The 144,179-nt window shown below is 34.4% G+C and overlaps 1 long non-coding RNA gene across 1 annotated transcript; it reads left to right on the top strand.

The window, feature by feature from the left end:
* The first annotated feature begins 42,855 nt into the window (after nt 1-42,855).
* LOC131858240 (uncharacterized) lies at nt 42,856-45,915 on the top strand. Its single transcript, XR_009358983.1, has 3 exons — nt 42,856-43,046; nt 45,224-45,280; nt 45,382-45,915. It is a non-coding gene; the product is annotated as an uncharacterized LOC131858240 (long non-coding RNA).
* Nucleotides 45,916-144,179: the final 98,264 nt, after the last annotated feature.

Here is a 144,179-nt window from a genome sequence, read left to right as displayed (position 1 = left end):
AATATAACAATAAAAATTTGGCGTCATTTCCTTAAAAGAAATAGGCTCCAATTTTAGTGATTCATACACTTAGATCACAATAAAATTGGGAAGAGGATACAAGGTGGTCAAGACCAGGCTATCTTTAAGGATTGTAGAAAAAAGAGAATGAAGAAGAAGATTACAAGAAGCATTTGAGTAAAATCCAATTGGACGATCAGACAATCCATCCACATAGTCAACATTGAATGAGGAGTACGAAGAGGAAAACCTTGAACTCACAGACATATTCTATCATCCATCCATCTCAAGGGAACCAAGAATTGGAGGATCCAAACTACAAACCCTTAGATAGAGGGAGCATAGGAATGAGTCAAATCCTAGAATTACCTAGAGTGTTGGGGACATTAGAGGTGAATGTGTAGAGGACATGCATGTGGTCGAGAGTACAAGGAAAGCACTAGAACATAGCGGTCATAATAGCCCACCTAGGTCCAAGACACAAGGGAGAAAGAAGGCAAAAAAGGTGAAACCATTTGGTTGGCAAGTGGTCAGTTAGATAAATACTAGTATTTGACGATGTTTCCCACAACGTTAATAGCTATCAACTAGTTCTTAGAACTAGAAGATGAACACAAAATCTTGGAAAAATGTGAAGAAGGCGTTCCAGGTAGAGTTTAAACTCCTACGAGATGATAGTGAAACTATTGCCAAAATATACAATACCAAATAAGGGAAGCATGAGAATGTACGTGCATACAATCGTAGGCTCAAAGAGTTACTGAGTAAGATGGAGAACCAACCAACTGACGGGTTGAAGAAGAGGTGGTTCATTGAGGGATCGATCCCTTCACTAAGAAAGGAAATGAAAGTAGTACATCCATCATTATATGCTAGTGCATATAACCGGGTGACGAACATTGAGGCTGAATCCAGAACATCCTCTTGAGGAAAAAGGAAGACTGACAAAAATGAGAGCACCAAAGGTAGCAATGACAAATAATCCAAAAAAATTAAGGCCCTGTATGACAAGATATGATGAGAATGATGAAAGAATTGAAGGAACATAAAGGCACCAATAAAGAAACTTTAATGAACTATTGTGTACTGAGTGCAAAATTGAGGGGTACACAAAAGACAATTGTCCTAGAAAGTTGTTTAGTGAGATTTGACAAGTGATGTGCCATTCAATAAAGGAGTGTCCATACAATTTGAAGACTAGAAGCACACAATTGCTCTTCATATAAGGAGAGTCCACTCCATCAAAGCCACAGAATGCATCACTAGGTGATTATGAAAATCATTGAGGAGGACAATATCAATTCAGTAAGACTCTAGAGGATGTCCTATCATATAGTGTTGACAATGAACCAAATGGGCACACTTTGCTAGAGACTGGCAGAATATGAAAGACAATGTGCAATTGTTGTGCAAATAGTGAGGACTGGGGAATCATGAAGACACTGGCTCTCCAAAGCAAAAAGGGGTGAATATGCTGGTTGTGGAAGAGCTAGATGAGGAAGTCTTGGTGATCACCAAACTACAAACAAGCAAGACTGTGTACCCAAATTCCTATACAAATAAGCAGAGGCACTGAGAAACCAAATCCAATGTGGAACAAGTGATGGCGAATGAGAGAAGAACCTCCAATAAAGCTACCACTACTCCACTACGATCGAAGTCTAAAAATAATATAGTGTGATAGGTGCTAGAAATGACAATACGTGTAAAGGTAACAAACCTTCTACAAACCATGCCTTAATTAAAAATGACAATCACTAATATAGTTGGTGAAAACATAGTCGGCCAAAGCCAATGTAAGCCACAAGAGGAACTGATAGTGAAACCACCACTAGAAGGTCATTAGGCTATTGATCCCATGTTGACGGTGAGCATCGGGAGGAATCTTGCCATTGTTGAGATGAAAATAATGGTGAACAAGTTGATGAACGCCATGGTCGATAAAGGCTTTGTCAAAAGATATGTGTAAATGCCTTAGAAATCCAACACTCTGGTCATCGACCTTCCACTCAGTAGGTGCTAACCAACATGGCATCAAGCCATTGGAAACATTGATGGCACAAAAAGTTTAATGATTTGTACACAATACCTTTTTTTGGACTTCGTGGTCATCCATTGCAGAACAAGGCATACAATTCCCCCTTAGGAGGGATTGGTTGATTATTGCCCAAGCAAATTGTAATTGGAAGTAGAACACACTCTCAATTGAGAGTAAAGGAAGGAAGTATATCATCGACTTGAGGAATTAGGCAGTAAGCGAAGAAATAGCATCCTCTGAATTAGAGTCCGAAGAGGAAGAGTTTGTTATGGACAAAGGAAAGGCATGGAACCAAATGATGAAGGGATGCTTGAGCTAGAAGATTATTTTATAGATGAGACAAGTTCCTTGAATGGACAATTTCAACTGACAAATAGAGGACTGTGAGGTATTTCCATCAACGTTTAATTTCCTTGAAGCCATTTGAAACTCTCTATGAAGAGTAGTAGATGAAAGCATGTAAAGTTATGGATGATAAATCTAATAGTAGGAAGATTGAAAATAAAAAGAAAAAGTAAAGGGATTCAAAGAAAATTAAAAAGGAAAAATATGCAGTTGGTAAGTGAGATTTTTTTTTTTAAATGGAGGTATTAAACTGGTATGACACCCAATAGTAGTATGACACTCAATACTCAATGCACAAACTCTAAGGAGTTTTTTAGTACGACATCCAAGTCTTCATTTCGTATGGCAAGATTTGGAAGAGCCCATCCAACAATCTTGGTACGACACTTTAAGATTTTGGGAATTGCATTATGAGGTATGACATACCTAGACCCTCAACATACATATTCAACTCCCTTTTCCTCCCATACAAATTAGTGTCATACAACACCTAGTTGAGCTACTCTTGTACAATGGTTTTTCACCATGCACACCATTTACACTTCATTGTACGACTAGGCACACAAGTAGAGGTTTATAACATACAACATCTTCCTTATAAGCTCACTGTATGACACCTCCCTGAAATATTTTCTTGCACCATATGGTGGCTCCCCAAGAGATCCCTTTAAGCCATACGGGCATGAGAGAGATCCATCCATACTGTATAGGTACAACTCACAAAAAGATCATCCACACTATATGGGTACATTTTCTTGGTTGGTGGTTTGGCAATGTACGAGTACCTGGTTTGTGGCATACCATACGATGTCTTCATGAAGAGTGTGTATGTTGTCTCATTTGTGTCATTTGACTTCTCATTTATTTTGTACAACAACAACAAGTGATAGGATTGGTATGACAATCTTATGCAAGCTCCATAAGACAACTTAAGCTTTAGCATCATAAATTTCTCAACTGAACAACATGCTTTTCATTAACTTTTCAAGGACGATTATGTATCTAAGAAAGTTAAGGTACTGTTACCCTGTTTTTGAACTTACCAAAAAAAATCCCAAATCAACATACACAATATTCTATTCCAAGTCAATTTGACCAATGCACGTCTCGAACACTTTCAAGTTGTGTTCATAAGTATTCTCCTGGATCAAATATCAAAACAAACTAGTTGCAAGACAGCGTCAAAATTGAGGTCTTATGGTCATGATAAGTCAAGAGGGTGTTCGACATATTGGCAGAATGTACAAAAATGATTGAATGTTGAAAATTATGACTCAATTCATGAAACCTATTATACATAGAACCAATCTTGATGATATTTCAACTAATATGACCAGGTTCTGAGTTAACCTAGTTGACAGATTTTGAGATGTTATAGCTTCTATTTTATGTGATCTAGTTCTGAAAAACATTCAAATCGGGCTTTCGACAGTTTGCGAAGTGCTCATTTTTCTGGGTTTTGCTCACAATGGTGTTTTGGTTATTCCAACAAAATTTCAAGGCTAAAAGATTTGTCGTTTAAAATCTATTGGTGTTTTTCTTCTGTGAACTCTTAAGGTTTTGATCACGAAATGTGGAAGTATAAACACTATGGTAGAGAAACGTCATCTCTTGAAATGCAATAAACATAATCTGAAGGGTTAGCAATCACAATTGGTCCATTTAAAGATGATCCTTCATCATCTTCATACAAACACTATGTTCTTATGGTAGCTGTTAGGGACATCTCCATCAAAATAGTCGAATTCGTTGATTTAAATATCCTGAAGATATGCTATTTCATTGAATGTGTTGTTAATCAGGCTTAATCGGTGACTCGTTTTTCTTGCTAAAATCAATTAAAATACAGCTCAAAATAGTATCATGAAATGCTATGTTTGTGAGATTTGCAGAAAATGAATTTGTTGAATTTGTTTAAAAACTTTGGAATCAATAGGTGAAACCAAATGCAACACACTTGAAGTGTTGATAGAATGCCTTAAAAGCCGTCATCTCATGGACTGAAATGATTGCAAAATGTCCATAAAATGGATTTTTGCAAGAGCCTTTTTTTGGCTGGAGTAAATGTTCTCTTATGAGTTAGGGTTGTCAATCAAAATCACAAGAATGAGTAACAAATGGGAAAGATACATATGACAAATGGGGCCAATTTCAGGGGTTGTTTTACTCTTTTGGGACCAAACATATAAGTTATGCTAGAACTTTATTTAATCTCTTCAATAAAGAAATTTAAAGAATTATTTGAAAATAGTTGAGTTTTGGTCAATCAAATGAAATTATGGTTAGTGGGAACAATTAATTTGTCAAATTTTGAAAAGTGGGAAATATATAAAAGATTGCACAAATATTTTTAGCAGAAGGTGACCTCATTGAATGTCATAATTGTATGTGTACTATTGTGAAAAACTACTGGAATAAGTGGCAAATGCTCTAGTAAACTGGCATGCAAAATATGAAATCGTGATCAAGGTACCTGAATTGTTTGATGCAAGTGTATTTGTATTCGAACTGTATGGAGATTAGGATATAAAAAACTGGTGGGTCCTACAATTGATTTTCAAACCTAATCACTGTTAGAAAAATGGTGTCTCAACCTTGCATTTACATAAGGTTATTATTTATAGTAAGTTTTTGTTTGAGCATGAATTGGCCCAAAATTTTCCCAAACCTTTGGATTGCTTAGATAAGTATGTCGGTAATTTTTTGTTGCATGATCATGTCTAGATTTGAAAGTATTATAGTTTTCATTTTCAAAAGTTGCAAGTGAAAGTTTCAAATTCAATGTTGAGGTCTTTGAAGGCTCAAAAATTGCCAAAAAATGTCTATAACTTGCGTAGCTAGCTATAGCTTGATAGAGAATATCACAACTTTTTGGTGCTTCAAATAGTTCATCAATTGGACACTCGGTTCAAAATTTATGGCCTCTGAAAGTTGGGTCTCCTAAAATAGGAAATATAAAAAATACATCAGATGTATAAATGAGTTGCAAAAGGGAGGTAAACATGTTGATGTGTGCTTTGAAACATAATAGGGCATCTAGGATTGGAGGATCTAAGATGGGTTCAACTTTATTTGGTTCTTTATCCCATGGTTAAATTATAATATTATTTAACGGTTTCATGTATCGTATATCCTATATATGAGGTGTGTGGGATGGAGGTTGTGTGTAAGAGTCTTATAGCTATTGAGTTACCTTTGAATCTCTGGTTGGTGATACTCTTGTGAAAAGATTTCTCTACAAGTATATTGTAATCTATTATTATTTTTTGAAATACATATTGGGTGACTTTTGGAGTGTGGGGTTTTTCTCCCAAAAGGGTTTTCCACATGTTGTGGTATGCATGATATTTATGTTTATTTTTTATTAAGTTTCTACAGTTGTTGTAATAATCAATACAAGTTTTTGCAATACCATCCTCTCAAGGTTAGTGTAGGAAGTTGTTCCGCTACTTAACTCCCTTACAAGTGGTATCAGAGCTTGATCACCTTTGGTTTTAGTTGTGGTTTTTTGGATTTTTTGAATTAATCTAGATTTGAGTGGGAGCTTGTGTTGAAGATACTTGTTGATCTTATTGTAGGAATTTTAAGATGGCAAGTTCATTAGAGAGAATAGAGGTGGAGAAATTGTTTGGAAGTAATTTTGAGTTGTGGAAGTTGGAGATGGGGGATCTGCTAATAGTTCAAGATCTATAAGATGTTGTTGATGTAAATTTATGAAGACCTTCAGATCTTATTGTGGCTACTTAGTATGATTTTATGATATAAAGTTAAGAATCTAATTAGATTGTGCTTGATAGAATCTGTTCTAATCAATATCCATGAAGAGACCTCTTTAAAGAATCTATGGAATAACCTTAGTGAGATGTATCAAGACAAACCTTTATTGAATCATATTTTATTGAGGAAAAAGTTGTATTCCTTGAGAATGGAAGATGGTGGACGGATTAAAGACCACCTAGAAGCATTCAATATGTTGGTGTCAAGATAGATGAGGAGGAAAAATATTAGATCTTTCTATGTTCTTTGTCTAATTTGTAGGATTCTCTTGTTATGGCTATTGGTAGTATTTATGTTGTTTTGAAATCTAAAGATGTGGTAGGTGCCTTGGTTGGTAAAGAGAAGTAGGGGAAGGTATCCATTAGCTTGAAGGAAGCTGTAATTGTTTGGGGAAGGCCCAAGGAAAAAGGCAAGAAGAATGAGAAGCATAATAAATTCAAGCCCAAAGGGAGATCAAGATCTCTTGGAAAGTCAAACTCATTTACTGAAATTATAGTAAATTATCAGGACACATCTGTAAGGACTACAAAGAAGAAAAGAAGTTCGATTTTGATTTTGAGTTTGAGAAGGAAGATGATCATGCATTCATTGTAGCTTGTGTCACTCATGTATGTAATGATGCATGGTTAATTGATTTGGGTGCATCTTTTCATATGACTTCCAATAGAGACTTGTTTTCTAAATATGAAGAATTTCATGTCCAAGTAAGGTGTACTTGCGTGATGATTCTCATTTAGATATTATTGGTCGTGGTAAAGTTAGAATCAAGTTTTCTAATGGTAGAGTAAAAATGATTCTAGTGGTATGTTTCTTATCCCTAGACTAGCACAAAATTTGTTATCCGTGAGAAAATTGATAGATGCGAGTGTGCAGGTAGCTTTTTTTGATACAGGTTGTAAAATGGTGAAGAGTTCTATGGTGATTGATAGAGGTATCAGATTTGGCACATTGTATAAGATGGATGCATACATTGTTGAGTGTAATAGAACTTCTATGAAAAGTAAATCTATGGATACTTTATTGGAATATTTGAGGGTTTCACCGTCAGCAAATGGACATGGATTTTGAGTACCTAAGAGTGCTCTTTCTTCTGAAGAAAAACTACCTATAGAGAAGACTATGTTATGGCACCAAAGGCTTAGCCACATTGGAGAAAAGGGTCTCAGGACTTTGAAAAATAAAAACCTTGTTAAAGGTTTGAATGAATTGCAATCTTTACTTTGATTTTTGTGAGTGTTCTATTTATATAAAACAAAAACACGTTCAGTTTTAGATCTCATAAATTTTGTGGTGTTTTGAATTTTATTCATTCTAATGTGTTTGGTCTTGTAGATGTTCCTTCCACTAGAAAATCTACATATTATGTTTCATTTATTAATGATTTTAGTAGTACATAGGTAAAATTTCTAAAGAGGCTGAAGTTTTCAGCTGATTTAAATAATTTAAAGCAACAGTTGAGTTGCAAATTGATAATGGCAGTGAATTTTTCTCTGAGGATTGATAATGGTAGTGAATTTTTCTCTAATTATGTTGATAGATTATGTAAAGACTATGGCATAAATAGACAAAACACAATTATGTATTCTCCATAATAGAATGGAGTTGCAGAAAGAGTGAATAAGACACTAATGGAGAAAGATAAAAGTATGTTGAGTGGTGCTTGTCTAGAACAAATATTTTGGGTTAAATTTGTTGTCACTCCTTGCTACCTAGTTAACAGGTCTCCTACATCAACCCTTATTGATAAAATGCCTATGGAGGCATGGTCAAGTCATAAGACTTCATTAAGATGTCTTAGAGTTTTTGGTTGCGAGGCATATGCACATGTGTTGAAGGATAAGTTGTAATGCCTGCCAAAATACCCTAGAGAAATATACCTAATCTATGTACAATGGAGACAATTTTTTTCTTAAAATGCACATCCTTAAAAAACATATGCAACTATATCATCCATCTAATGCATATCAAATATAACATCTACATCCATTATAGTAGCCGTGATACGACTTAATGAATTAATTATAATCACATCATAATCTTAATTACTACATTGTATATAACATCTTAGCACAAATTACACAAGCGGAATAACATATCATATCATCTTTCCCCTAGGGTATCTCCATGTCACTACTTAAGAGTAACATCCTATAAACTAAATTCATTTTAAGAACCAATACCAAATATTCCCAATTCCATATAATACATCCATTCTAACATCATTAAGCTAACACATATTCTTCCTAACATCATGATACTAATCTCATAATCAATCATTACTTCCATTATGACTATTTTAGATCTAGGAAAATATGCATAACATTAGGATTACTTTCATTTGCAATTACATTAGCATACATCCATGATATGTAATCAAGGTACAAATTTTCATCTAAGATTCATACATTAGTTCCTTTAAACATACAATAGGACAACTCGTGTCATATTCCAAGAATACCATTTTATTACATACAATTTCCTAGTCTTACAAGGTCACATTACATAAATTTACTTTTATAAGGTACATGATCCTTTCCTTAATACAATACCATTGTGAATACATGAGTAATACAATACATAGAGTCAACAGCAACTCTTCTCACATAAAGGAGAACAATATAATCCACATCCACGCATGCAACTCCAATGAAGAATATCCCAATGGGAGACTGCATCAAACCACCTGACCATGTGGAACCAAATAGGAACCACCCCCTGTGCTAGGAGATGACATGGGGTTACAACACTCACTCAAGACCTAGGTTGACACCTAACAATCATGGGACTCAACATAGCACATAATGCACTCAACATAATAATAATCACATAACATCACAAGTCTAAAATCAGCAATAAACTCTTCCAAAGGCGTACAATAAATTGTGGTATATGAACACGGTCCCATGTAGGAATGGAGTGTCATCACATGTTGTCCTCATATAGAAGGGAATATGGCCATCCTTACAAGTCACGCTCCTACATGCTATCCTCACAAAGAAAGTAAATATGCACCCATAGTAGACATGTATGCTATCCTCACAAAGAAGAGCAATCCATACTTCTAATAGACATACAAGATACCCTCACAAAAGAAGGGTGAAAACAATCCCTTAACAAACATGTGGAGCTATCTCAACCTATGTGAGTACAAGGGAGATTATCTTGCAATCTCATATGACCTCAACCAAATAGAATTATCTTATTAGGTGAAACCCAAGCCCAATCAATTATTAAATGTTATCAGTGAATTACAAAAAGGAAAACTCCCAATGTGCACTAGAAGTCTAGGTGTCAATCAACTTAACTCATGTGACCTCGGTCATCACAAGGAATCCCACTCCCCCTATTAATATGCCAAGCCATAGGGTAACACATAAAATGACATCATAGTACATAAAGAATTCTCACACAAGACTTCTAAGTACACATAACATCACTGAGAACATACTGCACATAGAGCATACATATGAACCATTACAAGCATAAAACCTTAACCAATGCCTCATAGGCATAGTACCAATGCAAGAACATGAAACATAAGAACATCATAAACTACTACAAATCCTCAACAGCAAGGTACAAAACATCTTGATGGAGTCATAGAAACAATCCTCAAACAACAAGGCAACAACCTCTTGCTGGAGCAAGTTTTGCATAAGGAAACTCCTCAATGGTAGGGAATGACCCCACTTACCGGAAAAATAAATAAATCGTGAGACATCATAGAACATCATGAACCAGTTAAAATTACTCAACATAGACTTCACATGCCTCTGGGAATTCACACAAACCAAATTAGAACTTTACAACACTAAAATTGACCTTTTTGGGCCTCCCGGACCAATTCAGCTATCTTCATATGCAGGTTAGCACCCCTGGTATGTAGGATAGAATTTTGGGAACATTTAATAGCATTGTGGGATAATTGCACAATTTTTTTGGTGCATTGGTCAGTGTTTTGGGCTTCCAGGTCAGCTTTCTTAGTTTGAAGGTTAGCTCTCTTAGTTAGTTTTGCAACACTCTGGGTCTGAACTATGGTGTTCCTGGTATGCATAGTGGTGTTCCTGGTAGATAGGGTAGCATTATTGGTTGATATGGTGGCATTTCTAGTAGTTTTGGTGGCATTTCTGGTTAAGTGTGCAAAATCGAGGTGTTAAGAGATCCTGAAGATGAAGTGGTTGCCCAGATCAACTAAGGAGGTAAAAACAGCCTCAAGGACATGATCAGGAGGTTGGATAAGCATCAAAAAAGGTGTACACATGGTTTACACATAAAATGCAACTCACAAGGATGATTTTTCAACTCAGTGGATAAGCAACTTGGCTAAAACTGCATTTTAGGATTAAACAGCAAAGGAGAGAATCCTATCTCTCCATAGACCAAAAGAACTAAACTAAAACAATACCGACCACTCAAATACTCTAACAAAAAGACTAAAAAAGTCTGAAACATGACATGAAGACTCACTATGGGATTCATGAGCTCTTACAAGGCTACCAACACACTCAAACCAAGGAAAACATCTCCTATCACAACAAGGAGTTCTCAAGAGGAGCAATACTCAAACAAATATCCAATGCCACCAAGAACACATTTTAAACATAAAGGAAACATCAAAATACATATGCCCGTGATCAATTAACCGTTACATGGATCAACAACTCAGAATTTCTTGAAACAAGGAATTCAAAATTGCATTCTTTCCCCCCTATTCATTCATTATTATTGCCTAAAATTCAAACTACATTCTTTCATTTCCCTGAATCATTCAACCATCTCAGACAATAACTTTTAAAAACATTAAAGGAATAAAAAATTCCCGAAAACACACTCAAAGAGAAAATCTAAGAGAAAATCCACAATGACAATTCACAGAAGAGGATTCCATCAATCTTTCCCTACAAAACTAACCATCCCCAAATCTAAACCAAAATAGATTAATCCCCATACAATCTTTAAGTTGCAGACACGACAAACAAATTCTGTCGTGGAGAAAGCATTCTCTAAAAACATAAATGTAAAAACAAAAAATCCACCGACCTTCAAATCGCAATCCAAAAGAGTCGAATCAAAGAGGAAGAAACGTTGAATCCAAAACCACTCCAAAATCTTCAATCCATGCTAGAAACTCAAATCCAAAATCCAAAATGGCAGCCGTTGGTATCCCCCAAACATCTATAGGAAGCCAAATAAAAAGATTTCCCAACAAAAACTCCCGACCAATCAAAATAAACCATAAAATTTATAATATTTCTTACCTACCGTGTATAGTTCCAATGTAGGATTATTTTATTATACTTTCTACCAACAAATTTAAATTCACCCAATTAATAAATAGGGTAGGTAGAATATATTATATTTTATTTTACCCCACCCCATGCATAATAAAAACAAATAGTAATATTATATTACTTTTAGGGGTGTAGAAATAAAGTTAGGCTTTACATCTTTTATATTAATAATAAAATCAACTTTCCAACTATATCTAAAATAAATTAAACAAATCAATTAACAATAAATAAAATCAAAAGGATAAAATTAATTAAATAAAAAAATAGTCAATAAATGAATTAAATAAATAGCAATCAATTAAATCCAAAATAAAACCAATTAATTAATAAATCAAACATTAGTAAATTCAATAATAATAAATCAAATATCCATTAATTAATTATAACTTTATTAACTATTACCCAATATTAATTAATTTAATTAAATAAACATTATCCAACCATAGGATAATTAATCCAATCAATGATAAATCATACACATACACATACCCAACCACACAGATAAAACAAGATACCGACTCAAGACTGGACAATGCTTACGCCCGACAAGACTGACAAGGTGAGAATACTAGACCATGAGTAGGTGAGGTAAAACCAAGTCATCTCCAACAACTACCATTGGGATTAGGACACGCTCAGACCTATGGGACCAGGTGGAGTTGATGCCTGGTACCCACAATCCTGCATCCACCGATAAACGCAAAATAACATATAAATAATATCATAGTAAGAGGAAAGTGAAAGAGAATCGTAACACCTTATCATGCTCATGATAAGTGATAAGGCATCACCCCTTTCACGAAGAAAAACACCCAATACAAACACGTCTTATAAAATCATCATCATGAAGTAGGGTTAGTATCATCATCATATATCATGAAATCATATAAAACACATAACAATCACGAATACATATAAGTCCATCAAGAAATACCATAACATATGATCCATTACATAGATCATCAAAAGTCATCAATATAGTACATGTCCATATAGAATCATAAATGTCTACTGCATAGGAATAAAGCTATAATCACCATCAAAATATCATCATAAGTCTATCGAATCTTGAATCAAAATGTAAGTCTAGGAGGGACACTATAGAAGTGAACAAATTTGGAAAACAAGGTTGTGAAATGTATCTTCATCAGATATAGTTATGGTGTGAAGGGATAGAAGCTTTGGGACCCTGTTGCACAAAAGGTAATACATACTAGAAGTGTTATTTTTAGATAAGTTAAGTCTCCTTCTATTACATTGCAGCCAGAATAGACTTATCAAGAAGATTTGATTCTATCTATTTATCTTTTGATCTATCTATCTATTTGGTTGTTCATGGAGGTGGAAAAACCAAAGTGGGGGTTTTATTTAGGCAAACCCCTATATAGCCCCAACATTTTTCCTCTTCTTCTCGTGTGTAGGTTTATTAAAATTATTTGAAAGCACGAGAGTTTTCCTATGCTTTATTTATTTTAGTTATATTCATTTATGTTTATATTTATCTCTAGTATTCATTGCTATGTTTCTATCTTCTAGGTTTTGTATATTTATCATAACACAAAGTTGGGTTTTTGTGTTTTTGAGTCTTTTTTGTTCTCAGTCTACTATTTATCTAAACAAACATCATTTAAATGTCAATAATATTTAATAAAATACCTTGGTTTTAATATTACTATATTGTTTAATATTAATGATAGTTCATCTTTAATGAAGTTATAGTGTCATTTAATTTCAAGTATAGTGCATTTAATTGTTCTCTTACAATTTCTTTTGTCTTGACATGGGATCAAAAGCCCAATTCTTTATAGAAGTCTATGAGGATTTGAAAGCTTAAACTAACACACTATTTAGTAAATTCAAATTTCGCATAAATTCTGGACTATAAGAATAAAATGTAGGTTAACAATGTTGTGCCACATGTGTAAAGGTGGGCGTGACAGTAGTGGCCTCACAAAATGGGAGGCAAATCCATTATGGAATCATCCCTACAACTCGACCCAATGCATGCATTGAATTCAATAGCATATTCTTGATTGGTGTATGCTCAGATTATGGTACCTACAAACTAAAAGAGACACAAATACACCAATGCAACATTATGTTAGAGGATTCAAATGAGCAAAACATATTAATCAACCAAAAACTCTAAAAGCGTCTCATTGTTCTCTATTTCCAAGGATCCTTCAAATCAAGGTGGCTCTCATCTTGGAAGAGCACTTGATCTCTAGGATGACTACCTAAAGAACAAGGGATATATGATCAAAGAACTAAATTCTTATGCAACTAAGATCTTAGTGAATTCTATTGATATAGAACTATGATATGGTACAAAATAACAAGATTAGTGTGATATTAAGCTAGCATGAGAGTGATATGAAGATGATATGGAACTAGCATGGAAATAAAACTAACATGATATGTTAAACATGATAAAATCTATGCTATGATTCTATTAAAATGATCTAATTGCTATTATCAAAGAGAGGCTAAAATGCTTGATAAAATGAGACTATAACTTAGATGCATGAAGACTTGGATATGGATAATGAAGAAAGTGAGTCGTATTTAAATAGGAAAAATAGGGAAATGGATGGTCAAGATTGAGAAATGTGGTTTTATTTATTTAACTGGATGGTCAAATTTGTACGTCTACAATTGGTAACATTGAAAACAAACGTATTATTTTTGTATACTTTTGAAACCAAAGATACCTGTCGATGATATATGCAAATGCCAAATGGGGTGAATTTAATTAATATTTCTATGTGAGGTAAAAACTGATGATGAAAAACTATTACAAAACCACAAAGATCCAACCACAAACAATCCTAGTTCTACAATAAAATATTCACCATACACCAATGAAGAAACCTAAGAACATGCAAATTAACAAATTGAAACAATAATACCATTCACATGTCAAGTAGGGTTTGATCTACATTGTCTCCTATCTCCAATGATCTTATTTGATATTGTTTCTCTCAGATTTTGTATCCTGCACAAGAGCTCAATAAAGAATGGATTGTGGTTGTAAAGTTGATTCATTGCAAGAAAGCTTGATGAATGCATTAAGATTAGAAGGATAAAATAATCTTGTTATATAAAGACACTTGTGAAAATGGATGGATAAGATTAAGAGGTGAAAATAAATAAATGGTCGGCTAGGATTAAATGGTACGTAGAAGAAATAATAAAATGATAAGAGGGTAGTTAGGAAAAATAATAAAATAATAAAGGGGGTGGGTAGAGGGAAATTAAAAGATAAATGACATGTGTCATAGAAGGGAAAAATCTAATGAATTAATTAAATAAGTAAAGATTTGTTTAATTAATAGAAGAAGTGAGACCAATTAAATAAATAAAATGTTTATTTAATTTAGGGAAAAGATAATTTAAATAAATTAAAATATTTATTTAAATAGGGAAAGGGATAGAAGAGGATAAGTGAATTAATTAAATAAATAAGAATTTATTTAATTAATATAAGACATAGGATAAAATATGTCAAGTGAATTGCAATATGCCTATTATGCATTACATTTTACTGCAATCCGCAATTACAAATTTTAAGCATGTGTTCAGTGAATTATCACGTGCCAATTATGGGTTACATTTGATTGTGATCCATATTTACAATTCTAAAGAATGTGAGGTAAATTGTAGGTTATGCTTGATCATGTTCAATTTAACAAACCTTTAATACGTCAAGTGAGTTGCATTGTGCCTATTATGCAATACATTTACATATGATCCACAATTACAAATTTTACGCATGTGAAGTGAACTGTCATGTGTCAATGATAGGTTACATTTAAATGTAATCCATTATTCCTAAATGATGACTATCAACATGTAATTCTTTTTTTTAAAATATTACACATTTTAAGATGATGTAAGAAAAATAATAAATATATAGATATTTAATATTTACACTTATTTATTAATTATTCATAATTATATTTTATATAATTTAAATTATTTAAAAAAACATATCATATTTAATAACAACTAACTATATTACACAAAAATATTAATTATACTCGATGCTAATTTAAAGATATATATATATTAACCTACCTACAAAACCATGCTAATATAAACCATGTGCATTAAATGTTGGGAGTGGGGAGGTAAAAAATTAGCTCTAAGAGATTAACATCCTCTTAATTATAGGTAAAAAATTGTTAATTTAGTGGTCTTTCCCAAAACATCCAGTCCATATAAGCTAGGTATAATTCTATCGTGTTTGATAGAATTTTTTCAATGACTTTTTGGAGATATGTAAGATCAAGTTGAAGGTGAAACGCTACTTAATAAAAAATAAAAAATAAAAAATAATAGCAGGAATCGAATCTTGAGAAGAAACATATATTAATGCCCGCTTACCAATGTAAACCCGATGACAGGAAAATAAAAAGACAGTGAAACCGTGCATATAATATTAAATCAAAAATCAAAAATCAAACGGACGAAAGTGTTTTGATCGTCTTGGATCGGCTGTCGTGAATTTTGAACCATTGATGGACAAAAATGAGCGTAATAATAAAAAATAAAAAAGGGTTTATTATTTAATAGTATAGTGTTAGCGGCTAGTGAGAAGGGTGCAGCCAATGACGTTGCTTTCTCCCACCCGTTGGATATCCGCGTGAGCTGGAATGAAAGCGACCGTCACAAAAGATATTGAGGGATTTCCCTGTAAATCAAGGCTTGATGCCCTCTAAAACTCAAATTACTTATCTACCGCATCATCGGTTGTTGATTGAAATACAGTTATTCGTTGGTTTTGTGTGAAGCAGATATTGATGAATATAATAAGAAAGAATTGCGTGTAAGCACAAGCCAAGGACTGCGATGGGTATGAGGATGAAACCAAAAGAAAATTAATATTCTAATATGCTCATACAACTTCACATAATTAAATTAATATTCTAATATTTTCATAGAATTTCATATAATTAAATTAATGTTTTAATATTAGAATATTAATTTAATTGTGTGAAGAAAATATTAGAATTAAATTAATATTCTAATATTTTCACATAACTTCAAACAATCAAATTAATATTCTAATATTTTCATACAACTTCACAAAATTAGATTAATACTGATATTTTCATACAACTTCACAAAATTAAATAATTACTTTCTTGCAATGCTCCAAATTAAATAATGATTCAAAATTTCATAATTTACATGCATGTATGCCAAGGCAGTTTCAAGCACAACATTTGACTTCATTGCAAATCATAATAAAAAATTAAGATAATGCACTCTATCATCCTCATGTGGACCACAAAAGATGATCCTAAATGTTGATGCAAAAAAATCTCACACAATCAAATCCAGAAACAACAAATGAACATTATGAATTGTAAAATCTCAAGTCTTTAATTAAGATAATTACAAACCCTTGAGAAATAGAGTTTGTAATTTAATAATAGACTCCTTCAAAAACCCTTAAATGTCCTTTTACATATATAAATGTCCTTTTACATATTTGAATGGAAACACTTTATTTAAGATATTTAAGCTGTAGGGTCATGATGTAAGTTCAGAATCATAAAAAAAGGCAGTGGTATTTCTTTTCTGCAATAAAAAACTATAATTTCGTTGAATCGGAGAGAAAAACATTTCATATATCCCATTGATTCGAGCACGTGCATTCATTGTGTTGAAGACTAAATATGACGTAAAATTGCACTATAAAAATGTACTTGTAACACTAAATACCATGCAAAGCATTCAAATTCCACTTTCGCAAATTGCACTATAAATATCAAATTTACTTGTGAAGAGTCGAGCAAAATCATTCAACGTTAAACCTGCAAATTTGAAGCAATGGCAGAAGCTGCTCAACGTGAGGTTCAGTTCCTAATCTTCAATTTTTTTTCCTTGATCATAGTTTATGTTTTATAATTCCAATTTAGCGGTAACAATAATGTATGTTATATCAATTAGATTCTTCATTTCTGTCTATAATTTAATAGTATATTCACTCCTTTTCTGTCTACAATTTAGACTATCAAAAAGTATGTGGCTGATTTTTGGTTGCTTTTGAGTGCAGAACAAGAGTCAATCAGCCGGACTAGAAACTTTCTCAATACAAGTGCAACCAGTTCAATACAGAGTTACCATTAGCTACGATTGCAGCAAGCTTGGCTCTCATGTGGGCCATGGCGGCAGGTTATGGAAGGGTTTGCACTTTTTTTGCCTCCTCATGAAATAGTAAATTCACTCATTTTCTGAATACAATTTAGACTATAAAGAAGTATGTGGCTAATTATTTGTTACTTTTGAGTGCAGAACAATAATCAGTACTCAGGAGTAGGAACTCTCTCAGTACAAGTAGAACCTCCTCCTGAACAAAATCGACCAACGACAGAGAGCCCCTCAAGAAACCAATTCATTTCAGAGTTTGCATTAGCTATGTTTGCAGCAAGCCTGGCTCTCATGTTGGCCATGGCGGCAGCTCTGGACGAGCAGGAAAAATTTGGTTTTGATGGTACCGTTTTAGTTATGTTTTGTTCTAAAATTTTATTTTTATGTTTATGGTGTGTCATCAATTAATTTCTAATCTTATTGTGCATAGTTTTTGTGTTATTTTTTTTCCTCACATCAAACTGCATGATCTGTCACAAGGAGAAGAGAGTAAGACAAGAGACAAGAATAGAATGATTGTTAGTAGACTAGGGCGAATGAAAAGTAGACGGTGAGAGGGTACGTGAAGTGAATAGATTAATAAAAAAAATTTGAAAGATGAATATTTTGTTGTGTAATTTAAAAAACCAACTTAAATTCAAATGGGAAAATTGATAGGCAAAGTCTATTATAAAGTTTTCCTAAATTGAATAGTGGAAGTTGGTGAGATTATAAAACAACCTATAGAACATAGTTCTTATTCAAACTAAAGATTTTGAAGACCAACCATATGACATTTCAATTCAAAAATTATACCTTAAAAATATGAAAATGATTTAAATCATGATATAATATCTTATTGTTGAGTACATTTTAATATTTATAAGATCTTGAAAAGGAAATAGTTTGACAAGCATAATCAAACCAAATATTGTAAGATTTGTAATTTATTTTATGATTTGACCTTGCACACATGACGACAGAAAAATGTGATTTGTTTTCTTGTTGTGGAAGTCTTTATATGTACAAGTGAAAACACAGTTAAAGCTTAGACTGTGCTAGATAAGGGATCACTTCGTGTTGGTAGTGTGTGCCTCTGAAAAGAACGCGTGATTAAGTTGTGTAGAATGGTGTACATGAATTCTCAGCTTTATGGAATGCACTCCAAGCTTTTGGATTGAATATGCACCTTTCACGTTTGGAAAATTGCACAACTTTAATGAATTCTAAAAACATAGAACAATTTTGCCCATGGGAGATGCTTTTTTATTTGATTACATGGCAACACGAAAGCATTCCAAAATTAAAATGAAGCAGAGAATATAAACAATTAATGAAATACAAACATCAATACAAAAACACACATAATCTAGCTGCTTGCCTGCGGTTGAGGGATGAGGGGGTTGTAAATTGTATTAGGTGGAGGAAGCAGGTTAAGGTGAATGCTTCTTCCGGGGCTGAGAGGGTGTGCTAGTGAAGGCGAATAATTTAATTGATATAACATACATAATTGTTACCGTTAAATTGGAATTATAACTAACATAAACTATGATCAGGGAAAAAACTTTGTTTTTCCCATAAGAAACAAACATCCAAGCATAACATATTTTTCCAGGTTTATGTTGTATAATAAAAATGAATTTAATTCAAGGGAAAAAAGTCTTGTAATATAATTTGATGTAAATTTTTCAGTCTAAGCATGCTTTTGAAGAACATTTCAAAGCACATACAAAGATCCACCATCAGAAACAGGAAAGTGAAGATTAAGGATGCAAACATGATCTTAAAAAGAATGAGCAGTAAAGAAGGTATCAGAGAGAAACGTTCCTTCCCCTCTACATCTTCTTTTTAAGTTCATGCTAATTCCTCCTCCTTTTATGAAATCTAGTTATTTCTGCTTCATTCTTTCTAAAAACATGTCTACATCGTTAACTTTTACCTCCTCCTTACCGATCATAGTGATCTGAAATATCAATTAGAAAAACACACAACAAATTTAAAAGCAATTTCTACTCTGTTAAAATCTGAGAAACAGATTACAATCCAGAATTGAATTGAAAGAGACAGATCAAATAAACGGTAAATGAAAAATAAAATGAACAGCATAACAATGATACCGAGAGAAAACTGATGTGAAGTGCTCAAGGAAAAATAGCATCAGATTACTATCTCCAACTATATGAAAATACAAGGAAGGTAGCATGTTTATATAGACTCAAGCGATGGGTGGAGGTGGCAATAGTAACAAATGAGGAGAGACCACCATGATGGTCTAAACATAGTAAATGCACCTCCTCATAACATGGTGACACCTCAATACCCACTTGTCTTAAGTAAACATGCTTTATTAACCTAAGCAAGCTTAATTAAAGTGTAGGAAAAACCTAGGAAAAAGGAAAACAATAAATCCAACTAGAAAAATAAAAACCTACACTAACACCCCCCCTTAAGCATAGCTTAGTTGGGTGAAAATATGGGTGTCGACAAATGAAGCTTGATGAGGTACCCATGTACATAGTATTCCCCCCCCCCCCCCCAAACAAAAGAGAGTATGCCCCCCTCCCCCTCCCCCCCCCACCAAAAAAAAAAAACAAAGAGAGAAAGAAAGAAGGAACTAAGAAGTCCTCCCAAAAGAGGACACCTACTACACCCCAAGCAAAGCTCTCAAATGAATGAACTTTCTCTCAATGAAGGGTTTGGTGAAGATGTCTGTAGTTTGATTTGATGTCTGACAATACTGAAGATCAAGAATCTGCTCATGAATCATCTCCCGAATGTAGTGCATGTGAATCTCATTATGGTTGGTCCGCTGATGATGGACTAGTTTGCAAGAAATATGAATGGCACTCTGGTTGTCACAAAAGATGACTGTAGGATATCAAAAGGAAGCACCAAACTCATTGAGAATGTTCTGAAGCCAAATGGCCTCAGTAGTAGCATTAAATGCTCCTCGATACTCAACCTCAGTGGATGAAAGAGCAATAACAGACTGCTTCTTGCTCGACCAAGAAACTAGACCAGAACCAAGAGAGAAGCAATAACCTAAAGTAGACTTGCAATCCTAAGAATCGCTTACCTAATCTAAATATGTGTATCCCACCAAGTCAATATCCACGCCCGCTGCATAGTGAATCCCATAACTATGAGTGCCTTGTAGATAGTGAAGAATCCTCTTAGCTACCTTCCAATGCAGATCATGTGGCTCCTGCATGAACTGGGAGACCAGGCCCACAACATATGAAATATCCGACCTTGTGTGAGTCAAATATACGAGGCTGCCAACCAATTGCGCATACAAGGTAGCATCCACCAAGGGTGAAGAACAAGAAGGCTCAAGTTTGACCCTTGACATAAATGGATTCAGTGTAGGCTTACAGGGTGTGTGCACAAAGATGGTGGTCAGAAAAGTGGACACCACCCAAAAAAAACTTGGAAAAACAAGCAGCACGTACGCAGTTTTAAAATTTAAAATTCCTGCGTACGCGTTTAGGTCTGTTCTTCCCGAGCCTAGAAAAGGTAGCGCGTACGCGCTTCTTTTAGGAAAATGAGCGCGTATGCGCTACACCTAGGAAAATTAGCACGTACGCACTGCTCATAGGAAAATGAGCGCGTACGTGCTAATAATCCAAATAAAACAGCGTAAGCGGTGCCTGGTAATTTAAAAAAAAAAAAAAGGTCTCATTTACCTGTGAATTGCGTTTTTAACTTCGTTTTTTTCCCATTACCTCTCCTAAACCACGAACGGGGTCTAGATTTGTCCTCCAGGCTATGGATCAAGGTTAGTTTTTGTTTATTTTTGTCTTTCTTTCCAGTTTATGCAATTTATTTTACATTTTGAATTTAATTTCATTAATTTTCATTAGGTTTTTTCATTTTTTGTTTCAAAAACCATATTCTTCTAATCTAGAACATGAACAACCAAATGCACCTTTTGAAAACCCACAAGAACAACCAAATGCACCTCCTGAAAACACACAAGAACAACCCCCAATTCCTCCTTTTGACTGCACATCCGAAACACAGGAAGAATTAATTAATCAGTTAGGACAAAATATGTCTAAAATCAATAGACTGATTGTAAAATTGAAAAATTCTGAGCTTGACCATCATCAATCCCTCACCACTAGCCTAGAAACATTAGTTAGTGGTGCCAAGTTGTTTCCATAGAAATTACCAAATGGGGAACCTTTAGGGATAGGTGTCGTCAATTCTATGCCAATGGGCTATCATATGATGGAGTAAAAAACAAAAATATTTCTAAACAACAAATATGTGCCCTTTTTGTTGATCCCAAAACTGGTCAGTCATTACCACTTAATGCAAAGAGGTTTCCCATACATTGGTGTACCAATGCGCAGATGAAGAATCTTTTTTGGCAGAGGTGGTGGATGGTCTTTGATGATCCACCTTGTAATAATTATGAGGTGCCATTATATTTTTTGAGAAAAATATATTGTGAGTTTGTGCTGAATGTGCAGCCAAACTATTTTGACATGAGAGAGTTTCATGGTAGAGGTGGTGGCTCTGCCCAAGATAGACCTGGAGCCCGTAGGCGATTAGCCGCAGAGAGTCGTCGCCCCCTAGCACCCAAACCCAAGGTGCATCAGGTTGTCCCTGTTAAATCTGGTGTTATATGTTTTGTGATGTTATCTGTTTATGAGTTTGCATGTTTTACAGTTTTTTTGATAAGGTTACCGAGGTTGAATCTGTTGAATAGATTGACGTTTAAGTTTGTATGATTCACCCCCCCTCCTCTCATCTTATTAACATTGCTATCAAATTTGCAACCTATGGTGGCTATCATCGTGTCATTCAACACCTTCCTTAGGCTAGGCACATCATTGGTTTCAGCTAAGCTTGTCACTACTCGAATCACCTGTTTGGTGATTTTGTGTGGCCTATCAAGCCATATGATTTCATCATGAACTCGGTTAAGAATGTTCTGGATCCACTTTGCTTCATCGAACAACGGAAAGTGAATGAACTGCAAGAAATCCTTGTCTTTAAGTACCTTGTATTTGGGTTTGAGATTGCCCAAACCATCTACCAAATGTTTGTTGTAAAGATCCGGCATGTCCGCATTTCCAAGCTCCTCAAGATCATAGGTAATGTAATCCCTGATATCTTCATTATGAAGCACGTCGTAGGGAATCGATGAAAATGCACCTTCTGGATCGTCCTCAACCGACATAAAAGGGTGTTTCTTGAAAACAGGTCGGGCTTTGTCCTTAATCTTAACCACCAATGGGGTAGAAATACTAGAAGTTGAAGATATTTTGAATGCTAGGGTTTGTGAAAAATAGAAATCCCGAATAAATAAATACCTTGCTTCACAACTGGGCGCTAAAATTTGCTTTGGAGTCGCTAAAATCGCCAAATTGCTTTACTCTCTTCTTTGTAATATTCACTTGATCGCATTGTGCTGAATGAAACTTCAAAATTCACTTTTATCCTTTGAAAGCCTAATTTACCACTGTAATAAATGTAGCAACTGGTTACCATGAACTTCATGAAGTCGCATACCGAAGCCTCATTACTGAAACTTCTAGATATCATCTATATACATGATTCAATCCTTCTACAACCTTCTGTAATCGATTGCAAACCACCAAAGAGGGGAGTTCTTATAATCTACATGTAAATCTCCCCCTAAGGCATAAATCCCTAGTTACCCAATGAAGATCCTGCACCAAATTCGGGTGCAAACACATTATCAGCTTTAGATTCATCTTTTCTAACCCACATCTTCAAATGTTTATCTCTAATTTGTTCTTGTCTACCAGAACATTGTTCTTTTTTCTGTAGTACTTTGCAATGTGATCGGTTTTGCTGCATGCATGACAAACACCATTATTTTGCATAGGTTTGAATTTCATCTAATTTGGTCTTGTCCTGCACTGATTAGAGATATGTCCAAACATCCCACAAGCATAGCATCTCTTTTTTTGGAAGTTATTCACTACTACTCTACACATATTTGACTTGTGTCCAAAATCATTGCATATGAAAAAAAGGACCGGTAAAGGTAGGAACATTATTCATGTTGTTCATTCCATTATTCATCCTACTTCTGTATTGATTCATCATATGACCAAATTTATTGCAACTAAAGAATCTACCAATGAATTTGTGAGAATTAGGTTGCCTTATCAAAGGATTCTTTCTCTTCTTCTGATCAATTTTTGCATTGCCTTGTCCATATTCAAAGGATTCGCCATTCTCAAATCCAAGTCCTCGCATATCCTTTCCATGTCTCTAACTCTTCAACATCTCATCAAGCCTTGCTAAGCTATCTTTGAATTTGTCTTTGTATTCATTAGTAGTAGCAAGTTCATCTCTTAGGGTAACAATATATCTTTCAAGTTCTTGACCATTATTCCTTGACCGTGTCAACTCAATATTCAACTAATCATTCTCATAGGTAAGCTCGAAGCATTCATCTTCTCCTTCCTTCGACGATTGTGCTAGATTCTCTTCATTCTTCTTTTGGTCCTCAATCTCCTTAGTCAGCCTCATCACAATGGATTGCATCTCATTCTTCAAGGCAACATTCTCTCTTTCAAGCTCATTAACTTCATCAGCTTTACCCTGGTATTCCATGATCTGATCTTCTTTATTCTTCAGCTTGTCCATCAGTTCTTTCCTCTTGTCTCTATAGTTGTTTGGTTGATCCTTCAAGTCATTGATGAAATCATCAGCAACATTCAGGTTTTTCTTCAAGGTACAAATCTCATTTCTAGTTGCATCAAGATCCTCAAGTGCCACACTGAGTTGTCTATGAAAACCGGAATCCATTGAATTAATATCCCAGACCTTCCTCAAGTGGTTAATATTCATCAGAGGACCTAGGCTCTAATACCAATTGTTTGAATCAGGGATCACTCAGAGGGGGGGTGAATCAGTGATCTATCGGTTTGCACATTTTCAAACTTAACTTTCAAGCATCGGATTCAAACACTTAAAACTAAAATACCACATGAAACAAAAAGCCACAACATCATAACACCGGTATTTTTACGTGGAAACCCAAATGGGAAAAACCACAATGGGATTTCAACCCACAATATTATTCCACTATGGCCAGTAGAAAAACAATATTACAAAATGGGAATGCATAGGCATTCAGGCACACTGCCTACAACTCACTATTCAATTACAATAACCCGGAAGGCTACAACCCTCAAGGAAGTCTCACTGACTTACAAATTTTTTACAGTGATGAATCATAATGTATAAACTCTAAAATAGCATCTAAAATGCCTGGATGAGTTTTGGTTGAGTTTTGAATACACTGACTGGATCACCTTCTCTGTTCTTCCCTGTACTCTATCTCAGTCAGCTACCGGATCAAGAATGTGCACATGAAACTGTGCCAAAATAGATTCTCAATCACCTCTCACTTGCATGCAATCACACCATACATCAAAAAGATCACCCACACCAAACTTATATATCAGCAACCACAAAATAGGTCATTCATCATGTCAGCATGTAGGTGTAACGTGTAGTCACATATCGGCTAAACCAAATCCAAAAAGATAAGTGCGGATCACCAAAACAATAATAAAATGATATGTCTATGTTGGCCCAATCAACAAGAACATGATTCAATGCAACACAATCACCAGAAAGGCCCAGTCGACAAGAACGTGATTCAATGCACCACAATCACCAGAAAGCTTCCGGACCCAAAAATGTTCTTTTCTTCCTGAAATATCGGTTAACAAGCTATCGATTAACACATGCTTCTGGATAAGAATAATTATGATAGCTGGATCCGATCTCTATGAATATTTTTCATCAATGACAACCCTAAACCAATAATCAGCCACCGAAAACCATCGAAAACCACCGAAAACCATCGGATGAGTGTCAATTGCCAACAGATCCATTGTGTCTAAGTTAATGTCATGTCTCCTCCTAAGATCATCAAAAACTATAGCAGAAGATATATCCCACCCTTCCAAAAGGATCACTCTACTTCTCTTTACAATTTGTCTCCCCATCTCAGGGTCATGGTAGCTAACTATTCATTGGCAGTCCTTAATAGCTCATCCTTCATTCTCAACCTTTCATCATACCTAAGATATCAAGATTAACAACCCTTTTCCTTTCCAATTCATCTATCAGGTTTCTCATCACAAAATTCCTAAACTCTTTGGCATTTATAAATTCATCATCACTCATGAATTGTTCATAGGCATTTAAACTTACATCTTCACTGAGATCTCCCCCAAGCCTGAATGCATCAAGTACCCATGCTTGAGAAGGATTCTTAATTATAACACCTAGTCTAGTATCAAACCTATGAGAGGGTAATGACTCTTCTCCTTGAAATTCAAAACCCTCATAATCTTGAAATGGAATATCCCTTCTTGAAGATAATATCTACAGGGGAGTCACAAACCTAGGGCTCTCTAGGACTTGAGAAAGAGGGCCACTTGAGGATGAAGCAATCAGGATTTTTCATGGCACCCACTAGAAGCAATCTTTGTGAAGGAGAGAGCTCAGATGACATATAGGAGGTGGCAGGAGTAGAAGAAGGCTAATCAAAACCTAGTAGAGGAGATGGTGGAGGTGAATCAGGACCAATAGGGGAACCAATGGAATGAAGAGAGTTTGGCCCCTCCTCCTTAACATCCTGAACTGGTGTTACAACATCCAACTAGGGCCTCTCATGAGGGAGACGAATCGTATCAAGATCTAGATAAGTGGCAAAGATATCCCTCATTATTGCCTTTAGGACCAATAACATCTGCCATGCTGGAGAATATAAACTATCCTCCCTCTTCTTATATATATTCTTCATACTAAATATTATACCATCTCTCTTTTCTTTTCAAAACTTCATTATAATTCTTTGCATTCCTTATAAGGTCCTCTTTGTTTTCCCAGTAATGTGTAAGTGGTCTTTCCTTCCCAAGCTTTTAGAAAAACCATTCAGAGTCATAAAACCTATACTTATCCCAAGGAAGTCTATATCTATAATTCAACATGGAACTCAGAATGTCATATGCCTTTCTATTTAAGAAATTCTACAACCCAATCACAACTTGTGATGGGATCATTGAGCCCTTTTTATGGGCTCCTCCAACCAAAGACTTATCAACTTCTAGCAATTGATGCATTACTTTCAAGAAAGCAACCTTATTTTGAAAAGTGGTAGGCAAAACACGAGGAGTCAAAAACCCTAATAATTGTATGGTCCTTGAAATAGAACCATGATCCCCAATTGTGAGGAATATCTAACTCAAGTTTGAGATCTATAGGTCTCAAAAGTTCTTTAATTTGTTGGCTAGCTCAAACCCAATCTGACCTCCTTTTGGAGGATATTAACTTCCTAACCAAATAATTCTCAAAGACAAATAGTTAGATTCATCCAAATGTAAATCCCAAATACAAGTCCACTCTTTGACCAGGAGGGGCTCTCCACCAATTACAAGTGTATACACCTAAAAATGGTTTGAAGATAATTAATTAAATAAGAAATTATTTAATTAATCCCCCTTCCTAATTTAATTGAATTCATTAAACAATTTGATTAAATCCTCCCTTTCATCTACTTATTAATAAATCTAAGGATTTATTTAATAGGCTCATTTAATTAATCCCCTTTGATTAATTAATTCAAATTAATTAATCCTCCCCCCACTTCAATCAATTCTTCTAATCCCCCAATTAATTAAAACAAATCAATTTATGAGTTGTTGAGAATTAATTAGTATTTGAATTTTTAAATTCAAATTATCCACATGCCTCCTATCTTCTAACCACCTAACCTAATCATCCCTCTAACCTAACCCATTCCACTTAACCTTGGGTTTGCCTAACCCTATCCTATCTTGCACATCCTAACCTCCTTATCTTAACCTCCTATGGTGTGGATATTTTCTTCTTGAGACACATGACACTTTGGGCACATGTCTCCTCTCTTGGACACTTGCCCTTTTATGAGCAAAGCTCCTTGACACTTGTCACCATAGAGATGACAAGTGTCTCTTCCTCCAACCTCTTCTCCAACCTCCTCCAATTTCACCCTTGATATCTTCAGACTCAATCTTGGTCGTTGATTCCTGCCACCTCACCCCTAGCCTTGGAAATCCTATAAATATCCCCCATTTTGGAGCAATAAGAATCCCATCTCATTTTCATCTTATGTAGTGTTACTATAGGCATATCCAGTCTAGCATATCATTTAAACATTATTATTATAGGCAATTGCATTTTAGATTTAGTTTAATTTAATCATTTTCTATCTTAATTGTTGAATCATCATAGCTTAATCATGCATATCATTAGCTTAATTAGTCTCTTGGATCAATCTAGCATAATCAATCTCATCTTTGCATATCATTCTCATTTCAAATCCTCCATCTAGGTGTAGTCAAGTCACTGGGATTGCTTATCCAGATCTGAGAGCAAATCCATACTCACATCTCTTAGGAGGTGATAGATCTCTTTGTCATGGTTTTATCTTTCTTTTTCTTATGCTTTGCTAACCATGCTTGTAATGATCTATTGAGTATTTTGTGTTGCAGCTGTAGGTATCGCACTTCATAGAGCACGACAACAAGAGTAACCATTAGGTTTGCATGCCAAACCATAAGACCCTTATACAATAATATGTACATCAATTGAGAGTAATACCTGAAATTTGATGACCTCCCTACCTTGAAATCACAAAGGGAATTATGAAGACCATCAACCACCAGAGAAACATAATCAAAAGGCCTATTTATATCCATACTCTGGATATCCAAGCATATCACCAGCATCTAAATAGGAATCATCATCTTTGTATTTTCTACACACACTTGACATAAAGCATAGTAAGTATTTGTGAAATATCTAGCAAACAGGTCAAAATTATAGGGGGCAATTTGCTTTAGAGTCAAATTTCTTGCATCCCCTTTTAACCCTGTGGGTCTGAATGATGCCAATCGCCTTCTGTACAATTTCCATTCTTCGTGTATTCATCCTCCAACTCCTATGGATTGATTGCCCATTCCATATTAGGGTTAAGCATAAAGACTTCATTAATAACTTCTCTTATGATTGGGTGAGTCTACTTGTAAGAAAGCAGACTACAAAAAATGCCTTCCTAAGGTTAATTTCTTAGAGAAGTAAAGAAAATATGTGTTTCAATTCAAATTACAATAACTTAAGATATACAATACAAGATAAAAAGAGCAACATGAAAAACATAATCATAGAATAGTACACCAAAATTCACGCAGGAAAACACTTACGGGTGAAAAACCCATACACCAAAGCAATCTCTTGTATTACAGTAAAAAGTGATTTACATACAAGTTTATAGGTTTTCAAGCTTTGATTTGGTCTTTTTTCAAGTAGTAGAAGTTCAAAAATTATGTTCACAATCGGCTTTTCAATTCAACATTATATAATTTACCAATCATGCAACACGACCAACCAACCCCCTCTATAATTAATTTCTAGACGTTTATATGTCTTTGTTGAAAACAGTTTGATTCAATTACCACATCTCCAAATGTTGAACTTCCTCATATTTTCAATAACATGCCATGTTCTCTTCGTCACTACCTTTGAGTCATTCCAGTTTCCGCCAATCACCTAAACACAGCTCAACAATTTGCTTGACATTCGGCCATGGTCTCCACCTCTATCGCTTTCGAATCAACTTATCATCGAAGTCACTTTTGACATCGATGCAGGATGGTGGGAAGAGAATATCTCATGCTCCCCTAGTTATCCCACATAGCTCCTTGGGAACCCTTAGATTACCTACAGGGTGGTGGGGAAAACAAGTCTCCTTGCTGCCTTGTTACCATATAGGACTTCAAAAGAATCCTCCAATACCTCACAGGGTAGGGGGAAGAGTAAACCTTCTTCCTTCCCTCACTCTCTCCCACTATCCCATAGCATCATTGTCGGACCGTTGTTTACCATGCAGGGTGGGGGGAAGAACCTTCCCTTCACCCTTTGTCCTTATCTCGCACTACACCGATGATCACTAGAAAACCCTCGCAGGGTGGCGAGGAAGACAAAGAAAACCATCTTCTGCTATCCTGCAAGTCTTCTTATTAGGTCCTTAGATTCCTATTGGATGCCAGGAGGGAGACCAAGTTTCCTTTCTTCCCACTATCTCGCGACCCTATTTATCATGCATATGTCACACTACAGGGTTACACAGGAAGAACTAAACTTCCTTTACCGCTATCTCACAACATGTTGCACACTGGTTCATGGGCAGGTATATAACACAAAGGTTATTCAACTGCTTTGTTAATAACATGAAGGTTATTCGGTTCCCTTCGAAGATGATAAATAACATCAAAGTTATCCACACTAAACTACTTATTTCAGAGACCAAGTTCCATTTTCTCAAGATTTCAACTAGTAAGTTTGAGACACCCATTCTCAAGATTCTCCCACTTGACGAAGAACTTACTGGTATCTACAGAACACCTAGAAATTAGTCAGAATCATGGGCTCCAAGGCCCATCGAATTTGCACACCATTTGAACTTTGTTTTGTTCATGGGTTTTGTCAATACATCTACAACATTCTTCAGAGTATCCACCTTTTCTAGATTAACCTTTCCATCTTCCACCATGTCACGAACAAACTAATACTGCACATCAACGTGTTTCGTTCTAGCATGGAAAGTTGGATTCTTCACCAAACAAATGACACTCTGACTGTCGTAACAAATAGAAATCTATCTTGCATTAAACCCAACATTAGAACACAAACGCTTAAGCCAAACATCCTCTTGACAGGCACAAGTTGTTGTCATGTACTCTACCTCTTTAGTAGATAAAGCGACTACAGCTTGTCACTTGCTCAACCAACCGATTGCACCACCATTAAACATGAATATATATCCACTAGTGGATCTTCTGTTGTCAATGTCCCCTACCCAATCAGAATCCACATATCCCTAAATGCTTACAGTCCTCTGCAATCCAACCAAATTTCCATGGTAACATAGAGCATACTGAGAGGTACCTTTCAAGTATCTAAACACTCTCTTCATAGTATCCCAATGCAGTCTTTCTGGATTTCTCATAAATCAACTTAGTACTCCCATTGCAATGTCTGGCCTTGTACAAACCATTACATACATTAAGCTACCAACTACACTTGCATAAGGCACCTTGGCCATGTCCTCCATCTTAGATGGAAATTTTGGACAATCTTCAACAGAGAGTTTCGTTCCCTATAATACTGGAACAACTAGTTGCTTGCAATCTAACATGTTAAATCTCTCCAGGATAGTACTAATGTTTTTTCTCTAACTAAGCCAAAGATTTATATTCTTTCTATCCCTATTAATTTTTATCCCCAGAATATATCTAGCTGCACCTAAATCTTTCATTTCAAACCATGCTGACAACTAAAATTTTAAGTCAGAAATCATACCCTTATCATTTTGAATGAACAACATATTGTCCACATATAGAGAAATGATCAGTACACGATCATTCTCAATTTTTTAATATACACAATGATCCAATTTTGATCTTAAATACCTAGAGAGAACGCAAAGTTGTCAAACTTCTAGTACCACATTCTAGGAGATTGTTTCAAACCATAGAGAGACTTTTTCAACTTATAAACCAAGGATTATTTACCTTTTACCACAAAATGTTCAAGCTAGAAAATATAAATCTCTTCCTCCGAATCGCTATGAAGGAACGTTGTCTTCGCATCCATATGCTCGATCTCAAAGTCATATGCTGATGCAAGTGATAGGAGAAATTTGATAGATGCCATCTTTGCTACTAGAGAAAAGATTTCTCCATAATCAATTCCCTCAACTTGGGAGTAGCCCTTCACAACCAATCTGGCTTTATACTTTTCCAAACTACCATCTAGACCGATTTTTTTAAATACCCATTTGCAGCCAACAAGTCTTCTACCTTCAGGCAAGGGCACAAAATCCTAGGTTTCATTCTTCTTTAGTGAAGCCATTTCTTCATTCATGGCCTCCAACTAGGAATCTAAAGATCAAACATTTGTATTTCCTCTTTCACAGTCCTAGGCTCATTAATGTTAGTAACCAAAGCATAGGCACAATTTGTATCCAACAATGAGAAACCACACCTATCAGGTTATCTTCTCTCTCGTGTAGACCTCCTCAATGGTTGAGGTGGAGGTTATTGTTCTTCTTCTTGACTAGAACTATCAGAGTTTCTTGAGCTCTCCTCACTTTAGGTACACATGGAGTTTGAAGTTCCTCCTTTTCTGGAGTTGGAAGAATTCCAACTTCTGCTTCCTCTTTCTTTATCTTTTCGGACTGCATATCAATTGAGGTGGTCTTCATCTCACAAAAGATTACCCTTCTATTGTACAACACCTTCTTAGTTACCGGATTCCAAAGCTTATATCCTTTCACTCCCAAGTCATAGCCAATAAAGATATACTTAATAGCTTGGTTATCCAACTTAGATCTGTTTGCATCTGGCACATACGCATATGCCTCACAGCCAAATACACGAATATGTCTCAGAGAGGGATTTTTACTAGACCATGCTTCCATGGGAGTTTTATCCACCAATGCTAAAGTGGGAGATCTATTTTATAAATAACATGCAGTAGAAAGCCTCAGCCCAAAACTTCTGCTCCAGACCAGCAATACTCAACAATCTTCTCGCCTTTTCCATCAACATTTTATTCAACCTTTCAGCAACTCCATTTTGTTGCGGAGTGTAAGGTGTGGTCTTATGTTCTATTGAACAAAACTCACTGCTATTATCAGTCCTTAGGCACTTCATTTTCCTACCAGACTGATTTTTAACCAAGGTTTTAAATTCCTTAAATCGACTAAACACTTCTGATTTATTTTTCAGAAAATACACAATTGTCATTCTCGAATAATCATGTATAAAAGAAACATACTATCTAGAATTTGACAATGAAGGAACATTAACTGGACCAAATACATCAGAGTGAATATAATCTAGTAAACAATAAGATTTATGAGGATTTGAATAAAATGAAACACGGTGTTGATTTCCATATATGCAGTCAATCATCGAGCCCCTCAACAAGACTTATTTTTTAGATTTTTCAAGCCCTTCTCTCCTATGTGACTGAGTCTATGATGCCAAATTATTGTTTTCTCAGCAAGAAGTTTAACCTCCATTGAAATTGCAATGTTCTTCTTCCAGGCAGCCTTGTCTGACTTTCTAGAGACATTGTTACATTGAACAAACTGTGCATCCATCTTGAACAAAATACCAATCCTTGCACCCTTAGCCAGCACTATAGAGCCTCTAGTCATCTTATATCCACCATCTAAGAATAATACTTGTACACCAACATCATTCAACTTGCTAATATAAATAAAATTATGAGCCAGACCTGGTATGTGCATTACACAATCAATTCCATTTGTTCTTCCATCTAGAAACTGAATTTTGACTCTTCCTCAACCAATAATTTCATGAGATGAATGACTAGCCAGGTAATCCTTTCCACCATACTCTTCATATCTGGAGAACCATTCTCTATGAGATTTTATGTGGAAAGAAGTGCCAGAGTCAATCAACCAGACATTATTAGTTGTCTGCATTTCCAAGGCATCAATGAAAGCATCTACATCGCTATGAGAAGATTCGGTATCAGAAGATTTCTTCTTCTTCTTCTTTTTCTCCCCTTTACAATCCTTCCAGATATGGCCAATCTGCCCACAATTCTAGTATTTCACCTTGTACTTTTTCCTAGTAGACTTTGATCTTTCCTTTGACTTTGATTTGGACTTATTGTCCTTCTATTTGCCTTTCTCTTTTGATCTGCCTCGAACAGCAAGGGCCTCCTTGGCCATTTTAGAATAATATCTATGTGCCTCTTCTGAAAGCAATGAAGCAACCACATCCTCCATTTTGAAATTGGTTGTTGTAATCCCAATAGCCATCACCAGATGGTTCCATGTGTTCGGCAAGGAACACAACAGAAGCATACAACATTCCTCATCCTCAATCTTATCTCCCACAGAAGTTAACTGTGTAATAATCATGTTGAAAGAATTTAAATGATCTACCACATATGTCCCTTCTCTCATCTTCAAGGAGTATAACTTCTTCCTTAGGAACAACTTATTTACCAGAGACTTTCCCTGATAAATATCACCAAGTTTCTTCCGAAATGAAGTTGTTGTTTTTCCTCATGAACATTCAATAGAAAAGAATTTGTAAGGCATAATCTAATCAACCCTTTGGCCTTCCTATCTGAGAGATCCTAATCTTCTTGTTTCATGCCTCATGGTTTTGACCCAAACAGTGCAACCCAGAGGTTTGTATCAACCAACAGGTCTTCCATCTTGAGTTCCCATAACTCGTAGTTGTTGTCATTGAATTTCTCAATGTCCACTCTTCCTGATGTGCTCATCATCTCAATCTGTAGTTTCAAATAAACCTCTGCAAAACTCTCATTGCAGAATTAACACAAAAACATGTCCTACCCACAAGGATAACACAACTGGCTAGGCTCTAATACCACTTGTAAGGAAAGTAGAGTGCGGAAAACATTTTCCTAATGTTAATTTCTTAGAGAAGTAAAGCAGATATGTGCTTTCATTCGAATTACAACAACTTAAGATACACAATACAAGATAAACAGAGCAACATGAAAAACACAATAACAGAGCAGTACACCAGAATTCACGTGGGAAAACCCTTACATGTGAAAAACCCACACACTAAAGCAATCTCTTGTATTACAGTAAAAATTAATTTATATACAAGTTTACAGGTTTTCAATCTTTGATCTGGTCTCTATCCAGGCAGCAACAGTTCATAAAATTATGTTCACAATCGGCTTTTCAGTTCAACATTACAGAATTTACCAATCATCCAACATGACCAACCAACCACCTCTTCAATCATTTTCCAAAAATTTATGTCTTTGTCAAAAATAGATTGATTCAGTTACCACATCTCCAACTATCGAGCTTCCTCACATTATGAATAACACGCCATGTTGTCTTCATCACTTCCTCTAAGTTATTCCAGTTTTTGCCAATCATCTACATACAACTCAACAAGTTGCTTGACATTCGGTAGTGGTCCCCACCTCTATCGCTTTCGGCTCAACTTATCATTGAAGTCACTTTTGACATCAGTGTAGGATGGCAGGAAGAGAATGTTTCATGCTCTCCTAGTTAGCCCGCACATCTCCTCGGGAACCCTTAGATTACCTACGGGGTGGCGGAGAAAACAAGTCTTCTTGCTGCCTTGTTACCCCATAGGACTTCAAAAGAATCCTCAAATACCTCGCAAGGTAGCAGGAAGAGTAAGCCTTCCTTCTTCGCTCACTCTTTCCTGCTATCCCACAACATCATCTCCAGATCATTGTTTACCATGGGGGTGGTGGGAAGAACCTTCCCTTCACCCTTTGTCCTTATCCCGCACTACACTGACGACCGCTAGAAAACCCTCGTGGGGTGGTGGGGAAGACAAAGAAAATTGTCTTCTACTATACTGCATGTCCTCTTATCAGGTCCTTAGAGTCCTGCGTGGTGGTGGGAGGGAGACCAAGTCTCCTTTCTTCCTGCTATCCCGTGACCCTATTTTTCGCGCCTAGGGAAAACTACGGGGTTACATAAGAAGATCTAAACTTCCTTTCCCACTATCTCGTAGAACACTACACACTACTTCATAGGTGGGTATATAACACTAAGGTTATTCAATTGCTTTTTCAATAACACGAATGTTATTTAGTTCCCTTTGAAGATGAACAATAACAAGAAAGTTATCCACACCGAACTGCTCAATTCAAAGACCAAGTTCCATCTGCTCAAGATTTTAACTAGTAACTTTGAGACACCCATTCTCAACACTACCACCCTCTTTGGCTACAATCTCTCTACTATCCGACTTATAATTAGTAGCAATGGCGAAAATCAACTCAACATTAGCATATACATTTGGAACCACAAGTCACCCAAGATTACAATTTCAAATGTTGAACATGAGGACTCTTTCTTTCTTCTTGTTATATCCCCTTCTCCAGAGGCTAATACCCCAAGGTGGAATCAGAGCATCCCTACATCCAGCTAAATGGTCAATTATAAACTCATCTAGCCTAGATCCTAGTTCTTACCTCTTCTGAGTTTCAGTTGCCCCAGGGAGTTGCAAAATTACTTATTTTAAAAACTTCCTCTTTCCCAAGCTACAGGATTCAGTCATTTTTAGGGTTAGGGTTTGTTCAAACTAACAGAAACAATGACTAGGCTTTCACAATTTATCTCAAAATGTACTCTAGACATTGAAATTGATATGCGCAATTAAAATTTATTCAAAGAGGGCAAGCTAAATGCTATAGAAAATTCAACGGGTGTGTTAGCAAAAACCCTACAAGATAAACCCTAGCAATGATGGCAAAAGATTGCAAAAATAATTCAAAGTGTTTTTAGAGCACTGTGACTATAAAATTAAGTCAAAACGGTGCTAAAATACCCAAGAAATTGTAGATTACAATAGGAAATTGAATTCATTAACAATAGGCACATAGGCTAGTTTGATAGCAAGAGATAGCCGTTAGAATTCATATTTAAATGTTGGGGCCCCAACAACAAGATCCCTGTTAGTCGACAATGATTGAAAAATGGCATGTGGAGGGATTTATTATTTTTTACTTCTCCACCACTTATGAAACTTTTTCATCATTGTGAAATTAAATCTATCATGCATCTGGGTTCAATTGTGCAATTTCGCAAGGATCTTAGTCATGGATTCATTCAAATAGTATCACCCTTTATCATACGTAGGAGGCAAGCCGATGGGGTCCACTTCCACACCACATAGCATAGTTATCCACATGCATCATCTTGATTGGTCCAAATGTCCATCATCACCTTTTGTTGGGGCTTGCATGCCACATCCACAAGTAGAGTTGTGGAGTTAGGTTTGGCACACAACTTCAATCAATCGCACAATTGCGTGAAGACTCTTTTCATTGATCTTGAAGAAAGTGATCGTGCAATAGCACTTATAAGAGACAGGCACACCGGGCCCACTTTCTTGCCATGTCACATGGTCTTCCACCTTGCACCTATCTATTCATCTGAACATGAGCAGTCACAATCGGTAGGCCCCATATGCCGCATAGGCAGGTGAAGTTGTGAATTAGGATAAGTGACCATGTTTAGCTAACCACGCAATCATGTGATTGTATAATCCATTGATTTTGTCAAAGATGCATGACATGAAAAGCATAAGGAGATAAATTGATCGGTTGGCTAACAAAGGGGGTTGGTTATGAACATGACATAGATGGCTCAAGTTATAGCTTGAATGAAAGGGAATTGATTGTAAATGCTCACAACAAATCTTGATACAAGATCAAACCACATCATGGAACATTTGGTAAGAAAGAGCACTAAAACACAATTCCAACACAACCAATGGAGTAGAATCAGAGCTCCCTAGCTCAATATATGAATGATTAAGAAGAAGAAGAAGAAATAGGGTTTAGAAAAGCATATACCTTTAAATAGTTAAAATGACATTTCCATTTGTCACTTTAACACTTTTGTCTTATAGTGCAGGAGAGGAGCCCACATAGCACTAAAAATGCCTCAACGACAACCATAGATACCCACATGGATGGAGAATCTATGATGCATCATGATCACGGATTTCCCACTTGACGAGGTAGGTCCACTCAACTGCATGTTGACTTTTTGTTTGACCCCGTTGATTTTTTGAGTAGGTAGGAAACCCTAATCTGCATCTACCCCCAATAGGGATGCCATGGTCCCCCTATGGCACCATGGTCCCTGTTGGGCGCCCTGGTCCTTCTAGGGCACCATGGTCCCAGTTGGGCCCCCTAGTCCTTCTACAATGCCATGGTCCTGCTATGGCACCTTGGTCCCTGACTAAAGGCATGCGCAAGATCGGGTGATAGGTGATGAGTTAGTTGATTTGGATTTTGAATGGATTAATACTGATTCATGAGTGTTGATTTTGCAGATATTGTCGTACATGCAAGATCATGATGTCGGGCTCACATATCAAAATCTAAGGAGCTAGATTCCATGATTGTCGCAAGAGGATCGACATCTTCTTGAGGTAGTGGGCCTATGGTACATGTGCAATATACCCTCCATCAAGTTTCATCAAGGAATACTCATTGCCCTGATGGAGAGAAGGGATCTGGATACATCTACCTTTGTCCTATTTGTAGGAGAGATGACAGTCACACTAGAGGATGTGTACTACATTATTAGACTCCCTATTAGAGGACAAATGGTTAGATATCAAATGGATCACACATTGACATCTTTGAGGAGAGAGCAGATGCATTGTATTGGTAGACCCATGCATGTAGAGACAAAGGGTCAAATCCTCATTAGTTGGCTACTTCACCCTACTGGTAGAGTTCCCATTTGTGAGGAGATTGATGGTAGCTATAGTGGGGCTAACCATATGCCCTAATAGACGAGGTAGTCACATGCACAGGGGCCTTACATATGCCATTCATGCGATGGAGGAGCAACGCACTGTATTCTCATGGAGACGAAGCATGCTAGCTCATCTCTACCATGATATAGGAGATTTTTCTTATGGAGAGTGAATGAGTTTGATGACTTGCACCCTTCTACAGGTCTGGATGTTCGAGCATATTACATGTACCAACTAGCACAATGTCCAGAGAATTTGGATGTTGACCAGCCTAGGTCATATTCTTATCCACTCACTAGACCATGGCATAGGGGCGATATGTTATACTGAAGAGTGACCATTAATAGATTAAGATCAGATGATATTGTATGGAGGTTGTACCTATAGATGGCCACTTTGCTAGATCAACACAGACACCTTCACCTCATGCAGAGGAACCACTTCTTAGAGGGTTGCCAAAGCTATATCATTGTCCCATCTTATTTTGATCAAATGAGGTAATAGTTTGGTTTAGAGAAAGGAATTCCTTCAGTCATATGAGTCTATAGATGGCACTCTTGAGTCGTCATGAAACCGGGAGCAGTCCCTAGGCATATCACTGATGAGATAGAGCTGACAAATTTGAATGATGATGATGCAGACATAGTGGTTCTACTCAATGATGATGTTAGAGTGTAGTGTAGCTACATCACATGGTGGGACAGGAATTACCCCAAAGTCATATTCCCATTAGACTATCTAAGGGAGAATCCTGATCTATGGATGAGAGGAGTTGATTCCCTTGGTGATGTCCATGAGGCCTCTGAGGATCCTGAGGATACACAAGGTTACCTAGATGAGAGAGAGGAGGAGGGAGATAAAGAGGAGGTTGACATCAAGGGAGAGGGAGGAGATGATGATGATGATGGTGGTGGTGGTGGTGGTGATGCGGATCAGAAAAATAACAAGGAGAATGATAGGGTGTAGGACGATGATGAGGAGGAGGAGGATGAGGAAATGTGGCCCTAGCAGATGTTTGTTGTGCAAGAAAAATGAAGAAAGTGTTGATCACCTCCTCTAGGCTTGTCCATATGCTCAATTTTGTTGGAAATTCTTTTTGGGAAATCTAGGCTTTCAACATGTGGAACCTCAGAGCATCAAGGAATGGTTTACATCTTGGCCAACAAAAATGCCTAAAGGTATGTTCTGCAGCATATGGTATGTACTCCCATCCATAGTTGTATGGGAACTATGAAAGAAAGGAATAGGCAGGTTTTCAAGGATCAGGAAATGGAGAGGGATGTTCTTGTGTCAAAGAGGGAAGCTGCAATATTGGAATTGGTAAATGAAGCAGCCAAAAGGCTATTCAATAAATCCAATATTTTCACAAACAAAGATAATGAACTAAACAATAAATTCTTGGGTTTGATGGTTTGTAAGGGTTACGAGCTAGAACAATCAGTGGTGGAGGAGAAGCGCAAGGCTACAAGGTGGCAAGCCCTAAAGAAGGGTTGGATTAAAATAAACTTTGATGGAGCTTCCTTGGGTAATCATGGGCATGCAGGTGCTGCTTGCATAGCCAGAGATGAGAAGGGTTGTATTATTGGGAGGTCAACTGAATGCATTGGAATGGCCAATAACAATATAGAAGAATTTCGAGTAGCCTTGAAAGAAATTGAGCTTGCTAGGAGGTTGGGGGTTAAAAAATATATCTTGAAGGGGATTCTTTGCTGATGATGAATGCAATCAGGAATCAATGGATGGTGAACTAGCAACTTGAGAGATGGTTGCTGCCAATCACAAATGCATTGAAGAATTTTGAAGAATTTAAAATTTGCAATATCTATAGAGAGGGCAATGAGTTGGCAGATGACCTGGCCAAACAAGCGGTGGCACAAAAAAGGAGCATTGAAACTATTAATTTTGTAGAATGATTTGGAACTGATAAGCAATCAAAGTGGTAATAATATCGAGAATTGGTGGTGGGTGGTGGTACAATTTTAAAATATTTGGCAAGTGTGGATATGATGTGAAAGTACTCAATAACCAAGTGATATGGTAGAGGATACAAACAAGTGGCAAAATATTTATTATCTGAATAGGTGTTTTGTACTTGAATCAGTATGAGGCCTAGGTGGTGATGGCTTAAGCCTCATGTTGTGAGGGATAATCATAAATTAAAGTTGCATCCTTGATATATTTTGAGTATGAGGCGAGGCATGCTTTCATTATGATGTGCAATCAATACATCGCACAACCTTTTTTGGTGAGGGAGATTATATATTTGGCAAGCATGGTTGTAACTGCATCGCATGTTTCATTCTCTCTCAGTAATTTGGAAGTTATAGGCATGGATACCTCTATTCTAATAGAATCAACCAAGCAACAAATGGCATTTCTTGGAGAGATAATGAAGAAATGGCTCTTGATGGTATTGGAATCGAAGCATCCATTAATTATGCATGCAGTAAGGAAGATTATGGGTCTAGAGTTTCTTCGGGCAGCGCACAAATATAGGGTGAACATGAGCATTCTGACCATGTTCTTGGCTATTTACATTCAAATGGGTGTGTGCAAACCCAGAACGAAGAAGGTCTATCACATGGTTTTCAACCATTCTTTTTTGGGGGAAATTGATGTGGTCTTGGACAACATAGACAACCAGAACCGAATTCCATTGGCCCATCAATATTACATGGCCCGTTATGTAGGGGGGGGATGAAGAAATTCTTTATTCTACATACCATGGAGATGGAGAAACATAATCAAGGTCGGGCAAAGAGAAATAGAAATTTGAGCTTCATTCTATTTGTGACGAGCAGCCTGGCAAGGCTGGAGGGCTTCGACCTGGGAAAGTATGTGTGGGAGGAAGGTTTGTAGGGTCGGTAGGAAATTGGGGTGGATGAGAATGGTGTGGTGGCAGAAGGCAATGACTGGGGTCTAGTGCATGGGGAGTTGTGGATTCCAAATGATATGAGGCTCATGGAGGAAATTGCGGCTAGAGAGGCTCATGTGGACTATGGTAGAGACTGCCCTATGGTAACCCAGGTCCTTGCTACTTCGAAGGTCTATGAAAGCATCCCAAGCTCCTCAGACAGTGAGTGATGGTGCCCCTTTTCCACGAGATTTTTTATCTTTTCAAATACTTTTTTGGTGTTTTTAGTACTGTTTTGTGTCGACATGGTGTAGGTCTCTTTGCTCATATTTTGTACTCCTGGCCAGAGCTGGTATATAGTTAGTCAGTTTTTTGTTGTCTCTGAAACTGGAAATATTTTAGTTTTTTGAAGGAGCAAACAGTATATTGACACCTCTAGGATATAAAATCTTTACTATTAATATAGGTGATGTCATATCCAATTATTTACTTACTAAAAAAAATTAGAATAAAAATTGATATGAAAATCTATGATATATTTTAGATATTTAAATGTTATGTTGTGTTGTAAATTGAAGAGAAATGAATATGTCTTGATTTGAAATGTGTAAATAATTTTTATAATGCATATTATTATTCATGCATTGACATATTGATGTCTCTCTCTCGAGTTATGAGTTTTTGCTGGGTTTCAAAGACAAACATGTGTTCCAGGTAGTGGTTTCCTAGAATCTTGGTAGTAATTAGAGTGATGGGATTTGTACACACACACACAAATAGTTTATTACGAATGAATAAATTTAGTGAAATGACTATGATTGTTAAAACAATTTTGATTTACATAGCTTGATTAAATAGGTAGAAGTAAATATGTAAATATCTTTTTGTTACTAATGTGAAGTGATGAAACGATTCATTGTTTGTTTTAGTTTTGAAAAAAATTTACGCATAATCTTCTTAATACCTTGACCAATATTTGATGCTAAAATAGATATAAAAATAATTTAATTTCAATTGAAAAAGAGATTTTGATGTAAATTAAGAGTATAACTCTTTATTTATACAAATAATATTAATTAAATTAGAATAAAAAGGGTAAAAGAACTCTAAACACCCTCATGTGTAAAAGAAGCGTGGACTTTTAAGTAGTTCCAACAAGTAAGGTTAGTTAAGTAGAAATGGACGTGGAGTCTTTATGAGAAATATATGAGAAGTTGTCATTAGGCATTATTTAAAACAAGAGAAGTGGACTAATGAGGCATAACCGCCACATGAACCTCATGTGTGATTTTGAACTAGTGGTGACTTTAATTAAGCCGATAGGCTTTTAGTATGGGGTTTTTTGATTGGGAAAGTGTCAGCCATCCGGAAAAAATAATTTTCCGACACGTTTCCGTCAAGTTTTCTGCCAACTAAAAAATACATTTAAGGTTTTTATTTATAACATTGTATTAATTTTTGGGCGACATGTATGTAGTACGTCTTCTACGTATTTGTCAGCGAAGTTAATTCATTTGAGTTGAACATTTGATGGTGGTGCACTCAATATTGGACAAACATTTATTGGTTTGAATGCTTACCAGTTCATGGTGGCCTCGCAGAGTATGACGATGAATTCACTTTGCATTCAGAGAAAATTGATGCTCAGGATGAAGAGAAGAAACTCATATGCTCCTCATTCTATTGTCTCTACAAATATCGTTTTTGCTTGCCTTCATTTATATCCAAAGCCTCTGCTGAGTAGGGATTTCTTAAAACATTAGGGTTCGTCAAATTACAGAAGACAAAGAACCTAGCTTCTGTTTTGTTTGTGGATAATGGCGGAAGAAGAATCTATGTTTTTAAGATACCTATATGTTGAATGCACCGGTATTTCCCTCATTTCCATGCGAGATAAAAAATTGGGCATTTTTATTCACAGAGTAAGGGCAATTAGGTTTTATACAATTAATTTTTTGTTCTTGCAGTTGCTTATAGGATGTAATTTTTTTGGGTTTTTGGGTTTTTTTGCAGTTAATCGGTAATACACGCTAGTTTATCTTAACAATTTTGTGGAAGGATGCGTTGCCATGCTCAAAATCATGGAGTCATGCTGTAGTGTGAAGGACAAGTATTTGAAGCATATGGAAATGTTTGGGTTCAAAATTTGAACTATTTTGCAATTTTCTTTGGCCGGAAATTGAGAAGATCAGATTGATACAATGGCTAAGGTGTGATTTCCTTATATTTCGTTTGTATTAGACTTTGCTATATTTTATGCAAAATATGATTCTGTTTTCTGGTATCTTTTTAAGTTTTTCTTTTTCCTTTCAATAATGTTTTTGGGTTTCGATAATAGATCTAAGATTTTGAGGTGTACTGAAATGGCTATCTAGCGCCAACTTTTAACGAATTCAAGTATCCAAGTTTTGAATTTCGGTTTTTATATTTCAGCTACAATTGTGTTAGCTTCTTTGGTTGTTTCTCTAGCAGTACTTGTGTTTGCCGATCTGTATATATAATTTGACTTTCTTTATTAAATATATATGTGTGTGATATGATTTAAAATGGATTTTTGAGATACCCAATTGAAGAAATTGGAATTTTTGTAGGTTGTTTTGTTTCATAAGACTATGAACATGAAATTAAAAAGGACCGCAAGTGAACAAGTTCAAGATTATTTTGGCAATTCTTTCTAGATGCATGATAGAAATTTGGTATTAGTTTTAGCATATAAATAAATATTCATACCATTTTACATGTGATTGACCAAAGACGTCAAAACCAGAATTAACAAAGTGATTAATTTCAAATACAGAACCTGCATTAAAGTAAAATGCAGAGTTAGCTTCCTTTGATTCGAGACATTGATTAGAGTTAGCTTCCTTTGATTCGAGACATTGATTAGAGTTAACTTCTTATATGAAGTTGTTTGACTCTGTCTTATTCTTGAAGTAGTCAGATCTAGTCTTGACATGTGTGACAGTTTTTAGGTGATATATGCATCTCTCTTGACAGTTGATTGTTAGGATGAACATCAAGTTTTTTATCAAGTTTTTGGAGCCTCTAATTGACATGGTTTTTCTGGATGATCTCATTTTGGCTGTGAATCATCTTATCATTTTTTTTGTTAAGTTTCAGTCAATGCAGAACACATATTTTTTAATTTATCAATTGAACATGAAATTAAAAAGGACCACAAGTGATCAAGCCCAAGATTATTTTGGTAATTCTTTCTAGATGCATGACATAAATTTGGTATTAGTTTTAGCATATAAATAGAGATTCATACTGTTTTACATTTGATTGACCAAAGACGTCAAAACCATAATTAACAAAGTGATTCATTTCAAATATAGAACCTGCATTAAAGTAAAATTCAGAGTTAACTTCCTTTGATTCGAGACATTGATAATTTTGTAAATCTCAGATTAAAAATCCTCGGCATTTAGTATATAGATAATTTTTTAAATGCAGCTTGGTTGGACAATAGCATTTGAACCTATACTAGTATAGAAGATGCTTATTTAATATTAAATTAAAGATTAATTGTACTGTGAAATACTTTGTTTGAGTATAAGTTTCATCTTTCAAGCACTTTGGTAACTTGCCTTGCTATATATCATTGCAAGCAGGAAAATGACACTTCCTGTGTTATTTGTTGTCTTAGATTTAGAAAGAAGTTGTTAAACTCTAACCATCTTTACATTTTGAATTTGGAAATACTCAAAAGCATAGCTATATATAGAAATTTTGTTAGACCATGCACAAGAAATTTCTTTTGGTTAAAAATTTTTGTGTTCTCCATGGTTGTGGCCAATCAATTCAGCATGAGTGTCAATCTCTTATCCTTATGTGAGAAGTTTCATTCAGGGAATTTGGCTTTTGCAATGAAGAACATAATTTCTAATTTCTTCAAGTAATCTATTTTACTGCTGGCACATTTGGAAGTTGCATGGAAATCTGCATGCTCTTTTAGGTTTTTGATTGTTAGAGCTGCAATTTAGCTTTTGGAACCATTCAAGGTGATAGATTTTATGTACATCATCTTATTTTGTGATAATTTGGATCAATGCAAAACAAATATTTTATAATTTATTTGATGAGTTGAATCTTTTTCGTAGATTGTTTATATTTCATTTATAAGGAACACAAGTTATTAAGTTTGAGATTACTTTGGTGATTCTTCCTGACCTATGATAGAAAAGTGGAATTGGTTTTAGTATATACATACAAAAGTATACCGATCTATCAATATGTGATCAATTGCTAGATTTAACTAAATGGTTCATTTTAAATAATGTCTGCATCAAAGTCAAATATCAAGTCTACTAACTTTGATTCGATATTGTTCCTATGAGAAGTATGGCCAGTTACATATGAGCACTTTTTTTGTTTTTTCTTATAGCATAGAATTTGCAACATTGTTTGCCGCAGTCATGCACCCAGTCATCTTCAATGCAAAGTAATATTTTTCTATTCCTTTCACTATAATATGATTCTGATTCTGATTTTTTTTTAGATTTAGAAATTATAGTCTTAATGGTTTATAATTTGTAATTGCAGAGACATATGGAATCTCAGGATACATACGTTCTAAGACAGAAAAATGGATGTGCACTCTAGGCTCGTGAGAAAGGACAAAGCAATACCAAAGTGGTGGTTTTTCATGATTCTTGCCTTGACTTTAACAGTCACCATTACATTCTGTGATTCGTTTAAGGATCAACGTCAATTGCAGTGGTGGGGAGTGCTCCTTTCATGTGGCCTTGCCATATTCTTCGCTCTACCAAATGGCATTATAAAGGCTACTATTGATAAGTTATCAAAGTCTTGCATTTTGAAGAAGATAATGGTGATCATGTTGCAAATTCTTGCATAAATGTACATTCTTCTCTATACTTGCAAATCAGCGCATCTTCCACGACCGCCTCATATCCCTTCCTACAGTTTGATCTATGTAATACCGTAGGTGATAAATCTTTGTCTTGGCAACTGGAATGTTTCTTTAATGTATTTCCTATTTACATCATGAACCGCATATTTTCAGATGAAGCATATTTTTTATAGATTTATCATTTACAATACTTAATAATTTTTTTCCCCTATCCACGTGTTAATTGGGTTTTGTTCCAAATTGCATCATGGAGGCCAAGCCATCTTCTTATGATAAACTTATTCCCGAGGATATTTTGAATGGTGAAATGAATTTCATGTTTAGTTGAAAATTGTCAGAGATGACAAGCTTGGATAAATCGGTGAAAAAGTAGACATTAAACTCTAGAAAGAGTTTAATATGTGTTGATTAAAATCACCTAATTTAGTTGAATATGATTTACTAAGTATCATTGTCTGTCCTTTGATTTCTAGCCTTATAACAGTATCATCTAAGTTGTTTGCACCAACGTTAAATTGTGATTAATCTATTCTCCATTTAGCCAATCAAACTGTCAGGATTTCTTGTATAATTTCCTTCCTAATGTGTCATTGCAACATACATGCTTTTTATACAAAATTTTGATGAAAATAATTTTGTCGTCTTGTGATTGGTGTTTTAGATGTGTGGCAGATATATTCCCAAATATCAATGCAAGAGAATGCACATAAAACTATAGCTCTGTCAGTTCATTGCAGGGATATGGGGTTTTCAAGGATCAGATGGAATTTGTTAATAACCCACATGCCTTGACGTTTGGATGTGGCAAATGTTGAGAGAGTTATGTAGTGTCTAGAAGCCTCTGGCATAGGTTTTCCTGTTTTGCATTTTTTATCACAGGGGGAGCAAAAAAAAGAAGACTGTGTTGTGTAGTAGCAGATAGCTCCAGATTCATGTACATTTTTGGTTTTGGCTCAAGAGGTGTTAAGGAGAACATAGTCAGGTCAGCTGAAAATTGAAATCATGGCAAATGACTTATTTCAAGATTGTGCACAAGATTGTGTCATGCTGTTAACGATGTTGATGAGAAAAAATGGACACAGTTTGCACGAAAAATATTATGAAACCCTGTCAAAACATAATTTCCTAAAAAATGAGACGAACCAAAATCAGTCTTCCTAAGCTACTGGATCAATCTTTTAACAATAAATAAAAAGTGATGTAAAAATATTGTGATTTTAGAGGTACTAGATTCTTGAGCTTGAGATAAGGTTTTTGCAGCCTTTTAAATGAAAATATTGGCTGTTGAGTCAAAATTTGTTTTCAAGCCTGAGGCAAGGATTGTTTGAACTGTTTGGAAGATTTTTATCCAGTATGAGACAACTTTCCTAGTGAAAGATATTAAAAAATATAGCCTATTGGTTAATCAAAACATTCACTAAAAATGGGCACAAAAATTTAGAACAAATAAAGTGCATATTCATTTCAAAGAACTTGAGTGCATGTACTCTGCCCTATATAATATGTTGTTTTGGTCATGATGTATCCGTGCCTAGGCATACAAGTAAAACAGATCTTTTGTACAGCGTGATAGCGACTTGTTAGTCAATCGCAGTCGTTTATTGCAAAATCGACGATGTAAAACACGCGACTAACACGCGTGTTAGTCAATCCGTACTGTCGTTTTGAAGCCAAAATAGATGTGTCCTAGAATGTTACTGTATTTAATAAAAGTCGCTTTTAAATTAATAAACAGTAAATGAATATACTTTTTATTCCACTAACTTATAATCTTCACTAGAACTTCCTTTTTTGAAAGTGCTAAAGGGCTGTTGAAAACCACTCTGTATGAAATAAATAGACTATTATGAGATAAATGAAGCATTCTTTCTATAAATGCATAGTTTGTTATAATGTATCATTGAGAATTTTAATGATATTTAATTTTGGACATTCTACTTTGTGCTACTCATTTCTTTAAATGACATCCACACAACACTCGCAGTTCCAGCTTGTATGCTCAATGATTCAGAACAATTCTCATCTTAAAATTTTTATTCACTTGTTTAGACTTCGTCATACAATGCCCACTTCCCATTGTTCTAATTTAGTGATTCAAAAAACAGAATTTTTTCACATTAGATCATTGTTTTCTGCCTAATTATGAATATGACACACTTTGCCAGAAAATTGCTTTTCTATATTAAAATATTTCAAATGCTAGATTAACAATCTCCTTTTAAACGTTTATCTCTTTCTTTTCTACTTCACTAATAAATAAAAATGATCAAATGTAATGGTACACTTTTAAAAGTACCCATCTTCCATTTACACAAACTCCGCCTATCGGCTTCTTGTTGCGGGCACAAAGCATGCAACTGCTAGTTATTAATGAATAGAGGAAAAATATAGTCTTTGATTGGGATGATAACTTGTTGTTTTGGAGGAGAGAGGTGAGGGAAAACATCAATATAGGTTCAAAGCTTAACATTTTTGGGTTGGAAAAAAAAACTATACCATTTTGCTGATGGAAAATTTAGTTTTGACTCCTAATAAAGAAGAAAGCACTATCTATTTTTATTTTTCAGATACAATTAGCAATTTTGGGTAAACAAGATAAGAAGATAAAAAGGAGGGACAACGTAGAGTGTAGAGGTGTTGTTGCGCATTGAAGGTTCGAAATGAAATAAGAGAGAAGGGCGAATAAGAACAATAGAGAGAGGCATATTTATTCTTGTAAAATACACTTGCTTGAAATTTTTTGGAAGCCGTTGTATATAATGATATCTTCTATAAAAAACACATTTTTCTTCTTAGGGTGATCCAAACCTTTCATTTTGACCCAAGTTTTGAAGTTTTTTTTGAGTAATTATTTATGATCATATACTTGCTTTAATTTGACAAACATAAATGTGTTCAGGAAAGAAAAAACCTTTGAGATCAACATTTTGATATTGTTGATCTAGCATATTAAATTATGGTTACCTTACAAATTTATCTATTTAGTGAATTCTCAGTTTGGTATACTTAACCAGTGCACACTTCTATAGTATTTACCTGACTCCAATTCCATGTTGATTCAAACCTTATGGGCCATAAGATGGATTATACCAACTTGTTTTCTATGAAGGAAATTGTATTAGTGTTAGTATTTAATCTATTCATTAAGCTGGATATATTCCATTCATTCAACAGTAGATATGCAACCTGTAGCTCCAAATATGAATTGTACATCTACCTATAATTTTTTGGATGTGGTTGCTTTCTATGAATTCTGGTAAAGTAACTATCCAAGCGCATTCATTTGTAGCACTTAACAAAAATTGTCTCCAGTCTTTAAGCATTGCCCAATGCTCATAATTTATTTTTTTATTCATTTAGTAACATATCCAGCGTAATATGTGGCTCCAACAAAGTGCCTTTATAATTAGGCCTCAAGACATGCTTCTTAACATCTTTTTATTTATTGTTTTGTCTTTCATATTGTAATTTTTGGAATAAGTCAAAACAGAATTAGATATGTGTCAAAGAGTTTCAATTGAAAACAATGACTATTTGTAGATTTGTCCTCCTCTACTAGTTTGTTGTCAATCTCCAATAGTTAGCTATCAGTTACTTTAGCATATTTGTAGGGAAACAATTTGTCTTCACTGCTATATAAATGTGTAATATTTGTTCAATAAGATTAATTCATCAAGTTCCTCTGTTTTGAGTGTTTCATCTCTACTATTTTGTATTTTTTAATAGTAATAGCAAGTGGAAAAAAAATGACCACATATGTTTCTTTTATTTGGGTCACAAATTGATAGCTTTCTTATATTTAATATCATTTTCCAATATCTTAGATTGGAGAATTGGTATCTTGAGGTTTAATTTTCATTTCCTGAAATACTTATGTTACGTGAGAATAGTTTTACCCGCTAAACAAACACATATCTTTTGAAGACAACATTCAAATGGACAAACTAAATTTTTTATTTAAGATAAAAAAAAATCAAAAGAGTTTGACTCTAGAATCCATTCTGCAAAATATAGAATGAAGGATAACAATAATAGTATTAACTTTTATTGTGTATATTTCAATAGTTTTAATTATAAGAAATCAATAATCTTAACATTGTTATGATAACCGGTGGACAACTAAGAGGGGGGTGAACTAGTTGTCAATAGATTATGAAACTTTAAACACACAAAACCTTTTACCAGAATGCATAAACCAAATACCAGAACAACCGATATATCAATTTTAAGCACAAACATAAATCAAAGAACAATTGCCATCCATCCACAACACATAACACTAGGATTTGTATGTGGAAAATCCGATAAAGGGAAAAACCACGGTGGGAAGCCTAACCATAGTCAAATAATACTTCTCCAGTAAGTATGTGATTATAATAAGAGGGGCATGCACATGCAGGAAGACACACTGCCTAGAGTGCACTGCTCATCACCAAAGGAGCCTCACTGACTAAAAAATAAATCTAGACTACAATCTGGAAAGATGAATGAACTGCAAGAATAACATCTCCTATGCCAGTATAGTTTTGATTAAGCTCAATACCAGAGGTCTTAAACCTCTTACACAAACCCAATTCGATCACCTATGATTGATCAGAACCTCTACATATGATTACAACTTTATTCACACACAGTTAATCCCATAACCATTTGTTACCATCACATATGATCTACAAAGAGATCTTACATCATATATATACCAACCTGGGACCTAACAATTAGGTCGGACACCTAAAAGATAATATAATAAATCTGTTACATAATCCCACAAACCAATGATAAACCAAGTCGGCCTAAGACCGAAACAACATAAACCAATCAATTAATCCAACCGATAATGCATTGGGAGCATCAACCAATACGTTACATAAACTGGTCCATAACCTAACAGAATAAAATCAGACCTAAAATAGGCTGCCAAAAGCCAAATGAAACACCACCAATCAACTGGAAAATGAACATGATAACCATCAGTATCCTGATAACCTTCGAGAAGTTGCACCAACACCACTTATCAGATTCATCAAAAGATCTTCAACAAAGCTATATCGGTAAAACCTTTACCGATAACCAAAAGGCTTACTAGAACAAATGATAGCTTTTGGATCATCAAATATTGAACCAACTAAATGAGATACGTATTAGGAACATATGAATAACCAATACAAACCAATTCCACAAGTCGGAACATACCAGAGAAGATCTTCAGATCAACTAAATAATCCAACCACTCTATCGGAACCCAATGGACAGCAAAACAACTAGTGTTGATATCAATGACAAACATCAATGCAACACATAATCAATTCCTCTAAATTGCCAACCATCTCCCCCTTTGGCATTGATGGCAACACTAGATGTGAAAAACATCCAAGTGCCAAGAAATGCCAAACAAGTCTCCCCCAAAGGAAGACATCCAACAATCTCCCCAAAATGATATGACAATGAAGTTATGAACCAACATACCAAACTCCCCTTGTGAATGATATCCATGTTAAGCTCTGATCTCTATTTTTCATATATATATCTCTCCCCCTTTTGACATCAATGCCAAAAATTTGACATAAACATCAAAGAAAAATCATAAATCCTCTGAACCATATAGCTGACTACTCCCCTGACTAGTAGCACCAACACATCAATCTAGAATGAATGATAGCTCTGATAAATGCATACCGGATTGATGCCAATCAACATCACTCAAGTCTCTACCGGAGGGGCAGAGACCACCAATTTGTCTTTGAAGTATTCAAATGATTCCTTAGGCAAAGGTTTAGTAAAGATATCTACAATTTGCTTTTTAGTGTTCACATAAACTAGTATGAGTTCATTTGCTTCCACCTTCTCCTTCATAAAATTATAATTGATAGAAATGTGCTTAGTCTTAGAATGAAATACCAAATTCTTTGATATGTCAATAGCAGCAGAGTTATCATAGTGAATAACTACTGGTTCATTGCAATCTACCCTTATATCCTTCAACATTTGCTTCATCCACAGAACTTGTGTATAATTAGTAGCAGTAGCAACATACTCAGCTTCAGTAGTAGATAAAGAAGTATATGACTGTTTCTTGTTGATCCATGAAACAAGTTTGTTTCCAAGAAAGAAAGCTCCACCGAATGTGCTCTTTCAGTCATCAACATCTCCATTCCAATCTGCATTTGTGTATGCACATAGTGTAAAGTCATCATTTTTACGATACCACAAACTATACTTAGTTGTTCCTTGTAAATACTTGAAAATCCTTTTCACTGCACTCTCATGATTCTCTCTAGGATCACTCTTGTGAGATTTTGCAAAGATCAAGGGCACAATGAAAAGCACACAAAAGAGAGACAATAGTTCGACAAGAACAAACTGTATTCTCATCAATATGCAAAAGTGATCAATTGTATTAACCAATACAATGAATATGGGACTGCTTATATAGGCAAGGCCAAATGGATATGTGAGCACATAATCATGAAATGTGGCTCAATGAGAAACAAGGGTAGGTAAGAAAAAGTAGGGGTAGGTAGGAGAAATAATATAATATTCCACAAGAGGTGGATCACCCATCGAATGTGGAATGTAACAGCAAGATAAGACCAAAAAAGGTGGAATTTCTCCTACAAGCATCATCCCTATGTGCACACTTCCCTAAGTGTCTCATATCCAAACTACAATTAGATGCATTATCCTAAGTCAACTTAAGTAAAGTGTAATTATATCTTATAAGAATAAATAATTACACCAACACCCCCCCTTAAGTGCAACTTAGGGGAATGAAAACTCAAGTCAACAATGCAAGATGGGTCTCGGCTACTAGGCCATGATAGGTACCCACGTACAATATGAAAATGCAAGCAAACCTATGTAATGCAATCGCTCACAAACGGAGAAAGGGAGAAAACCTAGTGGGAAAAAACTCCCCCCAAAAGAGAGATAAATGTACAAAGAGACTCTCAAAGAAGAAGGACAAAACCTCAAAGAGGAAAAATTGCCCCCCCCCCCCCCATAAGAGAGGAAGGAGAAGTCAACTGACCCCCCCTAATGAAACATCCTGCAATCTGCTCCATTATAGGACAATACTGCAAATCAATGACCTACTCCTGAATCAGCTCCTGAATGTAATGCATATAAATCTTGATGTGTTTGGTCCATTGATGCTGAACCGGGTTCTTCGAGATTGCAATAGCACTCTGATTGTCACAATGAAAGACTATCGACCATGGAGTGGAGAACCCAAACTCTGTGAGAATATGTTGAAGCCAAATAGTCTTAGTCGCTGCGCTAACAACCCCTCGATCCTCAGCCTCAATCAAAGAGAGAGCAATACAATGTTGCTTCTTTCTTTGCCAACAAATGGGGCCCGAACCAAGGTGGAAGTTGTAACCAAAAGTAGACTTACGATCATCAAGATCGCCAGCCCAATCGGAGTTTGTGTATCCAACCAAGCAAAGTATTGTTTCTGTTGCATAATGAATCCCATAATGATGTGTACCCTAGATGTAGTGTAGGATGTGTTTGGTGGCTTTCCAATGAAGCTCATGCGGCTCCTGCATGAAACGATAAACCATGCCAATCGCAAATGAAATGTCAGGGTGTGAGTGAGTCAAGTAGATGAGACTACCCACAAGCTGACGATACAATGTGGCATCAACTGGTGGAGAAGAGCACCTAGCCTCAAGCTTGCTCCTGAAAGAAAGGGATTTGATACAGGCTTACAATCAGCCATATGAAAGCATTCAAGTAGATCAAGAGCATACTTGGGCTGCGAAAGAGTAATCCTGGAAGATGACTGTGAAATCTATATCCTGAGAAAGTAGTGCAAAAGACCCAAGTCAGTCATAGAAAATTTGTCATGCAAAGCAGATTTGACACTGCTAATGATGGATGTGGTGCTCCCTGTAATGATCAAAATCATCAACATAGAGCACAAGTATCAAGTGTGAGTCATCCTGTCGCAAAATGTAGACATTCGGATCGAAATGACACCTAGTGAACCTTGCTGAGAGAAGAAAGGAATTCATCTTGGCATACCAAGCTCTGGGGGCTTGCTTAAGGCCATAGAGAGATTTCCTCAATTAAAAAATATAGCTACAACCTAAAAGAACTACCTATTACAACAAAAAATGAAGTTGACATTTAAGTAATTATTCTAGATTCACAAGATTTGTGAGGTTTATAAGTTCTAAGAAACGCAAATTAAAGAAGGTGAATAATTGATTGACTACAAAGAAGAAAACTAATAATTTTATGAAAATAGTATGGGTCAAGCTTAATGCATGATAGTTTATTTTATCATAAAGCATTGATATGAGAATGGAATAAAATGGTAGATTATCTTGTTCAACATGCAATTGATACACAATCACTAATGAGTATTACATGGAATTGTAAGAAGGATTGGAAAGATGAGAATTCAATTACCCTTTCAAGTGGGTACATCATTTAAATAACTAGCAAAGACATAAACATTGTAGATGGTAACTAAAAATAGACTATATAAAAAAATAGAATGTAAAAACTCTCTTCACAAATCATTAAGATATAATACAATATTAATATCTTACAACAATCTATCAAAAATTGAAAAATAAAATAACAAAAATCAAAATAAAATAAATTTTAAACAAAATTAAGCTATTATCCATTTGTATATTAATATTTAAAATTCAAATTTAAAATTTTAATATTCTTTAATACTTTTGTCATTACCAAAAAAGAACTTGGTAGTATAAAATATGAATAAGATTATAGAAAACTTGTTGGATTTTACTTGTTTTCTCCACTTTTACAACAAACCCTAAATTCTTCCATGGTTCATATATATGATTTAGTATGCTTTAGTCTAAGTCATGTATGAGAGCATGAAAATAATGACATTTTGGCATCCAAAAACAAATGTATTTAATGTAACTAACTCCATGAATATAGTGATTCATATCTTACATTGTACAAACATTTTGTATTATTCATAGCTCTAAACAAATTTATACTCAACTATATTTAGAACCAGTTCTAAGAGATTTCCACAATCCATTATATAATTATCAAGAGATTTCTGGATTCGATTGTGTCAAAGATTTTTGCATCAACGTTTCGGATCACACTCCGTGATCCATCATCAGGATGAAGAGAGTCAAAAAATGGATCACGGAGTGTGATCCGAAACGTTGATGCAAAAATCTTTGACACAATCGAATCCAGAAATCTCTTGATAATTATATTTAGAACTCCAAAAAATTTAGTCATATATTACTATCGACATAACCATTGCACCTCCATTCCTCTTCTAGAAAAGTAGTAGTTTCTGTAGAACTCCAAAACTTTTAACCATATATTACTATCGACATAACCATTGCACTTCCATTTCTCTTCTAAAAAAGTAGTGGTCTCTCTTTTAACCTTTGATGTGATTGATTTTAAAAATCCACTTATATCAATTAGTCATCGGTAGTGGTATCTTTTAAAAGGGTACCGTGGTCATCGGTACTGATACCTTTTTAGTGTGTAAATTGGATTTGTGTGAATTGGATTTTAAAAGTGTAATGTAATGGTATCTTTTTAGTGCATGAATTAAATTTCCCCAGTGAAATTTCAATGACTCGACAGTTGACTAGTTGACATAAAACATAACTTATATTATTTTAAAAATATGTTATGCTTGGATATTACTGGTTGGTTGCATCCACAAATAATGACTCACCTATCCGTAGTTGCGTCCTCTTTCATAATATTTTAATATGAAGACGCACTCATATTAGTATTAGACCTTTACTCTTTCAATACCTAGATTAAGTCTTGCTTGCAGAATAAATTATTCAATTCGCTCGTGGCAGATTTTTTGACTAATTTTGTAATGAACATATAATTTTTCATTAATTTTGTGGACACATCATGAAAAGGTTTTTTTTGACTAATTTTGTAATGAATATATATATCATGAAAATTAGGAATTTGAAATTATTATTTTTCTAAAAAATTAATTTGTTTTAATATGATGTGCTTAAAAATATTTTTAAAATATTATATGAAGACTAACATATAAAATATTATTTATTCTGAATTTATGCTTATTGTAATTAGATGTAGAACTATTTGGACTACGGTCCCGGGCAAGGCCGGAGGTTTTCTCACCTCCACTCTTTCCTACCGGCGCCCGCACGAGTGGAGTGATGTAAAAAATTAATTTTGATTAATAAAATTTTTTAGCTACGACCTCTTACTGATAAAAAAAAAAACATATAAAATACTATTTTAAATTTTCAAAGTGGACACATTATGAAAAGACTTTTTAACTAATTTTGTAATGAATATATGATTTTTTTGTAATTTTGAAAGTGGACACATCATGAAAAATAGGAATTTGAGCATATTTTATGAAAACTAATCAAAAAATATTTTTTCTTTTTAAAAAATTGTGTAGAATAAAATCTAGTTAAATAACTTAAATAGTTATTAATCACTTCTTTGCTAATCAATTAAGGTTTTAAATTTTTTAATCTAAAATTAATTTTTTTATTTTTCAAAAGTTAACATGTAAAATTTTTAACAAAATTATTTAAAAAATGATTTATTTATCATTTGATTGATATAAACTAATTTTGTGAGCATAAAATTTAATTTTCCTCGAATAAAAATATAGAACTTTTATGCACAATCAAATCAATAAATATATCATTTAATACTATATAAAAAAACACACAGATAACATGACACCATTCTTACTAATGGAAAATTTATGAACGTCGAGTTTTATTATTATTTTTTTAGGGAGTATTAATTTGTTTCACGCAGCTCTAATCCCATTTCCAATCTACGACAACTATTAATAGATAATTACTGGCAGTTTCGTGCACGATACAAACTAACATAACCGGCTTATTAGTTGTCCGTGTTATTGATATTAAGAATTGTAATATCTAGAAATCACACTCACTTTTCAACATATTTAGCCATTGTCTATGCATCCCCCAAACTTGCTATTTGTTTTTGTTTTTAAATAATTAAAAATTAAAATATAAAGAATTTTTTTTTTCAACTAATTATTAAATATGATCAATAGTCAATTTTGGATGCTGGATAGACATTGCGGCATATTTATACTTTTTATTATTGATAGATTAATACTTTGTAATTAATGCTAATCTAAGAGTCTTGAGCATTTGATACTATGGTAATGAATAAAGTAGCTTAATTAAAGTGCTGATATTCTTAAAAGTAGGAAAACTTTCATTTTGAATTAAAATGACTCTTTTATCTGGAATGTTGCCAAATCAGGTAAATACAATGTTAGTTTGGGATACGAACTGCAAAGAAAGAGGTAGAAGGATTGCAAATGGCCCGCCATTCTATGTTGGAAAAAATGGGTGTTGCCTAAAGCTGGTGCCTTCCTATGGATTGCATTGCATGGAAGGATTCTTACAAGCGATAGACTTAAAACAATAGGTATAGCGTGGCCCAGCAGATGTTGCTTTTGCAAACAAGAGGAAGAATCCGCAGAACATTACTATACGGTTGTTTTTATTCAAAGCAGTGTTGGGATTGGCTATTGTTGAAGCTTCAGAACCATATGGTGCACAATAGTACTTTCAAAGACTTTGCTTGGCTGATGGGTGGCAAGTCCTCAAAATGGGGAAGTTTGTGGATTGTTGGCCTATCTATGGTCACTTGGCACGTGTGGAAAGAGAGAAACATAAGGATATTCAAGGAGGAAGAGTTGGAGGTTGCTCTTCTTATTAATAAAATCCAAGGGGCTATAGGAGAAACTATTAATGGCAAGATCCAAGGGAGAAGATTTAAATATTATTCTAAATGGGATATGGAGATGGAGCAAGTATGAAATCTGAAACAAAGTAGTAATCACCTTCAAGGTGTGAAATCAGTTGAAAGGAAGAAAGTTAAGTGGACACCTCCTCCACCCAGTTGGAAAAAATTGAACTTCGATGGAGCTAATCGAGGAAATCCTGGATTATCTGGTTTTGGTGTGGTAGTTAGAGATGAGAAGGGTAGCCTAATAGGGGCAATATGTGGTCCTATGGGAATTGCTACTAATAACATAGTGAAAATCACTGCAGTAGAGGAAGGTTTGAAATGGGCCTCATCTAATGGAGTTTCGAAGGTGATTCTCAAGTCATCCTAAGCGGGACCATCAAAAAAGAATTTACGAATTGGCGATTAAATGCTTGGATCCCGAGGATAAATTGCCTGCTTCAAAAGTTGATGAATTACCATCTTCACCATATTTTCAATGAGGGTAATCAAGTGGCGGATTTTCTTGCAAACCAATGGATTGCAGAGACTCTGCAAGTAGTCATGTCATCGGTAGATACAAGGAACAGAGATTTTTAGAGTATCATGAATAATGACATAGCTCATTTCTCAAAGACGGGGATAGGGTGAAGTATCATTATAAATTATGTCTTTAGGATAAGACAGGTATGCTCTTACCAGCTTTATTCACGCGGGTTGGATAGAAGCTACTTCATCCTTCCTTGACAGGTTTGCGACTGGTTTTGAGAGCCCGGTGAGAAAAAAGAAGGCAGGTTTGGAGTGTTAGATGGATGGTTCTAGAAGTGTTAGGCCTATTTAATGCAAATTTCAGACTGGGCGGAGCAAGCATCTTTCAGAAGAAAAAATGGTGCATCGATTTGGCCTAAGTTGTCTCTGCCGCAAGGAGACTTTGGAAGCCTAGTGCGAGCATCTTTTTGATATAGATACAGAAGGTCAAAATGCCATTCAAGGTTTGTTAGAGGACGCGTTTAGTGAGGAGAGGCATTGGTGTGATAGTTATATTTATGAAATCATCCTGTGCCTACTGGTTGATGTTCTTCCATTGAAGGAGGCATGCGTGTAGAAAATGGTAGGCTTTGTGAGGGAAGAAGTTGTAGAGGCTATGGGTGGTGCGGTTTTGGAGGTGGTAGAGGAGTGGACCAGCATTCTAGGCCCCTATTTCAATCCCGCTGCTATCCTATCAGATGTAGAGTGTTCAGATTTAGAGGATGAAGCCCAGTTAGCCACAATAGCTCTTAGGAACAGGAAGGAGGAGTTTATGGTAGAAGCTTGGGAAGTTTTCCAAGTTGGGGTCATGAATGCAGACATGGGTCGTTTAGGAGGATGATGTAGAATGAAGATGGTTGGCTTTCGAAAGCCAGCACTGATAAGGTGGCGACTATTGGAGTACAGGTGGCCACCATTATAAGGCTAATGTAATTTGGTTAAGTTTTGTCATGTATGGTTTCGTCAAGTTGGTAGGTAGGTTGAGTCAGTCGAATATATTTTGTAATCTTTTTTTGATTAATATAGGGTGCTATCCCCACCTTGATAGAACTTGATTAAAAAAAAAATTCTTATTATTTAATTATAATTATTTATTAATATTATAATATAAGTGTTTATTATTATTTAGTATATTTTTTTATTTAGATACAAATTTAATATTACTTCAAAATGTGATAATATATAAATTTTAAAATTAAATATTAGATAAATAAATAAAATAATTGTATTTCATATATTACAAATTTAAGTAATGAATTTAATCTAAAAATTAAATGTTTTGAATGAAATATAAAATGTTATCTATGCTCTCAATAACTAAATCTTACCTATAAAACATTGTGAAACCAGTAACTATTGAATTTAACATAGAAATATAATAATTTTTTTTTTTTAAATTATTAGATATGTATAGATATAAACTTTTAAATTAAATTAACAATTATTTTATTTTATTATTTTATCTATATTAATCTTGGTTCTATGTATGATTTTACCATGTGCTTTAGATATTTTGGTGTACTTATTTAGGATTGATCTCATTTTGATGAAATTTTTAATATGATTAAATATCGATAAGAGTTCAATTTTTTTTAAAAGTTGATTCATGATTTTTTTAAAAATTATTTTCTATGTTTATCAATTTACATCAAATTAATGGATCTTGAGATCCATCTATATCATTCTCTTTATCAATATAAAGTTTTAAATATTCATCAAACGAAAACAAATCTTTAAACAATCACAAAATGCATACTCCAATCTCAATTATTTATCCTAGCTCAATTATTAGATTATTATTTTAATTTATTTGTTTAATTTAGATTTAAACAAAATAACCTTTTCCTTATAATAAAACTAGATAATGATCTTAATATCCATAGACAATTATCTTTATATCCATAACACCTTTTTTTTAAAATACAATTGAGATTTTACAACAAAAAAAAGGTTAAATATAAATATAACTTCTCAGGCATACTGCACAACTCATCATATCTAAACACAATAAAAATAAAAATGTGTTTACCAAATGGGCTTCCTCCACATGCTATTGTAAAAAATAAAGCAAATAGAATATATAATTATCTCCATCTCTCTATCCCTCTATCATAGTGTCACATATATCTCTCTTTCTCCCTCTCACAATCCCTCTATATCTATCTATCTCTATCTCCCTCTTCCTATCCCTCTCCCTCTTCCTCTCCCTCTCCCTATTAAATTATTTGTCTCCTGATTTGCTTCTTTTATCTCACTCTAGCTTTATCTCTCCCTTTATCCTACTAATCTCCTTATCTCTATCTCTCTATTTATGTCTCTCCCTTTGCCTCTCTATCTATTTCCCCCCTCCATCTTCATCTCTACTTTTATCTACTCTAAACTAACAACACTAATGGCAAAAACTTGACGATTTGTATCTCTTGTTTTAATAAGAATTATGTTATTTTATATGACCTTTTGTGTTCCTTTTAAATTTAGAAGTATTAAATCACATTATATCTATGTCCACATATGATTGGAAATTTTGATATTTTCGGGTTAGTAAATGCTTATTCACCTGCGCGATTAAAAAATATCGCATGAAACGACATAAAGTCAACAGAGTTTGTAGGAGTTCTTAATTTTGAATAAAGCTTTTTGCATAGAATGAATGAATGAGAAAGGTTGTTTGATGATGCGTCTCCAAAGTATCTAATGCTTTGTGTTGTCAACAACGAAAGCAAAATTTAGCACATTAAATGGACAATGACGAAAACCTATGCAACATTGGTGAAATAGGCCATGAAGAAAATGACACAGAAAAACAAATGGCAAAAGTTTGATGGTTCAAATCACTTCAATTATCTTGCCTTGTATGTAAATGATATGAGTCATTAATTATCCATTTTAGCTCGCTCAAGTTCAAATAAAAACACCTTCAGCTTTAAAATACTTTCAATTTATGGACAATAAAATAGATACTTTCAATTTTATAATCTCTACCTATTTTTACTCATCTTTGTTACCTATGTCCTCTTTTCTATTTCTTGTAGACTTACACATAAGAAAATGATTTTATAATTACGCCGAAGGCGTCTCTTATATGAGATGCACTGGCTAACTTTTAAAATCTATGACTCTTGCATAGGATATTATGAGATTTGAACAATAGATTTTAAAAGTTAGCCAGTGCATCTCATATAAAAGACGCCTTGACGTAATGACTCGGATGGCATGGCTTAAACATCTAACTAGCTTTGATGCCTTATGTGACAGTTGTGGGCTCGTTTCTGTTGCCAACGTCCATTCCCGTTCCGTTCAACCTATACTGGCCGTTAATTTCAAATCTAAACTTTTCCTGCTTAAAATCTCGGTGAATGCATTTGATCGCATAAGACAAGACATCGATTGCTGATAAAAGGCAGAAAATTCGTGCGTAGATATGAGCAAGGTATTTGAAGCAGAACAAATAAGCAAATGATGGTTGTAAGATCGATATTGGGAGATTTCAAACAGTGTATTGGCACCCATCAAATCATAACGGAAGGGGATATGTGGTCTCATTGAATACTATGGTTGCAGGATATGCACAAAAAATGTTTGTTGAAAAGAATTTAGACACTTTCAAACAAATACGCAGGTGTAAGGCCAAACTCTAAAACATAGTCAATGATTTTATTGTGGACATTTTGGAGAGTATTGTATTTCCTCTTGACATGGAGTTTAAGGAGATAGGTGAAGTTTTCCATATCATGTTTCATTGGCTAGATTTTGTATTTTACTTGGAAGACTTTTTCTATATTAATGATTGTGATACCCTCTATAATACATCAATGTCTAAATTATGTTTTCCAAGGAAACAATTATAGTAATTATGAGAAATACATATGTACCTATGTTCAAGTCAACTACTTTAAACTTCAAATTTATGTTTTCACTCTCAAGGAAATTCGTTATATTGCAAAGGAAATGAAATCAAATAGAAACTCTTTATGAAACCAAATACAAAATTTATTAGTTAAATCTTTCTTGTGATAATTATAGTTTTCGTAAGATATTCCAAAGGATTCAAATGATTATGATTATATTCTAGAGTCAAGTGTTTCAAAAAGTATGAAATGAGAACAATCTAAGATTTGATGAACCATCTAACATTATTAGTTGAGCTTTGGAGATTTTATAATCCTTTCTTTGGTAATTAAAATTAGGGATAAGGGCCATCTCTCATTCTATTAATAATTAGATAAAATGTACACAAAATATCACATTGATTATAGGCATGATTGAGGCATTAGATATTTTCTATTATAACCATAATGGATTTAGGACAAGCTAGTGAGAAAACCCAAGATGAAAAGATTTTAAAAAAGAAAAGAAAAGAGGAAGATAAAATGATTGAGAAAACAAGTCACACTAGAATCATTTCTAATGTATATAAAAAGCTCTAAAGTTTATCTAATGTATTAAAGATGTAAAATCCATTTCTAATCTTAAAAATGCAATTAATAATATTGATTAGATCATCTAATGACATTCAAAATTAACTATTGGTCTTGTTTGATTGCCATCTATCACTCATGCATAGTTACTGTGTGGACATTGCATTGACTATAACCCTTTGTGCTCAATCTTCTTGCTATTATGTGCATGCAATGTGGTTTTATCAATCATGGAGAACTCGTGGCACAATGCATGCCATTGCATTATCTTCCTTCTTCCACATGCAAGCTAAAGCTTACTTAGAAAACTTCATAAATTGTAGAATTTTTCTTTCCAAATAGATGTGTTTACATCAATAGGAAAATGAATATCATTATATCAAGTGCCTAATATTGCTAATGAAAGCCAATTGATGTTTTGTACTAAAATGTACCTTGAAGTATTATCTTGATAATTGATGACAATTGATAGAATAAAGTTAACTTTTCACTGATTTATGATGTGATTGAATGATGCATATGCAAAACAAGAGAATAATTTTTTCAACGGTTTGTCAAAACATGCTTGAATAATGTGAAATCGTGTTAGGATGAAATTTTAAAATACACACACTCGATATATCAAATTCAAATTTGGCAATCCTACAAGTGACTAATGTTTAGATCCTAGAATTGTTAGATTTGGAATATATAATTTAAAATTTTAAAATAAAATCAACTATTTACAATTTCATTGATGATGATTAAGCTATTCAAGTAAGAAATAACATGATTCTAAAAAAGAAAAAAAAAATATACTACTTTAATGAACTAAATTTGAAATTAATAAATACATCAGAATAATCAAATCATATACTTAAATAATACATACAAATCTTTAAAACAAAATAATATAAAGCTATATAAATATCAATAAATTATTTTTAATAAGAACGCCAAGGTTATAGGGCCCTTTCTATTACATCCGTACGGTTCAGAAATCAATTCATCGCCCTCAAAACAAGTGGAAAACGCGACCAGTGACTTACCCACCTACTTTATTGAATCAAAACAAACATTGGCTCCCATCCCCCCCTGCAACTATACTAGTTCTAAAACCACAGTACGGAGTCAATAATACACAGATTATTGATCGTTATATACTGTTGATTTAAAAAAAAACTGCCACAATTTTTTAAGTTGTCGTAACACTACAAATTGAAGATTTTGGAACCAAAATAAACATGTCCCCCATCCTCCAAACTAAAAAAGAGTTATAAATGCACTTTTATATATATATATATATATATACAAACCATCAAAATGGTCACGTTTACGTCTACATCATCCACCATCCATTAATAGTTATCGGTTTCTCCGGTCACTATCCCTACGTGTTCAATGGGCCTTAGAACAAATAGGTTTTTACCATTCTATTGTCTTTTAATAGTATTTTATTATTCTAGGAGAATCCTTTGGGTACAATCAGTGATAATGGATCCATATTTTGAGATATCCTTTGGACACCCACATAGTCTTACATGATTTTCTAACACACATTTTATGGATTTTACTAAAGGCAGTGTGATAAAGATTCTACTTATAATATTTATCAATTTTGTGATAATAATAATACCTGTGCTCCTGTTTTTAAAACTTAATTGAAACTTAATTTCCAAGTTTTAAAAACAATTGAATAAAACAAAAACCATAAATAATCCCATCCTTGAGGACAACGTTGCAGGGACTTTAAATTGTTGTTTTAAAACCATCCACTCGTGTTAACACGTATTCCAAATATCTGTAAAGAAAGTTTTTAATAATGTTCATAAGTTTAAAGGAGTTTATGACATCAACAATGATATAAGTTTAAAATAGGTGGTTTATGGAATCAGGAATCCCAAGAAAAGAATAGAAGACCAGAAGCACAAAAATAAAAAATAGACTACGAGAATTTATGTCTAATTTTATTGTGCATAGCTTTTGTGTGAATTTTTTTTTTCTCATTTCAGATTAAATTACATGGTCCATCATTACATAGAAGATAGTAAGACGAGGTAAGATTAGAATGATTGTTAGTAGACTAGATTAGATAAAATGGAGAGGGTGATAGGGTATGTAAAGTGATAAGATTAATAACAACTTCTGAAAGAGGGAAATTCTAATGTGTAGAATATAAATCTGTAAAATTATTAAAAATATTTATAAGCTTAAATACTGAAAATGCTATAATGTATATACTTACTTAAATAATTAAAATTCTTTTAATAATGTATAATACACCAAATGATTTTAAATGTAACATTAATATTAGTATTAGATTTCTTTTTCTATTTCAAAAATATTAATGTTACATTTTAAATCATTCCATGCATTATATATTATTACAACCATTTTGATCAATTAAGTAAGTATATATATTATAAACATTTTTAGATTTTAAACTTATAATATGTTTTTAGTAATTTAAGTATTTTTATTTTATACATTAGAATTTCCCTCTTTGAAAAATTTGTTATTAACCAGAGTCACTTTACATACTTTCTCAACCTCTCCTTTTATCTATCTAGTCTACTAATAACCATTCTACTCTATTCTCTTGTCTCGATCTCTTCTTCTCATGATGGATCAAACGGATCATGTAGTTTAGTTCGAAAGTCAGAAAAATAAATTGACATAATTAATACCAAAAGCTATGCACAATAATATTATAGATTGTGAAAATCATATATCTACAATTATATCTAATCTATAAATTTTTGCCTTATTTTTAAATTACTTTATTCAAAATTTTAATTATTTTAAAGCAGGTTCTATCTCTTTATGAAATTCATTCCAAAAGGAAATTAGTAAGCAAGGACTAACAGTAAGTTTAAATTAATAAAAAATAATAATTTTTTAACTAATTTGTTAAGGAAGCTTGATATATTCTTTTTAAAAACTTTTTTGGTTAGTAAAAAATTCCATTCTTAAAAAATCATAATTTTGTATATATATATGATGATGCCTTGTCATGTTTGCTTCCATACACTCTCACTATCTCAAAATGAGGAGATTACAAGCACTCCACTAACTTACTTACAAAGATTGTAAATTTTTCCATGATTTTGTTACTTTTTACAACGCTCCAAATTAAATGAAGATTCAAAATTCCATAATTTACATGCACGTATACCAAGACAGTTTCAAGCACAATATTTGACTTCATTGCAAATCATCTTCTATACTTTGATCGATAATAAAGAACTAAGATAATTTCAAACCCTTGGAAAACACACTATGTAATTTTATAATAGACTCCTTCAAAACTCCCTTCAATATCATTTTCCTTTGCATATAATAATATTAGAATGTCTCTGTATACCTGAAAGAGTGGTTAGCCAATAAACAACATAGACAAGAAAGTATACCAATGTAACATAAAAAAATAAAGATCTCAATGCCTAATGAAATGAGACTATAAATTAGATGCATGAAGACTTGGATTGATCAATAATGAAGGGAATGAAGTCTATTTATAGAAGAAATGGGGAAATGGGTTAATATTGAGTAATATTAACAAGGGTTAGGATTGAATGATCTATAATCCTTGTGAGATTTTCAACCCCATCCTAGGCTGACAAGTGTCACCATGGGGATGCTTGAGAGGAGATGTAAGACTCGGTGGTTACCTTAAGAGGTAAGGTTATGGTTGAGTTATTGGATAATTCTTTTATCCAAAGGATAAACTCTTGTGCAAGAGTTAGTGGATAACCATGGTTAAAGCAATGAATGCTTGAAGAGACCTATGGGTTAGAGGATAGTTTAGTTGGAGAGAAAGTCTCTAACCAAGGGTTGAGGTTGAGTTAACCATTAATGCTTATTGAAGACTTTTGAGGCTAACTTGTTAGAAGATAGATAACCTTCAAGGCTTTTGTAAGACCCTTACAAATTTGGGGAACTCAACAAGTTAACTTGTTGAAAAGTATAAAGTCTTAAATGCATCTAAAAGACGTTCTTCCAATTTTGGAGAAGTGACTTCCCCAAATTTAGGGATTTGACATGATTAGAAGAAAATAGGCTAGTTAAGTGTGATTTGAGATGTTGTAGAAGAATGATTAAGATGCAAGTGGATTTTGAAGGAGGATACGAAAAAAAGAAATTAAGATTTTAATTAAAATAAAATAGATGCAACTTACATTTGTAGAAAAGTGTCAGTGACAATAAATACCTTTAAAAAAATTGTATCTTCCAAAACAACATTAATTCCCTGCCCGTCCAGACCTCCCGCCATGGCCAACATGAGAGTCAAGCTTGCCGCAAACAAAGCGACCTGTGAAATGAATTTACAAGATTGGTTTGAGGGGGCGCGTGATGTCGCAGATTGATTTTGTCCAATGGGACGTTCTACTGGAAGAGTTCCGATTCTTTAATTGATTCTAATTTCGTAACAGAGTTCCGATTCTTTAATTGATTGTATATAGAAATCACGCCCGCCGACCACTTCAGTACAGAGTTCCAGATCTAATTTGTAGACAAGAAATAAAAGGTATAATTTGTAGTGGAGTCCTACAATCTAGTTGCTTGCCTGCGGTTGGGGGATGACGGGGTGTGCTAGTGAAGGCAAAGAATTTAATTGATATAGCATATATTATTGTTACTGCTAAATTGAAATTATGTTTATTAATAAATCTTAAAATTAATTAAATTAAATAATGACAAAAGACATTTGATGCAATGGCATTTTAGTTCAAGTCTCTTTAATACAAAATGACATTTAGTGTTTTTATTTGTGGGAAGTGTGCAAATACTGTTAAGATTAATTCATGAAAACTATATTTATTGGATGTATAAGTATTGTAAAGAATATTGAAATTAATCATATCAAATGGTAAGATATTTAGTTTTAGATTTAATATAAATATTCTAATAAATATATTTGTTATGATATCATAATTTATATATAAAAATAAAGAGTAAAATGTAATTCATATTTAATTATAGTTGAATTTTTTGTATAATTGATGTTTAAATTAATGAATATGTTGTATTGTTGTGTGAGAAAAGTAATATCTGTATAAGAAGTTTTATAATATCTAGTCACGGGCAATGCATACACATAAATATAACAATAAGTAATAACATATTTATATACATTTGATTATTTTTAGAGGTGTCAGAAAATTTAGTTGTCATTATGTTACCTTGATCACCCTATGTTTCTGAACAACAACTCAAATAACATATGTTTATTCCAATGGCTTATTTTATTTATTAAAAAAATACGGATTTGTCACCAAATCCGGTGCAACAATGATGCCATACTATAAATGTGGTGTATTTGAAGAGATGTTTTTAAGGACATCATTTTTCAATGGCATACCAATCTCTATTCTCATAGCATTATATCCCTTTAAAGTAAGTTTGTATTCCTGCCATTTTGGAATTGTTCATTAGAAGTTCTTGAAACAGACACATTTCTACAAAGATTTTGCACACTTGGTGGATTATTACAACACAAAAGTTTCAACAAAAAACTCAACTACTACAAAATCTATTTCAATCTCACAATCTTCATCTTCACTAAACATACAAACTATTTTTTGCTCAACTTGATAGTGTGGATTATTATCTTTCCATAGATCCCGTGTCAGCCCATGTTGGAAAATTATTTTGTTTTTTGACCTAGCATGTATAAAAGGAGGTCTAATCCTCTCATTTCAATCCTAACAATCACCTATCACATCCATCAAGCAATCAAACATTCAATTTCAAGTGAGCAAGCAATCAATCTTCTTACAAGCATTAGAGAAAAAGTAAGGTCAAGATTCAAGCATTGGAGTTGACATTTATGTTCTATGTTGATGAAGACTACATGAAACCCTAATTCCTTGTGGAGATAAACAAAATTCCATAAAAGGGTATAACATTAGTGTTTCAGACATTATTCAACATTTCTCTCAAAAGGAAATTTCATTTCCATTACATTTCATTTCTATTTCATGGTTAATTCCAAAATTGGGGTTTGACCTAAGGTAAATTATTATTCTCAACCCTTTTCCCTTCTCTATTGTGTGCAAGAATAGGTACAGAGCTGCAATTCTCAAGATCAACTTTATTTACAAAGACGAATAGATTCCCCTTTGGACAATGAAAATTGTGAAAGACTCGAGTGACAGGCATTTTGGTCGCGACATTTTAGGACGACCTTCTAGGAACAGATCCAAACACTTACATATTGCTCATATCCAGTTTCATGTCTCTGTCTGATGACTGTATCTCACTATTTATGCATAATCTTTTCAATTTCAGCATATTTACCCTAATTTAATCTTTTTCACAACTCAACTTAAAAGAGGGAATCAATTCCTAATCCAATGAATCCAATAAGAATTCTCAACCCTATCCTTTCTGATTTGAGGCTAGATCTATTAGGTTAACCCCTCTTTAATGTAGTGGTCCCTAAGAAAAAATTAAGGGTTTTACTTCATCATTGGGTTAAACCCTATTTTTTCCACCATTACAACCTTCTCAATATCTAAAAAGAGACAAAATATAAGGAACCTTAACAAAATTGAGCATGAAAATACCATCATTGAGAGACTAAATAGAACAACCTCAAGCTGCTTAGAGAAAGTCATAACATTCAATATAATCAAAACATCAAGAAAATTCCTTAAGGTTTTATAATGTTGGTTCTAATATGTTGTTAAGTTAGATAGTCGTAAAGTGTTATCACATTAGGGTTGTTTCAATACAAAATTTAGCCAACAGTTAAATTCTATATATCACGTTACCAGAAATAGAGCATGTGGTTGAAAGGCTTGAACTTTTCATTAAAACCCTAGAAAATATTATCACACTATCCAATATATGTAAAAGAAAGTCATCTTTGACTTTGCTAGAAGTATTTTCCCTAATACATAGGGTATCTCCTATTATCAATTATCAACCAAAACTTAATGAATTTTTTTATTCAAAATATGATTCGTTCAATGGTTTATAAAGGAAACCAACAAATATCAAGCACATGATCAAAATTGTGTGGAATGAAATTTTAGACATAATTGTCAATGTAACAAATATATGATAATAACATATTTTATTGGACAAACTAGAAAAAATTAAATGATACCTAATACTATTATAGGTTAAAAACACAATACTAAAAGAAACCTTTAGAAGAGAACAATTGACTTAACACAAAAACAAGAAGATACTCCTATAAATTCCTTCTAGAATGACTTCTCGAAACTCACAAATAGAAGAAATAATTATATTTAAAACACAAGATTGGGGGGAAAGATGAATAGTCAAACATAATATAGAAGATCCTACCACATCTTACCTATAGATGGTGGAAATGGGGTTCACTAGTCTAAACATGCAAACTAGGAATCAAACCCATTTGCATCAACATACATTGGAGAATAATCAATAAGCCCTAACTTCATACCCTTGGGAGAGCTAGGTGCTATAAATTTGTTATCCTCTTTTTATCCTTTGATATAATTAAATAAGATGAAATGAGAGAATGCAAGAACTAGGTATAAAGATTTTAAAAAATTGACAATAATCAACATGAACAATAAGTTATAGAATAGATATGCAATTTCAGAAGATAAGTATGGAAATAGGAATAAAAAAGGAACTTGTCTCTACAATTTGAACTCTAAAGTGTTAGTTTATGTGGCTAGGTACCACTGACCTAAAAATGTTTGATGCAAATATCATAAAAAAAAATGAATCGATATTTTTCATAGATTATTTCTCGAAAAAATTCTCAAAAAATTGTAGATCATTATGGTGCTCAAAATATTCATTGTTAGAAATATGACCTAATGATAACCCCTTACAACCCCCAAGTCAAGTGCTCTACCCTCGAACCCCTATAGTTGAGAGAACTTTCCCCAAACCCCCAAAATTTGAGGGCAAGCCCCCCAAACCCTCGTCGTTACATATCAACAATAACCTTTTATCAATGGTACTCTTTTATCATTGCAAGGCTCAGACACCATTTTCCTGACAATGCCTTGATCCAGTTTGTGATTTCTCCTCTTTTAAGTATGTTTCCTAGTCACTTGATTGGTTGGAAGGAATTATACAGAGGTTCTAGGTGTGGATTGAGTGTTTATATTTGAAATGTTCAAGAATATTTATTAAATTGGTGCTAGATGTTGTGACAATTTCACACATCACCCCATTGCAAATGGGGACCCCCTCTTTTTGTTGGTTAGAAAATGTGTTTTGCTTTGCTAGTTTAGTTTGGCAACATTTCATAGTCCTTGTATTTAGATTGAAGGTTAAATTGTGTCAACTCATGAGGATGACTAAGGGATGAAAGTGTGAAATCTTGACTTGTATGGAAGTGTGAAAGTGATATAAGGTAATGAGAATCAATGTTTTTTAGTTTGCATTTAGCTTCAAAGAATTCAATAGTGTTAACAATTTTCAAAGTACAAATGAAAGGTGAAGTTTTACATCAAAATGGAAAAATACTCAAAATTTGTTTGGAATTGCAAGTCAATATTGAACTCACTAAGGCAAAATATTTCTCTACAATTTGGCAAAAGGTTGCACTTTCATGACAACATGTTGAATCAACTTTTCACTTTCCATTTAAAATGCAAGACATCCTTGCATAAATGGTACAAAATATTGATCACCTTTGCAACTCTGCCACAAAATATTGTAAATCAAAATTGAATATCATTCCCAAAATTGCAAAGGCAAAAGTGCAATGTGAAATAAATTACAAAATGATGTAGGAATTGTGCCCAAAATTGTAAAATCTACTTTCATTTTCATTGTGTAATGCAATATCATGTCTAATTTGTGCTCTTGAAGGAGAAAATTCCTTCCACATCATGAAAATGCGCTCAAGATGAGGAATTTCATTCACACCTTGCAATTTCCTATCCACCTTACGAATTACATTTGCTCATAGGAAATTTTCAAAAGAGGTTCTGAGTGTGAATCTAGGGAAAAGAAGATCATATGCAAGGAGCAGAGAAGAGTAAGTTTACCTACAATAGATTGTAAAGGAGTTTTCAAAGAAAGATTACCAACAAGAGACCCAAGTTTGATCAAGCATTCATGAAGGGGAATGTGTTGACAATTGATCAAGTTTGATTGAGAGCAATTTCCAAAATTCTCATACAAACTCCAATAGAAGAAATAAAGATTAGATTGCATAATAATTGTTTAAGCATGAAGAATAGTTTCATGATTGATATAACTACTAATAAATTTTTAAGTGCACACAATGTTGAACTAACATTTTCTAATTCAGAATTATTTGCATTTCATTTTTATTTGCAATTATGGTTTGAAATATTCTCTCTTTTGTGATGCAAGGAACAAGACAACATCAAAATGTTCAAGGGAGGACAAGCCCAAGGATTACAAAGGGATTGATGGAAGAAGATTCAACAATGCAAAGGAGAGCAACCTCAATATGTTCAAGGAATTCAAGGTCAATGATTTACAAGCTCTAGGTCATACAAGGAGTAAAGTTGAAATGCTAGTGTAAAGTGCTAGAAATAACTATCTTAGTTGTCATTCATGTCAAACGGATTGGTCCGGATGTATTGCAGAATAGTGGAAGATAGGTATGTATGATGTGTTGCAAAATGGTAGAAGATAGGTATAAATGATATGTTTCAGAATAGTGGAAGATAGCTATGTATGTTGCAGATGGCAGTTTTCAATTGTTGATGTTTATTGCTCCAAAAAAAAATTGTTATTATGAAGATGTAAAAACATAAAACGTTCTAAATTTAATAATAAAATGAAATACTCTTTTTTCTTAAATAAACTCATAATTCCTTTAATAAGTTTATTTTATTCCATTAATCCATTCTTAGCTCTAAATCATTATTCTATCTATATCGTAATAAACACGAGATTTCTATAAAGAGATAAAGATTCTTTATTCAATGAGAAAATGTAGTAGTATTTCAATCATATCTACATACAATACTTAGGCCTTTCTAATGCCTTAAGTTCAATAACAAGAAAAATATAAATTAAAGAATGAGATGCATCATTTGATCTGCAATCCAAGCTATCTTCAATGCAATCTTTAGAATGAAGATGGGGACAAGATTCAAGTGCTTTTTCCACCCAACCTTGAAGCTTACACTTCCCCAGAATTTTTGGTCAATCAAGAATACACAACCTTGCACGAATTCCTTAGAAAAAATAATTCGATAGACAAGATGGAATCTGGTGCATGCCTAGAATGATACATGCATTTTCTATTTACTAATTCCATTAAGAAACATGCAAGATCAATCAAGGATATGGTAAAGAGCATAAATAAACCCATCTATTTCAAAGATCAATTAGTTACTCGGCCGAGTATAATGCCATGCATAGCAATAAAATATAGTTTGGAAAACCAAACTATTCTCTCTATGATTCCACATTCGGCGCTCGTCTCGGAAGGTAACGTTCCCACAAACACAAACCTATCTAGCTTTTTCTATGTTCATATGAAACTAGAATAAATATATACAAGACAATCTTTCATTTTTCAATTCTAGCTTCCTATTTTCGCATGATAAAAATACAATGTTAAAGAAGACAATCTTTCGTTAAATAGAAATAGAAGGAAACAATCTTTCGTTTACAACCAATTTTATCTGACAAGAAAACAATCTTTGATGGACAAACAAATATATATCCGAAAAGAGAACCATATTTCACTTCTATCTTTTCAAGTAAATCAAAGACAAGAATTAAATTTGACACTAACATGTGTTTTCTATGATTTACGAATTGAACTGTCTAAATTCAATAAATTTTCTACAACGAGTATTAAGTAAGATGACATTTCATAATGCACATAACTATATGGCATCTTCAAATAAAATTTAATATAATCAATTATCATGACTTCTAATGCATAAACTAATTTAAATTTTTAACTCTTTCTTCATTAGTGATCTAAAATATACATTTCTCAAGATAATTATATTCTTATTCTATAAATATATAATAAACTATTGCTCGATTAAGAGCCTACCTCTGAAATTCAATGCCAAAACTATGATGTTCAACACTAATTCTTCTTGTAAATCTAACCACAACACTTCTAGATTTCCAATGCTTTTCTTTCTCTATGTTTTACAATTCGTTTTGGTGTGTTCTTTTCATCTCCATTCTTTGTTCTATCATCTATATTCTTTATTCTATCATCTCTATTATCTATTCTTTCATCTATATTTTCTACATATTTCTCCCTCATGTTTCTCCCTCTTGTTTTTCCTCAAAAACCAACAGTCTATATATATAATGATCAAATCTATATTAATTCCTATTTTCGAACCAATATCTCATAGTGGTGGACTGATTTATCAATATCTAAGTGACACCACACATTGTTTAACTGCAACATCACTATCCTAAATGGTTTTGAACACTTATGTGTTCTCCATGCAATGATATTCATTATCTACTATGTGACACCAAACTGCTCAAGCCGTTAAGTTCATTATTGTTGGTGTTATTATGTGGGCTAGGCAATTGCTTAGTCGATATTACTATCGACTCCCATTGTTATCAATACAATTTGTTAGCTTCACATACACCACCGTTGGTATGCGGATTAGTTTGCATGCCATGCGATGCTTATTGTAACGCTTTAGCCATGTCGCTCAGTCCATATTTAACTTGAACTCTAAGTTTTGTATACATCATGGTCGATTGATATTGATTTCACTTTGCAATAGTTTCTAAGTCTCTACGTTATGCTAAGTCGATTAGTATTGACCGCCATATAAATGTACTTTGTCGATTATAAATTGCAGTGATAACCCCCCACCATATCGGATAGGTTGCTTTCAAATAAGTCGCTTTCATGCATATATTTATTTATATATATATAATGATTATCATAAAATAAAATAATTTAATTTCAAAAATATATTTGCATATATAGTAATTATGTATGTATATATATTTGTATGATCGAATTTTTATTCAAACTCATACATATAATAGATATAATTATATATATAAATATAACTATAGTAATAAATCAATTCAAAATTAATTATCTTTTCTTATTTTCAAGACATCATATAATTCATATACATATATATATGTTTATATATATCAATATCATAAATCAAGAAGTGGAAATATAAACGCGATATGTAATCCATTTCATAAGATGCACATCCAAACACCAAAATACATGTACAAATATTTAAATCAATCTATCAATTAAAACTAGACATTCCAAATTCATCATTCCAATTGAAACAAACACTCAAATAAAGTCATTTAAATCATCCATCTTTACAAGATGCAGATTATAAATTTTAATGTGGTTTGTGAGATTCACATCTATTCTAGTGAAGTCCAAGAGCTAAAACTATAGATGTATAAATCTGACCACTTTCCTAAATAAATATTTAATATTTATTTTAACCCCATTCCTCCTATTAATTAATTTCTTCATTTTCATCTATTTGATTAAATGAATTACTCAATTTATTTAATTAAATTCACCTAAACCTTTTCTAGCCTTTAATTAACTAAATCACTTATTTAATTAATTCACCTTTCTCCCTTTTTAATTAAATTTACATTTAATTAAATTGATCCTTGTAAATAAATAAATCTAATTTATTTATTAAATCCCCCCACTTGTATTTATGCAAGTTGCATCTATTTTTGTTGAAATAAAGTAATTTTATTTTAATTAAAATCCTCCTCCATCCACTTGCATTTTCCTACATCTCCCACTTGCCTCCTAAACCCCTTCTAGATTCTTCTAATCACTTTTAATTTAGCCTAATTCATCTCCTAATTATTGTCACATTCCTAAGCAAAGAGAAGTCACTTCTCAAAGTCTCCAAAGTCTTTGAAATGCATTAAAGGCTTTATCTCTTCAAGAAGTTAACCCTCAAAGTCTTCTTAACCATTAATGGTTAACTCAACCCTCTTGCATGGTAAGAGACTCTTTCTCTAACTTAACCCTCATCTAACCCAAGGGTCTCATCAAGCATTCATGGCTTTAACCTTGGTTATCCTATTAACCCTTAGACAAGAGTTTACCCCTTGGGTAAAAGCTTTATCCATTGGATAACCCTAGCCTAACCTTAACCCTTACTTCCTAGGGTAACCTTCAAGTCTTCTCAAGCATTTAATGCTTCTTACATCTCCTCTCAAGCAACCCTTTGTTGTTAATTGTCACCATTTCATTGATGAGAATTGTAAACATGGATTGATTAACTTTCAATCCTTGCCCTTGTTAAGATTATTCAATCTTGACCATCCATTGCTTATTTTTCCTATAAATAGAGCTCTCATTCCTCATTTTCATATCAACAATCTTTCATGCATCTACATTATAGTCTAATTTACTAAACATTTTAGCCTCTCTTTGTTAAATCATCATAATAGCATTTAGGAGTATTTTTCATATCATAGAATATTCATGTTAGGATAAATTTGATAATCCTTTATCATATCATCATCTTCATACTATCTTAATCATCATAGTTCTAAACATCATATATATCTTAGAATGCATTCATGCATATAAATTAAACATCACTCTTTCTTGGAGTTGTCATTCCTAAGTCACTTTGCTCAATGATCCGAGAGAAAAACATTGACTTTAGGGATCATGTGAGATAGAGAACAATGGGACACCCCTTTGGAAGTTGAATTGATTGAATTAGTTCATATACTTGCACCAAGAGTCTCATTGGTGTGTGGGTCTTTTGAATCTGATTCGTTCATTTTTGTCACTGCATTTTGCCACATACAAAAACAACTCTACCTGAACCTTGTTCTTTCCTTCATTCGCGCTCACTTGTTCCTGCATTCACTTGCACTAAATTTCTCATTAGCAATGACGATCCCCAATTTCACAAAAATAATACTGATTATTCAATTACATTTACATAAATAATGTAATGTACATCTTTTCATTGCATTTGAATTCCTATTTCATTATCATCTATTTCACTAAAAATTCCATTTCTATTTCATTTCAAATTCATAAATAAAATAAAAAAGCATCATTTTCAAAATAAGTAATTATAGATCAATATTGTTCATGATAGAAGACACTTTTATCTTGATGAGATATTTGGTGTTGGTTGCAGAATATAGCTTTTGCGCTCTAATTGTTCATGTAGTGATGCATTTTAGAAATGTAGTCATTTGCAATTAGGTTCTGATGTGGATACGATAGTGGGGCAAAAGCATGAAGTTGTGTCGCACTTGGGGCTAACTAGGGGTAGTCTGGCTGGACAACCACCTTGCCACATGGCACTTTGTGTCATTGGCATGGCACCTAAATGATGCCAAGAGTTCATTTGAACTTAGTTCGGCCAAACTCGACGTCATTTAGGCGCTTTTTGTGAGGGCTTGAGCCCAAATTTTTCAAAAAAATTCAAAATAGTTTGGCCGAACTTTGACCAAACTCCCCTATGTGGTAGGTGATGTGGCAGCCAAATCGCCTATTTTGTCTGTATTTCTGAAACTTTTCACTTCTAGACAAAATAGTTTTTACAAAAAATTTAAAAAAAACATTTTGTAGAGCTCGAAATCACAAATCTAGACATATAATTTTTTTAGTATTTTGATTAATTTTAATATTTTTTATTAATTAAACATTACGAGTAGGTTTTTTAAGTTCAAAAAGAAGTTGATTAGAAATTAAAAAATATTAAATGATATTAAAAAAATATATTTTTCACTACATGGGAGAATATTCTCCAAAAGGGTATAATTATTTTTTTGATATTTTTCACTACATGGGAGAATATTCTCCAAAAGGGTATAATTATTTTTTTGATAATCATAAATTTAGTAGACAAAAGGTGACGTCAAATGAAAACTGCCAAATTCATCTATATTGGACTTTAAAATATTATTACGAGAAAAATATACATCAAAATTTTTTTATTTATTTTTTTTAACACAACATATATATGTCATCTATTTGTAAAATTAAAATCAACAAAAAAAAGTTCATTTTCATTTTTTTTGGTGACGTCGGCTATAATCCCTGATTTTCAGCATTTTTCAGCAATAAAAATTTATCTTTGAATATATAAAACAAATGTCAATTTTTAAAAAAAAGAATAAAAAGAGTAGACATAAATTTCATTAATATTTCTACATTGAGATCAGTTTACATCATTTTGAAATTCAATTTAGAAATGTCACTTTTATGTGGTTGCAGTTAAACAGTTTTAGTTGTGTTGGCCACTTCCCTTATAAAAGTGTGACACAACATTGTGTTTTTACCCAGTGCAATTCCTTTGGTGTGACTATCAATTAAGATTGTTGTATTCATGATTCTGGTGCTCCAGATGTTGTGCTTCTAAAACATATTTGGCTATGCAATCTTCATGCTCCAAATTTCTTTGACTTCCTGATCTCTGATGACAAGTTGTTGATACTTAGTTGTTCATGTCCTTAATCTCATAATTTTGATCGTGGTACTTCAAAGATATGCTTATTTTGGGTCAGGTAAATCTTGACAGATTATGTTGTGCTTCGATGATTGTAGCACATGAATTGACCATTGAAAATATCATTTGGAAAAATATTGTTAAGACCAACTTGATGAATATTCTTATTGTTATACTCATATATATGCATGATCAGATTATGCTTAAGAAAATGTAATGGAATTAGAAGAGCGAGAAGTATGAGAGGTATGTGAGGAGATGTATGAGACAGTTTGGGGGTGAAGGTATTGTGATAAAGTAAGTGGAGCAAAATGGTAAACGACATAATAGAGTAGTTGATCTTGCACGATAGTGCTTTAGAGAAGGCAGAATATGAATGTTTTGTAGAGTTTCTTAATCGGATCTACTACAAACAATTGGTGTGTTGTTTGAGCTTAATTGGAACCGATCCCATGCATATGTAGATGCAAAATTCTCAGTTCATTTCCTTTCTTTCTAGCAGCAAGCCATTGTAATCTGGGTAGTGAGCCTCTTTTTGTAATTCCATATAATTAGTTATATTTTCTTGAAAGTTAATCCTATTTGTGGTTTTTCCCATTTGGATTTTCCACGTATAAAAATCTAGTATCTCTTATGGTTTTGCATTTTACTTTTATTGAATATTTCATCTTTTGCTAAGAACATCTAAAATTAATCTTAATTTCAGATTATCAAAGAATGTTTTAAATTTCAGAAAATTGATTCACCCTCCTCCGAGTATTTTGGTTTGCTCAACAATTGGTATCAGAGCCTAGTCTCTATTTGTCAGCTTAACCGCTTGAGGAATATCTTGATTTGAACATATGGCTCATGTGGATCTATGGATGGAGAATATTACTTGGATGAAGAATTGAGGACAACCATTGAAGATCTGGATAGTGTGGAATATGAGAATCAAGACTTAAAAGAAAATGTTAAGGTAGCAAATGAATGTGTAAAGAATCTAAGAGATTAGATTTGGTACTTCAAAGCAAGGCATCAAGAAGTTAATAAGGAACTGAAGAAAGAAAATGAGACTATTGTGAATCTGAAGTTGCAGGTTGAAGAAAGTAGAAAGGTGGAAGGAAGCCTAAAGGATATAATCAATCTAAAGATTGAAGAAAATGGGAAGTTGGAACAAGAGTTATTAAAGTTGAAGGTTGAAGGAAAAGTCAATGAAAGCAGTACACTGTTGGACAAATTGTTATGGATGCAGAAATATCACAAGGACAAGGAAGGATTGGGATTTTCCAGTGAATGCTCGATTGACAAAAGTAAAGGAAAATAAAAGATGGAAGACTCAAAGAAACCTAGAGATTCAAATAACGTTTGGAATCCCAAATTTATGATAAACAAACCTTCGATTTGGCAACCTAATGCTGAAAGGAACTCATCATTCAATGGCTATTATTTTCAATGCAATTATTTTGGACATAAAGCTATAGATTGCAGGAGGAATGTAAATCAGAATATTCAATGTTTTACATGTGGAAGTTTTGGACCCAAGGTTAATAATTGCAATAAGCATGTTATGAGTAGAAGTTATTGACAATTTGTGAATGGAGTACATGGATCATTTGTGAATAAACCCTTTCAAGGTTATTGTCACATATGCTAAAATTTGGTCACAAAGCTAATCAATGCATATCTAAAGCAAATTCAGTGAATTTGGGACAAAGGAATGTAAAATGTTACAATTGCAACAAGTTTTTGGACATTTTTCTAACAAATGAAGGAATGTGAATGCTCCAATGAAATCTAATAAATTTAAGAAGAACTATATGGTTTGGAAAAAGAAAGAAATAGTTGAGATTATTGCACCTGAATCTGATGTTGGTACTTCTTCCTCTAGAAATTGATCTGGTAGTTTTGCATTAGGGGGATTTTCAAAGACAAATTTATTTATACCCCCTCGAGTGGAATAGAAGCATGTGGTGGATTATGATTATAGTGTTGATGTTGTTATTTTCTCCAACGAATTGTGTATGTTGAATTGTAAAGATCGGATGATGTCAATTTGATAAGATAGATTTTGGCGATGAAACCCTAGGCACACCGAACAAGGTAAATATATATTTTTTGGGTCAGTTTGTCTATTGTGCGTTGAAGAAACTGAAAAGCAGTGCATTTGAGAAGTGAAGGAAATTCAAAGCGAAGGTTTGCATAAAAAGTATTTATCACAAATCTTCTCTATGGATTCAAAGAAATCAATTGATGGCGAATCAAGTAATAAGAATGTTTAAAAAATTAAAAATATGTAATTAGAAGAGTACAATCATGAGAAAATTAGGAATTTGGGAAACTCTTTCTCAAGTGAAAATTTGTAGCAAATAAAAAAGTTAGAGAATAAGGGTTTAGATGTTTGGAGCGAATTTATGTGGTTTGCAGATGAAGATTTGATTAAGTTTCTTTTGAACCATATCAAGGATGAATACATGATGCTCGACAAGCCGTATCATATTTCAAAGGAAGCAACTAGTCTAGTTTTTGGTTTGTGTGATAATGGACAAAAACAAAGAACTTGAAACTCTAACTGGCATCACGAGTGATCAACAGGCACTAATAATTGGCACCATCATTGACCTAGTCATAAGGTACATGTGGCATATGGAATCTCTTATAATATATATTTCAGAAACAGAGAAGGATCTACTTTGGAATTGCAACATATATTGCTCATCAGATGGTTAAAGAAGGAAAAACTATGATTTGTGTGAGTTGCTAAGAATAAATTTAGTGGAAAATATCAAGATGACAAAAGATCAAGGATATTCATTCCAGTTTGGTTCTTTGATTGTGTGTTTAATGGTTTTTTTCACAAGATCTTTACCCTTGAAGGAGAATATAGTATGGAAATCAAATGTCTATGTTAGAAAGAATTTGTTTAGATATCTAGCTTGTTTGGAAAATAAAGAGCAGACATGTAAAAATCACTTCATAAATCTTCAGAATAAGTTGTTCTCTAGTCTAGTTCCTAGTACTATGAGTGCTCTTGAGGAGAGTCCCTCCTCTAGTAGTAGAAGTTTGAATAGAAGAATCATTGTATCTTCTCCAAAATCGTTGAAGAAGTTAAAAGGTGAAGATGAGGGAAGGCAAATTATTTTTTTGGATGATCTAGAATCATCTTTAGTGGCTAAGGGAAAATTATCTTTAGCTGAAAGAAGTAAAGTAGAAAATTACCCCTATAGTGCTGAGAATATTTTGAGTATGTTTAAGGAAGTTGATGGGATAAAAAGGATTGGAGATTTGTGGCTCAAGAGACCCTCTTATGATCAGGATCAGATTGAAGAAGTTTTGGTTGACTACTTGGTCTGAAACAATATTTCCCCTAGTAATCTTGCAGACATCTTACTAGATGTTCTTTGTGAAGTTCTTAAGGATCGATTGAAGAAATCTCTTGAAGCAACACCTAATGCAGAAGATGATGTTCAGGAAGATATGGAGACGAAATGTGCATATGCTTAGAAGATCTTGTCAAAAGACATTAAGAATATGAGAGAATATGTTGCAAAAGTAGGAAGAATATTCAAATATTGCCAACAATGGCCGACAATGATTGAAAATTTTTAAGCTAAGATTGACTCTATTGAATTTGAGTTAATTTCCATAAGCAAGTCATTTGACATTTTCAGTGATGTAGACAGTAAACAAAGAAAAAAATCAACTCTCTGCAGTTAGAGCTTATATTTTATCAAAGATAAAAAAGAAGATGTGGTGAAAGTGTTCTTAAAGGTGAAAGAAATTTTTGAGGCCAGTCTAGAATACCTTTCCATCTCCTTTTTGAAGTTGAGAAGTGTGTGTGCAACCCTGTTGTTCTTGGTTCTTTATCAGAAGCAGTTGATGAAATAATCAAGACTGGTACTTTGAGTTTGAGTCTTCATTTGGATATAAACTCTTGGAATACTTTCCTTCCAGAATTGAAGGAGAAGTATTAAAGAATATTTCAGAAGCCTAAGTGAAGCAGTATCTCTTTTACAATGCAGATTTAGTTTTTGGTAACTCATTTTTGCTAGTACCCTTTGTCCTTGATGTCAAAGGGGGAGTAATATTGTGACAAATAAGTGTTGTACATTGGGAGTATTGGTGATAACATTGTGTTTTGAGTTTCTTGGAGAAATAAGGAAGCTTTATCTAAGGGGGAGTTTTTGGCAAGTTTTGATGTAAATGTTTTGCCATCAATGACAATGGGGGAGATTGTTAGAAATACATGTCTTAGTTGTCATTGATGTCAAACTAGGTAATCTGAATTGGTTTGGATGTATTGTAGAACAATGGAATATAAATATGTATGATGTGTTGCAGAAGTGTGGAAGTTAGGTATATATGTTGCAGATGGCAGTTTTTAGTTGCTAATATGTTTAATGCTCCAGAAATATCTTTTGTTAGTATTAAGACACTTTTATCTTGATGAGATATTTGGCATTAGTTGTGGAAGATAGCTTTTGTGCTCTGATTGTTCATGTAGCGATGTATTTTATAAATGTGGTCCTTTGCAATTGGATTCTGATGCAGATACAATAATGCAATTCCTTTGGTGTGACTATCAATTAAGATTGTTGTATTCATGATTTTGGTGCTCCGAAATTCTTTCTCTGGATGTTGTGCTCTTGAAATATATTTAGCTATGTGATCTTCATGCTCTGGTTTCCTCTGACTTCTTGATTTTTTATGACAAGTTTTTGATACTTAGTTGTTCATGTCCTTAATCTCGCAATGTTGATCATGGTACTCCAGTAGCATGTTAATGTGGAACTTCAAAGATATGCTTGTATTGGGTTAGGCTGACCTTGAGATATTATATTGTGCTTTGGTGATTGTAGCACATGAATTGATCATTAAAAATATAATTTGGAAAAATATTTGTAAGGCCAACTTGCTAAATATTCTTATTTTTATACTCATATATATGCATGATCATATTATGCTTAAGAAAATGTAATGGAATGAGAAAAGTGGGAAGTATGAGAGGTATGCAAGGAGTTGTATGAGATAGTTTTGGGATGAAGGTATTGCAATGAAGTTAAGATCAAAGTGGTAAGCGATAGAAAAGAGTAGTTGATCTTGTGCAACAAATCTTTATAACAAGCAAATTGTGGAATATTTTGCAAAGTTTCTTAGCCGGATCTACTGCAAACAATTGATGTGTTGTTTGAGCTTAATTGGAACTAATCTTATGCATATGTAGATGCAAAAAATTTAATTCATTTCCTTTCTTTTTGGTAGTGAGCTTTTCCGGCAATTAGCCTCTTTCTATAATTTCATATAACTAGTTATATATTCTTGAGAGTTAACCCTCTCTATGGTTTTTCCCATTTGGGTTTTCCATGTTTAAAAATTTGGTGTATCTCTTCTATTGCATATTTCATCTTTTTCTAAGAACATCTAAGATTAAGATAAGTTTCATATTATTAGAGAATTTTTTAAATTTTGGAATACTGATTCACCCCCCCTCTTAGTATTCTGGTATGTTCAACACAAAGGTCAAGCCACCCAAGATCCATATACATAATAAGGGAGTGATATATGAAAGAATCAAGTTTCAAACAAAGCAAGGCTATTGTTGGAAACACTGCAATGAAGACGATGAAGAAAACTCAACTACATGACAATACAGGTGCAAGGATCAACATATTCAACACAAGAAACATATGTGGGTATTCTAAGGATGAGGAGATTAGGTTGCACAAGGGATAGAAATATGGAAATGAAAGAAATCTCAACAATGCAAGAGGTGGAGATCAAAGAGAAAAATAACGTGAGAGAGGACAAAGTCAAGACATTGCAACATGAGGATGGATTCATCAAAAATGTAAGTAAAGAAGAATATTATAGGATAAAAGGCTTTACAACTATAAGAGGATCAAAGACATCAAGGATCAACATCATGAATGTGAAGATGGAAAATTGAAGAATAGCAAGGAATGCATCTCTCAAGTAGATAGTTTCACAAGAGTTAATCAAACTTAGAAGATGATAAAATTTGGGAATGAACCATCACAATCAGTTAAAGAATTGGATAGTGTTGAGTATCACGAGATATTTCTTGCAATGAAGTATAAAAATCTAAAAGGGGTACATAGTGAGGTGCCATTTAATTATCATAACTTGAGCCAATCAAATCATGACAAGTCAACATGTCCAAGTTCAATAAACCCGACTCATCAACAACTGCACATGTCAAGGGCACCAAATTCAATATAAATACACCTAAAATTGTCCTAGCCTAATTAAAAATATATATTTATTATTTATTTAATTAGGATATTTTTATTCTATTAACTAAATCGATTTTTATTTGTTTAATTAATTCACTAAGTCTTTCCTATCCTAATTTAAATAAATATTTTTATTTATTTAAATTCCCTTTTTTCTTAAATTAAAAAAATATTTTATTCATTTGATTTATGTGTCCTTTTCCTCTATTAATTAAATAATTTTTTTAATTTATTTAACTAATTCATTTAGCCTTTTCCTCTTTCCATTATCTAAATGACAAGTGGTCCCCTTTGTAATCCATTTTAACCATCTCCTTTATTTTATTTTTTCTTCTACCTACTCTCTTTAATCTTAGCCAACCATCTTTATTTCACCTCTTAATCCTATCCCTCCATTTTAGGATGTTCTCTATCAAATAGGGTTTTTCCTCTCATCTTTCATATCAAATCTTTGAGCACACTTGCACTATGTTGAAACCATATCTTACATTATCACAATCAAGTTTACATCATCCCAACTACTTATGTTCTTCATTGAGCTCTTGTGCAAGCATAAAAATCTAAGAGAAACCTATCAAAACAAGATCAATGGAGATAAAATAACAATTAAGATCAAACCCATTTGAATGTGTCAAGGTATCATTTGGTTTATGTTATGATTTTGCATTTGATGGTTCTTAATTTATGTTTTGTTGAATTCATTATAGATCTAGGGTTTTGTGGTTGGAACTATAGAGTTTGCAATAGGGTTCAAATTCAACATAGACATAATATACCTAGCGTTATTTCTCATTGGTTTTAGTTCAAATATGGACATATATCCAAAATAATATAACAATCTCTTCAGTCAAAGAGGAGTTAGTTGTAACCAGCCCTAATTAGGGTTTTTTTGGATAAATCTTGGCCTTTGAATTGTAATCAAGAACTCTATAAAAGACTTTGACTTTTAATTTGTAAGGGTTAACAATTAGAAATTAGGAGGTAGAAGAATCAAGTTACAGTAGAGTAGTTGGAAAGAAGTTGTTGCCAAGACTATGTCGAAATAAATACATAAGCTTCATTGAAGATGTGGTGGATCTTAGTATCTCGTTTCTACATTTTGCATGGTTTCTTTCTACTTCTCATTTTTTGTTGAAGTTCATTGATCTTGATGGAGAAATGCATGATATGTGATGAATTCCTTGGTTTGTACTTCTCGTGGTTTATTGATTGTAAGCTATAATGTAAAGTTATCCTGAGCCTAAATATTGTCGCTAATTTTTATTGTGAATGTTGATTTGGATTGCATCAATATTGGGTATTTGGATGAATGTTTACAATATGAAAATTATTTATTACCTTTGGAGTGCATCAATTTTGTGTAGTTGTTATTATGACAAAGAAAAACTTGGTTTGAGGAATAAATCTATTTGAGAACTATTCATTTATCATTGTCCTTAGGATTAGAATAATTTCCCTAAACCCTTTCCCTTTTGATATTTCCTTGTTTGAAAGAAATTAGTTTTCAAGATCCAACTATGATTCATAAACGTAAGTGCCACTTTGATACCAGCATATCACATCATATTCAATGAGTCTATCCATTGAAAATTCAAGACCTGACTAAAGAAACCTTGGGGTAACCTTATTTGATCACATTGTTTAGCATATAAAATTTCCTTGTTCAACAGGGGATAGATACTTTCTTTTTCGGTTTTTTAGAAAGTTGGTTTTTTAGTTAATTTTGGGCTCGTAATATTTTTGAGATTAGAAAGTTGGTTTTTTGTGTCATAGGAATGTTTTTTAGATTTCTATAAGATTTCATGATTTTTAGGATAGATTTGAAAATTTCCTTAAATGGCAATTTTCAAATTTTGTAAAAATCTGCCCAAAAAGGAAATTTTTGGTGATTGTTTAAAATAGGAACTTTTTAATTGTAATGGAAGAATGGTTGGAGTTGCAGAAGAATAATGAAGAACATTTGATCTAGACTTGTTTTTATTTCTGATTATTCTTTGTTATATTGGTTATGTTTTAACTGGCTACATCAGGTTCTGAGTGTGAATCTAGGGAAAAGAAGATCATATGCAAGGAGAAGAGAAGAGTAAGTTTACCTACAATAGATTGTAAAGGAGTTTTGAAAGGAAAATTACCAAAAAGAGACCCAATTTTGATCAAGCATTCACGAAGAGGAATGTGTTGACAATTGATCAAGTTTGATTGAGAGCAATTTCCAAAATTCTCATACAAACTCCAATAGAAGAAATAAAGATCAGATTGCATAATAATTGTTTAAGCATGAAGAATAGTTTCAAGATTTATATAACTATTGATATTTTTTTAACTGCACACAATGTTGAACTAATATTTTCTAATTCACTGTTATTTGCATTTTATTTTCATTTGGAATTATGGTTTGAAATATTCTCTCTTTTGTGATGCAAGGAACAAGACAAAACCAAAATGTTCAAGGGAGGAAAAGCCCAAGGATTACAAAGGGGTTGATGGAGGAAGATTCAACAATGCAAAGGAGAGAGGCCTCAAGATGTTCAAGCAATTCAAGGTCAATGATTTACAAGCTCTAGGTCATACAAGGAGTAAAGTTGAAATGCTAGTGCAAAGTGTTAGAAATAACTATCTTAGTTGTCATTCATGTCAAACCAAGTAATTCGGATTGGTCTGGATGTGCTGCAAAATAGTGGAAGATAGGTATATGGGTATGTGCAGGATCATGGTGTGCCAAAACAAGCCCTTAAGTGGCAATGAAATTTTAGAAAATCAGAGTTATGCAACTTGACATGAAAATTTGAATGAGTTGTGAACATTATTTTTAAAATATGTAAGAAGAGAATATATAGAAAATTGAATGTAGTTTCTAAGCTACTAGTTGTTTTTTGGGAAAAAAAAAATCCCATTTGATGAAAATTTCAAATTTCAATGCAGTGGTACTAAAATTTCAGGAAAAAGATAAGAAGTAGACGTATGTCTGACCACCCTGATCACAATCAAATCATAATATCTTATTATAATATTTATAATATAAGTGTTAGACTCATGTCCGGATGTGACACATATTTTTTTATAATATAAATAATTATTTATGAATTTTTTACTACAGAGTTTTCAAAAATTCAAAAACTCCTATGTCTGAACACCTTAACTTGGTCAAAACCTTATGAAATTTAATTTTTTTTAATTTTTCCCTATAGTAGATGAAGCATAGGATGTGATGCATGTTTCGGATTCAAAAAATGTTATACCATTTGAAAGTTATGAGTGTTTTTCAATCATTCTATCAATCAGGACTATTGTCAAAATTCAATTAGAAAATAAATAATAATTACTTATTGAAGTCAAAATAAGACAAGTCTTATATTGTTGGAAAGTTGAGAACATCCTTAAAAAACCCTTTTTGTTTTATCAATTTTTGCTACAAAAAAAGTCGTCAGCCAGTAGTGTAAAGTCTGGAAAATCAAGGAATACTGAAAACACACGGTTTTTCAGTTGACTTTCTAGGCTTGTCACTTCCAAGCCAAATCCCAAAGCATTCCCAAGCCAAAATTTGAAATTTGAAAATTTACAACGCAAATCGGATATCCGATTTTAATAAGTAAATTCACTAACTAAATTTGCACATAATTAATCTAATGTTTATTAATATATTAATATATAATATTTAAATATATTAATTTATAAATAAATTATTATATGATATTAGGGAGAGGGAGAGGGAGAGGGGGGAGTGGGAGGAGAGAGGGAGAGGGGGGAGTGGGAGTGGGGAAGGGAGAGAGAGGGGGGGAAGGGAGAGAGAGATAAAGAGATTAGTGGAGAGAGAGGGGGGTAAGGGAGAGAGAGATAAAGAGATTAGCGGAGAGAGAGAGAGAGAGATTAGGGGATATGGAGAGAGAGAGAGAGAGAGATTAAGACACCAAATTATGTCGTTATGGGTCATATGGTGTCCTAAGGGATCGTAGGAGTCAATATAACACCTTAGGACACCATAGGACCCATAGCAACCCAATATGGTGTCATAAGGGGTCATAGTGTGTCCTAAGGGGTCATATGATGTCTTAAAGGGGTCATATGACACAATATGACCCATTAGGACACAATATGACTCATAATGACACAATTTGGCATCTTAAGGGGTCATATGATGTCCTAAGGGGTCGTAGGACACAATATGATCCCTTAGAATACCATAGAACCCATAACAACCCAATATGGTGTCTTAAGGGTTCATATGGTGTCCTAAGGGATCGTAGGACACCATATGACCCCTATGGACACCATAGGACCCCTTGTGACACAATATGGTGTCGTTAGGGGTCATATGGTGTCCTAAGGGGTCATATGGTGTCCTAAGGGGTCATAGGACACAATATGACCCCTTAGGACACCATCGGAACCTAAGGGGTCGTAGGACACAATATGACCCCTTAGGACACCATAGGACCCATAACGACCCAATATGGTGTCTCAAGGGGTCATATGGTGTCTTAAGGGGTCGTAGGACATCATATGACCCTTATGGACACCATAGGACCCCTTATGACACCAAATTGTATTGTTAGGGATCATATGGTGTCCTCAACGGTCGTATGGTGTCCTAACCCATTATGACACCATATGACCCCTTAAGACACCAAATGTTGTTGAATATATCTCAGAATGATTAGACCAAACCCTCATTTTAAGAATGTACAACCCATAAAAAGGAAAATGTAAGATATAAGGGAAGTAAGAAGTTCTGGCGCTAAGGTCACTGGAAGTAGAAATGAAGGGATACGTGGTACCAACAAAGAGCCAATAAACCACCTAATAAGGAGTAAGCTAGGAAGTGCTCAACAAGGATGTTTATGTATAATGGTTCAATTTGTTTCCAAAAGACTTGTTTGTGACTGTTGTATATGTTTGCAAAATCATTCTTGAGGTTTTAATGCTAAGCAACTCATGCATCACTTCCCTAACAAACTCCCCTTTTGAGCAAGCTCATACCCTTACTCACCCACTATTCACCATATTCAACCACTACATTCTTTCAACACACATACCTCTGATCTTTTAGCATCTCATGGACTATACTCTGACATTTTAAATTCCTCCAAGAGGTTTAGGAAGCTAGGTAAAGGTTTGTTTAAGAACTTGCTTATTATCATCTTCTTGGCTACCTTGTTTCATTTGCTCAAACCCCACCTACTAGGTCTCAAACCCAAAATCTCTTTACAAGGTTGTCACAGAGGTTTTTAAAAAGGTTCCTTCACCATTTGGTTTGTCCTTCAAATTTTCCACAAGCCCCAACTTCCTCAATAAAATCGGGTTCATATTTTGTGTGAAAAAGCCTAGAAAAGGCTACTAGGCCGAGTAGGCCTAATTTGCAGTATTTTGCTCATCTTGTTCAACGATGGCCAATACCACCTTGGGAGTTGATTTGGATGTTTATAAAAATGCTAGAACTCAATGATTTTTCAAGTCTTAGGTTCTATGAGGTAGGTTTAGGGACTGTCCTCAATTTTAGGCTTAAAAGTAGGGTTTGGTGAGGGTTTTAGTTCTTCCACCATAGTTACTCACTCCTAAGCTTGTTTCAAGCCTCCACACTATTGGGTAACCCCTGCCTCAACATTTCAATGCCCGCCCTACCACTAACAACCAAGCATTATGCCAAACACTTGGCAAACAAACTAGAAAAGAACTAAAATCACTGTCAAAACCACTGATTTTATGATTTTCACTGTCTTGCTGCTCAACATTGGGTTAGTACTTCAAAAATGCATGCACCATTGTGTTAATAAACCTCCAAAAAACACATTAACTCTTCATTTAACAATTTTTTCTAAGTTACCATGCATGAAAAGTTCCAAGGACAACTTTGTTACCCAAACTACTTAATTCTCCAAAAACAGGGAACCCGTTGTCTTAATAGTTTGCTTCACATTTCCAAAAGTAAGGAAGTCTCCCTTGGAGCTCCAACTTTCTTCAAAACCTTCATAGGAAAAGTGTAGACCATTCTTCAATGTTGAGAACTCAAATGAACTTTGAGAACAACATTTTGCTCATGATTTCAATCTACTAGACAAATTGTTCACTTAACTTGTCTACTATGATCTCATACAAACTCTTTGTGCATAACCATGGCCACATAAGAACATATTTACACTGTAAAATCCCTCATCAACTTTACCAAGTCCCTCCATGGGATCCCAATGAAGTTTTCAGTCAAGTTGATCCATTATGGAGTGCAAACCCTTGACAGGGCAGTGAAGTAACAAAATTGAAACAATTAACCACAACTCTCTTTTCAATGCAAAAAAAACTACTAATTACATTAGTTTCTTGGAATGAACATCAAAAAAACTTCTCAACAAGTATAGTACGGACAAAAATAGTTTAGTACAGACTGTTACATCCAAACAAGTTCAAATTGCCATAAAACCCAAAATTTTGCACTTCTTTTTATTAACAATGACTTTGTTTTCACATCTACCAGCCCTAAACAAGTTCTAGTGTGGTTTATTTAAATATTTTTGATTTATTTATGATGTCCTATACAAACATATAGCTATAGGATTGTTTTTTCACATTTTTGACTTAAAAAATGACAACTTTTCAACAAGGTGAGCAACTTTTGTTGCACAAAATGACACTTTTGACAACCAAACCTCATCAACTCATATAAACACCTAAGAAATTCTTAAAAACACTTATTAAACATGTTTCAATTCTTTTGAAATCATTTTGAGACCTTTTAGGCAATTTTACACATTTTTGCCAAAATTGTCAACTCAAGTCCTGAAAGGCAAAACTTGACTTCTTGAGCACAAAATGAGATCAAAACCACTAGAAAAGACACACAAAAACCTAAAACAACATCATAAACCTAACACAATACATTACAAACATGAAAGCATGAAATACTCAAAAAGGAGAGTTTTTACTCAACTAGGTGCTCCTACACCATACTCCCCCAAAGACAAAGAAGTCATGTGACTTCTTGAGTCAGCAAAGAAGAAGGGATTCCAAAATTATGAAACTTAGTTTTAGGTATCCATGTGGCCTCTAAGAGATGCTTATCCTTCCATTTGATTAGGTGATCCATATAGGTGTGATTCCTTGTCTTCTTGAGAACCCTGGAGTCTAGAACCTATTCTGCTTGGGGAATAGAGAGAGGAAGAAAAGAAAGATCAGAAAGGGATTGTGTAACATCTAAAACTCTTTGAATCTCCTTAGGTGGCTGCCCCTTGAAATCAATCAAATCTGCAACATTAAAAATGGGAGACAAAGAAATATCAGTAGGCAAATCAACTTTGTAAGCATTAGACCCATACTTAGCCAAGATTTTGCAAGGGCCTATTCTCTTCATCTGAAGTTTGCCTGGAACTACTTTTTGCAGCCTTGCCTTGCTCAAATGAACCATCACATAATCTCCTCTATAAAAATGAACATCTTTCTTTGTAGCATCCACTCTTGCCTTGACTTTTTGGGAGGTATCCTGAAGAGCCTTTCTCACTTGCTCATGAACCTCCTTCATGGACTGAGCCATGTCATCTGTTGTTCCACTCTTGGGCTGCAAGTTAGTTATATCTCTCAACTCCATTATACCCCTTGGATGCATACCATAAACAACTTCAAAAGGGCTTTTACCTATAGACCGATTGACACTATCATTGTAGGCATATTCTACTTGATGAATGAGTTGATCCCAACTCTATCCATATTCCTTTGTCAAACACCTAAGCAAGTTTCCAAGAGACTTGTTCACAACCTCAATTTAGCCATCAATTTGTGGATGATAAGTTGAACCAAAAGAGAGATTAGTACCCAGTCTCTTCCACAATGTTTTCTAGAAATGACCAAGAAATTTCACATCTCTATCTAAAAGAATGCTAGTAGGCAAACCATGTATTCTAACAACTTCTTTGAAAAACAAGTAAGCAATATGACTTGCATCATGTGTTGTCTTACAAGGAATAAAATGAGCCATCTTGCTAAATCTGTCAACTAATACAAAGATGCTATCAATCCTGCTTGAGCTCTAGGTAATCCTACCACAAAATCCATACTAATGCAATCCCAAGGCCTATGTGGAATGGGAAGAGGCTGATATAAACCAGCATTGGAGGAATAACCTTTTTCTTTCTGACATACCAAACATTGCTCAACATACCTCCTGATGTCTCTTTGCATCTTGGGCCAATAGTAGAATCTTTGAACCAACTCTAAGGTCTTGTTGAGACCAAAATGCCCACTTAAGCACCCATTGTGCTTCTCCTTAATGAGGTTCTTCCTCATAGATCTTGTTGGAACACATAACTGTCCACCCCTGAATAACAAACCATCCTACAAAGTGAAATCAGCATATGCATCATGGAAATGATTCTCAAAATCTTGACAAACTTTACAAGCTTCAGCAAAATCATCATCAGTAGGATACATATCTTTAAAACTATCAATACCAATGCTCTGTACTTGAATCTCATGAACAGTTAACAACCTCCTACTCAAAGCATCTGCTACTTTATTCAACAGACACTTCTTATTCTTAAGAGTAAAAGTGTAAGCTTACAAGTACTCTACCCATTTAACATGCCTATGATTCAGTTTATCCTGTGAGTTCAAGAAAATCAATGGCTGATTATCTGTGTATACAACAAACTCTTTAGGAAGAAGATAATGTCTCCATTTCCTAAGTGCCCATACTAATGCATAAAGTCCTAAATCATAGGAAGAGTAATTTTTCTTGGCATCATTTAAATTCTCACTAAAGAATGCAACTGGTCTATTGTCCCGACTTAAAACAACTCCTACAACAATATTGCTAGTATCACATTCAATAGTAAAAAGTTTATTAAAACTAGGTAAAATGAGCACTAGTTGAGAAGCTACTTTAGTTTTCAATAATTCAAACCCTTTATTGGCTGCATCTGTCCATTGAAACTTTACCTTTACACCCCCTTTGATTGTGTCTAACATAGGGGCACAAATCTCACTGAATCCCCTGATGAATTTCCTGTAAAATTGTGCTAAACCATGAAAGCTTCTGACATCATTGGTTGTTTTTGGAGTTGGCCAACTAGTTATTGCTGCAACTTTAGATTGATCCATTTTCAGATTGGCTCCTAATAAAACAAAACCAAGATAGACCAATTCTTGCTTCAAGAAATCACACTTTTCTAGATTAATGGTTAGTTGTTCATCAGATAACTTGCTCAAAACAATAGCTAAATGATTCAGATGCTCTTCTTCAGTTTTACTGAAAATAAGAATATCATCTAAATACACAACAACAAACTTGCCAATGAAATCATGTAAAACTTCATTCATGAGTCTCATGAATGTGTTGGGAGCATTAGAGAGTCCAAATGGCATGACAAGCCACTCATAGAGACCCTCATTCATTTTGAAAGTTGTCTTCCATTCATCACCCTCTTTGATTCTTATCTGATGGTAACCACTCTTCAAGTCAATCTTATTGAAATATTGTGCACCCCCCAAGAAATCCATCAAATCCTCTATCCTAGGTATGGGAAATCTGTATCTGATGGTGATCTTGTTTATGGCTCTAGAATCTGTGCAAAGTCTCCAAGTTCCACCCTTCTTAGGTGCCAACACTGTAGGTACTACACAAGGACTAATGCTCTTTCTAATCACCCCTTGCTCTAAGAGTTCTTGTATTTGTCTTGCTATTTCTTCATTTTGTTCAAGGGTCATCTTGTAGGCTGCCTTATTGGGTAAAGAGGCTCTAGGTATGAAATCAATCTGATGGCTAATGGCTCTAGAAGGTGGTAAGGCTACAGGTGTACCATCACTGATTATTACTTTGAAGTTATCAAGGATCTGTTGCACCTCATATGGTATCTCAACTTTCTTTTGTATCTTTTATTCTTTGGGTTTCACTATGAGTGCAAATCCCACTCCTTCACCTTCTTCAAGTGTACTTATGAACTCTTTCTCACTCATAATTAAAGCATTCTAATTTGTTGACTTGCTGCCCTCTTTCTCACTCATAATTAAAGCATTCTAATTTGTTGACTTGCTGCCCTCTTTCTCATCATTTATGGACTGAATTTTGTATGTAACTCCATTCTTCTGGAAAGAGTTGGAGTTCTTTTCCCCATTGTGGATGGCTTTCCTATCAAATTGCCAAGGTCTACCAAGAAGTAGATGGCAAGCATCCATTGGAAGAATGTCACATAGGATCTTATCTTGATACCCTCCTATGGTGAATTCTACCCATGTTTGTTCATTTACAAGGACATGCTGCTCCCTATTCAACCATGTGACTCTATAGGGATGTGTGTGTGGGATTCTCTCAAGTTTGACTTTACCAACTGCTTCTTCAGATATTATGTTATATGTGGATCCAGAATCTATGACCACCTTGCATACCTTTCCCATGATCTTGCACTTAATTCTGAACAATGACCTTCTTTGAATAGGTTCCTCCTTGATTGGTTCTTTTATCAAGACTCTTCTCATAATCAGACTTTCCCCATCTTCTGATGCTAAGCTCACTTCATGAGCCCTACTACTTGCTACATTTTCTTGCACATAGTTCACTCTTCTTTCACCCCCCTATGATGAGGTGGGTTTCTTTGGGCATCTATAGGCAGGGTGCCCCAACTTTTGATAGTTGTTGCATTTCATGGTGGATAAGTAGGACCCCCTTCCCAGTCCACTAGATCTACCTCTACTTGGGTTGCTAGATCCCCTTCCTCTATAGCTGCTCTTGCCATATGAATCCCCACTTTGCTCAATAATTTTGGATTCTCCTTGGGATCTTTGATATCCTCTTCCACCAAAACTTCCTCTATGGCCTCTACCATCTCTACCCCTACCTCTTCCTCTATTGTTTTGTTCTTGCTTTCTCCTACTTTTCTCTTCCACTTTAAGTGCTAATTGATAACACTTGTGTACTGTTTGTGGGCATAACAAACTCATCTCTTCTTGTATGTTCCATCTTAATCCATTCAAATACCTTGACACCTTTATACTCTCATCCTCTACTACCTTGGATCTCATGCACAGTTTTTGAAACTCCTCAGTGTAACTACTGACATCTAAGTCTTTTTGTCTCAAATTTTGTCTTTTCCTGTGAAGTTGGACTTCATAGTCTTTAGGAAGGTAGGTTTCTTTTATTTTGGCTACCATTTCTTTCTAGGTGGCTATTGGTTGCTTACCTTCTTTCACCCTTTCCTCTTGGATGAACTTCCACCAAGTTAAGGTTGCCCCTCTCAACCTTGATTTTTCTACCTTAACCTTTTGTGCTTCAGTTATTCCATCAGATTCAAAATGGTTTTCTAGACCTTCAATCCACTCTATAAGAGATCTGGACCCATCTTTCCACTAAAAAGAGCCACTCTGTCTAAGGTTTTACCACTCATAGCTCTCAAGGCCTTCAAGAATGGTTCTTGCTCAATAACAGGGTTGGGTATGAGAACCTCATCTTCTATTGCCACCATTTTGCCCTGATCTCCAACCTTATCATGGACTTCTTCAATTTTGACTTCTACTTCAACTAATTTCATTGCTAGTTGATCCAACCTTTCTCTGAGTGCTTTATTTTCTTCTTCTTGGTCTTTGAGCTTCTTGGCTAACTCAGTATTAGTCACCATGTTTTCTTCTAATGATCCTTTTCTCCTTAATCTTTTGATGGCTCTGAAACCACTATGATAGGGAGTAAGCTAGGAAGTGCTCAACGAGGATGTTTATGTCTAATGGTTCAATTTGTTTCCAAAAGACTTGTTTGTGACTATTTTATATGTTTGCAAAATCATTCTTGAGGTTTTAATGCTAAGCAACTCATGCATCACTTCCCTAACAAACTCCCCTTTTGAGTGAGCTCATACCCTTACTCACCCACTATTCACCATATTCAACCACTACATTCTTTCAACACACATACCTCTGATCTTTTAGCATCTCATAGACTATACTCTAACATTTTAAATTCCTCCAAGAGGTTTAGGAAACTAGGTAAAGGTTTGTTTAAGAACTTACTTATTATTGTCTTCTAGGCTACCTTGTTTCATTTGCTCAAACCCCGCCTACTAGGTCTCAAACCCAAAATCTCTTTACAAGGCTATCACAGAGGTTTTTAAAAAGGTTCCTTCACCATTTCATTTTTCCTTCAAAGTTTCCACAAGCCCCAACTTCCTCAATAAAATCGGGTTCATATTTTGTGTGAAAAAGCCTAGAAAAGGCTACTAGGCCAAGTAGGCCTAATTTGGAGTATTTTGCTCATCTTGTTCAACGATGGCAAATACCACCTTGGGAGTTGATTTGGATGTTTATAAAAATGCTATAACTCAATGATTTTTTAGGTCTTAGGTTCTATGAGGTAGGTTTAGGGACTGTCCTCAATTTTAGGCTTAAAAGTAGGGTTTGGTGAGGGTTTTAGTTCTTCCACCATAGTTACTCACTCCTAAGATTGGTTCAAGCCTCCACATTGTTGGGTAACCCCTGCCTCAACATTTCAATGTCTTCCCTACCACTAACAACCAAGCATTATTCCAAACACTTGGCAAACAAACTAGAAAAGAACTAAAATCACTGTCAAAACCACTGATTTTCTGATTTTCACTGTCTAGCTGCTCAACATTGGGTTAGTACTTCAAAACTACCTACACCATAGTGTTAATAAACCTCCAAACAAAAAATTAACTCTGCATTTAACAAATTTGGCTAAGTTACCATGCATGAAAAGTTCCAAGGACAACTTTGTTACTCAAACTACTTAATTCTCCAAAAACATGGAACCCGTTGTCTTAATAGTTTGCTTCACATTTCCAAAAGTAAGGAAGTCTCTCTTGGAGCTTAAACTTTCTTCAAAACCTTCATAGGAAAAGTGCAGACCATTCTTCAACATTGAGAACTCAAATGAACTTTGAGAACAACATTTTGCTCATGATTTCAATCTACTAGACAAATTGTTCACTTAACTTGTCTAATATGATCTCATACAAACTCTTTGTGCATAACCCTAGCCACTTAAGAACATATTTACATTGTAAAATCCCTCATCAACTTGACCAAGTCCCTCCATGGGATCCCAATGAAGTTTTTAGTCAAGTTGATCCATTATGGAGTGCAAACCCTTGATAGGGCAGTGAAGTAACAAAACTGAAACAATTAACCATGGCTCTCTTTTCAATGCAAAACAAAGAACCAATTACATTAATTTCTTGGAATGAACATCAAAAACACTTCTCAACAAGTACAGTACGGGCAAAAATAGTTTAGTACGGACTGTTACATCCAAACAAGTTCAAATTGCCATAAAACCCAGAATTTTTGCGCTTCTTTAATTGAGAATGACTTTGTTTTCACATCTACCAACCCTAAACAAGTTTGAGGGTGGTCTATTTAAATATTTTTTAGTTATTTATGATTTCCTATATGAACATATAGCTATAGGATTGTTTTTTCACATTTTTGACTTCAAAAATGAAAAACTTTTCAACAAGGTGAGCAACTTTTGTTGCACAAAATGACACTTTTGACAACCAAATCTCATCAACTCATCTAAAAACCTAATAAATGCTTAAAAACACTTAGTAAATATGCTTCAATTATTTGGAAAGCATTTTGAGACCTTTTCAGCAATTTTACACATTTTTGCCAAAATTGTCAACTCAAGTCCTGAAAGGCAAAAATTGACCTCTTGAGCACAAAATGAGATCAAAACCACTAGAAAAGACACACAACAACCTAAAACAACATCATAAACCTAACACAAGACATTACAAACATAAAATCATGAAATACTCAAAAAGGAGAGTTTTACTCAACTAGGTGCTCCTGCACCACCACCCAATGACAAACGACTTGCCACAAAACCATGCAACAACAAATGTTCCAAATCAAAAGTTTAACAAGGAAATACGATGGTGGAAGGGATAAAATGGGCAGCAAAGACGGATTAATAAAATGTGGTAAAAGGCAACTCGATGGTAATAATAAATACGATGAAGAACAAAAGTGGTAGCTAGATGTAAAACACTCTGTTTACTAAGTATAATCTTCCTCCATCCCATTGGATGACTTGCTTAGTACTAAGTAGTGAGTAGTGAGTATAATCTTCCTCCATCCCATTAGATGACTTGCTCAGTACTGAGTAGTGAGTAGTGAGTATAATCTTCCTCCATCCCATTGGATGACTTGCTCAGTACTGAGTACTGAGTAGTGAGTATAATCTTCCAAGTTGTCCCCTTTTGGAAATAGGATTTAATGACAAATAATAATAATTTAAAATATTAAAAAAATTATATAATATAATTAAAAATTAATGAAGTTTAAGGAATGGTCAAAAGGCATGAAATGAAGATTGACTCCCTAAAACACGAGATGTTAAAGGGAAATCATTTCATTTGAGAAGGGCATCCAGAGATCATCATCATTGCATCAATAATGAACTAGGAAAGAAAACATGAATCAGTTTAGGTGCCTACATTGGAAGGAAAATCTGAGATCCAAAACTTGTGTCCTTACACATTCCTAGGAGGAAAATCAAAGGATGGGCCATTTAGACCTCTTTGTAACTCTATAAACTCAGCTCCTTGGATGTGGAAATTGTGTGGAACATTTGAGAGTAGAGTTATACTGCAGGTACAAGAACCTAAGAAAGAAAAAGTTGGAGCACAAAGAAGATGTTCACAGGTACACAAGTGCTGTCACATTGGAGGCAAAGAGGAAAATGGAAGTATGTGACAAATTGTAATCTCGTTTTAAAGATAATGCATACTTGACCTCTCTTCTTGGTGGAGTTTTTTCCTACATGGGTTTCTCCACATAAATTCTCTAACATGTGATGCTTTAACATTGCTGATTTGTGCATCTTTGCTGGTAACTTATGGTGATGTTATCTTTTATGTATTGTTGTAATAAGTTCACAAAAGATGGTGTTGCTAAGCATGTTATGCTGGTTGATTTTGAGCATCATAATGAAGGTCGATCTAATCATGGTAATTTCACATTAAGGTTACTTAATTTCAGATTTGCATACAATTTTCAAATCTTCATATTCTAGTAGTCCAAGCCTAGTATCTCACCAATTGATGTCATAACATGAGAACAAATATTTAACATTAATTTACTGGATAGAGATTGAAAATTTCTCAACAATTGTGACACCTAAAATCTTGTTAGTTTGCCTAAAAGAAAAAAGCCCATTGGTTGCAAGTGGGTGTATAAAAGGAAAATTGTTGCAGATAATTAGTTAGAGTTCTACAAGGCCAAGGGCTACTCCTAATGACAAAGACTCGATTTTAATTAAATTTCTTACTTGTTGCTAAGTTAACTTCTATTAAATTTCTATTATCCATTACTGCAACTTGTGATTTTGAGATTAAGAAAATGGATGTTAAGCTGCTTTCTTGCATGAGGATCTTGAGGACAAGATTTATATGCAACAGCTTGATAGTTTTATTGTGATGGGGAAGGAACACTTGGTTTGTAGGTTAACAAAAATCATTGTATAGTTTAAAATAATCACCCAAGATGTGGTACCAAATGTTTTATGCTTTCATATTGAATTTGGGTTTTGTTACGAGCAAAGAGGATTATTGTGTTTATCGTAAAATTATTGATGATCAGATACTGATCATTGTTTTTTATATGGATGATAAGTTGCTTATTGATGGTAACAAAATTGTGATTAGGGAGCTCAAAATTCTTCATTCTGGCAAACTTGATATGAAAGATTTGGGGACTGAAAAATGTATTCTTGATATGGTAATCAGTAGGGATCGAGTACACAAAAAACTTTGGTTAAGTCAAAAAAAGTATGTTGCTACCATTCTGCAGCAATTTAGTATGCCTAATTGTAAATCAGTGAGTATTATATTTCTTATTGCACTAAGCTTTCTTTAAAGGTGTCCCAATTCGGATGATAATTTGAAGATATGTCTAATGTGCCTTATGCTAGTGATATTACTAGCCTGATGTATGTAATGATATTACTAGCCTGATGTATGTAAGGAAGTTTTGAGCGGGTTTATGTCTATCCCCGATAGAGAACATTTGATGTACTTTAAGAAGGTTTTCAATTTTTAATTTTTTTGCATGGAACTTCTGATTATTGTTTGTGTTATCATGGTTCTGATTATGTGAATAAGTCAATTAACATATAGGGCTTGGTGGATGCACATTAAGTAGGTATCTCAGATAGTTGAAGGACCACTAGTAGCTGTGTGTTTTCTCTGTTTGACAATGCAGTGAGCTAGATAAATAAAAGGTAGCCTAGACCTGCTTTGTCCACTATCAAAGAAAAGTATATGGTTGCTACACATGCCTCTACAAAGGTGGTTTGATTACAAAGACTTTGTATAGGTAATGGTTTTGATTCCAAGGTTGTTAGAATTGGTTATAACCTATGTTAATAGGAGACCTGTCTCCTACCCCCCTGAGACGCGTACCGGAGATAAAGATGTGTCTCTGGTACCGAAAATGTCTCCGAAAACTTCCAAATGAACAGGCCACTTAGATTTAATATTATAAGCAATTTTAATTTCAATTTTTGTTTAATTTTAAATTTAACTTTAAACTTTACCATTGTTCTTGTTTTCAAAGTTCTATGTCATGATACTCTCTAGAAATTATTAAATTATATTAAAAAAAAATTGGTGTCATGAAGTACCCCCGTCTCCTATTTTTGGAAATTAGGTGTTCCAGTACCGGTACCAATCTCCAGCGTCTCCAAGTACTCCATTTCTTGGTAACCTTGGTTATAACAAATAGGGTGCTATTTGTTTGGCCAAGAATACCATGTATCATGCTTATACTAAACATGATGATGTTCAATATCACTTTGTGAAAGAAATGGTAGAGAATGGTAGGGTCATGTTATAGAAGGTTCACATTTAGGAATATGTTGCAATTCCCTCATGAAACTAATAACCACATTTAAGTTCTCTTTAAGCAAGAAGGCCATGAGCCTTGGTTCTTGTACTTAGTTTCCTTTATATTTCTTGTGGATGTATTTTCAATGTATAATGTCAAGTGACAAAATCTCAAGATTAAAGTGTCATTTACCTATGTATATTTTATTAAACTAGATTCTCTTCATGCAAGAAGGTCATGGGCCTTGGTTCTTGTATTTAGTTTCATTTATATTTCCTATGGATTTATTTGTAATGTATGAATGTCAAGTGGAATAATGTAAGGATTAAAGTGTCAATAACTTTGTATATTTTGTATCTCCAACACTCTTAGAAAGTGTACTTGGAAACTTAGAGTATAATTGGAGAAATAATTTGTAATTTATATTCCCCCTAAAAACTCTGCATTAGTTATATGCATGGAGTACTACAATGGCAGTTAAGGTTGACTTTAAATTCATTTAAGGCACTTTCCCATGCAATAAATGTGCTTGCCCTAAACCTTCTGGATACCCTTATTTCTTAGACTTCTTTACAAAAATTCATCTGCGGATCTTCAATATTACCCAATTTCTTCAGAAAATCAATTCAAATGACGTGAAATAGCCCAATACAACTTCCATTAGCTTGCCAAATTCAGGCACCAACTGCTAGCAGGGGAAATAGGATTTTCTTAAAAACTCCCCCTAGGCCAGAGGCCTTGAATTAATTCCTGGAGGAATTTCTAGCACCGAATTTAGGTTTGAACCCATTGCTTTTATCGATATCACTTTTCTTTACCCATGTCTTCTTCATTTGATTCGTGATCTCATCTATTTTTCCTTTACCTTTATCATTTGTCTGCACACTCTTGTTCTTGATTATTAGACCTTCTTGTTCACATTTTTGCTTCTACAAAATCTTGTAATTTGACCTGATTTGTTGCAATTTTAGCACACAGTATTTGTTTGTCCATACCCATAATTCACTTGATTTCCTCTTGATCTGCACTGATAAGCAATGCGTCCAAACCTATTTCATGTATAACATCTAACATTCCCTCTATTGAAAGAGTTATTCATCATACTTTTGCATTCACTTGATTTATGTCCATACTTATTGCAATTGAAACACTGATCAGAGAAAGATGGACCATTTTGATTCATTCTACTTCTGCATTGAATAGCTTTATGACCAAATTTATTGTAAACAAACAAATTACCATTGAAAGATGGATATTTTTTAGCATTAGGTTCTCTTATCAGAGACCTTCTAGATTTATTCTTCTAATAAGGATTTCTTTGACTAGATCTAGAGCTTTCGCCTTTCTCAAATCCAAGACCTTCCTCATTATCTAACCTCTTTTGTCTTTCAAGTAATGCATCAAGTTTGGCTGAGCTAATCTTGGACTTCTCTTGGGTATGTGCGAGATCACAGTGTGCCAAAACAGGCTCTTAAGTGGCAATGAAATTTCAGAAAATCAGAGTTATGAAACTTGACATGAAAATTTGAATAAGTTGTGAAGATTATTTTTAAAATATGTAAGAAGAGAATATATAGAAAATTGAATGTAGTTTCTAAGCTACTAGTTGTTTTTTGGAACAAAAAAATCCTCTTTGATGAAAATTTTAAATTTCAATGCAGTGGTACTAAAATTTCAAGAAAAAGATAAGAAGTAGACGTATGTCTGACCACCCTAATCACAATCAAATCATAATATTTTTTTATAATATTTATAATATAAGTATTAGACTCATGTCCAAATGTGACACATATTTGTTTTTATTTTTTTATAAAGTAAATAATTATTTATGAATTTTTTACTACATCTTTTCAGAAATTCAGAAACTCCTACATCTGACCACCTTAACTTGGTTGAAACCTTACGAAATTTATTTTTTTTTAATTTTTCCTTATAGTAGATGAAGCATAGGATGTAATGCATGTTTCGGATTCAAAAAATGTTATACCATTTGAAAGTTATGAGTGTTTTTCAATTAGTCTATCAATTGGGACTATTGTCAGAATTCAATTAGAAAATAAATAAATTGATGAATACTAAGAGGGGGGGTGAATTAGCATACCAATAAATAGTGTACTTAAGCACTTAAACATTCTAGTAGTAAATTGGTAAAACAGTTTTACAAACAAATCGGTTAACACACATGCAAACCAAATACCAAATAAGGCATTCACCCACAGAAGCACAATCACCATAACACAAGAGATTTTGACGTGGAAACCCAAATGGGAAAAACCACGGTGAGATGAAACTCACAAGTAACTATCTGTAGAATAGTAACCAGACTGGTTAAGGTCAAACCAGTTAAGCTCATACAATGTTCTTTACCAGAACAGATCGTGTTAGGAATCTCAATCTCTATTAGGAGATAAGTCCGATTAAAGACTACCTTGTGAGAGGATTTCAGATCCACAGTTGTGAACCACCTTGTTAGAGGATTTACAAAGGCTCTGCTAAGCCTACCCGGTTAAGGGTTTCAGACTTGTCAAAGATGTGAGTAATCAACAAGTGAGTGATCTAAATATTAGCACAGTATGCTTGGTTAGATCCTTGGTAGCTCATTATAAATGCATTTTAGCATTACTTCAATCTTCAGATACTTCACACTCTATTTCTTCACACAGAGCTTTCCTCCTTCTATGATCGCCAATGCAACAATCTCTACAATCACCTTAAACCCTAATGACTTCTAAAAGCCTATACATGATGTCCTTAAAAATAATCTAATTTTCTTGTCGGTCCAATAGGATTATATTGCAAGTTCCTAGGTTTAGTGTATCTAGACATATTTGGTAACATGACACAAAATCACCATCAAGGTGTCGGTGGATGGTAACTTATCAAAAAAGATACCGGTTGGTAACTCATCACAGAGTATTACCGGTTTATACAACTTTACCAAGTGTCGGTTAGTAACTCAGAGTAATACCGGTTCAATTGTTAAACAAATTACCAGTTGACAAAAATGAAGATTGACAAAATGATAGCTGCCGCTTTAGTTCCTTTTCTCCATTCTGCTTGAGATCCTCAAACCACTTGAGGTCTGCATACCGCTTGAGATCAGTAAACACTTTCTACAAAACACCGATAGTCTAAAGACTACAACATAATACCGGTTTGGAACAAATACCGGTTGAGCATAATTCATACATTCAAAAAGTGTTCTCATAGCAAGTGTGTGTCCATCAATGACAATCACAACATAATCATAAAAAATGCCAACAATCTCCCCCTTTGGCATTGATGGCAACAGTTAGAAAAATTTTGACATCTAAGTGTTTTACAAAAAAAAATGCCATAATCAAAATTACTCCCCCTAAGCATGTACATTATCCCTTTGCAGAAAATACAATGTATACTACTCCCTTACAGAGATAAACATGAGAGTATACATAGCATGCATCAAAATTTTAAATACCAGAATACTTCTCCCCCTTTTCCAACAATGACAAAATATAGCTGAATAACCCCTGTTTCCATTAGCATTAAAATAATAAGTGTTTATGACAATAAAGAGTGAAACTTGTCAAAAACAGCTATAAAGTCTTGTATAAATTGCTTCATGGATAAGGACCATGACTCAAGCAATGAGGTAGAAACCTCATTCTCCGTTTGCATCAGATAGACTTGTTCTTCCATGGCATCCAAGGTACTCATCTCTTGAGTGACTGTTAAGGCATCCAGATTGAGATAGCATTTCTGAAGAACTTGCAGTTTGGGCAGTAGGACCAGACGAAGTTCCTACAAATTTCATGTCCGGTTGCTGATCTCGCCCTCTATTCTTGCAGACTGGAGTTGAAACCAGTGAACGATTTTCCCATATGTGCTGAAGGAATCATAGGGCATCTTGAAGGTGCTTATGTATGACTGCATGTCAGTTTGCAGTTTGTCTTTCTGGGCAAGCACATCATCATAGAATAGATGGGGTCGACTTATCTTACTGAGAAGGAATTTCCCCTCATCCATTGCATCTCTGATGTCTTTTTGTGCTTTCTGAAGTTTTGACCAGAGCTCATTCAACTTCTTCACCAAGGCAGTGTCCAAAGCCTTTTGATGCTTCTTTTGTGCACTCACTTCAGCAACTTCTTCCAGGCTTTGTACCTAGTCCTCCACAATTGTGCATAAGAGTTTTAGTTGGGCCAGAGAGGAATCGGTACTACGAAGGTTGGTACTGGGTATCAAACTAGTAAGAGTGTCCACCGCAGCTTGGATCATGTCTTGCTCCTTCTTCCTCCTTATCACCTCCAGGCGTTCTTGAGCAACCTTAATGCTTTGCAGCAGCTCCGATTCATTTGCAGATTAGAGGTCAATGGGACTAGTAATGTTAGCCGGTTTGGCTTGACTACCGGTTGCCTTTGGGGTCTCCACCTAAGTGCTATGTGCTGCTTCCTCCTTCTCTTTAGCTCTTTTCTTGTCCTCTTCCGCCTTCTTTTTCTCCTCTTCCTTCTTCTCCTCTTCTTTCCGCTTCTCTTCGTCTTCATCCTTCTTCTTCTCCTCCTCTTCCTGCTTCCTCTTCTCCTCTTCCTTCTTCCTCTTCTCCTCTTCCTTTCTCTTCTCCTCTTCCTTTTTTTTCTCATCTTCCTGTTTCTTTTCCTCTTCCTTCCATTTCTCTTCTTCTTTGTTTTCTGCTTCCTTCTTCTTCATCTCTTCCTCCTGTCTGTTATTCTCCTCTTCTTTTCTCTTGTCCTCTTCCTGTTTCCTCTTTTCTTCTGCTTTTGTCTTTTCCTCTTCATCTACCTGTTTCTTATTTTCTTCTTGTTGTTGCTTCTTCTCTTCCTCTACCTGTTTTTCCTATCCTACCGCTTCTGTTGATGTACCCAGAGCAACATCTTCATCGTTCAAGGCATCAACATCAATGGGTTCCATTTGATTAGTGACCGGTATTCCTTCACTATCATACACCTCATCTAGTTTATTGATTTCCGATTCTTGCTCAGCTTTCTTGTTGGCTTCAGCCACTTGGTGCAACCTCAGAGCGGATTGAACAAGGGAGTGGGTATCTTTTACCACTTTTGGGAATTTTCCTTCTAGCAATAGGAGTCTCCTTCTTCTCATGAAGAAGAGGCCCTTATACCTTTCCACCACTTCATAAAGTTCTGATTTAGGCACATCAGGAAAGTATTATGCAAATACTTCCTCTCTTATTTCCTGTTCCTTCTCTATGGCAATGTGTCATTTGTTATCTAAAGAATCATATAAAGAATCAGGTGTCTCAGATTTAATTTCTGATGGCCACCGGTCATTAACACATAAGTATTTAATGACTTCCTGTTCAACTTCTTCTGTTTCATCATCATTAAAATCATCAAAGCACTCTTTCAAATCACCAAGAACTTTTCTTCTAATATTCTTAATAGTTCTTTGACAATGTGTCAAAGGTTTGTAGGAGGAAATGTCAATATTTACCGGTGCAGATGTTGCCGGTCCATTGCTGGTTGTCTTTGTCTTTTTCCTCGTTTTCCTAGTCTTCTTAGGCTGTTTTTCAAACACAGTGTCCTCTGAGTCCGGTGTGTTGCCTTTTGTCTTCCGCTTTCTCTCAAATACTTTGGCGGGTGCAGCTTTCGGTTTCATCTTCGCTGGTGACCGCTTGGTCACTTTGGGACTAGCTGCAGTAACCGGTGCCGATGTTGAAGGCACTGCTTTTCCCTTCTTTACTGAAGGTTCTTCAACCAGTGTAACCCTTTCCAGATAGGTGTCAGTTCTCTTTGCCTTTGGGTCAAGGGGCGAGGTGAGTAGGGTAGAGGCATACCCATCTAGCATGTCATACATTACCTCATATCCCATGGGTTCCACTTCTTCCTTTCTAGGCTCAGCCGCCTCCATTATGCACTCATCAACATTGATGGTGAAGTAGATATCATCTTCATATTTCTTGACAATATCACCTGATATTATCACCCTTCGGCTCATTTTGCGTCTGAACTCATCAAAGTATTTGTTTAGAACTTCTGGATAACTGGTTCCAACTGCTTGAAGGCTTTCCTTGATTTTCTTTGTAACCGGTTGGTCGGCAAACCACTGAATATCTCTGACTCCTGGGAAGTAACCTTGGAAGTAGAAGAACAACCCAACCAATAGTTGTCCAAACTTAAATCTCAAGGCATTGTCCTGTTTAATCAACTTCAGGTTCACCAGAAGTTGCCTTTGCATACAGGTGCATAAATCAAATGATGCATCTTCTTTGATCATCCTATAGGCAACATTACTGCAGCAAAGATAGAGTTGATCCTGCTAGCATAGAATGTCTGGTAACCTATTACCATGTAGGAATACTTGACCAGATCATCATTGATGGGATTGATGGTCATTCCCCATTGGTTGTTCACAGAACCGGTGAGCTTGGTCATTTCGGTCTTGCTGATCTTCCTTAGGGCTGGCACTTCACCGACGTTAGAGAAACTGGTGACGGCATGAATCACTTCCGATGTGATGTCATGCATCCACTCTAAGTACATTTTGTCACTTTGCGCTCTTCTCAGAATGATGTGAATGTGAGCATCTGTAAACTCTTCAAGAAAATAAATTGCATTGTGAAGCTTCTTCTTTTCCAAGACATTTAATTCTGGTTTGATCTTCTTATCTTTCCCGTAGAATAAGCTTAACTGAGAATGGATCATTAGATATCCTAGGTCTTCAATTTTACAATCAATGCAATCGGAAATGCCTTCCTCGACTATGACACCAGTGGGTATTTGAGATAGGGCATTATATTTTGCCTTCCATTGGATGAAATCTACTAAATCAACGGGTGCACTAGAACTAGAGTGTGATGCGGAAGCCATGATAAATAGAGAAATTCAAAAAATACCTTTGTAAATCAAAATTTAGGGCTCACAAATTCCACTTCACCACACACTCCTTTGGCTGCTGAAATACTGCTTTGAGTTCTACAATTGACCAACAGATATTAGCTTCAGATTCTTCTTCAAGGTTTTGAAAAATTCTTTGAATCGTAATGCAAATCACCTTTCGTCACTCTGCACTTGAAATCTTCTTCGCTCGACAACTTGATAAGTGAAAAATGACTTGAAAAATTCCTTTTAAACAAGTCCTTCACCTACCATAAAAAATGCTCCACTATTAGGACGTAAACCCTAATTCGCTTTTTACCATTTTCGGTCTTCTGTCGAATGACAGGTATCACATACCGGTTAAGGTCTTTTGCCGGTGTGAACCAGGGGTTCAAAATATTTCACCGTTTGCTCCCCCTAAGCTTTCCTGATGCTTAGTTTGTCAGTTCAGTGACTTCCACACTAGGTGCAGAAACCGATTCTTCTTGAATCACTTCTTCTAGCTTCTTTTTCCATGCTTTCTTCATATCTGCTTGAATAGTTTCAACATCAATCTTTCCTTCTGGAGTGACCGGTATATCATCTGATATATTCTTTCTCATCCTGCAGAATCTTGTTGTATGACCTAGTTTGTTGCAATGATAGCAAACCATTCCAGGTGCTTTCCAAGGTCCATTGTTCATGTTTCCATTCTTCCTTCTGCATGTTGTAGCAGTGTGTTCACTACCATGACAAATCAAACATGTTGCTCTCTATCCGGTTGCCGCTTGATAGCCACCATTACCTGACTGATGATTATAGGTATTAAACCAGTTTGGGTTCTGGTTCCCAGAGGGTTCAGGATAAACTCCTTGACTCCTTTGAGGATACCTTCTGGTGTTGTGCATGACCGACCTGCATTCAAATATGCTATACCCAAACTTGTTGCATGCATAACAATTACCATTGAATCTCTTGGGTCTAGGCTTATTGTTTAGAAAATAAGGAAAATTAGTGTAAGCCTTACTTCTACATACATTGGCAGTGTGCCCTTCCTTGAGACAATTAAAGCAAACAGGTTTGAACTTTTGCTTACCTTTATCCTTTGGTGTCGGTTGCCTCTTTGATGCTCCATCTTTTGTTCCAGAGGTCTCACCTTCCTCATATTCAGAGAAACCAAGTCCATTAGTATTCTTTACCGGTTTAGCTGATTTAAGCTTTTGCTCTAGCTTAACAGTGCTCTTATTGAATTTGGCAAGTATTTCCTTTGACTTAGTGAGTTCTTTGGAAATAAAAGCATTGGATTCCTTTAAGGTTGCATTCTCAGAAATAGCCATGTGTAGTTCACCTTGCATTTCTTCCTTTTCCACTTTACTTTTATGAAGATGAGTGGTAAGTGCATTGATCTCTTGCTTCAGCTTGGAGATCTCATGATCTTTGTCTTTTACCAGATCTTCAGCTTTCCTTCGGTTCTCAAGCTCTTGACACATTCTAATAGTTAGTCCTTCAAGATCCCTTAATAGGTTAGCATTGGACTCATTTAGTTTTTCCACTTCTTGAACTAGGGCTTCCATATCCGCTTCATCAAAGGAACAGTTTTTAGTTAGCTCCATCAGTTTTTCAGCATGCTCTCTTCTTTTTGCCTGAGAGGCCTTATATTTGACTTTAAGTTAATCATAGGCTTGCTCAATCTAAGTGAGCCGATGAGTAAGTTCCCTCACAGTGTATTCCCCCATATCTCCTTCCAAGTGGTTAGACTTATAGAAAGGTTGGCTCTGATACCAATTGATGAATACTAAGAGGGGGGGGAATTAGTATACCAATAAATAGTGTACTTAAACACTTAAACAGTTTAGCAGTAAACTGGTAAAATAGTTTTACAAACAAACCGGTTAACACACATGCAAACCAAATAGAAAATAAGGTTATCACCCACAAAAGCACAATCAGCATAACACAAGAGATTTTGACGTGGAAACCCAAATGGGAAAAACCACGGTGAGATGAAACTCACAAGTAACTATCTGCAGAATAGTAACCAGACCAGTTAAGGTCAGACCAATTAAGGTCAAATCGGTTAAGGTTATACAATGTTCTTTACTAGAACAGATCCTATTAGGAATCTCAATCTCTATTAGGAGATAAGTCCGATTAAAGACTACCTTGTGAGAGGATTTCAAATCCACAGTTGTGAACCACCTTGTTAGAGGATTTACAAAGGCTCTGCTAAGCCTACCCGGTTAAGGGTTTCAGACTTGTCGAAGATGTGAGTAATCAACAAGTGAGTGATCTAAATATTAGCATAGTATGCTTGGTTAGATCCTTGATAGCTCATTATTAATGTATTTTAGCATTACTTCAGTCTTCAGAGACTTCACACTCTATTTCTTCACACAGAGCTTTCCTCCTCTTCTGATCTCCAATACAACAATCTCTACAATCACCTTAAACCCTAATGACTTCTAAAACCCTAGACATGATGTCCTTAAAAGGAATCTGATTTCATGTCGATCCAATAGGATTATATTGCAAGTTCCTAGGTTCAGTGTATCTAGACTTATTTGGTAACATGGCACAAAATCACCGTCAAAGTGTCGGTGGATGGTAACTCATCACAAAAATATACCGGTTGGTAACTCATCATAGAGTATTACTAGTTTATACAACTTTACCAATTGTCGGTTAGTAACTCAGAGTAATACTGGTTCAATTGTTAAACAGATTACCGGTTGAAAAAAATGAAGACTGGCAAAATAATAGTTGTCTCTTTAGTTCCTTTGCTCCATTCCGCTTGAGATCCTCGAACCGATTGAGGTTTGCATGCCGCTTGAGATCGGTAAACACTTTCTGTAAAACACCTATAGTCTAAAGACTACAACGTAATACCGATTGAGCATAATTCATACATTCAAAAAGTGTTCTCATAGCAAGTGTGTGTCCATCAATGAAAATCAGAACATAATCCCTTAGGACACCATATGACCCAAAGCGACCCAATATGTTGTCATAAGGGGTCATATTGTGTCCTAAGTGGTCATATGATGTGTTAAAGGGGTCATATGACACAATATGACCCATTAGGACACAATATGACCCATAATGACCCAATATGGTGTCTTAAGGGGTCATATGGTGTCCTAAGGGGTCGTAGGACACCATATGACCGCTATGGACACCATAGGACCCCTTATGACACCATATGGTGTTGTTAGGTGTCATATTGTGTTCTAAGGGGTTGTAGGACATAATATGACCCCTTAGGACACCATAGGACCCAAAGCGACCCAATATGGTGTCATAATGGGTCGTATGGTGTCCTAAGGGTTCATGGGACACCATATGACCCCTAAGGACAACATACAACCCCTTATGACACCATATGGTGTCATTAGGGGTCATATGGTGTCCTAAGGGGTCATATGATATCTTAGGACACCATATGACCCCTTAAGACACCAAATTGTGTCGTTATTGGTCAGATGGTGTCCTAAGGGGTCATAAGACACCATATGACCCCTAATCTCTCTCTCTCCCTCTCCCTCTCCCCTATTCTCTCTCTCTCTCCCTCTCCTCCTCCTCCTCTCTTTCTCTCTCTGTCTCCCTCTCCCTCTCCCATAATCTCTCTCTCTCCTCCTCTCTCTCTCTCCATCTTCGTCTCCTCCTCCTCTCTCTATCTCTCTCTCTCTCTCTCCCCCTAATCTTTCTCTCTCTCCCTCTCCCTCTCCCTCTCCCATAATCTCTCTCTCTCTCTCTCTCTCTCTCTCTCTCTCTCTCTCTCTCTCTCTCTCTCTCTCTCTCTCTCTCTCTCTCTCTCTCTCTCTCTCTCTCTCTCTCTCTCTCTCTCTCTCTCTCTCTCTCTCTCTCTCTCTCTCTCTCTCTCACAAATATTACTAAGAAAATCAGATATCGAATATCTGATTTCTGCCATTGCCATTAATGTGGCAACAGTTAAAAAAAATGCGGCAATAGGAAAAAAATTTGGGACCACAAATTTATACATTAAAATCGGATATCCGATTTTTGTAAATAAAAAAGAGCCTTGTGTGCCATTTTGTGCATTCCAATTGCCCATAGTCTGCATATTCTTTTTTCTATCGATGATCATGGGTTTTCAGACAGGTTGAGACAAATTTGTGCTTTTGGGAGATTCTTAAAGTCAAGTCTTACATTGTCAATCATTTAGGAGCATCTATGTGGAGGTAAATGGGGAGTAGTAGTCATCGGAAGTCTAAATGCAAAAGAGAAATTTCAAATGACCAAATTGAAGTGTATAGAGAAAGAGATAGAGAATGTCATAGGAGAAGAAGACAAAGTATGTTAAATATTACTAATGTTACTTCAAGTGAAGAGGAAATTGAATTTGAAAATGTGTCACAAGTTATTGAAAATGAAAATGTAGATTTTGAAAGTGAAAATTTTGAAAATGTGAAAAATGTTGAAAGTGATAATGAAAATGCTCAACATGTGGAAAATTTTGACATAGGAGGTGAAAATGTGGAAAACTTTGACATTGAAGGTGGAATTGCTCAACCAAGTGAACCATATGTAACATCTAATTACTTTAGAAATGAAAACCCTCTCATGGATGAAAGACAAATTCCAAATCCAAGACCTTCAAGAACCCTAAAATGGTTATTTGAAATCGATGAGAACATTATTGCAAATCTTGAAGGAAAAAGGTCAACAAGAACCATTCGATTGTGGGCTACACAACTTTTTGACCAAAATTCTAGCAATAAGACATTGACCGAGCAATGCCAACTCTTTGTTCAATTGCTAAAGATGATAAAGATGAGACCATTGCTAAACAAATTGATGATTCGTATGAACAAGAACATGGAGAGAAATTCTATTATTGCAAAAAATCTATTTGATGCTCTCAATTCTGTTGGAAAGAATACCAAAGAAAGAGATAAGAGAGCCGCTCGAAGAACATGGAGAGAAATTCTATTATTGCAAAAAACCTATTTGATGCTCTCAATTCTATTGGAAATAATACCAAAGAAAGAGATAAGAGAGCCGCTCGAAGAGTGATTACAACCTCCTTAGTAAGCCATCAATTGAGGAAGGCTCGTCAAATGAGACAAACTTGTGTTGATTTTAACATAAAACGTAAAACTTTGGATAGAGCACTTGCATGAAGACAAATACTTGACAATCCACTTCAACAAGATACATGGGCTTTTGGTGGGAGGCTTGCACGTGTTGATAGAAAGTTGACTGACAATGTGAAGGAGGAGATTCATCAATTTTGGCACTCTAATTCTAGAGTGTCACCCAATGTAAAGGACGTTTTGAAATTATGAATCGGCAATCGAGACCGCACACTGCATCCCAAACCTTTCTTGGAATCAAGCCAAACAATGTTGTACAAAATTTTTTGTGAAGTACATCCAAATTTGCAAATATCACAAAGGGCCTTTGAATCTTTGAAACCATTTTATTGTGTTCCTCTTAAGATTTGCAATACTTGTTGTTGCAAGTACCATGTGGAGTTTTCAATGTACCATGAAATTTTATGTCATATTCGTTCTACGATGCATACTAATGAGATGTTGTAGGAGTGTGGTGTGATGCTATTTCCGAGATCATCAAGAGACTTGCAAGATCTATTTTTATGCCCTAGAGATGATGGCTGCTATTTCTATAGAAATAATTGTTTGAATGAGAAGTGCTCAGAATGTGGTGGGTTGTCAAAGTTTGTTTCATGTTTTCATGAGGGCAGTGAACACGAGTTTGGAAAGAATTATGTTGAGAAAAAATTATATAAGATAGTGAAATATACTTTGAAGAGTGGAGGTGAAGGTTCTAGATGAGAATTAGTCTCAAGAGAAGTGAGTATTGCTGATTTTATTTTGGATTTTAAGGAAAATATTTTCTACAAGTATGCAAGGCACACCCATAGGTCTCAGTGGTTGGATCAATAGTTCAGGATGTATAAGAACTCTTTCTCGATTGGCACTATTATATCAGTGGTTGATTTTGCAGAGAACTATACATTGCAACCACAGAATGAGGTACAGTCTTAGTACTACAATTCAGTCCAGATTGCTATTTTTGTTCACATTACATATAGATATGCTCCTGATAGTACAGAAGAGGACAGGAAGATAATCATTGAGTATCATTTTTATATGAGTGACAATAGATCACACTCCTTCGAGTATGTGCAACATTCTTTCGAGAATTTTTTTGAGTTCTTGCATGAGAAATATATTGCAATTGACTGACATATAATATGGTCAGATAACTATACAGGTCAATTCAAGAATGACCGTATGTTTTATTGGTTGAGTAGAATGCATGTAGAGAGGCGTATACCTCATATTTGGTGTTTTTTTTAGGCAGGGCATGGCAAAGGAGAGCATGAAGGAGCAGGTGCATGTTTGAAGAGAGCTCTAGTTAAGGAGAAATTGAGGATTTTAGGTGCAAATTTCTCTGATACACATTCTATTGTTGATTGGTGTAGTTCAGCATTGTCACATGGAGGTACTTTTTTTTAGCAGTGACCAGATTCTTTTGGTTGGTTGAGGAGGGAATAGTGGGAGATAGATTGGATTGTCAAACAATTAAAGATTCTTTAAAGATGCATTCATTTCTCAGCTTAGATGCAAGTACATGGACCATTTGGATATGAGCGTTGGCTTATTTTTGTCAGAGTTGTGTTTGGTGTGAATGGGATCAGTGCGAGTCAAGTGAGTGGGTTGATATGTGGGTTCCCCACTATCTAACTCCTTTATCTCAAACAATATCCTTGTCAAACATTGACATGGAAAGTTCACTTGAGTATGACCATCTATTAGATCTTGTATAGCTAGGACATGTTTTTGTAGTTGTTGCACCGCAAGGGAATGAAGAGAGATCAGAATATTGGTTGGCATGATGTTTACAGGGAAAACAAAAGCTAACACAACCAGTGATAGATGATGACAGATTCACAAATCCTACAGGTTCAATTGTTGTTGTGGGAACTTGGTTGCGAACATACATGATTAGAAAGAATGGCATACTTGCATTTGAAGACTATGAGAGACACAAAACCATTATAATGTATTCACACCTTATTATAGCTACAAATGTCAAGTTGTTGAAGCATAAAGCAAAACCGAAGACCAAAGAGCTATGGACAGTGACTATTGTTGATCATGAAGAAATATTGGATATTCTTAAGCAAAGAGATGACCCTTCAAGAACACTTGAATAGTAGGTCTTTAATGGTGCCTTATTTTTTTTATCATGCATTTCATTTTAAACAATGATCATTAAACCTTAATGTTCAAGTTTGTTACGTGTATATTAAGGATGTGTTGAAAATGCTAGTCTATTGATGAACGTTTTTTTTGGCAACACGCTTTTTGCATGCACATAGCGAGTACACTCGATATAATCGGAAGGGAGGTATTTTTGCAACATGACTTATTATCATGCATTTGATGAGCTTTACAATTTTTGTTATTAGAGAACACTATTTGACAATTTTTGATGATATAATTATCACAAAACCTTTATGCTTATGCAAGTCTTTTTTGATGATATACAATAGTATCGCAATATGATTTTTGTGTCAAGATAGTGGGTTATGTTGATATAATTCGAAGGGACGTATTTTTTATGGTATATAATCCCACCTTTTCATTTATTATCATGCATTTCAGTTGAAGTGATTATCATAAATCCTTTATATTCATCCATGCATTTTATGTGTAGACTAACCATTCTTAAAAATACAGGTTCATGTTAGATCATTTGTCGTTGACAAGACCCTCTCTTGGTGATGGTACATATTCCTTTGTGCATTAATGAGATAAAATTTTGTGCATAAACATTAAGTCAAGTGAATGTATTTCTATTTATAAATGACCATATCTGCCATCGTCTTCAACCATGCAAAGAAATGCAATGAGAAGAGCTTTAATCAACATGCGTCTTTCTTCAAAATTATGCTTGTATACTTTGCATAGAAACAGGTAAGTTTCATAATTATATAATCTTGTACATCTTAAAAATGTTTCAAATGATCTATTTATAATTTTCCAAACTAATTTGTATTAAGTGTTATAATTTATTTCTTGTAGCACATTCATTCCGCATAAAAAGGTTACTTATTTTGGTCTTCATTTATATGCAGGCATTGCTGTATGTAAGCTTTTCTCTTAGGACATGAGGATGTCTGATGCAGATGAAGTGGGATGTTGTATTTGTATATGGATGTGAATTGATGTAACATTGTTATGATGATATACAATGTCCATGAGAAAATTGGTTTAGTCATCGCAACGAGCTGAATGAGAAATTGACCACGCAAAAACATTCGACTAAATGAGACTGATGATTTTTTTGCCAATCAAAAAATTGCTGCCCTAATAAAACCATAGGGAAACTTGAAAAACCAAGGTAGGATTTTGTAGGGACCCCTCTCGTGGCCCTGTAGGTTCAAACGGATCATTCATAGGTGCCACGAATTCCGACTTAGGGCCCATCAAAGTTTGACAATTTTTAGCACTTAGGGCGCTCAAGGGTTGATGTTGGTAGGGTATGACCCCGAGCATTCGACCAAGTGGGAGGGGAAAATAGGAGCATGAATAGGGTAATAATGCTTACCTGGACATGTTGGAGCTGACAGTTAGTCATCGCGATGAGAAGAATGAGAAAACGGCCGCGAGACAACATTCGATTGAATGAGACTGACAATTTTTTTGCCAACCGAAAAATTGTTGCCCTAATAAAACTATAGGGAAAATTGAAAAACCGAGATAGTATTTTGTAGAGAACCATCTCATGGCCCCGTAGGTTCAAATGGATCATTCGCAAGTGCCACAGATTCCGAGTTAGGGCCTGTCAAAGTTTGACAATTTTTAGCACTTAGGGCGCTCGAGGGATGACGTTGGTAGGGTATGACCCCGAGCGTTCGACCAAGTGGGGGGATTGAAATAGGAGCATGCATAGGGTAATAATGCCTAACTGGACATGTCAAAGCTGACGGTTTGTCATCACGACGAGATGAACGAGAAATTGGTCATGCGACAACATTCTATTGAATGAGACTGACGATTTTTTTGCCAACCAAAAATTTGCTGCCCTAATAAAACCATAGGGAAACTTGAAAAACCGAGATAGGATTTTGTAGGGACCCCTCTTGTTGCCCCGTAGGTTCAAACAGATCATTCGTAGGTGCCATGAATTCTGAGCTAGGGCCTGTCAAAGTTTGACAATTTTTAGCCCTTAGGACGCTCAAGAGACGACGTTGGTAGGGTATGACCTCGAGCGTTTGACTGAGTGGGGGGGCAAAATAGGAGCATGCATACGGTAATAATGCCTAACTAGACATGTCAGAGCTGACGGTTCATCATCGCGACAAGCTAAACGAGAAATTGTCCATGCAACAACATTCGATTGAATGAGATTGATGATTTTTTTGCCAATCGAAAAATTGCTGCCCTAATAAAACCATAGGGAAACTTGAAAAATCGAGATAGGATTTTGTAGGGACCCCTCTCATGGACTTGTTTGTTCAAATAGATCATTCGCAGGTGACACGGATTCCAAGTTAGGGCCCGTCAAAGTTTGACAATTTTTAGCACTTAGGGCGATCAAGGGACGACGTTGGTAAGATATGACCCCGAGCGTTCAACCGAGGTGGGGGGGGGGGACCATGCATAGGGTAATAATGCCTACCTGGACATGTTAGATTTGATGGTTCATCATTGTGATGAGATGAACGAGAAATTGGCCACGCGACAACATTTGATTGAATGAGATCGATAATTTTTTTGCCAACCGAAAAATTGCTGCCTAATAAAACGTAGGGAAACTTGAAAAACCGAGATAGGATTTTGTAGGGACACCTCTTGTGGCCCTGTAAGTTTAAACAAATCATTTGCAGGTGCCACGGATTCTGAGTTAGGTCCCGTCAAAGTTTGACAATTTTTAGCACTTAGGGCGCTCAAGGGACGACGTCGATAGGGTATGACCCTGAGCATTCGACCAAGTGGCGGGGGGGGGGGGGAAATAGGACCATGCATAGGGTAATAATGCCTAACTAGACATATTAGAGTTGACGGTTCATCATCATGACGATTTGAATGAGAAATTGGCCACGCGACAACATTCGATTGAATGAGACTGACAATTTTTTCGCCAACCGAAAAATTGCTGCTCTAATAAAACCCCGAGCGTTCGACCGAGGTGGGGGGGAAAAATAGGACCATGCATAGGGTAATAATGAATTGTATTAAGTATTGTTCATTAAATGAATTTTATTGTTCATGAATTGTATTGTTGATTAAATGAATTGTATTGTATTGTTCATTAAATGAATTATATTGTTCATTATACAAACAACATTTACGATGAAATGAAATGAATTGTATTGTTCATTAAATAACCATTATTAACCATTGTTAATTATTGGAATGAAGATTAAATATTTCCATTATAATACCACGCACAGATGAGAAACAATTTATATGATCAAATATCAACTTCTATATATATAAAAATTCCAAATGATTACAAATGTATGTCCATACACAAATATGGCATAAACGCCAACTGAAACAAAATGTATGTCTAAATACGTCAATGTATGTTCATATACAAAATATGCATGCCAACTAGACATGTAAGCATCCCAAAACTATCTGTAACATCCTAAGTTGTTGATGGATCATCAAAATCGATCCTCTTCGCCGCACTGCTCGGTTCTGAAGGATCCTGCACAAGAAAAACAAACCATGATTACTATTAGTTTTATTATATAATTCACATTCGAAAAGTTAACATAAAAATGAACTATAATTGAACTATTCATGTTTACCTCATCTCCATGTTTTCTCTTCGGCTTTGCAGGACTCTTGATGTATGTCTTCGGTAGAGGAGGTATGTTTTCAATATTTTCGTACACAACCTACATATGTTCAGAAACATGACATTGATACAAGTTAGCATATAATTGTCAATGATAATAACAAATTATATCTACTAAACACAAAATAAAATAAACACACATCTACTCGAGGCATCTCTTCTTCTTTTTCATCTTTAGGTATACTGGGTGTAGTCATCAAGGATGTGAAGCCAAGAATTCTCTGTACATATACACAACAAGTATATGAAACTATCAATCTATCTAAACATGTATAATCACTATGTTATTTAAAGTATTCATTCTATCATATTTGCATTCAAATACCTTTCCCTTGTCTCCAACTGCATTACTAGATCCTAAATCACACTGCCCCACACTCGTGTTGCTTGTGCCCTACAAGAGTAAAATAAGATATACATGCAAGTTACTACATAATCTAATTAATACCAATATAAATGATGAGCATGTATGTACAATAAAATACAAACAACTAGGTGCAATAATATATGTACCGTCAAGCTATCAAGGCCAAATGAAATGGCTGACAAGGTGCCCTCCTGAATCTGTCTTAACTCCTCCTCAGTCATCAACTGTTAAATAGACCATGTAAATAAAAATTAGTACTTAATATTATCTAGATTATAAATATTTATTTAAAATATAGCATGAACTGTGAAAATACAAACCTTACCACTACATCATCAATGTATGATGACGGTGCCTCCTCACCTCTAGCATGTGAGGACTCCCCAGGGTACCCTCCAGTCTGTGTCATAACATCTAGTGCATCATGCATCTCATGCACCTCATAATCTGCATTGTTTGCTGGAGGATAAACGGGTTGTCCAACTGGACCCAAGCATACATGCCCACACATGACACAACTATGGGGCACGCATATGTGTGGAGCCGAGGATGACGTGTCAGTGCCACCAGATGCACTGCTACCATCAAAAGTAGGCTGAGCTACTAACTCAACCTAAGAAAGAAAAAGGCTACTCAAAGAGTGAAGAGCTGATATGGTCCGTGAAACCGCCTCACAAATGATATCTGGATGTTGCATTGGAGGTGGGGGACCAACGGGAGAAGGGGGGACATATGGGCCCTGGACTACTCTGACTACCCCAGGTCTATTTTGGGGCATACCTAAACACACACCCTGGAAAGGTTGGATGTCAAAGTAGTTCACATGTTTGCATAAAACAAACTCAACATACAATTTGTTTATGAAATAGAAGGGGACATCAAGATTGTTGTTGGGTGGTTTGTCGAAAACCATCCACCAACGATCCCAAAAGTTTTTCACAATACCATCATTTGTGCACCATTTAATAGAAATTTTTTTGGGGGGGGTCTACGGGCTGACCAGTGCGGGGATTCACAAACAATGAGGCGATATTGGCTTTCAATATCTCAAGATCCTTGATATCCTTATACAACAAGTCATCAGCATATTGTTCCCTCATAGAATCTCACCACAAAAGGGCGGCATTGTGCTCCTCAGTCATGGTTTCCATACTCTTTATGATCGACGTGAGAGGATCAAACATTGGGTTTAGACGAGGGATCCTACGATATACATCTACAATCCCCCTCAATTCATTCAAATTTTGTGCAATCAAATCCTGAATTGAGGGGGGGTTTGGCAAAGGAGGGTTTGGTTGTTGCAGTTGTGGTTCGTCAATTTTTTCATTGTTATCCCCCATTTTTAACCTAATTGAATGTAAACAATTGAATTTAGTTAACAAACTTAAACAATTTTGTATTTGATTTTGAAAAAACCTAGTTTTCATGAAAAAAACCATATTTTCAATGAAAAATCAAATAAACATTAATAAAAAATACAAAAATTGAATGAAAATGATTGAAAACAATAAAAATATTACCTTTCAATCTATTTTTTAGAAATTTTTGGCCAAAACACTGGATATCGGATATTGGATTTTTATAAAATCGTGCAACCCGTGGGTTAAAAATGACTCACAGGCTGTCACAGTCGAAATATATTTGTCTCAGAAAATCGGATATCCAATTTTTATACTTAAATTATTTTAAAATAACATTATTATATGTAATATAATAATATATTACATAATACGTATTATATAATATATTATTATATTATAATATAATATTATATAATTTATATATAATATAATATATAATATATTATATTATTATATAATATATATTATATAATTATATATTATATAACATAATATATAATATATTATATAATTATATAATATATTATTACATTATATATATTATATAATATATATTTTTTAATTTAAAATTACAAATAAAAATCGGATATCCGATTTGCCTAGGTAATTACCATGCTAAGGTGTACTGACACCCAGGCCAAGCAAAAAATAAACACGGATTTTCGCATTTTTAGGCATGTGGAGAAGGCTATTTTTTTCACATCGCCACTTTTTGGCCCCCCATGATCCTACACTAACCCTCCTTGTACTTATTTACAGTCACAAGTTCATTCCTAAGAGTGACAATATGCTTTTCAAGTTCTTCCTCATTGTGTTTGGATTTTTGCAAGTCAATCTTCAGTTGGCCAATCTCACAATCAAGTCTGCAGCATTCATTGGATCTTTCTTTCAAGGATTGATTAAGATTCTCTTCATTCTTCTTTCTTCCCTCAATTTCCTCGGTCAACCCCATCCCTATAGATTCCATCTCATGTTTCAGGATTGCATTACATTTTGCAACCTTCTCACATTCTTATGTCTTCTCTTTCAAGGGTTGATTCAGGTGACCATCTACAGTGCTTTTTCTTTATTTCTAATTTAGCTAACCACATAGTTCCTTTATCTTTTTCCTATACTTGTTCAATTTATTTTTCAATGACTGAATAAAATTTCCAGCATCTTTAAGGTTCGCCTACAACTCTCGGACTTCAACTTTAGACTGATCAAGATCATCTAGTGCAACTAGGAGTTGTTGATGAAGACCACCATCATCCATTAAATCACCTTCCTGAATCTTCCTCAATCTGTTAGACTTCTTCTGAGGAACCAAACTCTGATACCAATTTTTGGAATCAAGGAACAATGAGGGGGGTGAATCAGTGTTCTGCAATCTTTTTTAACTTTATTAAATTGTTCTTTCAACCACTTAATAAATATGAACAAAATATAGATGCAAGAACATAAAGAAAATAACCACAACACCATAAAACCAAGATTTTTGTATGTGGAAACCCGGTTAAGGGAAAAACCATGGTGGGGATGAACCCATAAAATAAGTATACTTTGTAAAAGTATAGAAATATTACAATTAGGGAATTCACATGCATTTAGGCACACTGCCTAGAACTCACTGCTCAAAAAAAAAAAGCTTACTACCTACAAATCGAATACAAAGACTATAGATCATTTGAATTGATGAACAACATCTACAAATGCCGAAGTATGGTTCTGGTTAAGCACAATACATTAATTTCATACACCTCATCTCTCACTATGCAGTTACACTAGTCTACTATAATCTAGAGCACCAATCTCTATCTTGCACATCTAAAACAACACACAATCAATCAATAAAACTTCCACACATCCAAAATGATCAAAACCATCACTCTTATATATCTGTAACAAGAAATCAGATTGTCTACATGTCGGCTCAAGAACATTTAATTAATTTATGAATCGTGTACAAACCGGCGGCAAAATTTGAACTCAAATGCTAATGCAGACCAAAATAATCGAGCACACACTACCATATATGTCGGCTAAATATCCTTGATCACAAAAATAATCACTAAAGTCCCTCCACTTAATCCACATAATGATTTATCATACTAGTCAGCTGTATTGCACTGTCAAACCAAAACTCGATACACCTGATCTTCTAACTCGCAAAACAATCATCATTGGAGGCTAAAATTATATAATAAGGTACTCCAGACATCTATCAATCTTTCCTTAGATCTACAACATAAAATATTAGCCCAAAACAAAATACCAACCAAAATACCAAACACTATCAAACGCTCTATTCTAAGCTTGTCGGACTTAAACCATTCAATATGACTTCCGGTATGAGAAAATCATTCATTGTGGATGGGTAAACTGACTTGAGTTGCCATCAATGACAACACCTGAAAACATGTGCACTGTATCTTGCCAACAAGCACCTGGTTGGGAGATATGATCCAAAATTGGATTAGTTAACACTGGTAATGTGATCAAGGCTATAAGTTCACTAGTAGCTATTGATATATTGATAAAAGTGATGACTTTATTTCAGTCTCAAGGGTTGTTAGATATAGTTTTAAAATGATTTTTCAGAACCAGATGATGAGTCTGCATTAAATGATAATCAGAAATGAGAACTTAAAAAACATAGAGAAAGAGATGGAAAAGTTTTGCAGTTTATACAAACAGGTTTGGATGAGTTGATTTTTGAAAGAATTAAAAATGCATTTTCAACCAAAAATGATTGGGAGATATTAGAAACTATATATCAGGGTATATCTAAGGTTAAAACAACAAAGTTGCAAGCACTTAGAAGAAACTTTGAAAATCTTCAAATGAAAATTCAAATTTAGTAGATCAATTTTTCAGATCATGTCATGAATGTTGTTAATTAAATTAAGCTAAATGGTGATGAGTTATTAGATCAAAGGGTTGTAGAAAAGATTCTTAGAAGTTTTCCAAGCAAGTTTGATAGTGTTGTGGTAACCATTGAGGAGACTAAAGATCTATGAAAATTATCTATAGATGATTTGTTTGGATCTTTGTTACTTCATGAAAATAGGGTAAATAATAATAACAATACTTTATTGGAGAATGCATTCCAGGCACAAATGACATTTGGCAGCGGTAGAGGAAGAAACAATTTCCAAAGAGAAGAAATAAATAGTCTAGATCCAAGAGGAATGAGAAATCAAAATTTCAGCTCAAGAGGTCACAATAATGATCAGCCATCACTAAGGTATGACAAATCTAATGTTCAATGTTATTGTTGTAAGAAGTATGGACACTTTGCAAATGAATGTCAAAAGAAACTAGTAGATATGGGAAATAAAAATGTAAATTTTTCTAAGAGTAATTCAGGGTCATTGTTTATTACATGCCATGTAGCTCAAGAAAGTTCAAGAAAAATTTAGTTTCTAGATAGTGGGTGTAGTAATCACCTGACTGAAAATAAAGATTTGTTTGAGAATTTGGATACTTCAATAAAATCAGAAATCAAATTGGGTAATGATAATATTATTGAAGTCATGGCCAAATGTGCAATTAAGGTGATGACAAAAATTGGTAAGAAAACTATTCATGATGTTTATTTTGTACCTAGTTTGAAGCATAATCTCATCAGTGTGGGACAACTTATTCAAAAGGGTTATAAAGTTGCTTTTGGGAATAGTGTTTGTACTATTTTTTATATTTCTCCTAGTAACATGGTGATTGCAAAGGTTGAAATGACAAATAATAGAATGTTTTCACTTCACATGAAAAGTGAAATGATGGAGGAGATTGGAGCAAGTTTGAAGGCATCAAGTCAAGATCAATCATGGGTATGGAATTTGAGGTATGGACATCTAAATTTCAAAGCATTGTGTTTGTTGCAAAAGAAGAATATGGTAAGAGGTTAACCCCCCATTGAAGCACCAATAAGTTCATGTGAAAGTCGTATTAATTTTGGCTAAGCATCATAGGGAAAATTTTCCAAAAGGAAAGTCATATAGAGAAAGGGCACCTTAGGAACTTGTGCATATGGATATATGTGGTCCAATGCAAACACCATCATTAGGGGGAGCATTTATTTTTTAACATTTATTTATGATTTTAGCATAAAAACATGGGATTTACTTTCTCAAATATAAATCTGAGACACTTGGAAAGTTCAAGGAATTCAAAGAATTGGTTGAGAAACAAAGTGGCTTGTCCATGAAGGTATTGAGATCAGATAGAGGAGGAGAATACAAGTCACGATATTTTTTGGATTATTGTAGGTATCATTAAATAAAGAAGCAATTCACCACAAGTTATACACATCAGGAAAATGGTGTCAAGGGAAGAAAGAACCGAACAATAATAGAGATGGCAAGAAGCATGTTGAAAGGTAAAAATATACCAAATAAGTATTGGCCTAAAGAAGTCGCTTGTGCAGTTTATATTTTAAACAGAAGTCCAACAAAGATTGTGAAGGACATGATTCCATAGCAGGCATGCAGTGGTAAGCATCATAGTGTTTCTCATTTTAGAGTATTTGGTTGTATTGCATATGCACATGTTCCTAAATAAATAAGAAGTAAATTGGATGATAAGAGTAAAAAATGTATTTTTATTGTCTATGATGAACAATCAAAGGCATATAGGTTATTTAATCTCATAACCAAGAAAGTTATTGTAAGTAGAGATGTTGTATTGAGAGAACAAGAATCTTGGGATGGCAATATAGACAAGACAATTGTAGGTGCAACATCAATACCGTATGATGAACAAGAAGAAAAAGACCAAGGAGAACAATCAAATGAACAAGGAGGTAGTCCACAAGGAGAAAACTCACAAAGGGAAGATAAGAAAGGAGAATCATCTAGTCATTCATCTTCTAATTCAAAAGTAAGTAATGTCTCAAATTCTACACCTAGACTGAAAGGCGAGAAGATAAGAAGTTTGCAAGAAATTTATGATCAAAGTGATAGAATAGATTTGCCATCAAACTTTGCTTTATTTGCTCAAGATCCTATATATTTTGAAGATGCAATTAAGGAAAAACATTGGATTGATGCAATGAATGTTGAAATGGAACCAACTGAGAAAAATGATACATGGGAATTAGTTGATTTACCTAATGATAAAGAATGCATAGGTGTGAAATAAGTTTATAAAACTAAGTATAAGGAAAATGGTGAATTTTTAAAAATTAAGACAAGATTAGTAGCTAAAGGATATCCACAAGAATATGGGGCTGATTACAATGAAACATTTGCACCTGTAGCAAGACTTGATGCTATTAGAATGGTGCTAGCTATTGCAGCTCAAAACAATTCAAAGGTTTATCAAATGGATGTCAAATCAGCCTTCTTGAATGGTTATTTGGAAAAAGAAGTTTATGTGTAGCAGCGACCAAGTTATGAGATAAAAGGGTTTGAAGAAAAAGTTTACAAGTTGAAGAAAGCACTGTATGGGTTAAAGCAAGCACCAAGGGCTTGGTATGGAAGGATTGATTTATACATTATGAAGAATGGATTCAGTAGAAGTGCTAGTGAGCCTACTTTATACACCAATCTCAATGAGAAAGGTCAGACTTTAATTGTTTGTTTATATAATGATAATTTTATTTTTACTGGAAATCTTTCCTTAGAAATGTTTAAATCTGCAATGAAGAAAGAATTTGAGATGATAGATTTGGGTTTGATGAAATATTTTCTTGGTATTGAAGTCACTCAAAATGATAAGGGCATTTTTATTTGTCAAAGTAAATATACAAAAGATGTCTTGAAAAGGTTTAGAATGATAAATTGTAGTCCAATTTCTATGCTGGTGGCAATAGGCACAAAACTAAGTAGGGAAGACAATGAGACAAATTTTGTTTCAATTGTATTCAGAAAATTGGTTGGTAGTTTGAAGTATCTCATGACAACTAGGATGGATATAATGTATGGAGTAAGTTAGATTTCAAGATTCATGGATTCACCAAAGAACTCACATTGGCAAGGAGGAAAAAGATTATTGAGGTACATTGCAGGAACTATGAATCATGGCATATTGTATTGTACTTTAGATAATTTTAAATTGGTTGGATATATAGATAGTGATTTTGCAGGCAGTATTGATGACATAAAGATCATATATGGATATGCATTTCAATTTGGAATAGGTGTTGTAGCATGGGCATCAAATAAGGAGCCTATAGTAACAATTTCATCAGTAGAAGCATAATATATGCTAGGAACATCAACAACATGTCAAGTAGTATGGATGCGAAGAATCTTGAAGGATCTAATGCATGAATAAAAGGAGTCTACAACAATTTATTGTGAAAACAAGTCCACCATTGCACTTTCAAAGAATCATGTTATCACAAAAAGACAAAGCACATTGACACTCAGTATCATTTTATTTGTGAGTTGGTGAACAATAGAGAAATCATCCTACAACATTGCAATTCAAAGGAACAACTTGCAGATATATTCACCAAGGCATTAGCACAAGAACAATTTGAGAATTTGAGAGAAATTTTGGCTATTGTAAATATTGATGTAATTAGTGGTAGAAATTAGGGGGGAGTGTTAGAATATTCTAGATTTTCTGGTAATTTCTACCAGACTAGGAAAATTCTATTTTTCTAGAAGATTAGAAAATTTATATATTTCTATATTTCTAGAAGATTAAAAAATTTCTATATTTTCTTCTTTCAGTCATGTAAATCAGTTTGTCATTTAGTATTTTCTATATTTTTTCTAACTCGGTATTATTCTGGAATTTTCTATACACCTCTATTAAAAGAGGCAGATGTAAAGCAGTTTTATGCAATTAATATACTTGAAAAATTTGTGCAGAAATTTGTAATTATTTTGTGTTTTAATTTGGCCTCTGCCCACTCACACATTTCAAGTCCAAGCTCTTCGGATTTGAATTCACAACAGTTTGAGGAATTATAACAACATAGAACAATCATACCCATGGCATATGCTTTTTAATTTGATTGTATGTCAACGTGAAAGTGTTCTAGAACTTTAACAATTTAACAAAAGCTTAATAAAACAGACGGTATATTAGCAGTGCCACAACCATCATAGTTGTAGCAACATAACACGCGACAATCCATTTGACAAGAGCGATCATCACAAAAAACTCGGCAGCCAGGAATACCGAAAGGAACAATGTTGATGTTGCCATCACTATTAACCGAGTGATCTTCTTAGGCAATTTTGGGTTGATGGTAGGAATCACAAAAACCACCAATGAACCCAACAAAGCCAACATGCATGTGACCACAAACACCTTAAAAGAAATGGTACCATCATAACCAACATTTTCCTACTAGTCCAGACCTCCTTCCATGGCCAACATGAGAGCCAAGCTTGCTACAAACAAATCTAATGGAACCTCTGAAATCTATTTACGAGATCGGTTTCTTGAGGGGTGTGCTGTCATTGATTGATTTTGTTTAGGAGGACATTCTACTAGTACTGAGAGCTTTTTTGCTCTTGATTGATTGTTTTTCTCCACTCAAAAGCAACAAATAATCAGCCACATACTTCTTGATAGTCTAAATTAAAAAATAAGTGGTGTGTTCAGACGTACCACAAAAGCCCAACCTGCAAGAGAGGAATTAGATCAACAAAAAAACACAAATATGGGAAAACCAGACAAAGGAAAAGATGACAGAAACTAAATTATCAGGAAGGAAAAAATTAAAGAAGAAAAAGAAACCATCATAGTCATTCACACAGGTAAAACAAGCGAGTTCACAGGGACCAAAAAATCATAGCCAAGACAGGATAGACAAAACCGACGAAACCAAACGCCAAGGAAAGATAATAGAGATTAGGAGTTGAACCTCACATTGAGAAGCTCCTGCCATTGCTTCATAAATCAATTTTCCACCCTTCGCAACTTTGGTCTTTCACCTACGTAAATTATCAAAGCAAAACAAGGTGTTTCTCCCAATCAATAAAATTCAAGGGGTTTTATAGAAGGAAAAATGGAGAAATTTGGGTTTTTTAAGAAGATGCACTGGTTAAAAAACAAACCTGGCATTCCTTCTCCTCCTTCTTCTATTGTCTTTGAGGATACTTGTGTTGCTACATTCATGGCTACTTGTAATTCAATGTAGTAGGATATAAATCATCTTCCGGATATAGTTTCATGGGATGAATACTTGATAGACGTTGCAGGTTTGTGAAGTCTCACATTTTAGACTTGGGAGACACTAAATTCATGACATTCATCTTCTCTTTGATGAAGTTGATTCTTGTTTAGTTGTTATGGAGGAAACTTTGGATCTTCTTGTTCATTCTCCACATGATTATTCATCACAGTTTGACATCAATGTGGGTACTTGTGACCAACATTTAGAGGAGGTACCTCTATCTTCAAAGGAGATATTGGAGTCTTTGGATCTTGTTGTACATACATCTCTACTAGGTTCCAGAGTTTCATCTTCATCAGTGTAGCCTAGAACGCCTGATTTGAATGTGAAAACTTTTGGCATCAACATCGGCACACATGAGCATCATTCAAAGAATTCATACATTTTTCACTTTCTTCCTTAATATTCCTTTCAAGAATGGGAAGACAATCTACATACAACTTTGGTTTTGTTTCTTCCTAAGGGGAGGAATGTTGTTTGGCTATCATTGTCCATCTTCTACATCTTCTTTCGAGCATCAACCATTGGTATAGTTGGTTACTTGGAGGAAGGCTACATAGTCTTTCTTCTCCTTTCCATTTCAAAGAGAGTTGCTTCCTTGCATGGGATTCTTTCGTGTGTTGGAAAACTTATTTTCTTTTCTCTCTTTTTGGGAGGATTTTTTTCCCAATGGGTTTTCTCCTTTTCTCCATTTGTGAGTGCTTTCTTTGTACATGGGTACCTAACATGGCCTTGTAGCTAGGACCCATCTTTGTGTATTTTCACCCACCTAAGATATGGTTAAGGGGTGTTGTTAGTGTAGGTTTTTATTTCGGGCTACAAGGAGTTATTATTCCTCTTGGTTTTATTTGACCATATATTCTTATATAAACAACTCTCACCTCTCTCTATGCTAAGAAGATCACTAGCTTAGCTGATTATGAGTCTAGCTCAATGCTACAAGAGTGCTAAGTTTTGTTCATCTTTGGATTCTTGTCTTGCTTGCCTTCGGTAACATTGAGCATGGGTGACTTCACAACTAAATCCAACAATATTAATATTTTTGTAGGCATATAGTGGGCCCTAGGCTGTCAACCACTATCCCAATTATGCAAGCCCACTCCACCATTGGGCCCTCTCCCTTAGTTAAAAAATAAGACAAAAATTTATAGATTAGATATAATTATAGACATGATTTTCACCATCCTTGATATTATTGTCATAGCTTTGGTATTAACTATGTGAATTTATTTCCTTGATGTTCTGAATCAAACTACATGATCTATTTGCTTTATCAATAGGAAAAAGAGAGCAAGATAAGAGAAAAGAATATAATGATTGTTATTAAGGCATATAAAAAGGGGAGGGTGAGATGATATGTGAATCAAGGTGACAAGACAGAATGGGCAAAGGTGTCTAAATTGATAAAAAAACTTTTGAAAGAGGGAAATTCCAATGTGTATAATAAAAATGCTTAAATTACTAAAAATATATAATAAACTTAAATTCTAAAAATGCTTATAACATATATACTTAAATGATCAAAATGCCTGTAATATTGTAATAATATATGATATGTGAAATGATTTAAAATACGACATTAATAGTATTGAAAGAAAAAATGACATATAATACTAATATTAATGTTATATTGTAAATCATTTCATGTATTATATATTATTATAAGAATTTTGATCAGTTAAGTATATAGATTATAGCATTTTTAGTATTTAATCTTATAATATTGAAAAATGACAGCCCACCAACCCATCATCTTTGAATGAAAAATATAAGAGCAACCACACGGAGTCTCGCTCACAACACCTTGTTTTGATTTTTGTGCAAGACCCGGCGCACTTTGTTTGGATTTTTGTGCACTACCTTGTCTCCATTTTTGTGCTCTAGCATGTCTCCATTTTTGTGCTCTACCTTGTCTACGGGACGGTGTACATGTAGCCCAAGTTCCCTGGAATGAATCTGCACCTTACACGTTTGCTTATTCCAGCTCCTTGAGAAAACGTATATTCCTTAACGGTGTACATGTAACCCAAGTTCCCTGGAATGAATCTGCACCTTACACGTTTGCTTATTCCAGCTCCTCGAGTTAAGGATAACAAGTTTGAAACAGTCCTTGTATAGCAGGCACTTCACTCTCAGATATTTTTCTATTTCATTATTAGAGCAAAGAAAGAGAGTCGCTCGCCTTTTGACTGACCTCTTCTTACCTCCGCTCGCCTTTTCACTGACCTCCTCTTTCCTCTTTCCTTTCCTTTTCATCTTAGATCGTCGATTTCAAAACGCCGAAGATCCTGCAAAAGGCAATCTTCGTTCCAATCTCTCAAAATAGGCCGGCAAAGATTCTGAAAAGAGACAGCGTTTTAGAGGGCGGCGAATTGATTTCTGAAGCAATGGCGGGCGCTGCTCAAAGTGAGGTTCAGGTACTAATCTTCATTATTTTTTCCATCTTTATGTTTCGTTGCTCTTCTAACTCCTCTCTTGCAGGCTGGGCTTTTATGGTACGTCCGAACGCGCTTGTTTTTCGGCGTGCTTGACCTTCATGATGGTTTTTCTTCATTAATTTTCTTCTCCCGGCGATGGTTTTGATTTGTGTGCTCTACCTTGTCTCCATTTTGAGCTGATAGCCTCCTTATGTAGAGATTCATGCCTAGACCGGCTTTATATGTGTGCATTCATGCTCCGAGTTAGAGTTTAATACTTCCATCAACTGCCCTCCATAAATAATAAATAATACTGCTACCTCTATGCTACAGTGTTTGTAGCATTTATTATGTATCTATCTATATATTGAACTGAAGTGTAATGCAATCGTAGAGCCCAATTTTGGGTTTCTCCTCTGTGTTTCTGTTTCTTTTCATTTGTAATAGGATTCTATTTAAATTTCTGATTTTGTACATCTGCGATCATAGTAGGGGAATTTTTAGAACTTGCTCACGTTGGCATTTGTGTAGGCATTCGAGCTTGGATTTAAAATAAATATGATATATTTTAAATTTCTAGAAATATATTATAAGCTTAAATACTCAAAATGCTATAATGTATATAATTACTTAAATAGTCAAAATGCTTATAATAATATATAATACATGAAATGATTTACAATATAACATTAAAATTAGTATTAGATGTCATTTTTTCTTTCAATAATATTAATGTTGCATTTTAAATCATTCCAATCATTCCATGTATCATATACTATTACAATCATTTTGATCATTTAACTAAGTATATATGTTATAAGCATTTTTAGAATTTAAGCTTAAGATATAATTTTATTAATTTAAGCATTTTTATTCTACACATTAGAATTTCCCTCTTTCAAAAGTTTGTTGTCAGTTTAGACCAAAATCTTCAAACAATATATAAACATTTGGCATACAGAGGATAGCCAACTTGTTTTGAACCATCAAATTCTTGCAATTCAATTGAGTAGTTGTTTATGCATAAGGTCTATAAAAATTTCCAAAATTCAAGCTTTGTATCTTCTAAATTTTAGTTTAGTTTTCAACTAATCCAACAACATACTAATTTAAGAGAAAAAAATCATTAAAACCATGGCCAGTGGCTTAACTCAAGATTCTGCACAAATTGAGATGTGTTGTAGGAAAACAAAATAAAATGAGATGAACTAGAACCAAAATTGTAGTTTGTTAGAAAAAAATATGAAACTCTTGTAGTAATCAGATTGCAGGCAGATGTCAGTTGAGGAAGTCGAGGCGGTGATGTTCACTGAAAATTAATGAAATTTGACATCAAAGATTTTGGTATGACAAATATACAGCATGAGACATCAATGATTTCAGTGGGGGTTCCCCACCTAATATAGCCTATCAGCTAAAAATATAATAAAATAAGAGAAGGTGCATTGCATGTATGTATACATAAAGTATACATATATATAAGATATACTGTATATGCATAAACATTCTCAAATATATTTGATTCACTATTACTCTTAGTTAAAAATCTAATAATTCTTAGTTGTTCAAGAGTCAATTTTGTTTATGCATGTTTCTCTAAGATTCAGTTACTTGCATTTTGATGTGAAATAGTTATAACAGATTTAACTACATTTTCAAATTTCCATGAATGGGATTCTCAGATAGCTTGACTAAATACTAAATTTTCAATTAAGAAAAGGAGGAGGAGAATGTTTATTTGTTCCTAACTGTTTATTTGTTCCTAACTGTTCATTCTATCTTCTTTTTCACAATGTACTTTTAATCAGTTTTGTTCTAATTCCTAGTAATTTCATGACAAGAATTTATGTTCTAATTTTAATTTTGATACCGCTACGATCAATAAAATAACAATATAAATCAATCTTAAACTATCGTATTTGATCAATTAGAAATAAAAATATTTTGATAAAAAAAACCTTTTGGATGTAAATGACAATAACAAAATGGTAATGGCTAGCTTTGTTAGGAAAATGGTGTCTCAACCTTGCAATGATAAAATAGTATGTTTGATAAAGGGTATGTGCACCAAGTTGTGGTACCAAAAGGGGGTCTTAAGATGCCACTTTTTTTCTTAAATCAACAAAATCTGAACTTAAACGACAAATTGAAGATAGTTACACTCCAAATTTGAAGATGCAACAAGAACAAGAGTCAAAGGGCTTCGAGTATACTTTCTAAACTACTAATTTGTTTTGAAAATGGAGCAGATTAAGGGCTTCAAAAAGGGTGGCCACAAAAAGTGGTCATGTTTTTATGCAAAAAAACATAACATAGCATCTGTTGTGGCCCCCCTAAAATGTTAACACTTTTTTTTTGAATTTTTAAAATTGCTTCAGTGAGAAATTAGCTAACACCTTATAGTTTATGCTAGATTTTTCAGCTAATTTCTTATACGAATATATGATTTTTTACTAATTTTCGAAGTCGACACATCCTGAAAAACATAAATTTGAGCGTGCTCCCCCATAAAATCTTTGATAACTAATCAAAATTTAAGACTTTTTTTTAAATTGTGTAGAATGGAGTCTAGTTTCTAAAAATATAAGTTTCTTCAAAATCTGATGAACGTGTAAAAAACTATACGCAAAATAGTGCATGTTGGTTTTTGACCAAAAATGGACACACTAACAAAAGAAATTATAGATGAAAGCCTTAATGAAATCAAAATGCGAAAAAAATTACATGCTTGGATAGATAAGAGAGAGTTTGAGGTTTCTATGGTGTTTTTTTAGTTTCATTGAAACACGTGCAAACTTGATGGAGAGCACAGCCAAAAATATGTGAATTTTTTTAATCTTTTGATAAAAACATGTCTTAAACCTGAAATGGTCGTCCAACCCTCTGGGTTGGATGCCCAAGTACAATCCAACCCAAAGGGTTGGTGGTTTCCAATCCAAACCGTTTGGCAAGTGCCAAATGTGGTGCTCGCCCTATTTGGCACTCGCCAAATGCAAAATTTTGAATTTTCACATTTGGCACACGCCAAATGTGAAAAGTCAATTTTTGCATTTGGCGAGCGCCAAATTTTTTGCATTGTCCAAAGTAAAGGTTTTGTGAGCATGTAGATTTTCCAATTTGGGCACAAATTATATCAACCCTCAAAGGAGAATATATAGGACTTATAATGTAGATTTTATTTTTAAGATAATCATATAAAATTTTAGACTTAGTCAAATTTCAGTAATCAACATTCTCCTATTAGCATTCTTCAGCTATGTATCTCACTCTCTTTATTGTCCCCAAACTCTAGACCTATCTCTATCCCTCTCTTGTCTCTATTACTTCTTTCTCCCCTCTCTAGGTAAACCCAACTTATATAACTTTCATTCCTTCCTTAACCCCATATATATCCTTGACTCCCTCCCTCTCTCTTATTCTCTCTCATTCTCTCATTATTTCACTTCCCTCCCTCTCCATTCTCTTGGTCACTACCTATCCCTTCTATCTTGTCTCTCCCCATATCTAGGTCTCTTCATCCCTCCCTATTCACCTCACTACCTCTCCCTCCCTATATTATTACCCAGCTCTCTCTCCCCCTCTAGGTATCTCACCTAATTAATTGTCCACCCTCTAGTTCTCTCCCCCCATCTGCATATTTCTCTCCCTCTCCCTTACCCCTATCCATTTATGAAATCTCTCCCTCTATTCTCTCTCTCCAAACCTATCTATCTCCTCATTCCTTAGGTCTCTAAATCCCTCCATGACTACCTCTCCATCCAACCCCTCTTAGTCATCTCTTTTCTCTTCTATCTATTCCCTCTCTCCATTGTCTAGGTTGTCACCTCTCCCTCCTACTCTCTCTACCTCCCTCTCTCAAATTTCTAGGTTTCTCCCTCATTACCTCTCCACCTCTATACTTATCCATTAATGTCTCATTAGGCACCTATCTTTAAGCCCCTCTATCCATCTCTCCTCTATCTCTCCCATCTAGGCATTTAACCTCTCTCTCATGCTCTACATATCTCATCTCTCCATTTATCCCCCCTCTAGTTCTCTTCCTTCCTCTCCACCTCTCTCTCTACATCACCCCTTACCCATATCCCTTTATGAAATCCCTCCTCTTATATCTCTTGTCACCTCTTTATCTACCAAAAAATCTAGACCTATTACTCCCCCTTTCTTCTCTCTATTTTTTGTCTCTCCCCTCTCTAGGTCTCTCATATACTCTCTCCCTCTCTCTCTCACCTTCCCTCCTTATCTCCATATATATCCTTCCCTCCCTTCATCTCTCTTGTCTTATGATTGTTTCTCTCCACTCTCTCTGTGTTCTCTTAATGAATACATGTCCCTCCTAACCTCTCTTTCCATACCGATTTTCTCCTTTCCTCCATCTTTACATATCTACATCTTCATCTTTGTCTCTTAATCCCCCTCTATCTCCTTCACCTCTATCTTTCCACCCTAGGTCTCTTACCTCTCTCTTCCTAGGCTCTATATATCTCCCCTCTATATATCTCTCCTCTCTAATTCTTTCATTTCCACCTCCTTACCCTTCTTTCTCTCTTTGTGCACTTATCTCTCTTATTTTATTCTCTCTCTCCCTTACCTATCTACTCTTCCCTCTCTAGGTCTCTCAGCCAATCCCTACCCACCTCTCCCTTTCTTTGTAAATCTCTCTTTCTCTTTATTCTTCACTCTCCCCTCTTTTTATGTCCCTCCCCTATATAGGATTTAGATAATAGGTTGTAGGATATAAGGTTTATGGTATGGGGTACAAGATTTATGGAATATTGTTTAGGGTAGATAGGGTTGAGGGTAGTGGTTGTATTGATACTTAGGACACCATATGACCCCTAACAACACCATATCATGTCCTAAGGGATCATATGGTGTCGTTAAGGGTCATATGGTGTCCTAAGGGGTTATATGGTGTTGTTAGGGGTCATATGGTGTCATATGGTGTCATATGGTGTCATATGGTATTCTATGACCCCTTAGGAAACCATATGACCCCTAAGGACACCATATGGTATCCTAAGGGGTCTTATGGTGTCCTAAGGGGAAATGTAGTCTTCTATGAGCCCTTAGGACACCATATGACCCCTAATGACACCATATAGTGTCCTAAGGGGTCATATGGTGTTTTATGACCCCTTAGAACATCATATGACCCCTAACAACACCATATGGTTTCCAAAGTGGTCACATGGTTTCCTAAGGGGTCATATTATGTCCTAAGGTGTCATATGGTGTTCTATGAACCCTTAGGACACCATATGACCCCACACGAAACCATATGACCCCTAATGACACCATATGGTGTCCTAAGGGGTCATATGGTGTTCTATGACCCCTTACTAAGTTTGGATGTGAACTCACCTATTTCATGATTGTGTTACAAGTTTTGGTCATGATGGATATTCCTAAGGAATCGTTCATTATCTTATTGAAAGGAAGAGTAATGTTGGTGTACAAGAAGGACATTCAATCTGCCCATTTCTTTCATCATGGAAAGAATAACCTAAACCAAGAAGAAGTAGAGTTTCTTAACAAATACTTGGAAGAGAAAAAAATCACCAAGGAGGACATTGAGATCACCAACAAGGATGGTAGAAAGAATTATTAGGTCCAATGGGATATTACTATAGATCCCAACATTGACCCTCCCTTGGGTGCTTTTGAATGTGACAAGGCTGAGTGCAACAACAATATTATAGGATATTGGAATTGAATATGCCTACTATATATCTATTATTGTAAGTGTCCAAACTTGTCTTATTTTTTTATTCCCTTTGATGCTTGGTGAACATGTGTGATCTTGGACTGGGGCAGTCATTCCTTATAATGTAATGCTTTTTGTACACTATCTTTAATATATAAAAAATAAAAAAAATAAGATGTAATTTTATTTATTTTTAGTTTGAAATTTAAACAAATGAAGATATCAAAAATTAATAAAAATGATTATAAATATAACCTAATCTATTAACATAATAGTCAAGACTAGAAAAAAATTGTTTGGAAAGATAGTTTGAAAATTAGGAATAAGAAATTTTAGACTAAGACTAGGAGATGAGAAGATAAGAATTAGAGCATACATGTCAACCTAGGGACAACCAATCTAGTACTAGAAATTTTTAGAATATTTATGAGAAGTTCCTAGTAAATTTTTGGTCTAAAATAAGGTATCATAGTTGTGTCCTTACATTTAGGTATGAACATAGGTGTCATATGAAAATAGTGTTAGTGCTAGTGTAGGACCACTAGATTACTATCCTAGCTTAGAACCTTTCTATAATTTTGGTTAAATAAAATGTTGTGATTGACACATTGAATCTATTGAGTATATATGCTTGTAGGTGACAAAACAAGATGAAAACTAAGATATTGTTGTAAAAACATAAAATGCATTCCCGCCTTTTTTTATCATCACAATAGATCTATCTTACATATCCCCTTCTAAATTTAATCAAATACACTCTTTATTTTATTAATAAATTTATTAATTCTTCCAATATTTATTAAAAAAAAATTATTTTTTATTTAATTAAACTAACCATTCTTCTAACACTGACCATCCATTTAAAATTAAATAAATAAATAAAAAATCCACTCTCCATCTCTTTTCCATATTTTCTCTAGCCATGCAGACTAATTGCAAGATGCCACTTGAAGGCTTCTCATTCACTCTTTAAAATGAATCAGTATCGAAACCTACCCATACATCATCCTCGTCTCAAATCTATAAACTTTCCATTTCTCAAGCCATTTCTAAGAGTTGGGATTGGATGTGAAGCCAATTCATGCTACTAGAATAGGCAACTATAAAACTCTCAAAAAGGTAAGCATCTTGAGTATATCACATAGATGCCAAGGTTTATTTTAATGATAATCGTGTTTCCCTTTTAACCAATTGTGGGCATTCCTTAACTCAATCAAAGGGGTAGCTAGGTGTATAATAGGATTTTTGCATATATATTATTTATTATTTTATTCTATAATTTAGCATACACATTGTGGCATCCTCGATGAGACCACATCTCTATTTAATTTTTCATTATGATGAGTATTTTTTAATATTATCACATATTTTCTATGTGTATTTGATGTTTCCCCCAATTTGGTGTACATGTTTTATCACCAAACATACCTACTCTCAATCCTAGTGTATCTACACCAACCCTCAATGCACATACATTTTATCTAGGCTTATACCATAAACCCTAGTTAGTGGAAAAGGCACTTTATATAGTTGAATACCTAAAATACCTTATGGTGTATTAACACCTTGTGTGGTATATGCATTCTATGACATTATTTGACCTTTCTCAATATAATTTTCATGCTTTGTCTAATATCTAAATACTAAGTGGAATGTGTGCATTGCTTCATTTTGTATGCACCCTCAAGTATCCTATCATATCAAGGTGGTTGACATATCCTTGGTCATCAAAGTAAGGATATACTTAGTCACATAGATGATATGAAAATGGAATCTCATTTCACATTTTAATTAAAACAACATGATAATGATCATAAGCAAAATTTATCAATCGCATAGAAAACATTCATCATTAAATGCAATTGTTTTATGAACTGTATGGTGTGTGTTGGTTTCAATCTTATCCATTCTTTACCAAATAACTAGATTCCTATCCTTGACCATGTCCCATATTCAACTAATTTTGCATCCACTTAAACACATTCACGCATCAATAGGTCAGTCCTCAAATTTAAAATTAATACAAGTACATGATAAGGATAACATACACCATATCATTTCTCATTTGACAATAAAGGGGTAAAAATTTATTCAAATCAAGAAAATAAGTACATCAAAAGTAGGCAAACAACCTAGCATAAAAAAAACTACAAAGACTTATCATGGTCCTCTAGACGAGTCAAGATGTGAGACAACTCCATCATCATTCCTCATTTAAAATTTAAATACATCTTTTTTTATATTGAACAATCTATCAATATACAACAAAGTGGCAAGTTATTGTAGATATCACTACCATGCTAAATTATGTCATATAGCACTAATGACATGTGAAGTTTAATATTTGGTGGTACCTCCTAATGTTCATTCCCCAAAAGTGAGGACTCACTTTCAATATCTTACATTAGGTTTTTATCCTAGACATAATAAGTGAACTTATGGAATCAATGGTGAGAGTGGTTAACCAAATTCTTAGGTTATATAAGAGGAGGGGAAAGCATGAGGATGGGTTATATAATCAATCTTGGAGATAGGTTTATCTTGAAATTAGAAATAAGTTATATGTGAGAGTTTTCAATTTTATTTTTAGTCTCTTGAAGATTTTAGATACCAACATTGTTGGAATCAAGGAACATTGAGAGGGGGCTGAATCAATGTTCTACAATATTTCTTTATTAAATTATCCTTTCAACCATTTATTGCATATGAACAAAAGAAAGATGCAAGAACATAAAGAAAATAACCATAACACCAAGATTTTTGTATGTGGAAACCTGGTTAATGGAAAAACCATGGTGGGGATGAACCCACAAAATAAGTATACTTTGCAGAAGTATATAAATATTACAATTAGGGAATGCACATGCATTCGGGCACATTGTCTAGAGATCACTGCTCAAAAGAGAGAGGCTTACTGCCTACAAATCAAATACAAAGATTATAGATCATTTCAACTATGAACAACATTTACAAATGCCAAAGTATAGTTTTGGTTAAGTACAATACATGAATTTCATACACCTCATCTTTCACTACTTTGTTACACTATTCTGCTATAATTCGGAGCACCAATCTCTATCATGTTCACGTGAAACTATACACAATCAATCACTAATTCCTTCCACACATCCAAAATGATCAAAATCATCGCTCTTATATATCCACAACAAGAAATCATGTCGGCTACATGTTGGCTCAAGAACATTTAAATGTTTTATGAATCGTGTACAAACTGGTGGCAAAATCCAAAATTAAATGCTAATGTGGACCAAAAAAATCAAGCACATGCTACCACATATGTCGGCTAAACATCGTCGATCACAAAAACAATCACCAAAGTCGTTCCACTTAATCTGTATAAGGATTTATCATTCTAGTCGGTCGTATTGCACTGTCAAACCAAAACCTAATACACTGGCTCTTCTAACTCACACAACAATCCTCACCTAAGGATAAAATTCTAGAATAAGGCACTCTATACATCTATCAATCTTCCCTTAGATCCACAACACAAAAAATTAATCCAAAACAAAATACCAACTAAAAGACCAAACACTGTTAAATGTTTTTTTCTAAGCTTGTCGGACTAAAACCAATCTTCGATCTGGCTTCTAGTATGATCAAATCATTCACTGTGGATGGGTACACTGACTTGAGTTTCCATCAATGATAATACCTAAAAACATGTGAAATGTCTCTTGCCAACAATCTCCCCCTTTGGCATTTCAATGGCAACACTTACTGAAAAATGACTAAGTGTTTGACACACACTCCAAAACTCCCCCTGAGATGAATATTATATTTTTCACTTCCCTACACTCCCCCTTTGACATCAATAACAAATTTAAGGATCTACATGCCAAAATTCATACAAAAACTCTATATGCAACAACATATGTACACATAAACATTCCTATCTTACATAAACTTAAATATATCTACAAAATTGTTCTTCAATGAATTCAAATGGTTGTCCCAACCTTTTTTGAGACACTCCAAAACTGAGATGATACCACTGAAGATTAAGGATAACTTTAAGAAACCCCCCTTGGGTAAAGGTGTAAAATCCTGGCAAATCTTTCAATATTTTGGGGGAAAACATTAATTTTTTTGGCGATTTTTTTTTTAAATAGGGGGAAAATATTAAATTCCATTGGCGAATTTTTCTCAGTTGCATAAGAATATTACGAAAATAAAGGCAAATTTTTCATTCTTTTTGGGAAAATTAATTTTATTGGCGAATATTTTTCTTTTGCATGAAATTTCTTGAAAAATTAAGGCAAATATTTCATTATTTTGGGGAAAAAATAATAATTACACTGGCAATTTTATTCATATTGCATGAAAATTATGGAAAAATTAAGGCAAATCATTCATTATATTTGAGGGAAAATAATAATTACATTGGTTAATGTTTTTTCAATCAAATAAAAAAATTTAGAATAATTAAGGCTAATCTTCCATTGCTGATTCGAGAAAAAAATTAATATAGAAAACACATCACATATTAGTTGTAAGTGTTTTGCATATTCATATGAAATCTTATAGAAATCTACTTTTTGGCACGTATGAAATCTTGATCAAGGATTCTCTACTATCCTTTTTCATAGAAAACTCAAAACACTACATGTGTCAGAGGAAGAAAAATATGGAAGATAGCACATATTTAATATTCAATGAGAAGCTACCGGTATTAATCTGTGTTGAGGTTTGTGAGTCATGTACAGGTGTCAGGATTATTGGAATGAAATCTTTCTTGTGGAATGGGAGAAAATTACATCTCACATAGATTAATATAGTATATGGAATAATCCAAAGTATAGACCTGACAGTCAATTGTTGCCACTTCGCAAATTGAAAAATAGGGTCATTATTTGCATGTTGCATTGCAGAATGTAGAAGATAGAAGTTCTATCATTTGCATGATGCATTTTAGAATGTAGAAGATAGACATTTTCTAGAGATAAGCTTTTAGGAAGTGTTATTGTTTTGCTTGCAAAGGTTTTAAAATGAAGTGCATAGAAGGTGCAACTGAATTCTAGCATAAGGAGATATGGTTGAAGGTTTGCAGATGCCATGAAGTAAAGAAAATTAATGACTTACCTTGTAGCCAGAGGGTTATTAAAATAGCCAAAGATAACTGGAGGATTATTAAAAGGTTCAATTTTCGGCTGTAGTTGCAAATAATTTTGATCTCTTTGGCAGCCTCCATGTCCCCCTTATAATGGGTAGAATGTAGAGAGAAAGCTGGGTGAAGACACAGGAGATGCGGTTTTGGAGTCAAGAATCCCTACTTGATCAAAACTCTCAAAGTTCTCCCCTACCAATAAATTCAATGATAATCTTGTATCTTGGTATTCTCAGCATCAATAACCACAAATGTGAGATAGTAGCATGTCTCATAAGGTAGCTCACATTCATGGAAGCTTTCTATGTCTCTAAACCAAAGCTTTCATGAATATTGGCCTGGAGGTTTTACGACATTGCAATACATGTTACACATTCTTATAAAAGGTTGGTAGCTTATTGCATTCCTTATATGATTATAAAAGGAATATCAAGGCCATAAAGAAGGATTCTGTAATTTTCTCATCTCCGAGGAGAGTAGAACTAGAAACGGGGTTTTGTCTTGTCTAGTGTGTAGGATGGTTTCATGGTGAAAGAATGTACACTTTCTTTCATTAGTTTTTTAATCAGTTCATGAATAGACTACTATTTTTATTAGTGTTGCTGACATTGTCTTTATTTGTACTTTCAGATATTACATGAATGGTGAATCATAATATTAAGGACATTTTTATTTGTCTTGGAAATTTCATTGTCAATGTTTTACTGTGTAGTGTGAATGGGGATTTCCTTCAAGGAAGGAATTAAATTCTATTTGCAAGTTACTGTAAGTCTGGAGTAATGTAATGGATCTATAAGAATAATTTGTGCAACTACACATGAAGTTGTGTTAATTCTAGGCATTAATGCTCAAGTGACTCACTATTATGAAATTATCTGCTACTTGGGTTTGCATTCTTGATCTCATATTCGACTCTGAGATCTATTTCAGAAATACATCAAAATCAAAGTGCAGTTTCCTTTGTTTCAGAAATACATCAAAATCAAAGTCCAATTAAATGTAGAATAATTAGGGCACATCTTTCACATTTTTTTTTGGAAAATAACCCATATAGAAAGTGTATTGTATATCTATTGGAATTAGAAATGTACTTTTTAGCACATATGAAATCTTCATCTAAGATTCTAAGTGATCTTTTCACATAGAAAACACTCCTCCTATCAGAGGACTTTATGCTTGTCATTTTGATGAAGAGTTGCATGGGTATGGATGTTAGCTTGTTCTTGAAGAAAATATTGAATTGGTGGTTAAAAGATTATAGTATACTAATGCGTTTTGATCATTTCATTAGGTGGCATGAAGAGTTGCATGCCAACATGGAGATTTTTGATTCTTTGGAAAGGCAAAAAGGTGAAAAAGAATATTTAGAACTTCTAAACTTAGAGCTTTGAGGTTTTTCATAAATTGGTAGCAGTTGAATTGATCAAGGAGCATTATAAATATTTCCCTCTACACTTGTTCAAGAATAGTACCATAAATGGAATGCCCATATGTAGATGTTTCCTATGTGTTCATAAGATATAGGTTTAATAACACTGGGTGGAGAATATTTCAGGAAGGTTGTGTTTATACCAGCACAATAGATTGATTTGTAGCTAAAGGGACTTTCAAATCAGAGGAGGTAGCTAAAGGGATTTTCAAAGGCCATCTGTAGTTGTAGATGGCCTTTCCCTAGCTGCCTACATTTTCCCCCTCGTCTCTTGAAGCCTAAGAGCGAGAGGGATTAGGGAGGAGAACAATGAGGACAAGGAAGAGTCGGCTCTAGAAAAGATCATGTTTAGTTAAAATTGATAACTAAAGCCAGACCCCTACCCTTATTATAATAGCCATCTTTGGAGCTCATCCACTAGTTTTTGTGGAGCTCATCCACTAGTTTTTATAGCTAGAATCTTGCATCTGTAAAACTACTCCTCTAGTTTTTATAGTTGGAATCTTGCATCAATAAAGTTATCAGCAATGCGATGGTGGCATGGCTCAAGCAATTTAATTTCAATAATATTTTATTCTTCACCCTGGTCCATGATAGTTTCATGATAGTTTTAGTCATATGGTTTGATAAGTTATCATGTTCTATTTTAGGTTTCATATTGGGAATATATCATTTCCATGCATATAAAACAAACATATGTCGATTGAGAACATGGTCATTGTATACAACCTGAAGCTTGTTGCATTCCTTACTCTTATAAAAGGAATTCCAAGGCTTTAATTAAGAGAATTGTTTGGATAGAATCTTGGTCTCTTTACAAAAGGGTATAGTAGTGCTGGAATTTTGGAGGAATTGATTATGTGTTGCATTGATGTTTTTCATTGATGGCAACACCAGTTGTCTTGGTTGTCTATCGATTCTGGGAGAGTGTTTGGATTATGATCTAGTATTCTTCGATACTCTCTGGTTTGTGGAATTGGTTTTGATTGGATATTCATGTGTTTCTAATGTGTTTCACGTTTAGTTGGTTCAGGATTTGATGTTTTGAAAGCTATCTTTTATTCTGGTAATCCTTTTGGTTACTGGTAAGGGTTCTACTGGCAGAGCTTTGTTGAAGATCTTTTGATGCACTTGAT

This window comes from Cryptomeria japonica, chromosome 9 (genome assembly GCF_030272615.1).
Source record: "Cryptomeria japonica chromosome 9, Sugi_1.0, whole genome shotgun sequence".
NCBI classification, from domain to species: Eukaryota; Viridiplantae; Streptophyta; class Pinopsida; order Cupressales; family Cupressaceae; genus Cryptomeria; species Cryptomeria japonica.
This window is presented reverse-complemented; position numbering and strand designations above follow the sequence as displayed.